The 140140-nt window shown below is 39.8% G+C and overlaps 7 protein-coding genes and 2 long non-coding RNA genes across 9 annotated transcripts; 3 read left to right on the top strand and 6 right to left on the bottom strand.

The window, feature by feature from the left end:
• Positions 1-47726: 47726 nt before the first annotated feature.
• On the bottom strand, positions 47727-49661 carry LOC130735128 (uncharacterized). Its single transcript, XM_057587229.1, has one exon. The coding sequence runs from the start codon at positions 49659-49661 to the stop codon at positions 47727-47729; it is 1935 nt and encodes a 644-aa protein (XP_057443212.1).
• A 20402-nt stretch (positions 49662-70063) lies between these two features.
• LOC130735127 (RNA exonuclease 4-like) lies at positions 70064-70551 on the bottom strand. Its single transcript, XM_057587228.1, has 2 exons — positions 70349-70551; positions 70064-70250 (listed from the first exon to the last, which is right to left on the bottom strand). Exons 1-2 carry the CDS (start codon positions 70549-70551, stop codon positions 70064-70066), a joined length of 390 nt encoding a protein of 129 aa, XP_057443211.1.
• Positions 70552-70773: 222 nt separating this feature from the next.
• LOC130735156 (uncharacterized) lies at positions 70774-71781 on the bottom strand. Its single transcript, XM_057587253.1, has 3 exons — positions 71472-71781; positions 70966-71117; positions 70774-70863 (listed from the first exon to the last, which is right to left on the bottom strand). Exons 1-3 carry the CDS (start codon positions 71510-71512, stop codon positions 70820-70822), a joined length of 237 nt encoding a protein of 78 aa, XP_057443236.1. The 5' UTR covers positions 71513-71781; the 3' UTR covers positions 70774-70819.
• Positions 71782-82846: 11065 nt separating this feature from the next.
• On the bottom strand, positions 82847-84664 carry LOC130735155 (uncharacterized). Its single transcript, XR_009018318.1, has 2 exons — positions 84590-84664; positions 82847-83162 (listed from the first exon to the last, which is right to left on the bottom strand). It is a non-coding gene; the product is annotated as an uncharacterized LOC130735155 (long non-coding RNA).
• A 3320-nt stretch (positions 84665-87984) lies between these two features.
• Positions 87985-89789, top strand: LOC130735126 (uncharacterized). Its single transcript, XM_057587227.1, has 4 exons — positions 87985-88449; positions 88605-88752; positions 88915-89371; positions 89711-89789. The coding sequence occupies exons 1-4, from the start codon at positions 87985-87987 to the stop codon at positions 89787-89789; spliced, it is 1149 nt and encodes a 382-aa protein (XP_057443210.1).
• Positions 89714-90927, top strand: LOC130735154 (uncharacterized). Its single transcript, XM_057587252.1, has 3 exons — positions 89714-89785; positions 89923-90290; positions 90371-90927. The coding sequence occupies exons 2-3, from the start codon at positions 89928-89930 to the stop codon at positions 90872-90874; spliced, it is 867 nt and encodes a 288-aa protein (XP_057443235.1). The 5' UTR covers positions 89714-89785; positions 89923-89927; the 3' UTR covers positions 90875-90927.
• A 2601-nt stretch (positions 90928-93528) lies between these two features.
• LOC130735125 (uncharacterized) lies at positions 93529-100486 on the bottom strand. Its single transcript, XM_057587226.1, has 3 exons — positions 100385-100486; positions 99596-99843; positions 93529-93992 (listed from the first exon to the last, which is right to left on the bottom strand). Exons 1-3 carry the CDS (start codon positions 100484-100486, stop codon positions 93797-93799), a joined length of 546 nt encoding a protein of 181 aa, XP_057443209.1. The 3' UTR covers positions 93529-93796.
• Positions 100487-121741: 21255 nt separating this feature from the next.
• Positions 121742-122545, bottom strand: LOC130735124 (uncharacterized). The gene has a single exon (XM_057587225.1). It carries the CDS (start codon positions 122543-122545, stop codon positions 121742-121744), a length of 804 nt encoding a protein of 267 aa, XP_057443208.1.
• A 1766-nt stretch (positions 122546-124311) lies between these two features.
• Positions 124312-126144, top strand: LOC130735153 (uncharacterized). Its single transcript, XR_009018317.1, has 2 exons — positions 124312-124489; positions 125867-126144. It is a non-coding gene; the product is annotated as an uncharacterized LOC130735153 (long non-coding RNA).
• The last annotated feature ends 13996 nt before the right edge of the window (positions 126145-140140 follow it).

The following is a 140140-nucleotide window of genomic DNA, read 5'->3' as shown; positions in this document are numbered from 1 at the left end:
TCTATGTTGCAGATATCCTTGATAGCTCCACTGAAACACCAATCATGGTATCTGGACAGTGGATGCTCGCGTCACATGACGGGAGAAAAGCGTATGTTCCGAAGAGCTGAAACTTAAGCCTGGAGGCGAAGTTGCTTCGGAGGAAATGAAAAGGGTTAAAATGTTAGGTACTGGTACTATTTGGTAGATAGTAGCCCATGCATTGATAATGTTTTATTGGTAGACGGCTTAACACATAACTTATGTCTATAAGTCAATTAGCTGACAAGGTTATGATTTTAATTCAATCAAAAGTCCTGCCGGGCTGTAAGTCAGATCGATGGCTCTGTTCTATTTAACAGCAAGAGAAGAACAACATCTATAAGATCAGATTATCTGAGTTGGAGGCTCAGAATGGAAGTGCCTTCTGTCTGTTAATGAAGAGCAGTGGGTATGGCATAGACGTTAGGGCATGCCAGTATGAGAAAGATTTCTCAGCTGAGCAAGCTAAACCTTGTCAGGGCTTACCCAATCTGAAGTTCGCTTCAGACGCTCTTTGTGAAGCATGTCAGAAAGGCAAATTCACAAAAGTCCCTTTCAAGGCAAAGAATGTTGTCTCAACCTCAAGCCGTTGGAACTTCTGCATATCGACCTTTTTGGACCAGTGAAAACTGAGTCTATAGGTGGCAAGAGATATGGGATGGTTATCGTTGATGACTATAGCCGCTGGACATGGGTAAAGTTTCTAACCCGCAAGGATGAGTCTCATGCTGTGTTCTCTACCTTCATTGCTCAAGTGCAAAACGAGAAGGCTTGTAGGATTGTGCGTGTCAGAAGTGACCATGGTGGAGAGTTTGAGAATGACAAGTTTGAGAGTCTGTTTGATTCCTATGGAATTGCACATGATTTCTCTTGTCCCAGAACTCCTCAACAAAATGGTGTTGTTGAGAGGAAGAACAGAACTCTTCAGGAGATGGCTAGAACCATGCTCCAAGAAACTGGCATGGCTAAGCATTTTGGGCAGAGGCAGTAAATACAGCATGTTACATTCAGAACAGAATCTCTGTGAGACCAATTCTGAATAAGACTCCTTATGAATTGTGGAAGAACATAAAACCCAACATTTCTTATTTTCATCCTTTTGGCTGTGTTTGTTATGTTCTCAATACTAAGGATAGATTGCATAAATTTGATGCTAAGTCTTCTAAGTGTCTATTACTTGGTTATTCTGATAGATCTAAAGGTTTTAGATTTTATAATACTGATGCTAAGACTATTGAAGAATCTATTCATGTTAGATTTGATGATAAGCTTGACTCTGACCAGTCAAAGCTAGTTGAAAAGTTTGCAGATTTAAGCATAAATGTTTCTGACAAAGGCAAAGCTCCAGAGGAAGTTGAGCCAGAGGAAGATGAACCAGAGGAAGAAGCTGGTCCCTCTAACTCACAAACTCTAAAGAAGAGCAGAATCACTGCAGCTCACCCTAAGGAATTGATTCTAGGCAACAAAGACGAACCAGTCAGAACCAGATCTGCCTTCAGACCCTCTGAAGAGACCTTGCTGAGTCTGAAAGGATTGGTGTCCTTAATTGAACCCAAGTCCATAGATGAAGCTCTTCAGGACAAGGATTGGATTCTGGCCATGGAAGAAGAATTGAATCAATTTTCCAAGAACGATGTTTGGAGCTTAGTGAAGAAGCCTGAGAGTGTCCATGTTATTGGAACGAAATGGGTATTCAGAAACAAGCTGAATGAGAAAGGAGATGTAGTCAGAAATAAGGCAAGGCTAGTTGCTCAAGGCTACAGCCAGCAGGAAGGAATAGACTACACTGAAACATTTGCTCCAGTAGCAAGACTGGAAGCAATCAGACTGTTGATCTCTTTCTCAGTAAATCACAACATAGTTCTACATCAGATGGACGTAAAGAGTGCCTTCCTAAATGGTTATATCTCAGAGGAAGTCTATGTTCATCAACCCCCAGGTTTTGAAGATGAAAAGAAACCAGACCATGTGTTCAAATTGAAGAAATCACTCTACGGTCTGAAGCAAGCTCCCAGAGCATGGTATGAGAGACTTAGCTCATTCCTTCTGGAGAATAAGTTTGTAAGGGGTAAAGTAGATACAACTCTTTTTTGCAAGACTTATAAAGATGATATCCTAATTGTGCAAATTTATGTTGATGATATTATATTTGGTTCTGCTAATCAATCTCTATGCAAAGAATTTTCTGAGATGATGCAGGCTGAATTTGAGATGAGTATGATGGGAGAATTAAAGTACTTTCTGGGAATACAAGTTGATCAAACACCAGAAGGAACATATATCCATCAGAGCAAGTACACTAAAGAACTTCTGAAGAAGTTCAATATGCTGGAATCTACAGTGGCCAAGACTCCAATGCATCCTACATGCATTCTGGAGAAAGAAGATAAAAGTGGTAAAGTATGTCAGAAGCTCTATCGTGGCATGATAGGTTCACTTCTATACTTAACTGCATCTAGGCCAGACATATTATTTAGTGTTCATTTATGTGCTCGATTCCAATCAGATCCAAGGGAAACCCACTTAACTGCTGTTAAGAGGATCCTAAGGTATCTGAAAGGCACCACTAACCTTGGCTTGATGTATAAGAAAACATCAGAGTATAAGCTTTCAGGTTATTGTGATGCTGATTATGCTGGAGATAGAACAGAGAGAAAAAGTACTTCCGGAAATTGTCAATTTCTGGGAAGCAATCTAGTCTCATGGGCAAGCAAGAGGCAATCAACCATTGCACTATCAACTGCAGAGGCAGAATATATCTCAGCAGCAATATGCAGCACTCAGATGCTCTGGATGAAACATCAGCTGGAGGATTATCAGATCCTTGAGAGCAATATCCCAATCTATTGTGATAACACTGCTGCAATCTCATTGAGTAAGAATCCTATCCTACATTCAAGGGCAAAGCACATTGAGGTAAAGTATCACTTTATTAGAGATTATGTGCAGATGGGCGTACTTCTTCTGAAGTTTGTTGATACTGACCATCAATGGGCAGATATCTTTACAAAGCCCTTAGCAGAGGATAGATTTAATTTTATTCTGAAAAATCTAAACATGGACTTTTGTCCAGAGTGAAGATGGATCAGAACCTCTGACTATGATACTTCTTGATCAGAAGATGTCTAGTCCAGAAGGTAACTCAATCAGAGTGTGTGTGCCCACTGGTACTGACTCTGAAGCTGAGACAACAACACGTGCGTCAGAATTTCTGATGCATAGTTCCTTGTGCCCGTGTGACAGTCTGTTATGATTGCGTGTAGATATGCTTATCTCCTGTGTGTGATTGTGTATTTTACTGTTACTATCTATCTTTAATTTTCAGCCGTTGATCTTAAAGTGCTTTTTGAATCAACAACGGTTATTTGATAAAACCCACTATACACACACGTTCTCTTTCACTTCCGGTTTTCTCTCTCGCTCTCTCTGCTTTTCAAAACCGCCTTTTTTTTTCCTCGATTTCTCTCTCGATCTCTCTTCATCTTTCAACCTTCATCTTCTACCTCAAACCTTCAACCTCTTCAAAATGGTGAGACAAACCAGAAGATCTACTGCAGATGCACCTCAATTCCCTCACATGGTAGTTGGTCTAGCAACGGGTCAAAGGGGCTCTGAGAATCCAACTCAAGATCAAGTTCAAGCTCAAGAACAGAGTGTTCCAATTGCAGAACGGGGCTGTGCCGTTCACTGTGTTTATCCTCCTGAGGAACTCCAAGTCCTGGCAGAATGGAGATTCAACCTCGACAACTTGGCTGCAAATGGGTTTGATCTTCGTCCTGAAGTCCAAGCTCAAGGTTGGGGAAATTACTTCAACCGACTTCGAGGACCGGTGTATGAGAAACTGGTAAAGGAATTCTGGAAGCACGCAGACTGCGATGATACTCAAGTGGTCTCTCACATTCTTGGCAGAAAGATCATCATCACGGAGAAGTCATTCGTGAATCTGCTAGGTGCAGAAACTGCTTATGGGTATCGGTTCCAACTGACGGAATCGAAGCTGAAACCCAGCACCAAGGACATAGTCAACCAGGCTCTGTACACCACCTTCAAACCGGGCAAGACGAGTTACAAGGTGATGGATCTTCACCCCAAACTCAGGATCTGGCACAAGATCCTGCTCAACTGCATAAACCAGAGACCGAAGGGCAGTTCCCCAGACTACATCAACTTCAACCAGAAGGCGATGTTGTTCTTCATCCAAAATCAGGAGAAGATCTGCCTTCCCTACTTCCTGTTCTCCTACTTGAAGGAATGCATCCGGAAGTCTCGCACCACCGCCTCCATCAAGTCTGCAATCAAATATATCCCTTTTGGGAGGCTGCTCTCAGACTTTCTCATTGAAAGCAACTTGGTGCAAGATTTGATCAATGCTGGTTGCACAGAGGATTTGAGCACCATTGTCAGTGATGTCTTCACTGCAAATTCTCTGAAGAAGATGGGTTTGGTCCAGAAGAAGATTGCTCCTGCTCATGAAGACACATCTTCTGAGATCAGAGGAAGAAGAATGCCTCTGAATGACTACCCTCTGTGGACTCAAGCAGACAATCCTGACGCCATCAGATGCTATGTTGAAGATCTAAGGGCTCAAGGATTCGAAATTGACCTTGATGATTTCGTCAGCAGACTACCACCAGCTCCAGAGTTTCCTTCTCCTCCCAAGAGGAAAGCTCAGAGGAAGATGGTTCTGGACGAATCTTCTGAGGAATCTGATGTCCCTCTGGTCAAGAAGACAAAGAGAAAGCCTGATGATGGTGATGATAGTGAGGATGGTCCTCCAAAGAAGAAGAAGAAGAAAGTCAGAATCGTGGTGAAGCCTACTCGGGTGGAACCAGCTGCTGAAATGGTCAGAAGGACTGAACCTCCTGCCAGAGTGACTCGATCATCAGCACATTCAAGTAAGCCTGCACTTGCCTCTGATGATGATTTGAATTTATTTGATGCACTCCCTATTTCTGCTATGCTCAAACACTCCTCCAATCCCCTCACTCCTATTCCTGAATCCCAGCCAGCCGCACAAACCACCACTCCACCACATTCCCCAAGATCTTCCTTCTTTCAACCTTCTCCTACTGAAGCACCTCTCTGGAATTTGCTTCAGAACCAACCTTCTAGGTCAGAAGAACCAACCTCTCTCCTCACCATTCCGTACGACCCATTATCCTCTGAACCAATCATCCATGACCAACAAGAGCCTATTCAACCAGAACCTGAACCCGAACATTCAGTGTCTAACCAATCCTCGGTTAGATCACCTCATCCTCTGGTTGAAACTTCAGACCCCCACCTTGGAACCTCTGAACCCAATGCTCCTATGATTAACATTGGTTCTCCACAAGGTGTCTCTGAAGCTCATAGCAGCAATCACCCAGCCTCTCCTGAAACCAACCTCTCCATAATTCCCTATACTCACCTTCAACCCACATCTCTCTCTGAGTGCATCAATATTTTCTATCATGAAGCCTCCTTGAGGCTCCGCAATGTGCACGGTCAGACTGACCTCAGTGAGAATGCTGAAAGTGTGGCTGATGAGTGGAACAATCTGAGCACTTGGCTAGTGGCTCAAGTTCCAATTATGATGCAGCTCCTGCATGCAGAGGGAAGTCAGAGGATTGAGGCTGCCAAGCAAAGGTTTGCTAGAAGGGTGGCTCTTCATGAACAAGAACAGAGAAATAAGCTTCTTGAAGCTATTGAAGAAGCCAAGAGAAAGAAAGAACAAGCAGAAGAAGCTGCACGTCAGGCAGCAGCTCAAGCTGAACAAGCCAGACTTGAGGCAGAGCGACTTGAAGCTGAGGCTGAAGCTCTTAGATGCCAAGCACTTGCACCAGTTGTGTTTACTCCTGCTGCTTCTGCTTCCATTCCAGATCCTCAAGCTGCTCAGAATGTTCCTTCCAGTTCTACTCAGACAAGCTCATCCAGACTCAACATCATGGAACAACGTCTTGACACTCATGAATCCATGCTGATTGAGATGAAGCACATGATGATGGAACTTCTGCGACGCACTGACAAACCTTAGTTTTAGGATCTCTTCTTTTTCTTTTTCGTTAACTTTGTTTTTCTTTTGATTAAACTCTGTTTCTTTTTATTTACTTATTCTATTTTATTCGTTTGTGATTATATATGCATATCTATATACTTGTGTCACATATGTTTGCTAAACTCGTTTTATTCATAATCTTTTTGCGTTTACATCATACATTACTTCCCTAAAAAGTCTAGAATGGAGGATCTCTCCTCATTCTTCTGCACTCCTGGCGCTGCTCTGACCTATCTTTCTCCAGATGCTCCAGTACATGCTGGATGTTGTTGAGCCTGTTCTTTAGCTCATCCCTCTCCAGAATCTCTTCTGAAGTCTTGAGCTTCTCTTCCAAACACTCTTTCTCTTCCAGCAGCTTGAGTTCAAGCCGGCTGAGTTCTTGCACCTCCTCCACGAAGGCAAGAAATTCCTTCAGGTCTCTCTCCAACTCTGGACGCAGGTCCTCTTCCAGCAGTGTCCGTGTTAGCTCCGAGATGGTCGTTGTACCCTCTGGATGCCTGATGTTCAGGAACAAGTCCTCTTCAAAGGCCTTCTTCCTCAGCTCTTCTAGTGCTACGTTGAATGATGCCATTCTTTTTTACTGAAAATTGTTCGAGGTGTGAAGCTTACCTTTCTCTCCAACGCTTTTTATAGGCTTCACTTTCTCTCTGCAAGTTAATGCTCCTACAGTTTCTCGAGGTTAAGTTCTTGGTAACTGACCCTTCTATTTACTCACTTGACCGGTGGTAAACGTTCATCCCTTGCATTAACTCTTTTATTTATTTCGCCTAACTCTGATTCTTACATCGTTTTCGTTTTCTTTAAACTTAGACCTTCTCTAAGGGGGAGTACCTTGTACTTCAAGCTAAGTTTTTCACACCCCAGGCTTTTTGCTTATGACAAAAAGGGGGAGTAAACCTAGTTTTTGATGTGTAAGATGTGTTAGTGTGATTTATTTTTCTTTTGGAGATTTTAAGAGTTCCACCTTCATGACCATAGATGTGTCACTGGGCAAATACAAGGAATACATTTCACTTCTTCTGAAGTGATTCTAAGTTGACTCTGATACCCAAGACTCTGATACCTTGTCCATGACTCTGATCACTTATGCGCTCTGATTATTCGTTTTTCATCTATGTCATAAGTTTTTCACTCTGAACTCTTATATTATTTAGCTCAGAATCTAGACTTTACTAACGTTTTCATCAAGTATTAGATTCAGGGGGAGCTAAGCTCAGAATCAAGCAGTGACTTGAATTCAGAATGAGCAAGATAAACTATTCACATCAGGATAAGTCTTATTCTATATCTCTAAACTCTGAGTGAATTCAGTTTAATGTTTAAGAATTGTTCATCAAAAATTTTAGTTTTGTCATCATCAAAAAGGGGGAGATTGTAAGATCAAGTTTTGATCGAGTAGTACAACTCTATGTTTTGATGATTACAAGTTAATCTTTTGATATGAACAATTGTGGTACTCTAACGTGTTTTTCTGAGTGTGCTATTTACAGGCTCTGACCTCAACTCAATCTCACACAAATCAGAAGCACTGTGTATAAAGGGTAACCCAAGCAACGCTTTCGCATTCACCATGTTCAGTATGAACAGTGGAAAAGCTTCAGAAGTTCTGAAGCTATACAAACTCTGATGTGGACTCAGTCGCTAGAAGCTCTGAAGATCCAGAAGTTCTGATAACCAAGAAACACTGAAGGTTCAGATGTTCTGATGGTGTAGAAGACTCTGAAGATCCAGAAGCTGAATAGTGGAAACTCTGAAGTCCAGAAGCAAGAAACTCTGAAGGCCATGTTCTTCCCTCTGAGTTCAGAATCAGAAGATACAATGGTCAGAGGATCTGTGCTTTCCCTCTAACTCTGATCAACCGGCTTCACAAGTTCCAATACGAAGCATTCCTCTGATCAGAAGTCTCCTAGGTTAAAAGGTCAAGTCGCTATCCAAGTACAAAAGCAAGTGTACCTTCCTGACGACCTACCTAACGTTCTCAGCCACAGCAGAAGCTGGATTTTCCAGAACTGCCCTCCAACGGTAGCATTTCCCATGCAACGCTCAACCCTAATCCTTGGAGTATATATAGAGGCTGAAGATTGAAAGAAGCGGCGAGAAGAAACATTCACATACGCAAGACATATTCAAAATATTCTAAGCTTTCTTTCATCTGAAATTCATTGAGTTTACTATTAGCTTTTTAGAAGCAAATCTCTTGTAAACAATTCTTTGATAAACAGTTTGTTTAGTTCCTTTAGGAGATCAAGGTTGATCGGATCCTAGAGAAGACTAAGAGAGTGAATCTTAGTGTGAGCTAAGTCAGTGTAATTGTTAGTCACTTGTAGGTTTCAAGTGCAGTTGTAACTCTTACCTGATTAGTGGATTGCCTTCATTCTAAGAAGGAAGAAATCACCTTAACGGGTGGACTGGAGTAGCTTGAGTGATTTATCAAGTGAACCAGGATAAAATCCTTGTGTGCTTCTCTATCTCTTATCTTTAGCACTTAAGTTCTCAAAAGATTTGTCAAAATCTTTAAGGTGGAAGTTTTGTACTGAAAACGTTATTCAAACCCCCCCTTTCTACCGTTTTTCATACCTTCATAACCTAATAAGTCTAAGGACTATTTCGTAATCCTGAGAAAACACAATATATATATTTTTTTTTCCTTTTCGAAACAACTGAACATAATTGAATACTTAACATATACTTTATTCAACAACCCGTTCCCGACATATAATAATAGTGTCATACAATATCGTAAGCAGGTTTCCAAAATAAGTACGCTCACTAGAACAGTGGCGGAGATAAAGTTTAAACAACAGAGTTTTCAGATGGGGGGAAAGAAACTCAGACATAGTCCAGCAAAAGGAAGAAGCAACTGCTTCATCCACCTCTACTCGACCGCCCACGATCACGGTCTCCAACTTGAACAGCTAAGCTTCAGCGGAAGGCTCTCCATCGCCTAATAGCGTTAAGCGCCCAAACAACAAGTAGCAAATAGAAAGGGTTAACTCCATACAATTACCATGTATGAAAGAGAAAATCATGCTATTCAAATTTAACTACCTATCATGGTAAATAAACCAACAACATAACTAAACTCATATATCAACTATATAACATCAATTCAGATATCGACAACCTAACATATAACATCAATTCAAATATCGACAACCTAACATATAACATCAAATCAGATATCAATAAACTAATAACTAAAATCCAACAACATAGGGTTAGGTGTTAGTTCCCTATAATGCAACTATATGCTTCTACCAAAATGGATCGATCAGCAACGTCTCTCAAGACGGGACAATCACGCGGGACCACACCCACCTCATTGTCACTTAACGCCACTCCGGACGGGACAATCGCGTGGGACCACACCCACCTCATCGCCACTTTAGAACATCTCTAAAGATGGGACAATCCCGCGGGACCACACCCACCTCATTGCCACTTTATAACGCCTCGAAAGACAGGACAATCACGTGGGACCACACCCACCTCATCGCCACTTAAGGACCAAAGCCTATATGCCAAGTCAGTCAACAACAATCCCCAAACCAATGATTAATTCGGAGTAACCACATGTTATTCCTATTATCAACGAACATAACTCAATTCAATTGCATACCAACTCAGTTTAATGACAGAAACCAGTAAACGGTCGAAGCCTCTCAGAAAACGGAGACACACGTCTCAATAAGTTTACTCGGCCGAAGCCTTCAGAAAACATTTGGCACAAGCCTCAGAAACAGTCAATATAAGCAAGCATACAACATTGCAAGCATAATAATCATAATCCAATGCCAATCAATATAAACATCTTCATCTCAAACGCATGCAGTGCGATAAAAGCAGGCAAGACTCAAGGACACGCTAAAACCGAGTTACCCTTACCTTCGTGAGTAGAAGTTGGGCATGGAAATTGCGAACCTAGAACAAATAAAACACAATCATCAACACAAGCTTCACTAGGAGCAACACGATCTACTAATACTAATCGAAATCGTAAAGAAAGCCTCTAAAGCTTCAGAGTTCCTATTTAGGCACAAATTGACAACGGAGACTTCGTTCGCTAAAACGAGCATAACTCGAGCTACAGAACTCAGAATGACACGAAACCGGCGCCAAAATTTCGACAATTGAAAGAGCTACGCAATGGCTTAGGTCATAGAGACCCAAAAATTATTTTTGGACACGGTACCCTAAGCAATAGGTTTCGGCCACTATGTAAAATAGGGTTCCCGAACTTTTCCTTCGATCTAAATCGATTCCTAGGTATTCTTAGGCGATATCTAGGCCAGGGAAACTCTCAGAAAAATTATCGGATCGAAAACTGTCACAGGGGTATTTTGGTCAATATTTTTAGCTCGGAAACTCAAAATCAGAATTTCGAAAAACAAATTAGATGGGGTCGACACCAACGACGATTATGACGACTAATCCTACTAACGCTAAGCTCAGTCGAGAGTTTTAAGCCCAAAGGACGGAACTTTAGCCAAAAATGGGTATTTCCTACAGAAATGAATTCCGGCAGCATTTCGGCGACATTCGGCAAAATGTAATCCGCTAGAAGTACTCTTGGGTACGAAGAGAATATATTTAGACACTAAAATCAACCTATTTGGAACGTTTTACAAAAAGCTCAAAACTTGGAGCACAGAAAGACATAACAAAAAGCGACGGAATTTAAGATCAGAAGAAAGAAATAACATCAGTACCTCGAGGCCTACGCGTAGCAACGAACAGAACGACGATCAGGCAAGAACCGGAAAAAAACTCTTCCTCCTTTCTCCCTCAAGCTCACCCACAACCAACAAAGAAAATGAAAAGAAAAAGAAAAGAAAGACCAGAGAACGTGGTCTGCAGAAGAAGAAGAAAGAAAATGAAGGTGTGATTTTTTCTTAGTTTCTGAAGTCCTATATATAGGAAATTGAAAACGCGAGAAAATGATTATTTCGCGATTCCGATTTTTCCTACTGATTCCAACGTATTTTAGACACGATATTCTTCCCGCTGAATCTTCTAATTCTTCAAAGAAATATCAGTATGATTTTTGGTTTTCGAGGCTTGTTTTTAATGTTTACTGGCTTAAAATGCACTTTATGCACTTTTTGATTTTGACCTCGGATGCAGAAACTTCCTTCTGAAGAAAGATTTGGAACGTCGATTAGAGTGGGCCTACGCGTGTGGTATCTTCGTTTGAAGCTCCGAATAGAAAAAGTCTTCATTGTCGGGTGATTCTAGGGTTTTGAAATACCAGGGTTTCAGTTTCGGCAAACTTCCGATGATTGGAATCGGACGTTCGTAGATCCTAGAGTTTCGCCTCGAAACGATTGTGATATATGGTAAAAGAGAAGTTCTAACATTTCTCTGAAGATTTTTGGACTAAATTCCTACAGTGTTCCAAGGGTGGAAGATTGTTGGAAATTTTATTACTATAGTGTTCCAAGGGTGGAACATAGTCTTTTCCTAAGGTTCTTATCCTAGGTTTAAGCGAATCGATCGTGCTATACCTTTTTATCGATTTTGATACAATCCTTAGACTTTTCCTGAACTTTCTCCTTCATAAATTTATTTCATCCGATAAACTCTTGTTCAGGTTTTTCCTTCGCGATACATCAAGCCTAATCGTAAATGGAAGTCTCTTCCACTTATTCTAAGCTTAAAACTTGGGTCTTACAGCGAGGTCAAAATCATCAGGGGAAAAACTGCGGAACATTGACTCCAAATAACAACTTTGTCGGCAAGTCTGATGGTTGGATATCTAAGGAACTTGACAACCTCACACCAGATGAACTCTTTGACATGTCAAAATCAGACTACAAGTGTTGGTGTTTGGATTTGAAACCAAGATTGGCAGCCTGATCTATTGATCATTGCTTCTGTTTGTAAGATCAAGTTTTGATCTAGTAGTACAACTCTATGTTTTGATGATTACAAGTTAACCTTTTAGTATGAACAATTATGGTACTCTAACGTGTTTTCTGAGTGTGCTCTTAACAGGCTCTGACCTTGACACAATCTCACACAAATCAGAAGCACTGTGCTTAAAGAGTGACCCTAGCAACGCTTTCGCAATCTCTATGTTCAATCTGAACAGTAGAAAAGCTTCAGAAGATCTGAAGTTAATCAAGCTCTGATAAGGACTCAGCTCACTTGAAGTTCTGATGATCCAGACGTTCTGATAACCCAGAAACTCTGAAGGCTCAGAAGTTCTGATGGTGTAGAAGACTCTGAAGATCCAGAAGCTGAAGAGTGAAGACTCTGAAGTCCAGAAGCAAACTGGCTCAGAAGACCAAGTACTTATCCTCTGAGTTCAGAATCAGAAGGTACAACGGCTAGAGGATCCATGCTTCCCTCTGACTCTTATCAACAAGCTTCACAAGTTCCAACACAAAGCGCTCCTCTGATCAGAAGTCAAATGAGGTTAAACGTCAAGTCACTATCCAAAGTACAAAAGCAATTGTACTACCCTGACGACCTAACCTAACATTCTCAGCCACAGCAGAAGCTGGAAATTCCAAAACTGCCCTCCAACGGTAGCATTCCCATGCAACGTTCAAACCCTAATCCTTGGAGTATAAATAGAGGCTGAAGATTGAAAGATGCGGCTGGAAGAGTCATATACGCGCAAGCTATATTAAAATCTTCTAAGCATTCTTTCTTCATTAAATTCATTATGTTTACTACAAGCTTTTCAGAAGCAATCTCTTTGTAAACAAGAATTCTTAAACAGTTGTTTAGTTTACCTTTAGGAGATCAAGGTTGATTGGATCCTAGAGATGACTAAGAGAGTGAATCTTAGTGTGAGCTAAGTCAGTGTATTGTTAGTCACTTGTAGGTTTCAAGTGCAGTTGTAACAATTATCTGATTAGTGGATTGCCTTCATTCTAAGAAGGAAGAAATCACCTTAACGGGTGGACTGGACTAGCTTGAGTGATTCATCAAGTGAACCAGGATAAAATCCTTGTGTGCTTTTCTATCTCTTATCTTAAGCACCCTACTTGTGTCTCGAAAGTTTTGCTAAAAACTTAAGGTGGAAGTTTTATTCTGAAAACGTTATTCAAACCCCCCTTTCTACCGTTTTTCATACCTTCAATTGGTATCAGAGCGCAAGTTCTGATTACCACACCTAACAGTGTTCAGTGATCCGGGCTGGTGTGAAAAACAAATGGCTACCACCAGTGAAATGCAAAGAGATGGCTACAATGCAAAGCCTCCCATGTTCGACGGTCAAAGGTTCGAATATTGGAAAGATAGAATTGAAAGTTGAAGGTATGAAAAACGGTAGAAAGGGGGGGTTTGAATAACGTTTTCAAGATAAAACTTCCACCTTAAAGATTTTAACAAATCTTTTCGAGAACTAAGTGCTAAAGATAGGAGATAGAAAAACACACAAGGATTTTATCCTGGTTCACTTGATAAATCACTCAAGCTAATCCATTCCACCCGTTAAGGTGATTTCTTCCTTCTTAGAATGAAGGCAATCCACTAATCAGGTATGTGTTACAACTGCACTTGAAACCTACAAGTGACTAACAATACACTGACTTAGCTCACACTAAGATTCACTCTCTTAGTCTTCTCTAGGATCCGATCAACCTTGATCTCCTAAAGGCAAACTATACAACTGTATGTGAAGTTCTTGTTTACAAAGAAAGTGCTTCTGAAAAGCTTATAGTAAACACAATGAAATTCAAGATGAAAGAAAGCTTAGAAGGATTTGAATATTTCTTGCGCGTAGGTGAATGCTTCTAGCCGCTTCTTTAAACCTTCAGCCTCTATTTATACTCCAAGGATTAGGGTTGAACGTTGCATGGGAAATGCTACCGTTGGAGGGCAGTTCTGGAACTTCCAGCTTCTGCTGTTGGCTGAGGATGTTAGGTAGGTCGTCAGGATAGTACACTTTTCTTTTGTACTTTGATAATGACATAACCTTAAACCTAGTAGACTTCTGATCAGGGGAAAGCTTCATGTTGGAACTTGTGAAGCTTATTGATCAGAGTCAGAGGGAAGCACAGATCTTCTGACCGTTGTATCTTCTGATTCTGAACTCAGAGGGAAGTACACAGTCTTCAGAGTCATCTTGCTTCTGGACTTCAGAGTCTTCACTCTTCAGAGTCTGGATCATCAGAGTCTTCTACACCATCAGAGATTCTGAGCCTTCAGAGTCTTTTGGTTGTCAGATCTTCTAGATCATCAGAACTTCTAGTGAACTGAGTCCTTATCAGAGCTTGATATGCTTCATATCTTCTGAAGCTTTTCCACTGTTCAGAGTGAACATGGAGAATGCGAAAGCGTTGCTTGGGACACTCTTTAAGCACAATGCTTCTGATTTGTGTGAGATGAGATAGAGGTCAGAGCCTGTAAATAGCACACTCAGAAAAACACGTTAGAGTACCACAATTGTTCATATCAAAAGGTTAACTTGTAATCATCAAAACATAGAGTTGTACTACTCGATCAAAACTTGATCTTACAATCTCCCCCTTTTTGATGATGACAAAACTAAGATTTTTGATGAACAATTCTTGAACAATAAACTGAATTCACTCAGAGTTTAGGGATAAAGAATAAGACTTATCCTGATGTGAATAGTTTATCTTGCTCATTCTGAATTCAAGTCACTGCTTGAATCTGAGCTTAGCTCCCCCTGAATCTAATACTTGATGAAAACGTTAGTAAAGTCTTGATTCTGAGCTAAATAATATAAGAGTTCAGAGTGAAAAACTTATGACATGGATGAATAGGAATAATCAGAGCGCATAAGTATTCAGAGTCAATCGGACAAGATATCAGAGTCAAACTAAAATCACTTCAGAGGAAGTGAAATGTATTCCTTGTATTTGCCCAGTGACACATCTATGGTCATAAAGGTGGAACTCTTAAATTCTCCAAAAGAAAAATAAATCACACTAACACAGCTTACACATAAAAAACTGGGTTGTACTCCCCCTTTTTGTCATAAGCAAAAAGCATGGGGTGTGAAAAACTTAGCTTGAAGTACAAGGTACTCCCCCTTAGAGAAGGTCTAAGTTTCAAAAGAAATAAAAACGATGCATGAATCAGAGTTAGGCGAATTAAAGAGAATAGTTAATGCAAGAGATGAACGTTTACCACCGGCCAAGGAAGTAAAGAGAAGTGTCAGTTACCAAGAACTTAACCTCGAGAAACTGTAAGAGCATTAACTTTCTGAGAGAAAATGAAGCCTATATAAAGCGATGGAGAATAGGGTAAGCTTCACAACTCGATCAATACCATAATCAGAAATGGCTTCAAACATGATTGCACTAGAAGAGCTCAGAAGGAAGGCCTTTGAGGAGGACTTGTTCCTTAATATAAGGCATCCAGAGGGTACAAAAACCATTTCAGAGCTTACGAGGACACTGCTTGAGGAGGACCTTCGTCCACAGCTGAAGAACGACTTGAAGGAATTTCTGGCCTTCGTGGAAGAAGTTCAAGAGCTCAGCCAGCTAGAGTTGAGGCTACTGGAAGAGAAGGAAACCATAGAAGAGAAGCTCAAGACAACAGAAGAGATTCTGGAGAAGAAAGAGCTAAACGTCAATCTCAACAACATCCAGTATTCGCTGGATCGTCTGGAGAGGGAGAGGTTTGAGCAGCGCCAAGAGTGCAGAAGAATGAGGAAGAATCCTCCATTCTAGATTAGGGACAAATGTATGATGTAATGATATAAAGATTATGAATAAAGAAAAAATTTGCAAACACAAGGTGACAAATATATATAAATATATATGTGCAAAGAAAAACAACAATTAACAAGGCATAGTAAAACATGCAAGTTAAAACAAGATAAAGTAAAACTAAAATAAAGGAAGTTAAGAAAGAAAACGAAGAGATTCTAAAACTAGGGTTTATCAGATCGACGCAGAAGTTCCATCATCATTTGCTTCATGTCCACTAGCATAGACTCATGAGTATTAAGACGTTGTTCCATGATGTCGAGTCTGGACGAGCTTGACTGTGTAGAACTGGAAGGAACATTCTGAGCAGCTTGAGGAGCTGGAATGGAAGCAGAAGCAACAAGAGTAAAAACCACTGGTGCAAGTGCTTGACATCTAAGAGCTTCAGCTTCAGCTTCAGCTTCAAGTCTCTCTGCCTCTAATCGTGCTTGTTCAGCTTGAGCTGCTGCTTGACGTGCAGCTTCCTCTGCTTGTTCTTGCTTTCTTCTGGCCTCTTCAATAGCTTCAAGGAGCTTATGTCTCTGTTGTTGTTCATGAAGAGCCACCCTTCTTGCAAACCTCTGCTTAGCAGCCTCGATCCTCTGATCCCTTTCGGCAGTCAGAAGCTCCATCATAATAGGAACCTGAGCTACCAGCCAAGTACTCAAACTATTCCACTCTTCAGCCACAGAGTCAGGATTCTCACTCAGGTCAGTGTGGCCTTGCACGTTGCGTAGCATCAAAGAAGCTTCATGATTAAAAACATTGATGCACTCAGAGAGAGAGGTGGGTCTGAGGTAAGTGTAGGGAACTATGGAGAGGTTTTGTTCTGGAGAGGTTGGGTGATTGCTACTGTGTGCCTCAGAAACACCTTGAGGAGAACCAATATTAAGGTTTTGAACATGTTGTTCAGAGGTTTCAAGGTGAGGTTCAGAAGTTTCAACCAGAGGATGTGGTGATCTAACCGAAGAGTGATTAGACACAGAGTGTTCTGGTTCTGGTTGAATTGGCTCTTGAAGGATAGGTTCAGGTTGAGCTAATTGAGCCAAAGGGTCTGCCTCATGGAGGGGGTTAGCCAAGATAGGTTCATCTGGGTCTACTAGACGTTCAGGTCTAGGTCCAGGATATCTCCTAGGGCTTGGACATATGAGATAATACTTTGGGATGGCAGACACTTTTTCTTTTCTGACTTCCATGAATTTACGCTGTGACTCAGAGTTATTGGAAGGGGAGGAGTCAGCAACGTTGGTTGGGAATGATACAGGAGTATAGGCAGTGGAGGAGTCTGTATCAGTAGGTTTGGCAGCCAGACGGTCTGATGCTCTGGGGACAGAGTGAGCAGTCGTTCTGGGTTCAGGTTCTGGTTGGTCAGGAATTGTAAGTTCTGGTTCTAGAATGATGGGTTCAGAGGTTAAGAGGTTGTATCGAATGGTGATGGGTGAGGTTGGTGAAGGTATGAAAAACGGTAGAAAGGGGGGGGGTTTGAATAACGTTTTCAGTATAAAACTTCCACCTCAAAGATTTTGACAAATCTTTCGAGAACTTAAGTGCAAAAGATAAGAGATAGAAAAGCACACAAGGATTTTATCCTGGTTCACTTGATAAATCACTCAAGCTACTCCAGTCCACCCGTTAAGGTGATTTCTTCCTTCTTAGAATGAAGGCAATCCACTAATCAGGTAAGAGTTACAACTGCACTTGAAACCTACAAGTGACTAACAATTACACTGACTTAGCTCACACTAAGATTCACTCTCTTAGTCTTCTCTAGGATCCGATCAACCTTGATCTCCTAAAGGAACTAAACAAACTGTTTATCAAAGAATTATTTACAAGAGATTTGCTTCTAAAAAGCTAATAGTAAACTCAATGAATTTCAGATGAAAGAAAACTTAGAAGATTTTGAATATGTCTTGCGTATGTGAATGCTTCTAGCCGTTTCTTTCAGTCTTCAGCCTCTTTATATACTCCAAGGATTAGGGTTGAGCGATGCATGGGAAATGCTACCGTTGGAGGGCAGTTCTGGAAAATCCAGCTTCTGCTGTGGCTGAGAACGTTAGGTAGGTCGTCAGGAAGGTACAGTAGCTTTTGTACTTGGATAGCGACGCGACCTTTAAACCTAGGAGACTTCTGATCAGGGGAATGCTTCATATTGGAACTTGTGAAGCCGGTTGATCAGAGTCAGAGGGAAAGCACAGATCCTCTGACCATTGTATCTTCTGATTCTGAACTCAGAGGGAAGAACATGGCCTTCAGAGTTTCTTGCTTCTGGACTTCAGAGTTTCCACTATTCAGCTTCTGGATCTTCAGAGTCTTCTACACCATCAGAACATCTGAGCCTTCAGTGTTTCTTGGTTATCAAAACTTCTGGATCTTCAGAGCTTCTAGTGGCTGAGTCCACATCAGAGTTTGTATAACTTCAGAACTTCTGAAGCTTTTCCACTGTTCATACTGAACATGGTGAATGCGAAAGCGTTGCTTGGGTCACTCTTTATACACAGTGCTTCTGATTTGTGTGAGATTGAGTTGAGGTCAGAACCTGCAAATAGCACACTCAGAAAAACACGTTAGAGTACCACAATTGTTCATATCAAAAGGTTAACTTGTAATCATCAAAACATAGAGTTGTACTACTAGATCAAAACTTGATCTTACAATCTCCCCCTTTTTGATGATGACAAAACTAAGATTTTTGATGAACAATTCTTAAACATTAAACTGAATTCACTCAGAGTTTAGAGATATAGAATAAGACTTATCCTGATGTGAATAGTTTATCTTGCTCATTCTGAATTCAAGTCACTGCTTGATTCTGAGCTTAGCTCCCCCTGAATCTAATACTTGATGAAAACGTTAGTAAAGTCTAGATTCTGAGCTAAATAGTATAAGAGTTCAGAGTGAAAAACTTATGACATAGATGAAAATCGAGTAATCAGAGCGCATAAGTAATCAGAGTCATGGACAAGGTATCAGAGTCTTGGGTATCAGAGTCAACTTATAATCACTTCAGAAGAAGTGAAATGTATTCCTTGTATTTGCCCAGTGACACATCTATGGTCATGAAGGTGGAACTCTTAAAATCTCCAAAAGAAAAATAAATCACACTAACACATCTTACACATCAAAAACTGGGTTTACTCCCCCTTTTTGTCATAAGCAAAAAGCTTGGGGTGTGAAAAACTTAGCTTGAAGTACAAGGTACTCCCCCTTAGAGAAGGTCTAAGTTTAAAGGAAGTGAAAACGATGCAAGAATCAGAGTTAGGCGAAATAAATAGAAGAGTTAATGCAAGAGAAGAACGTTTACCACCGGTCAAGTGAGTAAAGAGAAGGGTCAGTTACCAAGAACTTAACCTCGAGAAACCGTAGGAGCATTAACTTTCAGAGAGAAAGTGAAGCCTATATAAAGCGTTGGAGAGAAAGGTAAGCTTCACACCTCAAACAATTTGCAGTAAGGAAAAAAAAAATGGCATCATACATCGTAGCACTAGAAGAGCTGAGGAAGAAGGCCTTTGAGGAGGACTTGTTCCTGAACATCAGGCATCCAGAGGGTACAACGACCATCGCGGAGCTGACACGGACACTGCTGGAAGAGGACCTGCGTCCAGAGTTGGAGAGAGACCTGAGGGAATTTCTTGCCTTCGTTGAGGAGGTGCAAGAACTCAGCCGGCTTGAACTCAAGCTGCTGGAAGAAAAAGAAAGTTTGGAAGAGAAGCTCAAGACTGCAGAAGAGATTCTGGAGAGGGATGAGCTAAAGGACAGGCTCAGCAACATCCAGCATGTACTGGAGCGTCTGGAGAAGGATAGGTCAGAGCAGCGCCAGGAGTGCAGAAGAATGAGGAGGGATCCTCCATTCTAGATTTTAGGGAAAGAATGTATGATGTAAACATAAAAATATGATGAATAAAAAGATTTTTGCAAACATATGTGACACAAATATATATAGATATGCAGGGATAATCACAAACGAACAAAGTAGAATAAGTAAATAAAAAGAAACAGAGTTTAAATAAAACAACGTTAAAGAAAAAGAAAGAAAAATGAAGAGATCCTAAAACTAAGGTTTGTCAGTTCGTCGCAGAAGTTCCATCATCATGTGCTTCATCTCAATGAGCATGGATTCATGAATGTCAAGACGCTGTTCCATGATGTCGAGTCTGGATGAGCTTGACTGAGCAGAACCGGAAGGAACATTCTGAGCAGCTTGAGAATCTGGAATGGAAGCAGAAGCAGCAGGAGTAAACACAACTGGTGCAAGTGCTTGGCATCTAAGAGCTTCAGCCTCAGCTTCAAGTCGCTCTGCCTCTAGTCTGGCTTGTTCAGCTTGAGCTGCTGCTTGACGTGCAGCTTCTTCTGCTTGGGCTTTCTTTCTCTTGGCTTCTTCAATAGCTTCAAGAAGCTTGTGTCTCTGTTCTTGTTCATGAAGAGCCACCCTTCGAGCAAACCTTTGCTTGGCAGCCTCAATCCTCTGACTTCCCTCTGTATGCAGGAGCTGCATCATAATTGGAACTTGAGCCACCAGCCAAGTGCCCAGATTGTTCCACTCATCAGCCACACGTTCAGCATTCTCACTGAGGTCAGTCTGACCGTGCACATTGCGGAGCCTCAAAGAGGCTTCATGATAGAAAATATTGATGCACTCAGAGAGAGATGTGGGTTGGAGGTGAGTATAAGGAATTATGGAGAGGTTGGTTTCAGGAGAGGCTGGGTGATTGCTGCTATGAGCTTCAGAGGCACCTTGTGGAGAACCAATGTTAATCATTTGAGTATTGGGTTCAGAGGTTCCAAGGTGAGGGTCTGAAGTTTCAACCAGAGGATGGGGTGATCTAACCGAGGAATGGTTAGACACTGATTGTTCGGGTTCAGGTTCTGGTTGAATAGGCTCTTGTTGGTCAGGGGCAGGGTGAGCTTGTTGAGCCAAAGGGTCTGCCTCTTGTAAAGGATTGGCCAAGATAGGTTCATCTGGGTCAACTAGACGTTCAGGTCTAGGGCCAGGATATCTCCTAGGGCTTGGACAAGTGAGGTAATATTCCTCTAAGGTAGACACCTTTTCTTTTCTGACCTCCATGAATTTTCTAATGGATTCAGAGTTATTGGAGGGAGAAGAATCAGCAACATTGGTTGGGAAGGATACAGGTGTATAGGCTGTGGAAGAGTCTGTATCCGTGGGTTTGAGAGCCAGACGTTCTGATGCTCTTGGGACAGAGTGATCAGAGGTTCTGGGTTCATGGTCTGTGTGGGTAGGCTCTGGTTGTTCGAGTGGGTCGTACGGAATGGTGAGGAGAGAGGTTGGTTCTTCTGACCTAGAAGGTTGGTTCTGAAGCAAATTCCAGAGAGGTGCTTCAGTAGGAGAAGGTTGAAAGAAGGAAGATCTTGGGGAATGTGGTGGAGTGGTGGTTTGTGCGGCTGGCTGGGATTCAGGAATAGGAGTGAGGGGATTGGAGGAGTGTTTGAGCATGGCAGATATAGGGAGTGCATCAAATAAATTCAAATCATCATCAGAAGAAAGTGCAGGCTTACTTGAATGTGCTGATGATCTAGTCACTCTGGCAGGAGGTTCAGTCCTTCTGACCACTTCAGCAGCTGGTTCCACCCGAGTAGGCTTCACCACGATTCTGACCTGCTTCTTCTTCTTCTTAGGAGGACCATCCTCATTATCACTATCATCACCATCATCAGGCTTTCTCTTCTTCTTTTTGACCAGAGGGACATCGGATTCCTCAGAAGATTCGTCCAGTATCATCTTCCTCTGAGCTTTCTTCTTGGGAGGAGAAGGAAACTCTGGAGCTGGCGGCAGTCTGCTGACGAAATCATCAAGATCAATTTCGAATCCTTGAGCCCTTAGGTCATCAACATAGCACCTAATGGCGTCAGGATTGTCTGCCTGTGTCCACAGAGGGTAGTCATTCAGAGGCATCCTTCTACTTCTGATCTCAGAAGATGTGTCTTCACGAGCAGAAGCAATCTTCTTCTGGACCAAACCCATCTTCTTCAGAGAATTTGCAGTGAAGACATCACTGACCATGGTGCTCAGATCCTCTACACATCCAGCATTGACCAGATCTTGCACCAGGTTGCTTTCAATGAGAAAGTCTGAGAGCAGTCTCCCAAAGGGGATATATTTGATTGCTGACTTGATGGAGGCAGTGGTGCGAGACTTCCGGATGCATTCCTTCAAGTAGGAGAACAGGAAGTAGGGAAGGCAGATCTTCTTCTGGTCTTGGATGAAGAACAACATCACCTTCTGGTTGAAGTTGATGTAGTCTGGAGAACTGCCCTTTGGTCTCTGGTTTATGCAGTGTAGCAAAATTTTGTGCTAGATCCTGAGCTTGGGATGAAGGTCCATCACCTTGTAACTCGTCTTGCCCGGTTTGTAAGTGGTGTACAGGGCCTGGTTGATTGTATCCTTGGTGCTGGGTTTCAGCTTCGATTCCGTGAGTTGGAAACGATACCCATAAGCAGTGTCTGCACCCAGCAAGTTCACGAAAGACTTCTCCGTGATGATGATCTTTCTTACAAGAATATGAGATACCACCTGAGTATCATCGCAGTCGGCGTGCTTCCAGAATTCCTTGACTAATCTATCATACACCGGTCCTCGAAGTCTGTTGAAGTAATTTCCCCAACCTTGAGCTTGGACTTCAGGACGAAGATCATACCCATTTGTAGCCAGGTTGTCGAGGTCGAATCTCCATTCTGCCAGGACTTGGAGTTCCTCAGAAGCATATACACAGTGAACGGCACAGCCCCGTTCTGCAATTGGAACACTCTGGTCTTGAGCTTGACCTTGATCTTGTGTCGGATTCTCAGGGCCCCTTTGACCCGTTGCTAGACCAACTACCATGTGAGGGAACTGAGGTGCATCTGCAGTAGATCTTCTGGTTTGTCTCACCATTTTTGAAGCGGTTGAAGGTTTGAGGTAGAAGATGAAGGTTGGAAGATGAAGAGAGATCGAGAGAGAAATCGAGAAAAGCGGTTTTTGAAAAGCAGAGAGAGCGAGAGTAAAAACCGGAAGTGAAAGAGATCGTGTGTGTATAGTGGGTTTTAACAAATAACCGTTGTTGATTCAAAAAGCACTTTAAGATCAACGGTTGAAAATTAAAGATAGATAGTAACAGTAAATACACAAATCACACACAGGAGAGAAGCATATCTACACGCAATCATAACAGACTGTCACACGGGCACAAGGAACTATGCATCAGAAATACTGACACACGTGTTGTTGTCTCAGCTTCAGAGTCAGTACCAGTGGGTACACACACTCTGATTGAGTTACCTTCTGGACTAGACATCTTCTGATCAAGAAGTATCATAGTCAGAGGTTCTGATCCATCTTCACTCTGGACAAAAGTCCATGTTTAGATTTTTCAGAATAAAATTAAATCTATCCTCTGCTAAGGGCTTTGTAAAGATATCTGCCCATTGATGGTCAGTATCAACAAACTTCAGAAGAAGTACGCCCTTCTGTACATAATCTCTAATAAAGTGATACTTTACCTCAATGTGCTTTGCCCTTGAATGCAAGATAGGATTCTTACTCAATGAGATTGCAGCAGTGTTATCACAATAGATTGGGATATTGCTCTCAAGGATCTGATAATCCTCCAGCTGATGTTTCATCCAGAGCATCTGAGTGCTGCATATTGCTGCTGAGATATATTCTGCCTCTGCAGTTGATAGTGCAATGGTTGATTGCCTCTTGCTTGCCCATGAGACTAGATTGCTTCCCAGAAATTGACAATTTCCAGAAGTACTTTTTCTCTCTGTTCTATCTCCAGCATAATCAGCATCACAGTAACCTGAAAGCTTATACTCTGATGTTTTCTTATACATCAAGCCAAGGTTAGTGGTGCCTTTCAGATACCTTAGGATCCTCTTAACAGCAATTAAGTGGGTTTCCCTTGGATCTGATTGGAAACGAGCACATAAGTGAACACTAAATAATATGTCTGGCCTAGATGCAGTTAAGTATAGAAGTGAACCTATCATGCTACGATAGAGCTTCTGACATACTTTACCACTTTTATCTTCTTTCTCCAGAATGCATGTTGGATGCATTGGAGTCTTGGCCACTGTAGATTCCAGCATATTGAACTTCTTCAGAAGTTCTTTAGTGTACTTGCTCTGATGGATATATGTTCCTTCTGGTGTTTGATCAACTTGTATTCCCAGAAAGTACTTTAATTCTCCCATCATACTCATCTCAAATTCAGCCTGCATCATCTCAGAAAATTCTTTGCATAGAGATTGATTAGCAGAACCAAATATAATATCATCAACATAAATTTGCACAATTAAGATATCATCTTTATAAGTCTTGCAAAAAAGAGTTGTATCTACTTTACCCCTTACAAACTCATTCTCCAGAAGGAATGAGCTAAGTCTCTCATACCATGCTCTGGGAGCTTGCTTCAGACCGTAGAGTGATTTCTTCAATTTAAACACATGGTCTGGTTTCTTCTCATGTTCAAAACCTGGGGGTTGATGAACATAGACTTCCTCTGAGATATAACCATTTAGGAAGGCACTCTTTACGTCCATCTGATGTAGAACTATGTTGTGATTTACTGAGAAGGAGATCAACAGTCTGATAGCCTCCAGTCTTGCTACTGGAGCAAATGTTTCAGTGTAGTCTATTCCTTCCTGCTGGCTGTAGCCTTGAGCAACTAGCCTTGCCTTGTTTCTGACTACATCTCCTTTCTCATTCAGCTTGTTTCTGAATACCCACTTCGTTCCAATAACATGGACACTCTCAGGCTTCTTCACTAAGCTCCAAACATCGTTCTTGGAAAATTGATTCAGTTCTTCTTCCATGGCCAGAATCCAATCCTTGTCCTGAAGAGCTTCATCTATGGACTTGGGTTCAATTAAGGACACCAATCCTTTCAGACTGAGCAAGGTCTCTTCAGAGGGTCTGAAGGCAGATCTGGTTCTGACTGGTTCGTCTTTGTTGCCCAGAATCAATTCCTTAGGGTGAGCTGCAGTGATTCTGCTCTTCTTCAGAGTTTGTGAGTTAGAGGGACCAGCTTCTTCCTCTGGTTCATCTTCCTCTGGCTCATCTTCCTCTGGAGCTTTGCCTTTGTCAGAAACATTAATGCTTAAATCTGCAAACTTTTCAACTAGCTTTGACTGGTCAGAGTCAAGCTTATTGTCAAATCTAACATGAATAGATTCTTCAATAGTCTTAGCATCAGTATTATAAAATCTAAAACCTTTAGATCTCTCAGAGTAACCGAGTAATAGACACTTAGAAGACTTAGCATCAAATTTATGCAATCTATCCTTAGTATTGAGAACATAACAAACACAGCCAAAAGGATGAAAATAAGAAATGTTGGGTTTTATGTTCTTCCACAATTCATAAGGAGTCTTATTCAGAATTGGTCTCACAGAGATTCTGTTCTGAATGTAACATGCTGTATTTACTGCCTCTGCCCAAAAGTGCTTAGCCATGCCAGTTTCTTGGAGCATGGTTCTAGCCATCTCCTGAAGAGTTCTGTTCTTCCTCTCAACAACACCATTTTGTTGAGGAGTTCTGGGACAAGAGAAATCATGTGCAATTCCATAGGAATCAAACAGACTCTCAAACTTGTCATTCTCAAACTCTCCACCATGGTCACTTCTGACACGCACAATCCTACAAGCCTTCTCGTTTTGCACTTGAGCAATGAAGGTAGAGAACACAGCATGAGACTCATCCTTGCGGGTTAGAAACTTTACCCATGTCCAGCGGCTATAATCATCAACGATAACCATCCCATATCTCTTGCCACCTATAGACTCAGTTTTCACTGGTCCAAAAAGGTCGATATGCAGAAGTTCCAACGGCCTTGAGGTTGAGACAACATTCTTTGCCTTGAAAGGAGTTATACTTAGACAATAAGGAGTTATACTTATCCATGATATCAGACAATGCATGTTTCAGTTCAGAGGTAGAGAAAGAAGCGAATACCTCATTTTCATCGTCTGAGTTAGGATCTCCTTCTGATTCTGAGTCAGAGTCAACAGCTTCCTTTGACTCTGCTCCTTTGTCTTTGACAATGGCCATGAGTCCTTGGACTTCACCATCAGAGTCAACATCCTCTGACTCTGATTCATCAAATGTCACCATCAGACTCTTCTTGGTCTTGAAGTGCTTCTTTGGCTTCTTGTCCTTCTTCAACTTTGGACAGTCACTTTTGTAGTGCCCTGATTCTTTGCACTCAAAACATGTGACTTCCTTGATTGATGACTTCTTCTGGCCTGAGGACTCATACTTTCCTTTTGCCTTTCCAGAGCCTTTGTATTTGTTCTGCCTGTGCTTCCAGATGCGATTGAGTCTCTTGGAGATCAGAGTCAGCTCATCTTCATCAGAATCTTCTGATGCTTCTTCAGATTCCTCTTCTTCAGCTTGAAGAGCTTTTGACTTCTCAACCTTAGCCTTTTCAGATTTGGATTTCAAGGCTATGGACTTTTTCCTCAGATCTTGCATCTCTGAGCGCTTTAGCTCATGGCATTTCAAAATGCTGATGAGTTCTTCTAAACTCATATTCTCAACGTCTCTCGTGAGCTCTATTGAAGTCACCAAAGGCATCCAACTTTCAGGAAGACACCTGATGACCCTTATGACATGATCTTTTGTCGTGTAGCTCTTGTTGAGAGGTCGTATGCCAGCTACAAGCAACTGAAATCTGGAGAACATTTCTTCAATGGACTCATTTGGCTCCATGATGAAGGATTCATACTTTTGGATCAAAGACAATGCCTTTGATTCTTTGACTTTCTTGTTTCCTTCATGAGACATCTTCAGAGATTCGAAAATGCCTTTTGCAAACTCACGATCTGTAATCTTCTGGTACTCTTCATAGGAAATAGCACTTAGAAGAATTGCTCTTGCTTTGTGATGTTGTGAGTACTGCTTCTTTTGATCTGCAGTCATCTCTGACCTTGGGATCTTCTTGCCATCTGCATCAACTGGACGCTCGTAGCCATCCACAATAATATCCCAGAGATCTGCATCGAAACCCAGAAAGAAACTTTCCAGTCTATCTTTCCAATATTCGAACCTTTGACCGTCGAACATAGGAGGCTTTGCATTGTAACCATCTCTTTGAGTTTCACTGGTGGTGGCAGCCATTGTTTTTCACACCGGCCCGGATCACTGAACACTGTTAGGTGTGGTAATCAGAACTTGCGCTCTGATACCAATTGAAGGTATGAAAAACGGTAGAAAAGGGGGGGTTTGAATAACGTTTTCAGTATAAAACTTCCACCTCAAAGATTTTGACAAATCTTTCGAGAACTTAAGTGCAAAAGATAAGAGATAGAAAAGCACACAAGGATTTTATCCTGGTTCACTTGATAAATCACTCAAGCTACTCCAGTCCACCCGTTAAGGTGATTTCTTCCTTCTTAGAATGAAGGCAATCCACTAATCAGGTAAGAGTTACAACTGCACTTGAAACCTACAAGTGACTAACAATTACACTGACTTAGCTCACACTAAGATTCACTCTCTTAGTCTTCTCTAGGATCCGATCAACCTTGATCTCCTAAAGGAACTAAACAAACTGTTTATCAAAGAATTGTTTACAAGAGATTTGCTTCTAAAAAGCTAATAGTAAACTCAATGAATTTCAGATGAAAGAAAACTTAGAAGATTTTGAATATGTCTTGCGTATGTGAATGCTTCTAGCCGTTTCTTTCAGTCTTCAGCCTCTTTATATACTCCAAGGATTAGGGTTGAGCGATGCATGGGAAATGCTACCGTTGGAGGGCAGTTCTGGAAAATCCAGCTTCTGCTGTGGCTGAGAACGTTAGGTAGGTCGTCAGGAAGGTACAGTAGCTTTTGTACTTGGATAGCGACGCGACCTTTAAACCTAGGAGACTTCTGATCAGGGGAATGCTTCATATTGGAACTTGTGAAGCCGGTTGATCAGAGTCAGAGGGAAAGCACAGATCCTCTGACCATTGTATCTTCTGATTCTGAACTCAGAGGGAAGAACATGGCCTTCAGAGTTTCTTGCTTCTGGACTTCAGAGTTTCCACTATTCAGCTTCTGGATCTTCAGAGTCTTCTACACCATCAGAACATCTGAGCCTTCAGTGTTTCTTGGTTATCAGAACTTTTGGATCTTCAGAGCTTCTAGTGGCTGAGTCCACATCAGAGTTTGTATAACTTCAGAACTTCTGAAGCTTTTCCACTGTTCATACTGAACATGGTGAATGTGAAAGCGTTGCTTGGGTCACTCTTTATACACAGTGCTTCTGATTTGTGTGAGATTGAGTTGAGGTCAGAACCTGCAAATAGCACACTCAGAAAAACACGTTAGAGTACCACAATTGTTCATATCAAAAGGTTAACTTGTAATCATCAAAACATAGAGTTGTACTACTAGATCAAAACTTGATCTTACAGTTGGATCAGAGGGTCCGGTAGGTTGGTTTTGAAGCATATTCCAAAGAGGTGCTTCGTTTGGAGAAGGTTGGAAAAATGAAGATCTTGGAGAATTTGGTGGTGAAGTGGTTTATGTGGCTGGTTGGGACTCTGGGATAGGAGTGAGTGGGTTTGAGGATTGTTTCAGCAAGGCAGAAATAGGGAGTGCATCAAATGTATCTAAATCAGCATCAGAAGCAATAGCAGACTTACTTGATGAACGCACTGAAGACCGAGTCACTCTGACAGGAGTCTCAATCCTTCTGATCACTTGAGCAGCCGGTTCCACATGTGTGGGCTTCACCACAAGTCTGACTTGTTTCTTCTTCTTCTTGGGAGGAGAGGGACCATCGTTATTGTCACCATCATCACCATCATCTGGCTTGGTGGTTTCATCATGTTTCCTCTTAGGCTGGTCAGCCTTCTTCTTCTTCTTCTGAGAGCCATCAGAGTCCTCAGAGGATTCTTTTAAGACCATCTTCCTGTGAACTTTCCTCTTGGGAGGAGAGTCAAACTCTGGAGCAGGAGGCAGTCTTCTGAAAAATTCATCTAGATCAATTTCAAGGCCTTGTGCCCTTAGGTCTTCAACATAGCACCGAATAGCCTCTAGGTTGTCTGCCTGTGTCCACAGAGGATAGTTATTCAGAGGCACCCTTCTCTGTCTGATTTCAGCAGATGTATCTTCATGAGCTGGGGCAATTTTCTTCTTGACCAGACCCATCTTCTTCAAGGAATTGGCAGTGAAGACATCACTAACGATGGTGGTCAAATCCTTTGTGCATCCTGCCTTGATCAGATCTTGCACAAGGTTGCTCTCAATGAAGAGATCTGATAGCAATCTCCCAAAGGGAATATACTTGATGGAAGCAGTAGTTCTAGACTTCCTGATGCATTCCTTCAGGTAAGAAAACAAGAAGAAGGGAAGGCAGATCTTCTGCTTATCCTGAATGAAGAATAACATCGCCTTCTGGCAGAAGTTGATGTAGTATGGGGAACTGCCCTTTGGTCTCTGATTGATGCAGTGCAGCAGAATCTTGTGCCAGATTCTGAGCTTGGGATGAAGATCCAACACCTTGTAATCGGTCTTGCCCGGTTTGTAGTTGGTGTAAAGGGCCTTAATGGTTTCTTCCTTGGTTCTGGGTTTCAGCTTAGATTCAGTCAATTGAAATCTAAACCCAGTTCCAGTGTGTGCACCCAGCAGACTCACAAAAGATTTCTCCGTGATGATTATCCTTCTTCCGGCAATGTGGGAAACCACCTGAGTGTCGTCGCAATCAGCATGCTTCCAGAATTCCTTGACCAATTTGTCATAAATTGGTCCTCTGAGCCTGTTGAAATACTCTTCCCAACCCTGAGCTTGAACTTCAGGACGCAAGTCATACCCATTTGCAGCAAGATTTTCGAGGTCGAATCTCCACTCAGCAAGAACTTGGAGTTCTTCACGAGTGTACACGCAGTGAACGACACAGTCCCGTTCTGCGATAGGAATCATGTTCTCCGACGCTTGACCTTGATTTGGATTCTCCGGACCCAATTGGCCCGTAGCCTGACCTACTACCATGTGAGGGAACCTTGTTGCACCTGCAGCTTCGTTTCTGGTTTGTCTCACCATTTTGAGCGGTTGGAGGTTTTGGGTAGAAGGGAAGATGAAGATAAAAACTTGAGAGAGAGAGAGATCGTGGGTGAGAGGTTTTGAAAAACTGAGAGAGAGTAAAACCTGAAGTGTAGGAGATCGTGTGTGTATAGTGGGTTTTTAAAAGTAACCGTTGTTGATCAAGAAGCAGGTTGAAATCAACGGTTAAAAATTAAAGACATCGTAGTAACAATAAATACACATATCACACGCAGGAGAGAAGCACATCAACACTCATTATGACAGACTGTCACACGGGCACGAGGAACTATGCATCAGAGATACTAACACACGTTTACTGTCTCAGCTTCAGAGTCAGCACCAATGGGTACATACACTCTGATTGAGTTACCTTCTGAACTAGACATCTGCTGATCAAGAAGTATCATAGTCAGAGGTTCTGATCCATCTTCACTCTGGACAAAAGTCCATGTTCAGATTTTTCAGAATAAAATTAAATCTATCCTCTGCTAAGGGCTTTGTAAAGATATCTGCCCATTGATGGTCAGTATCAACAAACTTCAGAAGAAGTACGCCCTTCTGTACATAATCTCTAATAAAGTGATACTTTACCTCAATATGTTTTGCCCTTGAATGCAAGATAGGATTCTTATTCAATGAGATTGCAGCAGTGTTATCACAATAGATTGGGATATTGCTCTCAAGGATCTGATAATCCTCCAGCTGATGTTTCATCCAGAGCATCTGAGTGCTGCATATTGCTGCTGAGATATATTCTGCCTCTGCAGTGGATAGTGCAATGGTTGATTGCCTCTTGCTTTCCCATGAGACTAGATTACTTCCCAGAAATTGACAATTTCCAGAAGTACTTTTTCTCTCTGTTCTTTCTCCAGCATAATCAGCATCACAATAACCTGAAAGCTTATACTCTGATGTTTTCTTATACATCAAGCCAAGGTTAGTGGTGCCTTTCAGATACCTTAGAATCCTCTTAACAACAGTTAAGTGGGTTTCCCTTGGATCTGATTGGAAACGAGCACATAAATGAACACTAAACAATATATCTGGCCTAGATGCAGTTAAGTATAGAAGTGATCCTATCATACCACGATAGAGCTTCTGACATACTTTACCACTTTCATCTTCTTTCTCCATAATGCATGTAGGATGCATTGGAGTCTTGGCCACTGTAGATTCCAGCATGTTGAACTTCTTCAGAAGTTCTTTAGTGTACTTGCTCTGATGGATATATGTTCCTTCTGGTGTTTGATCTACTTGTATTCCCAGAAAGTACTTTAATTCTCTCATCATACTCATCTCAAATTCAGCCTGCATCATCTTAGAAAATTCTTGGCATAGAGATTGATTAGCAGAGCCAAATATTATATCATCAACATAGATTTGCACAATTAAGATATCATCTTTGTAAGTTTTGCAAAAGAGAGTTGTATCTACTTTACCCCTTACAAACTCATTCTCCAGAAGGAATGAGCTGAGTCTCTCATACCATGCTCTGGGAGCTTGCTTCAGACCATAGAGAGATTTCTTCAGTTTGAACACATGGTCTGGGTTCTTCTCATCTTCAAAACCTGGGGGTTGATGAACGTAGACTTCCTCTGATATATAACCGTTTAGGAAGGCACTTTTCACATCCATCTGATGAAGAACTATGTTGTGATTTACTGAGAAAGAGATCAACAGTCTGATTGCTTCTAGTCTGGCTACTGGAGAAAATGTTTCAGTGTAGTCAATTCCTTCCTGCTGACTGTAGCCTTGAGCAACTAGCCTTGCCTTGTTTCTCACTACATCTCCTTTCTCATTCAGCTTGTTTCTGAAAACCCATTTGGTTCCAATCACATGAACACTTTGAGGCTTCTTTACTAAGCTCCAAACATCATTCTTGGAAAATTGATTCAATTCTTCTTCCATGGCCAGAATCCAATCCTTGTCCTGAAGAGCTTCATCTATGGACTTGGGTTCAATTAAGGACACCAATCCTTTCAGACTAAGCAGAGTCTCTTCAGAGGGTCTGAAGGCTGATCTAGTTCGGACTGGTTCATCTTTGTTGCCCAGAATCAATTCCTTAGGATGTGATGCAATGATTCTGCTTTTCTTCTGAGGTTGTGAATCAGAGGGACCAGCTTCTTCTTCTGGATCATCTTCCTCTAGCTCAGCTTCCTCTGGAGCTTTGCCTTTGTCAGAAACATTAATGCTTAAATCTGCAAATTTCTCAACTAGCTTTGACTGGTCAGAGTCAAGCTTATCGTCAAATCTAACATGAATAAACTCTTCAATAGTCCTAGCATCAGTGTTATAGAATCTAAAACCTTTAGATCTCTCAGAGTAACCAAGCAATAGACATTTAGAAGACTTAGCATCAAATTTATGCAATCTATCCTTAGTATTAAGTACATAACAAACACAACCAAAAGGATGAAAGTAAGAAATGTTGGGTTTGATATTCTTCCACAATTCATAAGGAGTCTTATTCAGAATTGGTCTCACAGAGATTCTGTTCTGAATGTAACACGCTGTGTTTACTGCCTCTGCCCAAAAGTGCTTAGCCATGCCAGTTTCTTGGAGCATGGTTCTAGCCATCTCCTGAAGAGTTCTGTTCTTCCTCTCAACAACACCATTTTTTTGAGGAGTTCTGGGACAAGAGAAATCATGTGCAATTCCATAGGAATCAAACAGACTCTCAATCTTGTCATTCTTAAACTCTCCACCATGGTCACTTCTGACACGCACAATCCTACAAGCCTTCTCGTTTTGCACTTGGGCTATGAAGGTAGAGAACACAGCATGAGACTCATCCTTGTGGGTTAGAAATTTTACCCATGTCCAGCGGCTATAGTCGTCAACGATGACCATCCCATATCTTTTGCCACCTATAGACTCAGTTTTCACTGGTCCAAACAGGTTGATATGCAGAAGTTCTAACGGCCTTGAGGTTGAGACAACATTCTTTGCCTTGAAAGGGACTTTAGTGAATTTGCCTTTCTGACATGCTTCACAAAGAGCGTCTGAAGAAAACTTCAGAGTGGGTAAGCCCCTGACAAGGTTTAGCTTACTCAGTTGAGAAATCTTTCTCATATTGGCATGCCCTAACCGTCTATGCCATACCCACTGCTCTTCATTAACAGAGAGAAGGCACTTCACATTCTGAGCCTCCAACTCAGATAATCTGATCTTATAAATGTTGTTCTTCCTCTTGCTGTTAAACAGAACAGAGCCATCGATCTGACTTACAGCCCTGCAAGACTTTTGATTGAAAATAACATCATAACCCTTGTCAGCTAATTGACTTATAGACAATAAGTTATGAGTTAAGCCGTCTACCAATAACACATTATCAATGCATGGACTACTATCTACACAAATAGTACCAGTACCAACAATTTTACCCTTTTCGTTTCCACCAAAGCCAACTTCGCCTCCAGGCTTAAGTTTTAGCTCTTGGAACATACGCCTTTCTCCCGTCATGTGACGCGAGCATCCACTGTCCATATACCATGATTGGTGTTTCAGTGGAGCTATCAAGGATATCTGCAACATAGATAATTTTGTCCTTAGGTACCCACTTTCTGGGTCCTTTCTTGTTAGTTACCCCAGAGGTTCTGATCACCTTGGGTGTCTCAACATGATATTTTAAAGGAATTTTTGCATGATATTTAGACATGGAGAAAGATCCATTTTTAAGAAGGGGTTTAGCAACTTCAGCAGGTAAAGGATCAGGCAATATGGTACCAGAGGGAACAAAGCATTCATATAAGGATTTAGCTTTAGACACAATAGGCTCATTTCTAATTGGTTTAGAATAGCCAATGTCATGCATTCCATTTCTGCTTACGCCATAGATCATTGAAGCCATTAGATTTCTATCTACGCTCTTAGCTAGAAATCTTTGAAAAGACTTTTCATACTTAGATTCATTTCTACAATCAGAGGCATCACAAGCAATTATTTCTTCTAACTTAGCAATCTGGTTCTTAAGCACAGAGTTAGAATTCACCAAAGCATTATTATCATTTTTCAAATCATAAATAATTTTCTCATGTTCAGAAGGAGTCTTAGAAGCAGCAGATAAGTTCTTTTTCAAATTTTTATGCTTAGACAATAAGGAGTTATACTTATCCATGATATCAGACAAAGCATGCTTCAGTTCAGAGGTAGAGAAGGAAGCAAATACCTCATTTTCATCGTCTGATTTGGGATCTCCTTCTGATTCTGAGTCAGAGTCAACAGCATCCTTTGACTCTGCTCCTTTGTCTTTGACAATAGCCATGAGTCCTTGGACTTCACCATCAGAGTCAACATCCTCTGACTCTGATTCATCAAATGTCACCATCAGACTTTTCTTTGTCTTGAAGTTCTTCTTTGGCCTCTTGTCTTTCTTCAACTTTGGACAATCACTTTTGTAGTGCCCAAATTCCTTGCACTCGAAACATGTGACCTCCTTGATTCATGACTTCTTCTGGCCTGAAGACTCATACTTTCCTTTGGCCTTTCCAGAGCCTCTGTACTTGCTCTACTTGTGCTTCCAGATGCGGTTGAGTCTCTTGGAGATCAGAGTCAGCTCATCTTCATCAGAATCTTCTGATGCTTCTTCAGATTCTTCTGCTTCAGCTTGGAGAGCCTTTGACTTTTCAGCCTTAGTCTTCTCAGATTTGGATTTTAAGGCTATAGACTTTTTCCTCAGATCTTGCATCTCAGAGCGCTTCAGCTCATGACATTTCAAAATGCTGATGAGTTCTTCTAAACTCATATTCTCGACATCTCTCGTGAGCTCTATTGATGTCATTAAAGGCATCCAGCTTTCAGGAAGACTCCTGAGAACCCTTATGACATGATCTTTTGTTGTGTAGCTCTTGTTGAGAGGTCGTATGCCAGCTACAAGCAACTGAAATCTGGAAAACATTTCTTCAATGGACTCATTTGGCTCCATGATGAAGGATTCATACTTTTGGATCAAAGACAATGCCTTTGATTCTTTGACTTTCTTGTTTCCTTCATGAGACATCTTCAGAGATTCAATAATGCCTTTTGCAAACTCACGATCTGTAATCTTCTGGTACTCTTCATAGGAAATAACACTTAGAAGAATTGCTCTTGCTTTGTGATGTTGTGAGTACAGCTTCTTTTGATCTGCAGTCATCTCTGATCTTGGGATCTTCTTGCCATCTGCATCAACTGGACGCTCATAGCCATCCACGATAATATCCCAGAGATCTGCATCAAAACCCAGAAAGAAACTTTCAAGTCTATCTTTCCAGTATTCGAACCTTTGACCGTCGAACATGGGAGGCTTTGCATTGTATCCATCTTTCTGTGTTTCACTGGTGGTAGCCATTGTTTTTCACACCGGCCCGGATCACTGAACACTGTTAGGTGTGGTAATCAGAACTTGCGCTCTGATACCAATTGAAGGTATGAAAAACGGTAGAAGGGGGGGGGGGGTTTGAATAACGTTTTCAAGATAAAACTTCCACCTTAAAGATTTTAACAAATCTTTTCGAGAACTAAGTGTTAAAGATAGGAGATAGAAAAGCACACAAGGATTTTATCTTGGTTCACTTGATAAATCACTCAAGCTAATCCAGTCCACCCGTTAAGGTGATTTCTTCCTTCTTAGAATGAAGGCAATCCACTAACCAGGTATGTGTTACAACTGCACTTGAAACCTACAAGTTACTAACAATACACTGACTTAGCTCACACTAAGATTCACTCTCTTAGTCTTCTCTAGGATCCGATCAACCTTGATCTCCTAAAGGCAAACTATACAACTGTATATGAAGTTCTTGTTTACAAAGAAAGTGCTTCTGAAAAGCTTATAGTAAACACAATGAAATTCAAGATGAAAGAAAGCTTAGAAGGATTTGAATATTTCTTGCGCGTAGGTGAATGCTTCTAGCCGCTTCTTTCAACCTTCAGCCTCTATTTATACTCCAAGGATTAGGGTTGAACGTTGCATGGGAAATGCTACCGTTGGAGGGCAGTTCTGGAACTTCCAGCTTCTGCTGTTGGCTGAGGATGTTAGGTAGGTCGTCAGGATAGTACACTTTGCTTTTGTACTTTGATAATGACATAACCTTAAACCTAGTAGACTTCTGATCAGGGGAAAGCTTCATGTTGGAACTTGTGAAGCTTATTGATCAGAGTCAGAGGGAAGCACAGATCTTCTGACCGTTGTATCTTCTGATTCTGAACTCAGAGGGAAGTACACAGTCTTCAGAGTCATCTTGCTTCTGGACTTCAGAGTCTTCACTCTTCAGAGTCTGGATCATCAGAGTCTTCTACACCATCAGAGATTCTGAGCCTTCAGAGTCTTTTGGTTGTCAGATCTTCTAGATCATCAGAACTTCTAGTGAACTGAGTCCTTATCAGAGCTTGATATGCTTCATATCTTCTGAAGCTTTTCCACTGTTCAGAGTGAACATGGAGAATGCGAAAGCGTTGCTTGGGACACTCTTTAAGCACAATGCTTCTGATTTGTGTGAGATGAGATAGAGGTCAGAGCCTGTAAATAGCACACTCAGAAAAACACGTTAGAGTACCACAATTGTTCATATCAAAAGGTTAACTTGTAATCATCAAAACATAGAGTTGTACTACTCGATCAAAACTTGATCTTACAAAAGTTTCTTTCTGGGCTTCGATGCAGATCTCTGGGATATCATTGTGGATGGCTATGAGCGTCCAGTTGATGCAGATGGCAAGAAGATTTCCAGATCAGAGATGACTGCAGAGCAAAAGAAGCTTTACTCACAGCACCACAAAGCTAGAGCTATTCTTCTTAGTGCTATTTCCTATGAAGAGTACCAGAAGATTACAGATCGTGAGTTTGCCAAGGGCATCTTTGAATCCTTGAAGATGTCTCATGAAGGAAACAAGAAAGTGAAGGAATCAAAGGCGCTGTCCTTGATTCAAAAGTATGAATCCTTCATCATGGAACCTAACGAGTCCATTGAGGATATGTTCTCCAGATTTCAGTTGCTTGTAGCTGAAATAAGACCTCTCAACAAAAGCTACACTACAAAAGATCATGTCATAAGGGTCATCAGAAGTCTTCCTGAAAGCTGGATGCCTTTAGTGACTTCAATAGAGCTTACAAGAAATGTTGAGCATATGAGTTTAGAAGAACTCATCAGCATACTGAAATGTCATGAGCTGAAGCGCTCAGAGATGCAGGATCTGAGGAAGAAATCTATAGCCTTGAAATCCAAATCTGAGAAGGCTAAATCTGAGAAGTCAAAAGCTCTTCAAGCTGAAGCAGAAGAATCTGAAGAAGCATCAGAAGATTCTGATGAAGATGAGCTGACTCTGATCTCTAAAAGACTCAACCGCATCTGGAATCACAGGCAGAGCAAGTACATAGGCTCTGGAAAGGCCAAAGGAAAGTCTGAATCCTCAGGCCAGAAGAAGTCATCAATCAAGGAAGTCACATGTTTCAAGTGCAAAGAATCAGGGCACTACAAAAGTGACTGACCAAAGTTGAAAAAGGACAAGAAGCCAAAGAAGCACTTCAAGACCAAGAAAAGTCTGATGGTGACTTTTGACGAATCAGAGTCAGAGGATGTTGACTCTGATGGTGAAGTTCAAGGACTCGTGACTATTGTCAAAGACAAAGAAACAGAGTCAAAAGATGCAACTGACTCTGACTCAGCATCAGAAGAAGATCATAACTCAGACGATGAAAATGAGGTATTCGCTTCTTTCTCAACCTCTGAATTAAAACATGCTTTGTCTGATATAATGGATAAGTATAACTCCTTATTAACTAAGCATAAAAAGCTGAAAAAGGAACTCTCTGCTGCTTCTAAGACTCCTTCTGAACATGAGAAAATTATTTCTGAATTGAAAAATGATAATCATTCTTTAGTGAATTCTAACTCTGTGCTTAAGAACAAGATTGCTAAGTTAGAAGAAATAGTTGCTTGTGATGCCTCTGATTGTAAAAATGAATCTAAGTATGAAAAGTCCTTTCAAAGATTTCTGGCTAAGAGCGTAGATAGAAGCTTAATGGCTTTGATGATCTATGGCGTAAGCAGAAATGGAATGCATGGCATTGGCTATTCTAGACCTGATAGAAATGAGCCTCCTATGTCTAAGGCTAAATCTTTGTATGAATGTTTTGTACCCTCTGGAACTATATTGCCTGAATCATTACCTGTTAAAACTGCCAAACCCCCTCTCAAAAAGGGAACCTTCTCCATGTCTAAATATCATGCTAAAATTCCTTTACACTATCATGTTGAGAAACCCAAGGTGATCAGAACCTCTGGGGTAACTAACAAGAAAGGACCCAGAAAGTGGGTACCTAAGGACAAGATTATCTATGTTGCAGATATCCTTAATAGCTCCACTGAAACACCAATCATAGTATCTGGACAGTGGATGCTCGCGTCACATGACGGGAGAAAGGCGTATGTTCCAAGAGCTAAAACTTAAGCCTGGAGGCGAAGTTGGCTTTGGTTGCAACGAAAAGGGTAAAATTGTTGGTACTGGTACTATTCGTGTAGATTGTAGTCCATGCATTGATAATGTTTTATTGGTAGACGACTTAACTCATAACTTATTGTCTATAAGTCAATTAGCTGACAAGGGTTATGATGTTATTTTCAATCAAAAGTCTTGCAGGGCTGTAAGTAAGATCGATGGCTCTGTTCTGTTTAAAAGCAAGAGGAAGAACAACATTTATAAGATCAAATTATCTGGGTTGGAATCTCAGAATGTGAAGTGCCTTCTTTCTGTTAATGAGGAGCAGTGGGTATGGCATAGACGGTTTAGGGTTGAGAAAGATTTCTCAGCTGAGTAAGCTCAACCTTGTCAGGGGCTTACCCACTCTGAAGTTCTCTTCAGACGCTCTCTGTGAAGCATGTCAGAAAGGCAAATTCACAAAAGTCCCTTTCAAGGCAAAGAATTTTGTCTCAACCTCAAGGCCGTTGGAACTTCTGCATATCGACCTGTTTGGACCATTGAAAACTGAGTCTATAGGTGACAAGAGATATGGGATGGTCATCATTGACGACTATAGCCGCTGGACATGGGTAAAATTTCTATCCCACAAGGATGAATCTCATTCTGTGTTCTCTACCTTCATAGCCCAAGTGCAAAACGAGAAGGCTTGTAGGATTGTGCGTGTCAGAAGTGACCATGGTGGAGAGTTTGAAAATGACAAGTTTGAGAGTCTGTTTGATTCCTATGGAATTGCACATGATTTCTCTTGTCCCATAACTCCTCAACAAAATGGTGTTGTTGAGAGGAAGAACAAAACTCTTCAGGAGATGGCTAGAACCATGCTCCAAGAAACTAGCATGGCAAAGCACTTTTGGGCAGAGGCAGTAAACACAGCATGTTACATTCAGAACAGAATCTCTGTGAGACCAATTCTGAATAAGACTCCTTATGAATTGTGGAAGAATATAAAACCCAACATTTCTTATTTTCATCCTTTTGGTTGTGTTTGTTATGTTCTCAACACTAAGGATAGATTGCATAAGTTTGATGCTAAGTCTTCTAAATGTCTATTACTTGGTTACTCTGATAGATCTAAAGGTTTCAGATTTTATAATACTGATGCTAAAACAATTGAAGAATCTATTCATGTTAGATTTGATGATAAGCTTGACTCTGATCAGTCAAAGCTAGTTGAGAAGTTTGCAGATTTAAGCATAAATGTTTCTGACAAAGGCAAAGCTCCAGAGGAAGCTGAGCCAGAAGAAGATGAACCAGAAGAAGAAACTGGTCCCTCTGATTCACAATTTCAGAAGAAGAATAGAATCACCGCGGCTCATCCTAAGGAATTGATTCTGGGCAACAAAGATGAACCAGTCAGAACCAGATCAGCCTTCAGACCCTCTAAAGAGACCTTGCTTAGTCTGAAAGGATTAGTGTCCTTAATTGAACCTAAGTCAATTGATGAAGCTCTTTAGGACAAGGACTGGATTCTAGCTAGGGAGGAAGAACTGAATCAATTTTCCAAGAACGATGTTTGGAGCCTAGTGAAGAAACCTCAAAACGTTCATGTGATTGGAACCAAATGGGTTTTCAGAAACAAGCTGAATGAGAAAGGAGATGTAGTGAGAAACAAGGCAAGGCTAGTTGCTCAAGGCTACAATCAGCAGGAAGGAATAGACTATACTAAAACATTTACTCCAGTAGCAAGACTAGAAGCAATCAGACTGCTGATCTCTTTCTCAGTGAATCACAACATAATTCTTCATCAGATGGATGTTAAGAGTGCCTTCCTAAATGGTTACATCTCAGAGGAAGTCTACGTTCATCAACCCCCAGGTTTTGAAGATGAGAAGAACCCTGACCATGTTTTCAAATTGAAGAAATCTCTCTATGGTCTGAAGCAAGCTCCCAGAGCATGGTATGAGAGACTCAGCTCATTCCTTCTAAAGAATGAGTTTGTAAAGGTGTAAAGTAGATACAACTCTCTTTTGAAAAACTTACAAAGATGATATCTTAATTGTGCAAATTTATGTTGATGATATTATATTTGGTTCTGCTAATCAATCTCTATGCAAAGAATTTTCTGAGATGATGCAGGCTGAGTTCGAAATGAGTATGATGGGGGAACTCAAGTACTTTCTGGGTATACAAGTTGATCAAACACCAGAAGGAACGTACATCCATCAGAGCAAGTACACTAAAGAACTTCTGAAGAAGTTCAATATGACAAAATCTACAATTGCTAAGACTCCAATGCATCCTACATGCATTCTGGAGAAAGAAGATGCAAGTGGTAAAGTTTGTCAGAAGCTCTATCGTGGTATGATAGGATCACTTATATACTTAACTGCATCTAGGCCAGATATTCTGTTTAGTGTTCATTTATGTGCTCATTTCCAATCAGATCCGAGGGAAACCCACTTAACTGCTGTTAAGAGGATCCTGAGATATCTGAAAGGCACCACTAACCTTGGCTTGATGTATAAGAAAACATCAGAGTATAAGCTTTCAGGTTATTGTGATGCTGATTATGCTGGAGATAGAACAGAGAGAAAAAGCACTTCTGGGAATTGTCAATTTCTGGGAAGCAACTTAGTCTCATGGGCAAGCAAGAGGCAGTCAACCATAACTCTATCCACGGCAGAGGCAGAATACATCTCAGCAGCAATATGCAGCACTCAGATGCTCTGGATGAAACATCAGCTGGAGGATTATCAAATCCTTGAGAGCAACATCCCAATCTATTGTGATAACACTGCTGCAATCTCATTAAGTAAGAATCCTATCTTACACTCAAGGGCAAAACACATTGAGGTAAAGTATCATTTTATTAGAGATTATGTTCAGAAGGGCGTACTTCTTCTGAAGTTTGTTCATACTGACCATCAATGGGCATATATCTTTACAAAGCCCTTAGTAGAAGATAGATTTAATTTCATTCTGAAAAATCTGAATATGGACTTTTGTCCAGCATGAAGATGGATCAGAACCTCTGACTATGATGCTTCTCTATCAGAAGATGTCTAGTCCAGAAGGTAACTCCATCAGAGTTTAAGTACCCATTGGTGCTCACTCTGAAGCGGAGACAGTAAACGTGTGTCAGTAGCCCTGATACATAGTTCCTTGTGCCCGTGTTGACAGTCTGTCGTAATGAGTGTTGATGTGCTTCTCTCCATTGTGTGATATGTGTATTAACTGTTGCTATGATGTCTTTAATTTTTAACCGTTGATTTTACTTTTTTTTTCAATCAACAACGGTTATTTTCAAAAACCCACTATACACACACTTTCTCCATCACTTACGGATTCACCTTCTCTCTCTTCAGTTTGCAAAATCCTTATTCCCCACGATCTCTCTCTCTCTATTCATCCTCTTCTTTTCTACCCAAACCTTCAACCGCTTCAAGATGGTGAAATCTAACAGAGGAGAAACTGCCGATGGAACCAAATTTCCTGTCATGGTAGTAGGTCAAGCTACTGGTCAATCGGGTCCTGAAACTCAGAGAAATCAAACACAAGCTCAAGCTACAGAGCAGATGATTCCTCTCGCACAAAGGGGTTGTGCCGTTACTTGTGTCTATGCTCCCGAAGAACTCCAGGTTCTTGCTGAATGGAGATTCGACTTGGACAACATTGCTGCAAATGGGTATGATCTTCGCCCTGAAGTTCAAGCTCAAGGCTGGGAAGAATACTTCAATAGGCTTCGTGGTCCAGTCTATGTCAACCTAGTAAAGGAATTTTGGAAACATGCCGACTATGATGACACTCAAGTGGTTTCCTACATTGCTGGTAGAAGAATCATCATCACTAAGAAGTCGATTGTTGATCTTCTGGGTGAGCACACTGGCACATGCTACAGATTCCAACTGACGGAATCAAAGGTGATACCCAGAACTAAAGAAGAAACCAACAAGGCTCTCTACACAAACTATAAGCCTGGCAAGAGTGATTACGAAGTAGTGGAGCTTCATCCAAAGCTGAGAATCTGGCACAAGATTCTGCTTCACTGCATCAATCAAAGACCAAAGGGAAGCTCTCTAGACTACATCAACTTTTTTCAGAAAGTGATGCTCTTCTTCATCCAAGATCGCAAGAAGATCTGCCTACCTTTCTTCCTGTTCTCTTATCTCAAAGAGTGCATCAGGAAATCGAGAACAACTGTTTCTCTAAAGTCTGCCATCAGGTATATTCCTTTTGGAAGACTGCTCTCAGACCTCTTCATTGAGAGCAAGTTAATAGAAGATCTGACTAAGGCAAGCTGCACAGAAGATCTGACAACGGTTGTTGGTGATGTCTTCACCTCCACTTCCATGAAGAAGATGGGCTTGATTAAGACAAAGGTTGCACCTGCTCATGAAGACACCTCTGATGAAGTCAGACAGAGAAGAGTCCCTCTGATTGATTACCCTCTGTGGTCTCAAGCTGATGATCCAGAAGCCATCTTGCACTACATAGATGACTTGAGGCAACAAGGTTATGAGATAGATGTGGACGAGTTCTTCAGAACCCTGCCACCAGCTCCAGAATTTGACTCTCCTCCTAAGAAGAAGAAGAAGAGAAGAATGCTAGTAGAGGAATCCTCTAAAGAGTCTGATCCTTCTGATGGTATTGATCAGAGGAAGAAGAAGGCTAACAAGCCCAAGAGAAAGCATAAGGAACCCACCAAGCCAGATGCTCCATCTGATGGTGATGATGATGCTCCTCCTCCACCAAAGAAGAAAAAGAAGCAAGTGAGAATAGTGGTGAAGCCTACTCGTGTGGAATCAGCTGTTGAAGACACCAGAGTTGAGGCTCCTGCCAGAGTTACTAGGTCTGCAGTGCGATCATCAAGTAAGTCTGCTGTTACAGATACTGATGATGATTTAAATTCACTTGATGCACTCCCTATTTCTGCACTTCTTAATCGAACTGCCACCCCACTCACTCCTATTCCAGAGTCTCAACTAGCTGAACAAACCACTTCTCCACCCACTTCACCTAGATCTTCATTTTTCCAACTTTCTCATGAAGAAGCTCCTCTTTGGAACATGCTTCAGACGCCAAGACCCTCTGAACCTACCTCACCCATAACCATTCAATACAACCCACAAGCATCTGAACCCATTATCTTAGAACAATCTGGACCTGAACCCAGAACCTCTGATCACTCTGTCCCCAGAGCATCAGATCGTCAGGTTCGCAAAACAACTGATACATAAACCACAACTCCCTGTCCCTCTGTATCATTTCCCACAAATGTTGCTGACTCTTCACCCTCAAATAATTCTGAATCCCTTCGTAAATTTGACCAAATTAGGAAAGAAAAGGAGTCTGCCATTCCTGAGTACTACCATACTGTGCCTAGCCCAAGGAGATACTCTGGACCTAGACCAGAACGTCTAGTTGACCCAGATCATCCTATACAAGTTGTTCCTCTGAATGCAGCTGACCCTTCATCTCAACCCATCAAACCAAAACCTGTTCAACCAGAACCAGAAAAATCAGTATCTAACCATTCCTCCGTTAGATCTCCAAATCCTGAGGTTGAAATCTCTCAGCCTAACCTTGAGATCAACACTTCAAATGTCCAAACTTTAGATGTTGGCTCTCCTCAAGGTGCTTCTGAAGCCAATAGAAGCAACCACCCTACCTCTCCTGAAACCAATCTCTCTGTTGTTCCCTATACATATTGATAAGCCAATTTGCAAGTATACAAATTTGCCCGAAGTAATATAAAAGATATCGTACCCAAGGGATTGTGTTCAATTGTTGATTCAAACTAATTCTATGATTTAGAGAATAAAAGTAAATACGATTGGGGTGGTTTGATTCAGTTGTTCAATTTCGCAGAAATAAACTAAAGCAATTAAAAAGATTTTTTAATTTATATGAGAAAGATAGCACCTGAGTATAGTTTCACCAATTTAATTTATGTCTTAAACAAAACAGTGTTTGTATGAAATTGAGAGTCCTCTCTATGGTGATTTAGCCTATATTCTTACTTTCTAAATTAATAGCTAAGCAAGACTTTCAATTCAATTACTACGTCTGTATTACGAGCACCTAGACCCTTGAATTGAAGATTAAAATTTCATATACTAGCCACCACTATTAGATTCTACTCTTATTCCTAAGCAGTAGGGAAGGTCTAATAAATTCGCTCCCGTGGTTCCTTAATTCTTAATATAACTTTCGTTCCTATAAGAATTAGTAAAAAGCTCGCATCGATTCAAGCACAAATTAACTGAAACGAATACATAGATTGAAAACTCAATAGTCATACAAAGTACTGAAATATTAAGACATAAAAATAAAAAGGATTCACACCTCAAGTGCTAAAAAGAGGGAGTTAGCCTAACATGGCCATAAAAATTACAAGGAAGGAGAAGAAGAACCTTTGACCGTCGTGTCTCCCTCCTTCTCTATTCACGCCGTTTCTGCTTTTTCTCCCGTCCCCTATATCTGTTGCTGTAGCCTGTACCCTAATATATATATCCTTCCTAACGCTACAGCAACCTCTGTTATATATCCTTTTGCTCTTTTTGTTTTCAAATCACGTGACTTGTGCATCAGACTAGCTAAAACAAACTATATTTTACTTATGCCATGTGTCAGCAAGCAATTGGTCCTAGCTTTAAGGTTGAAATCTATTGTGTCACGAACTACGGCCTTATGGTGGACCTTCAGCATGATTGAGCCATGTGTCAACGAGCGGAACAGCAGCCGTCCATCTCCGCTTGTGCACTGTAATTTCCATGGACCATCAGTAACATATTAGCTCCCCTTTATTAATCCGAAAATCCTAATAAAAATATAATAAAAATCATAAAAATTATAGAAAAATACTAAAAACACATAAATAATAATAAAATACATGAAATAATCCTAAGGTGGCCTAAAATGATCTAAATAATATATTAAAAAGCATGCAAATAAACTAGAAAAATAGTCTTAAATCCCGGGTCATCACACCACTATACCCAACGACAGCTTGTCCTCAAGCGAAAACTTAAGGTTGCTTGTCCTCAAGCTCAAGAAAACAGTTCAAAGTAAGATGCTAGTATACATATTTTCACAAAAGATACATGAGATGAGTTCCTCAAAATAGTTCATGCAGAGAATCAAGCTTTAAAAACTGAGTAACCTTTAGTAAGTGCAAACAAGAATTATAGAAAATACCAAGATGTGGGGTTTCACATTTTATTCCTAATTCCCCAACCCCATATTGAGAATCCACTAATGATGGCCAACAGTCTTATTTTAGTATGAGCACACACATGTTCTTTCCTTTTCAACTTAGCTTTGTCTCAACCCTTCACAGTTATTACCAACTCAGGGCGAAATTATTTTCTTTTATTTAACAATGTCAGAATATGATTGGGGGTATGCTCAGTGGTGCAAATACTTCCCATTCCCTTACTCACATTCTTTCACTATTTTTTAATTTTTAACACTTTAGCTTTACTCTCACATGTGTGCCCCTTTTTTAACCTCACAGCCAAAAAGAGTGTAGACTCAATATAAAGATTAAAAGGAAAACTACATATTTTATGCATTATTCCCACTAACTTGGAATCTTAATAATCTTACTGCACTTCCCCAAAACTCACTCAAGTCTCTATCACCTAACTCTCCACATGTTCCACAAGTTTCACTCACACTCATGCATCAAACAGTTTTTAATATAACAACTAGCATCAAACTCGGAATAAATATTCAAAACACCAACAAGAATTAATCAAGCACAAAAGTGTGAATACCAAGAATCTAAGACATGTGCAAAACCAGTGTGTGCAACTAAATAACTAAATTCTAAATGCATGTTCATAAAATTAAATGAGAGATGAGTGGTTTAGTAAAACTCCCTGTACTCATGTTGGGTGCAAAACATGATAACACCAAGACTTTGTCAGCTGGGCTCTCCAGCTCAAGTAATTCCTGTAAAATCTCTAGTCCTTGCAAAAATGAGCACACAAATCAAAATACCACAACATAACCCAATTAATTCAATGAGACACTATGACTCAACATAAAACAAATACTCAAACTAAAAGGGAAATCTTTTTGGTTTTTTATACTTGGGTTGTCTCCCAAAAAGCACAATTTTATAGTCTTTGTTAGACTCTCCTCCCTATTCAGTTGGGAGGGTCAGGCTGCAGAATTTTCTTCCCTTTGAATATCTCTCCCCCATGGTAGAGTTTCAACCTCTTTCCATTGACAGTGAAATTATACTTTGAGGTTGGGTTCTTAATCTCAACAACACCATGGGGAGAGATCTTAGTAACCACATACGGTCCTGACCAGCGGGGCTTGAACTTACCAGGGAGCCATCTTAACCTGGAGCTATACAATAACACTTGTTCCCCAGGCTCAAACTCTCGCTCGGTCCAACATAAGGCAAATTTAAACTTTCTCAAAATTCCTAATGATTTCTCTTTCTGTAGAGGAGAAAGAGAACTACTTAAGATCACTGGTTGTACCTCTCTGATCGAGGCCGTACCCGATACAAATAATTAAATTAGAAAACTGTAGTAAACTAGGAAGTGACTCCTAGGTCGTTTCCCAAGGATTATCGTTTCAACAAAGACTCAATATTAATACTAACAAACGCACACACACTGGGGGGGGTTTTGTGATTCAGTTTAAAAATACTAACAGAAAGTAAAAGCAGATTAATATGATAAGTAAAGACGGACGAATCCCTTTGTTCAGTATATCGCTGCTCAATCACGGGTATCTAAGGATCAATTCTTGTTATTAGTTTCCTAGTTCGTGAGAATTAATTAACTAAGCGATAACTAATTCACAGATTCCTAAACTAAGCGATTAAGAATCCTTTACGCCCTAATGTGAACTAAGCGAACATACATCATCTTCTAATTCGTGAACCTAAGGAATTAAGCAAACCTAAGCCAGAATTAGGGATGAAGAAAACTAATCAGTTGAATTCTATTAAGTACTATACCTCAAGAGCACGATATACTTTGCAAAGGAATTCGTTCGAAGAAAATTAGCCTTCCATGGATGGGGCGAATTCAACAATTATTTTGGAGAAGAGAATAGGGATTAAAAGCATAAACCCTAGCAGAACTCTAATAATTACTGAAATTCGAAATTGCATAAAATAATAATGTAGAAGGTCAAGGTTTTTGTTTCTCTCAGCACAAACCCTTAAATAGGAGCTGAGATCACAAATCCTAATCAAAATCAAATCCTAAAAGATATCAAAATCAAATCCTAATCCTAACAAATCCTAAAGATAGAGTTTTAAAATAACAGCCTAAATAAGTTTGAATCTGAAAGATATCAAACTTAATTTATTCCGAAATTAAATCCTAATATTTCCTAAAATACAATCTTCACTCCAGCACAATCAAATCTTCATTCCGCAATTCCCCAAAATGCCCTTGACGTCAAATAAAACCTGAAAATAAGAATAAACGTAATTAGACCAAATAATAGAAATCTCTGTCAAGCAAGGTCAATTAATTACGAATAATCATTAATAATGACAAATTAAGGCTATATAAAATGGGTAAAATATTGCTCATCACTCTCCCTCCTCAAGATAAGCATATTTGAGGGTAGGAGGAAGAGGTTTCAGTTCCAATTTTTCAGATTTAATCGGAGTTTCCTCATCTCTTTTTAATTCTCCTCTGCAAACATTCTTAAGCGAGAGAGATGAGACTAACTCCAGTTGATTCACAGTTTCAATTATCGTTCCAGTATCACATTTAGGGAGGACAACAGGCTCAAGTCCTTCCATGATCACAGCTTCCAAAGAGTCTTTCATAGAAATTCTCTTAAATTCCTCACAACCAAACTCATCCACTACCTCAACACTAAAGACACTCTCATCATTCTTATGTTTCAATGACTCAAAGACATTAAACCTCACTTTCTCTTCTCCTACTTTCAAAGAGAGAATTCCCTTCCTTACATTGATTTTTGCATTACCTGTTGCTAGAAAGGGTCTTCCTAGGATGAGAGGTATTCTAGCATCTTCTTCCATATCTAATATGACAAAATCCACAAGAAAAATAAATTTATCTACCTTAACTAGAACATCCTCTACAATCCCGTAAGGAGTTTTGAGTGACCTGTCAGCTAGTTGTAGGTTGATCATGGTGGGAGTGACCTCTCCTAAACCCAACCTCTTAAACATTGTGAGAGGCATCAAATTAATGCTTGCTCCTAAATCACATAGAGCCTTAGCAGTAGGAAGACCTTCAATTTCCACAGGAAGTGTGAAGCTTCCAGGATCTTTCATTTTTTGTGAAAGTTTCCTCTGCAAGATAGCACTACACTCCTCACTCATCATTATGGTCTCATTTACCTCACTCAGCTTTATTTTCCTAGAGAGTATTTCTTTCATGAATTTAGAATATGCAGGCATCTGTTCCAAAGCTTCAGAAAATGGAATATTTATTTGTAACTTTTTGAAAACCTCAAGAAATTTAGAAAATTGCTTTTCTAAATTCTTTTTCACTAAAGCTTTTGGAAAAGGTACCTTGCAACAACTCTTGTCATTGGGGAAAGTGGTTCTCTCTTTATCTTTCTTTTCTTTGAATTTATCATTATTTGTTTTCTTCGCACTCACTTCCCTACTCTCTTCCTTAGATTTTTCTACTTCCTCACCCCTCTTTTCTACTATCTTTCTTTCAGCATCTTTCAAAATTTTACCACTCCTAGTAGTTATAGCAGAAATATTAGCTTGATTCTCAATAGTGTCAGAGGGTAACTTACCTGGACTCCTTTCTGAAAGCTGTTTTGCAATCTGACCCATTTGATTCTCCAAATTCCTGAGGGAAGCCTCATGATTTTTGTTGGTATTTCTGGTTTCAGTCATGAAAGATTCAGTGGTTTGAGATAGTTGCCCCACAATGTCTTCCAAGCTCCTCCTCCCAGAGTTCTGATCCTGTTGAGGTTGTTGCCTCTCATCCTGATATTGGCTCCTTTGTTGATTGGAGTACTGCTTAGAATTTCCTTGTTGTTCATATCCATCTTGATTTCTGTAAGACAAACTAGGATGATTCGCCCAACTGGGGTTGTATGTACCAGTAGGAGGATCATGCCTAGAGCTTCTCAGATACTTGATCTCTTCATCCATTGCCTCCTTCTCAGTGTTCATCTTGCGATCATCCATCCTCTTGAACATGGCATCCATTTTATCTGAAAGTGCCTTGCTAGACGCCATTACATTATCATATGCCTGAATTTCATTGACACTGCCCCTGTTGCGTCTATCATTATTAGAGTGAGCTTCCCTTTCAGCCAGATTGTTGATGATTTCTAGAGAATCCTTAGTTGACAGATGATCAAAAGCTCCATTCTTGCCTGCAAGGTCCAACATGACTCTTGTATTACTTTTGAGAGCTGCATAGAACCTATCTACCTGTGTTGATTCTTTCAAATTGTGGCCTGGACACTTTCTAAGAAGTCCCTTAAACCTTTCCCATACATCATAAAGATTCTCAGATTCCATTTGATAGAAAGTATTGATGTCATGCTTCAGTTGCCTCATGCGAGAGCTAGGGAAAAACTTTTCTGAGAACTTCTTGGCTATATCATCCTAAGAAGTTATGCTCTGTCGAGGTTGAGCCCTCAACCACTCTTCAGCAGCATCCCTCAAAGAGTAGGGGAAGAGTGTTAGTCTGACATCATCCAGACTTACTTGATCAGATACCACAGGGGACACCTGCATAGTGAAACGATCCATGTGAGCATATGGATCCTCCAGTACGCTTCCTCCGAATTGATTCTGTGCTATTGAATGCATTATGTGCGGTGGAATTTTGAAACCTCTTGGTAGGCCTGTTGGTTTGACAATGCTTCCCTCAAATCTGAAACTGATTTGAGGTGCATTAAGGTCTTTCAGTGATCTCCCGGCCTCCAATGCAGCTTCATTCTCCTGATTCTGAGTCAAACGAGCCTGTAGTTCAGCTTCCATACGCTCATTAAATTCTGCATTTAATTGAGCACGAAGTCGTGCCTCCATCTCAGCTGGTGACTCTGTAGCCATGGTACTTGCAACCTTTTCTCTTGCTTTTTCTCTTCTTCGTTGGGATCTGTTCTTGCGAGCAGTCTTCTCGATCTCAGGATCAAAAAGTAGAGAATTTGGATCTACCGTACCTCGCATACACTTGAGCAAACAAATTAAGAGCACCAATTTAAAAGCAAACAAATATTTTTTTATTTTTTTTGAATAAAATAAATTAAAAGCAAAGCTCTAAAAAATAAAAACTAGCTTAAATCAATAAAATAAAGACAATCCCCGGCAACGGCGCCAAAAACTTGATAAGCCAATTTGCAAGTATACAAATTTGCCCGAAGTAATATAAAAGATATCGTACCCAAGGGAATGTGTTCAATTGTTGATTCAAACTAATTCTATGATTTAGAGAATAAAAGTAAATACGATTGGGGTGGTTTGATTCAGTTGTTCAATTTCGCAGAAATAAACTAAAGCAATTAAAAAGATTTTTTAATTTATATGAGAAAGATAGCACCTGAGTATAGTTTCACCAATTTAATTTATGTCTTAAACAAAACAGTGTTTGTATGAAATTGAGAGTCCTCTCTATGGTGATTTAGCCTATATTCTTACTTTCTAAATTAATAGCTAAGCAAGACTTTCAATTCAATTACTACGTCTGTATTACGAGCACCTAGACCCTTGAATTGAAGATTAAAATTTCATATACTAGCCACCACTATTAGATTCTACTCTTATTCCTAAGCAGTAGGGAAGGTCTAATAAATTCGCTCCCGTGGTTCCTTAATTCTTAATATAACTTTCGTTCCTATAAGAATTAGTAAAAAGCTCGCATCGATTCAAGCACAAATTAACTGAAACGAATACATAGATTGAAAACTCAATAGTCATACAAAGTACTGAAATATTAAGACATAAAAATAAAAAGGATTCACACCTCAAGTGCTAAAAAGAGGGAGTTAGCCTAACATGGCCATAAAAATTACAAGGAAGGAGAAGAAGAACCTTTGACCGTCGTGTCTCCCTCCTTCTCTATTCACGCCGTTTCTGCTTTTTCTCCCGTCCCCTATATCTGTTGCTGTAGCCTGTACCCTAATATATATATCCTTCCTAACGCTACAGCAACCTCTGTTATATATCCTTTTGCTCTTTTTGTTTTCAAATCACGTGACTTGTGCATCAGACTAGCTAAAACAAACTATATTTTACTTATGCCATGTGTCAGCAAGCAATTGGTCCTAGCTTTAAGGTTGAAATCTATTGTGTCACGAACTACGGCCTTATGGTGGACCTTCAGCATGATTGAGCCATGTGTCAACGAGCGGAACAGCAGCCGTCCATCTCCGCTTGTGCACTGTAATTTCCATGGACCATCAGTAACATATTAGCTCCCCTTTATTAATCCGAAAATCCTAATAAAAATATAATAAAAATCATAAAAATTATAGAAAAATACTAAAAACACATAAATAATAATAAAATACATGAAATAATCCTAAGGTGGCCTAAAATGACTAAAATGATCTAAATAATATATTAAAAAGCATGCAAATAAACTAGGAAAATAGTCTTAAATCCCGGGTCATCACATATCTCAAGCCAAACTCCCTTCTTGAGTGCATTAGTGTGTTTAATCATGAAGCATCATTGATGGTTCGCAATGTGCAAGGTCACTCTGACCTCTCTGAGAACCCTGACTCTGTTGCTGAAGAATGGGAATCATTGATGGTTCGCAATGTGCAAGGATCATCTGTGTGATTGGCTAATTGCTCAAGTTCCGACTATGATGAGTCATCTCACAGCTGAAAGGGATCAGAGGATTGAAGCTGCTAGGTAGCGTTTCAACAGAAGATTAGCTCTATGTGAACAACAGCTAAGGGTTGAGTTATTTGAAGCTATTGAAGAAGCAAGAAAGAAGAAAGAACAAGTAGAAGAAGCTGCTCGTCTTGAAGCTGAACGAATTGAAAACGCTAAGTTAGAAGCTCTGAAAGAAGCTGAAAGGCTACAGGCTGAAGCTGATGCTCTCAGAAGTCAAGCTCTTGCACCAGTGCTTTTCACAAATGCTGCTTCACAGTCTGCTCAAGTTCCTCACTTTGATCAAGCTACAACGTCTGCTCCACCTCAGTCAGACTCAAGGATTGACATCATTGAAAAAAGGCTTGATTCTCATGAAGTTCTCCTTCAGAGTTTGAAAGAAATGTGCACGGAACTTCTACGGCGGACACCTAAACCCTAGCTTTAGGAACTCTCTTTTCTTCTATATTTCTTTATCTATATTATTTGTTTTCTCTTGAACCATTTTGTTTCTATTTTCCTTTCTTCAGTTATCGTTTTCATTATGTGTTGCATAATATTTGTTCATCATCAAATTTATTTTCACTCATACACATTAACTAACAAACAAACCTTTTTATTCATTAATAAGAAACTTCATACAATGCATTGCTACAATTAAAAGGGAGGATTTTTCCTCAACTCTCTACATTGCCTACGCATCGCTGCCTTCTCAAGCTCCAGACGATGCTGCCTATGCTCTAAGAGGACTAAGCTCTGGCGCAGCTCCTGCCTCTCAGGACCCTCCGCCACCGTCTCCAGTGCCGCCTCTGTTGCTCTGATTTCCTCATACAACTCCTGCTCCTTCTGGAAGCAAATTTGCATTTCTTCCATGACTCTAAGGAAGCTTATGTGGATGTTGTCCATTTCTGGACTCAGACTCATGCCTATTAGCCGGTTTGTCAAGCTATAGACGCTCGGTTCTTCTGGATGGCGAACATTGATGAAGAGATCTTCATCGAAGGCTTTCTTCCTCAACTGCTCGATGCATGCTATGAACGATGCCATTGCTCTTTTAAGTTCAAGAAAATGAGATGTGAAGACTGATATGGTTTAACTGCTACTTATAAGCTAAGTTCAGTCTACAGAAGTTAATGTTGAAGCTGTTTCTCGAGGATAAGTTATTGGTAACTGAAGCTTCTCTTTACTCCCGTGGCCGGTGGTAAATGTTCTGCATATGCATTAACTCATTTCATTAATTCACTAATTTCTTTTTAATCATTATTTTTATTCTTTCTCCATCTTTTTAAAACTTAGACCTTCTCTAAGGGGGAGTACCTTGTACTTCAAACTAAGTTTTTCACACCCCAAGTTTTTTGCTTATGACAAAAAGGGGGAGTATAACCCAGTTTTTGATGTGTAAGCTGTGTTAGTGTGATTTCTTTTTCTTTTGGAGAATTTAAGAGTTCCACCTTTATGACCATAGATGTGTCACTGGGCAAATACAAGGAATACATTTCACTTCCTCTGAAGTGATATCAGTTTGACTCTGATACCCTATTCGTGACTCTGAATACTTATGCGCTCTGATTATTCCAATTCATCTATGTCATACGTTTTCACTCTGAACTCTTATATTTTTTAGCTCAGAATCTAGATATTACTAACGTTTTCATTAAGTCTTAGATTCAAGGGGAGCTAAACTCAGAATCAAGCAGTGACTTGAATTCAGAATTAGCAAAATAAACCATTCACATCAGGATAAGTCTAATTCTATTTCTCTAAACTCTGAGTGAATTCAGTTTATTGTTTAAGAATTGTTCATCAAAATACTTAGTTTTGTCATCATCAAAAAGGGGGAGATTGTAAGATCAAGTTTTGATCTAGTAGTACAACTCTATGTTTTGATGATTACAAGTTAACCTTTTAGTATGAACAATTATGGTACTCCAACATGTTTTCTGAGTGTGCTCTTAACAGGCTCTGACCTTGACACAATCTCACACAAATCAGAAGCACTGTGCTTAAAGAGTGACCCTAGCAACGCTTTCGCAATCTCTATGTTCAATCTGAACAGTAGAAAAGCTTCAGAAGATCTGAAGTTAATCAAGCTCTGATAAGGACTCAGCTCACTTGAAGTTCTGATGATCCAGACGTTCTGACAACCCAGAAACTCTGAAGGCTCAGAAGTTCTGATGGTGTAGAAGACTCTGAAGATCCAGAAGCTGTAGAGTGAAGACTCTGAAGTCCAGAAACAAACTGGCTCGGAAGACCAAGTACTTATCCTCTGAGTTCAGAATCAGAAGGTACAACGGTCAGAGGATCCATGCTTCCCTCTGACTCTGATCAACAAGCTTCACAAGTTCCAACACGAAGCGCTCCTCTGATCAGAAGTCAAACGAGGTTAAAGGTCAAGTCACTATCTAAAGTACAAAAGCAATTGTACTATCCTGACGACCTAACCTAACATTCTCAGCCACAGTAGAAGCTGGAAATTCCAGAACTGCCCTCCAACGGTAGCATTCCCATGCAACGTTAAAACCCTAATCCTTGGAGTATAAATAGAGGCTGAAGATTGAAAGATGCGGCTGGAAGAGTCACACACGCGCAAGCTATATTAAAATCTTCTAAGCATTCTTTCTTCATTAAATTCATTATGTTTACTACAAGCTTTTCAGAAGCAATCTCTTTGTAAACAAGAATTCTTAAACAGTTGTTTAGTTTACCTTTAGGAGATCAAGGTTGATTGGATCCTAGAGAAGACTAAGAGAGTGAATCTTAGTGTGAGCTAAGTCAGTGTATTGTTAGTCACTTGTAGGTTTCAAGTGCAGTTGTAACAATTATCTGATTAGTGGATTGCCTTCATTCTAAGAAGGAAGAAATCACCTTAACGGGTGGACTGGACTAGCTTGAGTGATTCATCAAGTGAACCAGGATAAAATCCTTGTGTGCTTTTCTATCTCTTATCTTAAGCACCCTACTTGTGTCTCGAAAGATTTGCTAAAAACTTAAGGTGGAAGTTTTATTCTGAAAACGTTATTCAAACCCCCCTTTCTACCGTTTTTCATACCTTCACTGTTCATAGCATCATGTTGTAGTTCATATTTCTTTAGAAACTATGGAAATTGGAAGGGGGAAATTGTTTCGCAATGATCCTTTCTGTGTTTTTATCTTTCTATGCGTTAGTGTTATCCTGTAGGACAGAGAAAAGAAATTGTGTGTTCAATTGGAACATGAAAGGAGTTTGGAACAAGAACATATGAGGTTTGATTCACTCAACCCCAGTTTTTCTTCAATCACATCTCCAATCACATTTTCGTCTTGTTTTTCGGTTTTAGCACAATTGTAGGTAAAATATCATGTTGTTAGTAACTTGAAACTCTTGGTTCAAAGTTGTGGTGTTATTAGTGTTACGTTTAATTTGGCTTTGGAATCCCATCAAAGCAAATGCAATCACCTTTTAAACAGAATAAACCATACTTACTATTTTGGTTTAAATAACCACCAACATTGTGTTTGCGTAAGGTGTTTATGTATACAACTAGACACGCCCTAAACACTAGTGTTCATATGCTTATATTATGATATCATTTGAATTTGAATGCAGTTTAGGTAACTAAATTGCACAACAAGTAAACTATATTTCCAGCAAGCTTTTCTTAAATTCATCACTAGTCAAAAGGAGACATAAATGCAATGTTGGTGGGCATTGAGCAAATGAAGTATTGATTGTCTGCTTTTACATGGTTAATTACATACAAAGTATTGGTTACCGGTTGCCCTATATGGTGACCACCACGCCTGATATAATTAACAAACAAAGAAAAAGTCAACAATACCAAGTTCCAAGAATCAAATCAAGAGTCCATAGAGCGCTATGCCTATTATTTTGATTAGTCAACACAAGATACATTTGATTCACCTCACGCGTATTCGGCGCCAACGAGTGAAAAGCAGTAAAAACATTCACATATGTTTGTCTCAATCTCCCTCCTCAAGTAATGATTAGTTTCCTTTTCAAATCTGCAATAGCTCAGTATATATAGACTTAAGAGGAAGCGGCACAGCAGTTAGGAACAGTGTAACAGTCGTTATTGGAAGATAAACAGTTTAAACATTCGAAAATAGACGTTATATAAATACTTTTGGAAAAATATAATCAATATAATTTATGGCATAGCGGTTTGGTACCCTGCTAATACCGTCGGTTTGAAGGTTCGAACCCGCCTCATGTCATTTTCATTCACAATGTACTTTATTTTTCACAAACAACCATTATTTTTGTCGTGGTTACCAAATAGTACAAATACATAACCCAAATACAACATAAGAATCACTAAATAATAGAAAACAACTAAAATAGTTGACTAATCAACATAATAGGCATAGCGCTCTATGGACTCTTGATTTAATTCTTGGAACTTGGTATTGTTGACTTTTTGGTCACCATATAGGGCAACCGGTAACCAACACTTTGTATGTAATTAACCATGTGAAAGCAGACAATCAATACTTCATTTGCTCAATGCCCACCAACATTGCATTTATGTCTCCTTTTGACTAGTGATGAATTTAAGAAAAGCTTGCTGGAAATATAGTTTACTTGTTGTGCAATTTAGTTACCTAAACTGCATTCAAATTCAAATGATATCATAATATAAGCATATGAACACTAGTGTTTAGGGCGTGTCTAGTTGTATACATAAACACCTTACGTAAACACTGAAGGTATGAAAAACGGTAGAAAGGGGGGGTTTGAATAACGTTTTCAGTATAAGACTTCCACCTTAAAGATTTTGACAAATCTTTCGAGAACTTAAGTGCTAAAGATAAGAGATAGAAAAGCACACAAGGATTTTATCCTGGTTCACTTGATAAATCACTCAAGCTACTCCAGTCCACCCGTTAAGGTGATTTCTTCCTTCTTAGAATGAAGGCAATCCACTAATCAGGTAAGAGTTACAACTGCACTTCAAACCTACAAGTGACTAACAATTACACTGACTTAGCTCACACTAAGATTCACTCTCTTAGTCTTCTCTAGGATCCGATCAACCTTGATCTCCTAAAGGAACTAAACAAACTGTTTATCAAAGAATTGTTTACAAGAGAATTGCTTCTAAAAAGCTAATAGTAAACTCAATGAATTTCAGATGAAAGAAAGCTTAGAAGAATTTAAGTTTGTCTTGCGCGTATGTGAATGCTTCTAGCCGTTTCTTTCAGTCTTCAGCCTCTTTATATACTCCAAGGATTAGGGTTGAGCGTTGCATGGGAAATGCTACCGTTGGAGGGCAGTTCTGGAAAATCCAGCTTCTGCTGTGTCTGAGACTGTTAGGTAGGTCGTCAGGAAGGTACAGTTGCTTTTGTACTTGGATAGCGACTTGACCTTTAAACCTAGGAGACTTCTGATCAGGGGAATGCTTCATATTGGAACTTGTGAAGCCGGTTGATCAGAGTCAGAGGGAAAGCCCAGATCCTCTGACCATTGTTTCTTCTGATTCTGAACTTAGAGGGAAGAACATGGTCTTCAGAGTATCTTGCTTCTGGACATCAGAGTTTCCACTATTCAGCTTCTGGATCTTCAGAGTCTTCTACACCATCAGAATATCTGAGCCTTCAGTGTTTCTTGGTTATCAGACTTTCTGGATCTTCAGAGCTTCTAGTGACTGAGTCCACATCAGAGTTTGTATAACTTCAGAACTTCTGAAGCTTTTCCACTGTTCATACTGAACATGGTGAATGCGAAAGCGTTGCTTGGGTTGCTCTTTATACACAGTGCTTCTGATTTGTGTGAGATTGAGTTGAGGTCAGAGCCTGTAAATAGCACACTCAGAAAAACACGTTAGAGTACCACAATTGTTCATATCAAAAGGTTAACTTGTAATCATCAAAACATAGAGTTGTACTACTAGATCAAAACTTGATCTTACAATCTCCCCCTTTTTGATGATGACAAAACTAAGATTTTGATGAACAACTCTTAAACATTAAACTGAATTCACTCAGAGTTTAGAGATATAGAATAGGACTTATCCTGATGTGAATAGTTTATCTTGCTCATTCTGAATTCAAGTCACTGCTTGATTCTGAGCTTAGCTCCCCCTGAATCTAATACTTGATGAAAACGTTAGTAAAGTCTAGATTCTGAGCTGAATGATATAAGAGTTCAGAGTGAAAAACTTATGACATAGATGAAAATCGAGTAATCAGAGCGCATAAGTAATCAGAGTCACGGACAAGGTATCAGAGTCTTGGGTATCAGAGTCAACTTAGAATCACTTCAGAAGAAGTGAAATGTATTCCTTGTATTTGCCCAGTGACACATCTATGGTCATGAAGGTGGAACTCTTAAATTCTCCAAAAGAAAAATAAATCACACTAACACATCTTACACATCAAAAACTGGGTTTACTCCCCCTTTTTGGCATAAGCAAAAAGCTTGGGGTGTGAAAAACTTAGCTTGAAGTACAAGGTACTCCCCCTTAGAGAAGGTCTAAGTTTAAAGGAAATGAAAACGATGCAAGAATCAGAGTTAGGCGAAATAAATAGAAGAGTTAATGCAAGAGAAGAACGTTTACCACCGGTCAAGGGAGTAAAGAGAAGGGTCAGTTACCAAGAACTTAACCTCGAGAAACTGTAGGAGCATTAACTTTCAGAGAGAAAGTGAAGCCTATATAAAGCGTTGGAGAGAAGGTAAGCTTCACACCTCGAACAATTTTCAGTAAGGAAAAAAATGGCATCATACATCGTAGCACTAGAAGAGCTGAGGAAGAAGGCCTTCGAGGAGGACTTGTTCCTTAACATCAGACATCCAGAGGGTACAACGACCATCTCGGAGCTAACACGGACACTGCTGGAGGAGGACCTGCGTCCAGAGTTGAAGAGAGACCTGAGGGAATTTCTTGCCTTCGTTGAGGAGGTGCAAGAACTCAGCCGGCTTGAACTCAAGCTGCTGGAAGAAAAAGAGAGTTTGGAAGAGAAGCTCAAGACTGCAGAAGAGATTCTGGAGAGGGATGAGCTAAACGACAGGCTCAACAACATCCAGCATGCACTGGAGCGTCTGGAGAAGGATAGGTCAGAGCAGCGCCAGGAGTGCAGAAGAATGAGGAGGGATCCTCCATTCTAGACTTTAGGGAAAGAATGTATGATGTAAACATAAAGAGATTATGAATAAAAAGAATTTTGCAAACACATGTGACAAAAAAAATATATAGATATGCATAGATAATCACACACGAACAAAGTAGAATAATTAAATAAAAAGAAACAGAGTTTAACAAAAATAAAACAACGTTAAAGAAAAAGAAAAACGAAGAGATCCTAAAACTATGGTTTATCAGTTCGACGCAGAAGTTCCATCATCATGTGCTTCATTTCAATTAGCATGGATTCATGAGTGTCAAGACGCTGTTCCATGATGTCGAGTCTGGATGAGCTTGACTGAGTAGAACCGGAAGGAACATTCTGAGCAGCTTGAGGATCTGGAATGGAAGCAGAAGCAGCAGGAGTAAACACTACTGGTGCAAGTGCTTGGCATCTAAGAGCTTCAGCCTCAGCTTCAAGTCGTTCTGCCTCTAATCTGGCTTGTTCAGCTTGAGCTGCTGCTTGACGTGCAGCTTCTTCTGCTTGAGCTTTCTTTCTCTTGGCTTCTTCAATAGCTTCAAGAAGCTTATGTCTCTGTTCTTGTTCATGAAGAGCCACCCTTCTAGCAAACCTTTGCTTTGCAGCCTCAATCCTCTGACTTCCCTCTGCATGCAGGAGCTGCATCATAATTGGAACTTGAGCCACCAGCCAAGTGCCCAGAGTGTTCCACTCATCAGCCACACGTTCAGCATTCTCACTGAGGTCAGTCTGACCGTGCACATTGCGTAGCCTCAAAGAGGCTTCATGATAGAAAATATTGATGCACTCAGAGAGAGATGTGGGTCGGAGGTGAGTATAAGGAATTATGGAGAGGTTGGTTTCAGGAGAGGCTGGGTGATTGCTGCTGTGGGCTTCAGAGGCACCTTGTGGAGAGCCAATGTTAAACATTTGAGCATTGGGTTCAGAGGTTCCAAGGTGAGGTTCTGAAGTTTCAACCAGAGGATGAGGTGATCTAACCGAGGATTGGTTAGACACAGATTGTTTTGGTTCAGGTTCTGGTTGAATAGGCTCTTGTTGGTCAGGGGCAGGGTGAGCTTGTTGAGACAAAGGGTCTGCCTCATGTAAAGGATTGGCCAAGATAGGTTCATCTGGGTCAACTAGACGTTCAGGTCTAGGGCCAGGATATCTCCTAGGGCTTGGACAAGTGAGATAATACTCTTCTAAGGTAGACACCTTTTCTTTTCTGACCTCCATGAATTTTCTAATGGATTCAGAGTTATTGGAGGGAGAAGAGTCAGCAACATTGGTTGGGAAGGATACAGGTGTATAGGCTGTGGAAGAGTCTGTATCAGTAGTTCTGGGAGCCAGACGTTCTGATGCTCTTGGGACAGAGTGATCAGAGGTTCTGGGTCCAGGTTCTGTTTGGGTAGGCTCTGGTTGTGCATGAATGATGGGTTCAGAAGTTAATGGGTTGTACGGGATGGTAATGGGAGAGGTTGGTTCTTCTGACCTAGAGGGTTGGTTCTGGAGCAAATTCCAGAGAGGTGCTTCAGTAGGGGAAGGTTGAAAGAACGAAGACCTTGGGGAATGTGGTGGAGAGGTGGTTTGTGCAGCTGGTTGGGATTCAGGAATAGGAGTAAGGGGATTTGAAGAGTGTTTGAGCATGGCAGATATGGGGAGTGCATCAAATAAATTCAAATCATCATCAGAAGCAATTGCAGACTTACTTGTAAGTGCTGATGATCTTGTCACTCTGGCAGGAGGTTCAGTCCTTCTGACCACTTCAGCAGCTGGTTCCACCCGAGTAGGCTTCACCACGATTCTGACCTGCTTCTTCTTCTTCTTAGGAGGACCATCCTCATTATCACCATCATCACCATCATCAGGCTTGCTGGTTTCATCTTGCTTTCTCTTGAGTTGACCAGCCTTCTTCTTTTTGATCAGAGGGACATCTGATTCCTCAGAAGATTCTTCTAGGATCATCTTCCTCTGAACTTTCTTCTTGGGAGGAGAAGGAAACTCTGGACCTGGCGGCAGTCTGCTGAAGAAGTCATCGAGATCAATTTCGAATCCTTGAGCCCTTAGGTCTTCAACATAGCACCTAATGGCGTCAGGATTGTCTGCCTGAGTCCACAGAGGGTAGTCATTCAGAGGCATCCTTCTACTTCTGATCTCAGAAGATGTGTCTTCATGGGCAGGAGCAATCTTCTTCTTGATTAGGCCCATCTTCTTTAGAGAGTTTGCCGTGAAGACATCACTGACAATGGTGGTCAGATCCTCTGTGCATCCAGCATTTATCAGATCTTGAACGAGGCCACTCTCAATGAAGAGATCAGACAAAAGTCTCCCGAAGGGAATATACTTGATCGCAGACTTGATGGAGGCAGTGGTACGAGACTTCCGGATACATTCCTTCAAGTAGGAGAACAGGAAGTAGGGAAGGCAGATCTTCTTCTGGTCTTGGATGAAGAACAACATCACCTTCTGGTTGAAGTTGATGTAGTCTGGGGAACTGCCCTTTGGTCTCTGGTTTATGCAGTGGAGCAGGATCTTGTGCCAGATTCTGAGCTTAGGATGAAGGTCCATCACCTTGTAATTCGTCTTGCCCGGTTTGTAATTGGTGTACAGGGCCTGGTTGATTGTATCCTTGGTGCTGGGTTTCAGCTTCGATTCCGTGAGTTGGAAACGATACCCAAAAGCAGTGTCTGCACCCAGCAAGTTCACGAAAGACTTCTCTGTGATGATGATCTTTCTTCCAAGAATGTGAGATACCACCTGAGTATCATCGCAGTCGGCGTGCTTCCAGAATTCCTTGATCAGTTTATCATACACCGGTCCTCGAAGTCTGTTGAAGTAATTTCCCCAACCTTGAACTTGGACTTCAGGACGAAGATCATACCCATTTGTAGCCAGGTTGTCGAGGTCGAATCTCCATTCTGCCAGGACTTGAAGTTCCTCAGGAACATATACGCAGTGAACGGCACAGCCCCGTTCTGCAATTGGAATAATCTGCTCTTGAGCTTGACCTTGATCTGGTGTCGGATTCTCAGGGCCCCTTTGACCCGTTGCTAGACCAACTACCATGTGAGGGAACTGGGTTGCATCTGCAGTAGTTCTTCTGGTTTGACTCACCATTTTTGAAGCGGTTGAAGGTTTGAGGTAGAAGATGAAGGTTGAAGGATGAAGAGAGATCGAGAGAGAAATCGAGGATAAGCGGTTTCAAAAAGCAGAGAGAGAGAGTAAAAACCGGAAGTGAAAGAGATCGTGTGTGTATAGTGGGTTTTGACAAATAACCGTTGTTGATTCAAAAAGCACTTTAAGATCAACGGTTGAAAATTAAAGATAGATAGTAACAGTAAATACACAAATCACACACAGGAGAGAAGCACATCTACACGCAATCATAACAGACTGTCACACGGGCACAAGGAACTATGCATCAGAAATGTTGACACACGTGTTGCTGTCTCAGCTTCAGAGTCAGTACCAGTGGGTACACACACTCTGATTGAGTTACCTTCTGGACTAGACATCTTCTGATCAAGAAGTATCATAGTCAGAGGTTCTGATCCATCTTCACTCTGGACAAAAGTCCATGTTTAGATTTTTCAGAATAAAATTAAATCTATCCTCTGCTAAGGGCTTTGTAAAGATATCTGCCCATTGATGGTCAGTATCAACAAACTTCAGAAGAAGTACGCCCTTCTGTACATAATCTCTAATAAAGTGATACTTTACCTCAATGTGCTTTGCCCTTGAATGCAAGATAGGATTCTTACTCAATGAGATTGCAGCAGTGTTATCACAATAGATTGGGATATTGCTCTCAAGGATCTGATAATCCTCCAGCTGATGTTTCATCCAGAGCATCTGAGTGCTGCATATTGCTGCTGAGATATATTCTGCCTCTGCAGTTGATAGTGCAATGGTTGATTGCCTCTTGCTTGCCCATGAGACTAGATTGCTTCCCAGAAATTGACAATTTCCAGAAGTACTTTTTCTCTCTGTTCTATCTCCAGCATAATCAGCATCACAGTAACCTGAAAGCTTATACTCTGATGTTTTCTTATACATCAAGCCAAGGTTAGTGGTGCCTTTCAGATACCTTAGGATCCTCTTAACAGCAGTTAAGTGGGTTTCCCTTGGATCTGATTGGAAACGAGCACATAAATGAACACTAAATAGTATGTCTGGCCTAGATGCAGTTAAGTATAGAAGTGAACCTATCATGCCACGATAGAGCTTCTGACATACTTTACCACTTTTATCTTCTTTCTCCAGAATGCATGTAGGATGCATTGGAGTCTTGGCCACTGTAGATTCCAGCATATTGAACTTCTTCAGAAGTTCTTTAGTGTACTTGCTCTGATGGATATATGTTCCTTCTGGTGTTTGATCAACTTGTATTCCCAGAAAGTACTTTAATTCTCCCATCATACTCATCTCAAATTCAGCCTGCATCATCTCAGAAAATTCTTTGCATAGAGATTGATTAGCAGAACCAAATATAATATCATCAACATAAATTTGCACAATTAAGATATCATCTTTATAAGTCTTGCAAAAAAGAGTTGTATCTACTTTACCCCTTACAAACTCATTCTCCAGAAGGAATGAGCTAAGTCTCTCATACCATGCTCTGGGAGCTTGCTTCAGACCGTAGAGTGATTTCTTCAATTTGAACACATGGTCTGGTTTCTTCTCATCTTCAAAACCTGGGGGTTGATGAACATAGACTTCCTCTGAGATATAACCATTTAGGAAGGCACTCTTCACGTCCATCTGATGTAGAACTATGTTGTGATTTACTGAGAAAGAGATCAACAGTCTGATTGCCTCCAGTCTTGCTACTGGAGCAAATGTTTCAGTGTAGTCTATTCCTTCCTGCTGGCTGTAGCCTTGAGCAACTAGCCTTGCCTTGTTTCTGACTACATCTCCTTTCTCATTCAGCTTGTTTCTGAATACCCATTTCGTTCCAATAACATGGACATTCTCAGGCTTCTTCACTAAGCTCCAAACATCGTTCTTGGAGAATTGATTCAATTCTTCTTCCATGGCCAGAATCCAATCCTTGTCCTGAAGAGCTTCATCTATGGACTTGGGTTCAATTAAGGACACCAATCCTTTCAGACTGAGCAAGGTCTCTTCAGAGGGTCTGAAGGCAGATCTGGTTCTGACTGGTTCGTCTTTGTTGCCCAAAATCAATTCCTTAGGGTGAGCTGCAGTGATTCTGCTCTTCTTCAGAGTTTGTGAGTTAGAGGGACCAGCTTCTTCCTCTGGTTCATCTTCCTCTGGCTCAACTTCCTCTGGAGCTTTGCCTTTGTCAGAAACATTAATGCTTAAATCTGCAAACTTTTCAACTAGCTTTGACTGGTCAGAGTCAAGCTTATCGTCAAATCTAACATGAATAGATTCTTCAATAGTCTTAGCATCAGTATTATAAAATCTAAAACCTTTAGATCTCTCAGAGTAACCGAGTAATAGACACTTAGAAGACTTAGCATCAAATTTATGCAATCTATCCTTAGTATTGAGAACATAACAAACACCGCCAAAAGGATGAAAATAAGAAATGTTGGGTTTTATGTTCTTCCACAATTCATAAGGAGTCTTATTCAGAATTGGTCTCACAGAGATTCTGTTCTGAATGTAACATGCTGTATTTACTGCCTCTGCCCAAAAGTGCTTAGCCATGCCAGTTTCTTGGAGCATGGTTCTAGCCATCTCCTGAAGAGTTCTGTTCTTCCTCTCAACAACACCATTTTGTTGAGGAGTTCTGGGACAAGAGAAATCATGTGCAATTCCATAGGAATCAAACAGACTCTCAAACTTGTCATTCTCAAACTCTCCACCATGGTCACTTCTGACACGCACAATCCTACAAGCCTTCTCGTTTTGCACTTGAGCAATGAAGGTAGAGAACACAGCATGAGACTCATCCTTGCGGGTTAGAAACTTTACCCATGTCCAGCGGCTATAGTCATCAACGATAACCATCCCATATCTCTTGCCACCTATAGACTCAGTTTTCACTGGTCCAAAAAGGTCGATATGCAGAAGTTCTAACGGCCTTGAGGTTGAGACAACATTCTTTGCCTTGAAAGGGACTTTTGTGAATTTGCCTTTCTGACATGCTTCACGAAGAGCGTCTGAAGCGAACTTCAGATTGGGTAAGCCCCTGACAAGGTTTAGCTTGCTCAGCTGAGAAATCTTTCTCATACTGGCATGCCCTAACCGTCTATGCCATACCCACTGCTCTTCATTAATAGACAGAAGGCACTTTACATTCTGAGCCTCCAACTCAGATAATCTGATCTTATAAATGTTGTTCTTCCTCTTGCTGTTAAACAGAACAGAGCCATCGATTTGACTTACAGCCCGGCAGGACTTTTGATTGAATATAACATCATAACCCTTGTCAGCTAATTGACTTATAGACAATAAGTTATGTGTTAAGCCGTCTACCAATAACACATTATCAATGCATGGACTACTATCTACACAAATAGTACCAGTACCAACAATTTTACCCTTTTCATTTCCTCCAAAGCCAACTTCGCCTCCAGGCTTAAGTTTCAGCTCTCGGAACATACGCCTTTCTCCCGTCATGTGACGCGAGCATCCACTGTCCAGATACCATGATTGGTGTTTCAGTGGAGTTATCAAGGATATCTGCAACATAGATAATCTTGTCCTTAGGTACCCACTTTCTGGGTCCTCTCTTGTTAGTTACCTCAGAGGTTCTGATCACCTTGGGTGTCTCAACATGATATTTTAAAGGAATATTTGCATGATATTTAGTCATAGAGAAAGATCCCTTTTTAAGAGGGTTTTTAGCAACTTTAGCAGGTACAGAATCAGGCAATATGGTACCAGAGGGAACAAAGCATTCATACAAGGATTTAGCTTTAGACACAGAGGGCTCATTTCTAATTGGTTTAGAATAGCCAATGCCATGCATTCCATTTCTGCTTACGCCATAGATCATTGAAGCCATTAAGCTTCTATCCACGCTTTTAGCTAGGAATCTTTGAAAAGACTTTTCATACTTAGATTCATTTCTACAATTAGAGGCATCACAGGCAACAATTTCTTCTAACTTAGCAATCTGGTTCTTAAGCACAGAGTTAGAATTGATCAAGGCATGATTATCATTTTTCAAATCAGAAATAATTTTCTCATGTTCAGAAGGAGTCTTGGAGACAGCAGATAAGTTCTTTTTCAGCTTCTTATGCTTAGACAATAAGGAGTTATACTTATCCATAATATCAGACAATGCATGTTTCAGTTCAGAGGTAGAGAAAGAAGCGAATACCTCATTTTCATCGTCTGAGTTAGGATTTCCTTCTGATTCTGAGTCAGAGTCAACAACTTCCTTTGACTCTGCTTCCTTGCCTTTGACAATAGCCATGAGTCCTTGGACTTCACCATCAGAGTCAACATCCTCTGACTCTGATTCATCAAATGTCACCATCAGACTCTTCTTTGTCTTGAAGTGCTTCTTTGGCTTCTTGTCCTTCTTCAATTTTGGACAGTCACTTTTGTAGTGCCCTGATTCTTTGCACTCAAAGCATGTGACTTCCTTAAGTGAGGACTTCTTCTGACCTGACGATTCAGACTTTCCTTTTGCCTTTCCAGAGCCTTTGTATTTGCTCTGCCTGTGCTTCCAGATGCGATTGAGTCTCTTGGAGATCAGAGTCAGCTCATCTTCATCAGAATCTTCTGATGCTTCTTCAGATTCCTCTTCTTCAGTTTGAAGAGCTTTTGACTTCTCAACCTTAGCCTTTTCAGATTTAGATTTCAAGGCTATGGACTTTTTCCTCAGATCTTGCATCTCTGAGCGCTTCAGCTCATGGCATTTCAAAATGCTGATGAGTTCTTCTAAACTCATATTCTCAACGTCTCTCGTGAGCTCTATTGAAGTCACTAAAGGCATCCAACTTTCAGGAAGACACCTGATGACCCTTATGACATGATCTTTTGTTGTGTAGCTCTTGTTGAGAGGTCGTATGCCAGCTACAAGCAACTGAAATCTGGAGAACATTTCTTCAATGGACTCATTTGGCTCCATGATGAAGGATTCATACTTTTGGATCAAGGACAATGCCTTTGACTCTTTGACTTTCTTGTTTCCTTCATGAGACATCTTCAGAGATTCGAAAATGCCTTTCGCAAACTCACGATCTGTAATCTTCAGGTACTCTTCATAGGAAATAGCACTTAGAAGAATTGCTCTTGCTTTGTGATGTTGTGAGTACAGCTTCTTTTGATCTGCAGTCATCTCTGACCTTGGGATCTTCTTGCCATCTGCATCAACTGGACGCTCGTAGCCATCCACAATAATATCCCAGAGATCTGCATCGAAACCCAGAAAGAAACTTTCCAGTCTATCTTTCCAATATTCGAACCTTTGACCGTCGAACATAGGAGGCTTTGCATTGTAACCATCTCTTTGAGTTTCACTGGTGGTGGCAGCCATTGTTTTTCACACCGGCCCGGATCACTGAACACTGTTAGGTGTGGTAATCAGAACTTGCGCTCTGATACCAATTGAAGGTATGAAAAACGGTAGAAAGGGGGGGTTTGAATAACGTTTTCAGTATAAAACTTCCACCTTAAAGATTTTGACAAATCTTTCGAGAACTTAAGTGCTAAAGATAAGAGATAGAAAAGCACACAAGGATTTTATCCTGGTTCACTTGATAAATCACTCAAGCTACTCCAGTCCACCCGTTAAGGTGATTTCTTCCTTCTTAGAATGAAGGCAATCCACTAATCAGGTAAGAGTTACAACTGCACTTGAAACCTACAAGTGACTAACAATTACACTGACTTAGCTCACACTAAGATTCACTCTCTTAGTCTTCTCTAGGATCCGATCAACCTTGATCTCCTAAAGGAACTAAACAAACTGTTTATCAAAGAATTGTTTACAAGAGAATTGCTTCTAAAAAGCTAATAGTAAACTCAATGAATTTCAGATGAAAGAAAGCTTAGAAGAATTTAAGTTTGTCTTGCGCGTATGTGAATGCTTCTAGCCGTTTCTTTCAGTCTTCAGCCTCTTTATATACTCCAAGGATTAGGGTTGAGTGTTGCATGGGAAATGCTACCGTTGGAGGGTAGTTCTGGAAAATCCAGCTTCTGCTGTGTCTGAGACTGTTAGGTAGGTCGTCAGGAAGGTACAGTTGCTTTTGTACTTGGATAGCGACTTGACCTTTAAACCTAGGAGACTTCTGATCAGGGGAATGCTTCATATTGGAACTTGTGAAGCCGGTTGATCAGAGTCAGAGGGAAAGCCCAGATCCTCTGACCATTGTTTCTTCTGATTCTGAACTCAGAGGGAAGAACATGGTCTTCAGAGTATCTTGCTTCTGGACATCAGAGTTTCCACTATTCAGCTTCTGGATCTTCAGAGTCTTCTACACCATCAGAATATCTGAGCCTTCAGTGTTTCTTGGTTATCAGACTTTCTGGATCTTCAGAGCTTCTAGTGACTGAGTCCACATCAGAGTTTGTATAACTTCAGAACTTCTGAAGCTTTTCCACTGTTCATACTGAACATGGTGAATGCGAAAGCGTTGCTTGGGTTGCTCTTTATACACAGTGCTTCTGATTTGTGTGAGATTGAGTTGAGGTCAGAGCCTGTAAATAGCACACTCAGAAAAACACGTTAGAGTACCACAATTGTTCATATCAAAAGGTTAACTTGTAATCATCAAAACATAGAGTTGTACTACTAGATCAAAACTTGATCTTACAAACACAATGTTGTTAGTTATTTAAACCAAAATAGTAAGTATGGTTTATTCTGTTTAAAAGGTGATTGCATTTTCTTTGATTGGATTCCAAAGCCAAATTAAACGTAACACTAATAACACCACAACTTTGAACCAAGAGTTTCAAGTTACTAACAACATGCTATTTTACCTACAATTGTGCTAAAACCGAAAAACAAGACGAAAATGTGATTGGAGATGTGATTGAAGAAAAACTGGGGTTGAGTGAATCAAACCTCATATGTTCATGTTCCAAACTCCTTTCATGTTCCAATTGAACACACAATTTCTTTTCTCTGTCCTAGAGGATAACACTAACGCATAGAAAGATAAAAACACAGAAAGGATCATTGCGAAACAATTTCCCCCTTCCAATTTCCATAGTTTCTAAAGAAATATGAACTACTACATGATGCTATGAACAGAAGCAATGATCAATAGATCAGGCTGCCAATCTTGGTTTCAAATCCAAACACCAACACTTGTAGTCTGATTTTGACATGTCAAAGAGTTCATCTGGTGTGAGGTTGTCAAGTTCCTTAGATATCCAACCATCAAACTTGCCGACAAAGTTGTTATTTGGAGTCAATGTTCCGCAGTTTTTCCCCTGATGATTTTGACCTCACATTTTTCTTATACAACCTCATTGCAGAAATACTATCTTCATATGGGTCATAAGTGCCGCATTGGATATCATAACTGTAAAGCCAAAGTTGTCAGTTAAAAACAATATAGGATCAGATTACTATAGCAGCTCATTATGTCAATTTATGAACTTCAATCAAACAGAAGGTCAATATACATATAAGTGGAAAAGATAGATAAAGTGAAATATAAAGGAAAACTCAAAATTCGAAGAACCAACACAAGACTGAAAGCGTCATGAGAAAATTGACTTGCCCTAGATATGTTCTGGTAAGATACTTGAGTGAATGGCTAGCAAAGTTTGTTTTCATCAATGGACGGTACATTGAAGTGTCTCTGCAACACAAAATATAAGCAAAGATGTTAATTCCAATAAATACATATATCCGCTATTTCAAGCCCTTAGAGCAGAAAATGGTGGCAAATAGCGGTTAGTGGTGAGTCCTTAGAGCGCTATGCCTATGCTATAGCACCGCTATATCCGCTATTTAACAACACTGGGGAAAATAAATAAAATAAGTGAATGACATGGTTATCAAGAACAATTTTGGAATGATTGAGCATAACTGAGTAAGTTAGTGAAGAAACACCCACCTCAGCATGTGATATGGATAGTTAATTTTTCAAGCAATCTAAATCATGTGCTAATGCATGCCCAACAAGAAACCTGGCCTTCCCTCCGTCCAATCTAACTTTGCTCATGAATTCTCCATTGTATAAAATTTGCAATATCTTCTCTTGAACTTCTTTAAGGGGCCTCGCATCTCTAAGATCATCTTCTGTTATCCCAGTTATATCATGTCTGAAAAATGTCAAGTAAAGTCAACCCCAGCATATTTATATCCTTATCCACCTTTCTATTTCACAGTAAAGGAAAACAATCACACAAGGTTGAAGTACCTATAGTTTGTAACAGGGATTGGAGGTTGTACATATGCATGGTAAAGTAAATTCTCATCTTCATCAACCAAGCATACTCTTACACAAAGTTCTAGCAATCCATCACTTCCACCACCAACTCTTTCACAGTCTATTGCAACAGCTCCAGGGTGATTTTCATCAGACGAATCACGAAGATCAATTTGGGAGCCTATATAGGGCATTGTGTATACTCCCTGTAACAGGACGGCACACAACGTAAACTTCCTTACATTAACACAAAACAGAATACAAGAAACATTAATTGTAAGCAAATTTCTTTGCCTGGTCCAAGCGAATGGCACAAAAGGAAATTTGTTTCATTTAAATGCCTTATGTTGTCCATAACTGACTTACTAGGGGTACAGGACCAGGAGATGATAGGCGACATGTCACTCTATGCTCACCGAGAGACCTGGGGCTGTCAAATAGTGTCAAGCAAAGCAGACAACCCTATTTAGAGAAAATCTTGGAACAAACACCTTTTGGCAAAGGACCTATAACACAGGAAACCAAAAGGGCACAAAAAAGTTATATAGTGAATCGAAAGTCGTAACATGCAGGCAATAATGTTGATTGAATAAGCACTTATAACTAACCGAAAAGATGTTCCCTTAGGGATTTGAAAGATTTGCAATACTTTTGACAGACACCACATCTGGGCTGATGGACAGAGTGATATGAGGCCTTCATGTGCTCGATCAGAGATTCTTTCTTCTTATACTGCTTATAGCATGCTGAGCATTTGTGCCTGTAGGAATGAAGAAATCAGCAATTCTCTCAACAAGCTTATACAAATAAACAATTATACACAACAGATGAGTTTAATGCATTTGAAGATTCCACAACAGATTCTACCATTCATTTTAATTGAATTTTTTTAGATGAAATTCACAACATGCAGAGATGAGACCAAACACTAAAGCATGTTTTGACAATTATAGTAGAGGATACTCATCACCCCCACACAAATGCTCATGAATATAAATTGGGTACAAACCCCATTGTTTAGTTAAGAGCTAGATTTCACTCAATTGATCATGCATGGTGATCAAAATGAACAAAAAAATGTAATTAAAAACATAATGGAGAGTAAGAATTTGACCTTTTAGCTGGGTTTTGAGGAGGGTCTTCATCACAATCCATTGAGAGGGTAAATCAAGTGCAGATGAAGCGAGGAACAAAACTGTATCAGACAGAAATGATCAGTGATTTTCGAATTTAGGAATTAGCAGAATGAATCAAATGGAAATGCCATGTTTCACTGGTCAAAGCTATGAAAGTGAACCCACTGGAACTCTGCAAAACCCTAATGCGACGGAGGAGGAAGACGCAGAGTTCAAGTCAAAGTGAAGTCCCACCCATTCGCTGTTTCCCTACCAAAACCCTAGCAGACGTTCAAGAAGGAAAAATTAAGAAAGAAAGACAAATTTGAGCAATGCCCAGTTTTCTGATAAGTTCCATTAATTGTTTTCCTTTTTTTTTGGTCAAAAATTGTTTTCCTATGAGTCTATGGACTCTTCATTCTAAGGCCCAATGGCCCAAAGCTACAAATAGGGAATACAAATAACCAGCATATTAATATTTCTTTAGGTAGATAACTCAGTAAAATAAAGCTGAATACTAGGCCCTAATGAAATCCTTTTGGGCCTTGGCCCAGATGCCCTTGCATCATTTCCATGGCCCAGAATCCCAGATGTCCACAAGGCTGGTAGTTAATGCTTGTTCAGGTAATTGACCAAAAAAAAAAATGCTTGTTCAGGTACATGCATTTCCCTTTAACTCACTACTTCTGTTTGGGTAACCACATCATGAATGGAATTAACCTCACGGGCACATAGAATTGCCACATAAAAATAAGCCCTAATAAATAATTGTATTAATTATCCTTTACTAGAAAAATTTGGATAAAACAATTCATCAAGTTTGTAATTAAGATTGTTACGTTTTCTTCACTTTTTGATTTAATGCACAGTTAATCATTTCACAGAGAATACATTTGATTCGCCATCCACGTATACGACATAAAGGAATGAAAAGAAGTAAGAATAAATTATTATTATTATTGTCAATCTCCACAGAGTGTTTATTAGTAGCCTATTAAAAGGAATAATAGTGCAATAAAAAAAAGAATTAAGCTTGCTTTTACATGCATTTCCCTTTAATTCGCTACTAATCTCATTACTTCTGTTTGGGTAACCAAATCATACACTGAATTAACCTCACGGTAGGATAGAATTGCCAAATAAAAATCAGCCCTAATAAATAATTGTTTTAATTATCCTTTACTAGTAAAATTTGGATAAAACACTTCATCAATTCAACAATTCATCACTATACACCGCAACTTCAAGGGTGGAGGAAGTTAATCAGATGTCTGGAAGAGTTAAAAGGGAATCTGGCCAAAGCTCAGAACCAGATGAAAGTCCAAGCAGATTCACCCTAGTTTCCATTATTCTTCCCCTTTTCCCAATTTCCCTGTAATTCCCCAATTCCCTGGTTCAATTCTCAAATTGATTTCCAGGTTGTAACCTCAGTTTCAGTTCAATAATATTCATCAGATTAACCAGTGTTATCATCTACTTATCAAGAACCTTATTCAATTAAGCATCAAGATAAATATGACCAGATAACCGATATCCAATTTCCAATCAGAAATCATGGGAGTTTGACCCATAACCCACCTTGTTTGTTCTGAAAACAAAAAATTGCAGCAACATCGACAATTATAATCAGAATTCAACATCATAGAATAGGATTAAAAAGAAGTATACTACCAAACCAAGTCAAAGCCATACACCTGATATTCCATCAATTTCTACGCATGCAAATAGGATCTGTTTGAAAGAGAGCTTATATCATAAGACAAACTCTTTCACATAGCACATCATGTATTAAGTTAAAAAAAAAAGAAACCTTATAGGATCGGTTTGAAAGAGAACTTATATCATAAGTTACACACCTGAGCAAGTGTTCGGTTAATCTTATTAAAACAGCTTCTCAATATAATTTCTAAATCCTTTCTAAATAAGATATGGCCACCTATGAACTCTTCTGAATTTGATTTTTCAATAAGTTCATCAAACAAGCTTAAAGCATATATGAACTAGGCTTGCTTTTTTTAGCTATCATATCAATTACCCTATGTAAATCTCCAAATGATATTACAGAAGTTAAACCATTATACCACTTAAATAGAATTCAAATCAATTCAAACTAACTAAACTCCTAAAAACCTGCAACTCATGACTAACACCTCAACAAAAACATATTTTGGTTGCTACAAACCAGGACCATTACTAACAGACACCAACAAATCAGTAAAATTGAGAAAGAGGTAAGTTGTAATGTAGAAGAACAAAAGCATGAGATTGTAATGGGAACAAAAGGTTTTATTGGGTGAGATTCCCCTGCCAACTCGACCATGACAGGTGCATTCATGCTGCTCAAACAGAAATGCAACAACTGGAGTTATAGCATCACAAATAATCAACAAACAGAATCTTAGACTCTAAAAAAGTTGAGAAGAAAATCTGATTTGAAGAGCACTAGTACCCAAAATCCTCGTTCTTGTTCTCCAAATCCTGCTCAATCCAGTGATCCACCGATAACCCCCACCGATTCATTCAATGCTAAGTTTAATATACATAAATTTACAAGAGAAAGAATTCAATACCTTAATCTCAAGCTCTACTTGATCATTTTCCCCCTGAGAAACCATTCACCGCCCTTGCGAGTTAAGAGCGGGTGTGAACGAGGGAGGTGAAAGGGGGAGCATCCGCCAGAGAGGAAGCGAGCGAGTTAAGCGAGAGAAGAAGCAGAACCCACGGCGGAGTGGTCGGCGCCGGCGAGAGAGGGAGAGATGCAGTGGAAGGGTATAATGGTAATGATGCGAAAAAATAAAATATACTGAAGGATATAATGGTAAAATGGGAGGAGGGATAAAATAGTAACTTACCCTAATTTATTTACAACCACTCATTTTTTAATGCCCATGAATATATATTTAGATTTTTTTTTGCTAATTTTTTGTGGTCCTAAATAGCTCGTGCGCCAACACCACCTAGGTCACTAACCCACCATAACATTCACCGAAGTTACAATGGACCAAAGCCAAAAATATGGTTTGACTATTAAATTGAAGAGTGTTCAACAGTACAATAATTAAAGTAAAGACTAACACAATTGTTGTGTTTGGTTGGGAAAGAAAATGAGGGGAAAGAAAAGTGGAAGGAAAGAAAGAGTGAGGAAAGAAAGAGAATGGAAAGTGAGATGATTTTTTAGATTGTTTGGTATGAGAGAATGTGAAAGAAAAAGTGAAAGGAAAGAAAAGTAGTGTGATGAATAATTACTTTTTTACCCTCAACATATAAAGTTTATAAATAATTTATATATCACATTTAAAATATATTAATATTCAAAGGTGTATTAAAAATAATTTTTAAAATTAATATAAAGTTCAAAAAAAATTATAATTATCATTTATTGTATCTGTCAAAAAATTATTAATACAATACATTTTATATTAAAATTTACTATAATTATCGTATTCTACACCAAAATACTAAATTATAAAATAACACTTAAAAATTTATTATTATATTATATATGTATGTATTACTGGGAACGTAAGGCGCAAAAAAAAAATAGTGAGAATGGAGAATTTATTTTTGACGTCGACAACAAATTGATTGATAAAAGGTTTTAAAATCTTTTGACAAAAAGAGAATACAAACATGGGCATTTTGGTCATATTGAAAAAATGGATCCTTTTTGCCAGTTTTCCGTCCGATTTGGGAAGAAAACTTTTTCAGATTGGTCCCACCAATTTCTTTCTTGTTATCACTTCTCATGGATCAGATTTTTTTTTTGTCAAAGGATTATAATCCATTCAAAACCCAAGGGGTTGCCTAACGGCACTTACAACATGCGAGAATAAATCTCAATGAGCGATATCACAATGCAATACATAAGCAATTTAAGGACCAAACATGCACACTCAGACAACAAAGTTGAACATCAGCTAAAAACATGAAGTAAAACCCCAAGGGTCAAATACAAAAGCTCCTAAATCTCCAAAATAGCAAAGAGAGACCGGTTGACTTCTGAGCGGATAAGCTTATGTCTTCAATTTTAAATAGCGCTCCTATTTTAACAACTCTTCGACTCTGCCGGAGTTGCAATTGTGCGGCTATCAAGGAAGCACAAACATGGCTTCAGCAGCAGCATCAACAGGGACAAACCAGCACCTCTGAAAGTAAGGAGAAGTAGGAAGCTTTTGCAGGAGCAGGAACCAGGCGGAAAAAGGTTGAAGCAGCCTAAGACAGTGATAAATCAACTGGACCAAAGGAGGAGGAAGTGGACATGAGCGCAGACATGGAGGGACTGGCGCCGGCTGCCGTGAACAGTGGTGCAAAGGGGCAAAGGACGACAGGGAGCACTCGCAGAACTCCACAATCACCCCAAACCCCACTTCAAAAACTAGTTAGAATAGGCAAAAGCTCTCACCTTTAACAGAGGCCTGGCAGCGGTGGTTTTCGCGGATTTGTGGCGGTGGGGCGGTGGTCTTTCGAATCAACATCTGCAGCAGAGCTTCCAGTGGTAGTGGAGGTGGCCATGATGGAGGAAGAGGCGGCTAGGGCGGAGGAACATGGTGGCCATATGAAGGGGATGAAACCCACACACAAAAAAACCCACTTATTTGGGTAATAAATCCACCTACTGTGGAAGAAAATCCACCTATTGTGGAAGAAAACCCACCTATTGTGGGAGAGACCTACCAAGCAGGAAATAAAAACTCCCTAGAGGAGGAGAAGAGGCTCCCCAAGGGGGAGGAGCCCCCAAGGGGAGAGGATGGCACTGTATGTGAGAAACCCTAGCAGAGGGGATGAAAACGGCGTGGCTGTTAAATTCAACCAGTTATCTTTAAGTTCTTTTTTTGGATCAGATTAAATAGAGTGTTGTTATTACTTCTCATGGATCAGATTAAATAGGAAACAACACTTTCAAAAAAAAAATTAAATAAGAAACAGGGCAAAGCCCAACCCTTACTAGGGAAGTTACAATGGACCAAAGCCAAAAATCTGGTTTGACTATTAAATTGAAGACTGTTCAACAGTACAATAATTTTATTTTTTTTGATAAACCAAAAATTGCATTCAAACTTGGCACAAGGGGTGCCAAACCCAAATACGAGGAGAGAAAATAAAAATAAAAGGAAAAGGAAAAGAACCCAATGCAAAACAACAAGCTAATGAAGCCCCCACAAAAGCAAACCAACAACAACACAGCAGCTCACTATCCAATCCCAAATACCCAAAACCACAACCAAAAAATACAAAAGATCCAACCACACCATGACCAAACCCTGCCCACAGAAACATGAAACCATATGCTGACAAAACAAACCCATACGGCAACAGCTAGAAGCCAAGCTTATAATGGAGCTAAGCAATTCATAGGACTCAATTTCCATTCAAACAGAGAATTACAAAATACCTTCCTCTTAGCTTTGATCCAATGCCAAGATCGGACTTGAATCAACTCCAAAAGCAAACTTGAATCAAAATTCCCATCTTTAAAAATGATGTTGTTGTGCATTAACCACAAAGACCAGCAAGTCGCCATCCAAACAGTCAGTAAAGCCTCCCTCTGCGATCTCCGACAACTATAGAACGGAAATTGAACAAATAAGGATTTTATCAGATCAGGTAAAGCGGTAGATACCCCAAACCAGCGACACACTGCCTGCCAAACCTCCATGGAGCATACATAGGAGCAAAATAAATTATATGTACCCTCCTCCACCAGGTGGAAAAACGGACAGAGCAGATTTTGAGCATTCCGCATAACTTGACGCCGCCAAAGATTAACCTTTGTTTGAACTCGATTCAACAACAAACGCCAAACAAAAGCCTTAACATTTGAAGGGACAAGGCCTGTCCAAACTAGATTAAAATCAATATCTGGATCCACCACAGCTGCAACCTGCAAAAAAGAGTAAGCTGAGTTAACTGTATAAATCCCTTCCCCACTTGGCTCCCACAACCACCTATCTGGCCTACCTTCCCGCAAGCAACCACTATTAACCCCTTGGAGCAAATCGTGCAACCACAATTCCTCCATCCCTCTCAAACCACTTCAACAACCAGCGCCACACTCCATCCCGCCACTCCCCAACCTCCTTTATGACAACATACTTATTCTGAGATAAGTTATACAGTCTATGAAACTGACCTTCCAAATGCCCCAAGCCCGTCCAATCTTCTCACCAGAAACTAGTTTTATCTCCTTCCCCCAGTGACTTCCCAAGACCTTCATCAAACCAGTGCCTAGACTCATCTGAACACAATGAGATCACATCTCTCCACCATGGGGACCTAGACTCGCCAATGTCAGTCTGAGCTTTAATCACCCTACACCAAAATGTATCAGGCTCATTTAAAAAACGCCACCTCCACTTACCCATAAGAGCCTTATTGAACATTGAGAAGTCTTTTAACCCCAGCCCACCCTGATTCTTTGGCTTACAATAATTAATGGCGAATTATAAGATGCCACCCTAAAAGAGGAGGCAGTGATGCCACTGCTACGTGGCCCAATAGAAATCCGTTTAAGTGTGTGCCATGAGTCAGGCCAACAAGTTTTCTAAAATCCCAATTTCAGTCCCTATACTTTCATGTAATTGTCATTAGGTAATTAAGTATTTACTGTAAAACAATTAAATTATAACTGAAAATCAAATCAAAATTACATTTTGAAAACTTTTCCATGTAAACCCTAATCTCTCCCTGTTGTGTTCATTTCAATCATCACCTCCACCTCGCCGTTGTTCATTCACGACCGCCGCCGCTGTGCATCCTTCCACTTTGATTCTTTCCAACGCCCCAATTCTACAACCTAACTGCTTTCACCCTCCCAATCTCGCCCTCTTAGATTCCCGAATCCAACGCGTCTACCGCTCCAATCACGACGCCCTCGCCCTATTCGCCGGCACCGGGAATATGCCGTTCGGCTACGACAAACTCTGTGATGTCGTTGATGGCTCCAATTGTGTTTGCGAGCATGACCCTAAGAGGTTCATGAGACCCATGTCGCAGGCGAGTTTCTGCTTGCAGCCTACGGGGGACACTTCCACTCGCTGGGTGTTTGTTGGTGTTCTTCGAGGGCCTTTCTACGAAGTCTCAATAATCGTGGCATTTGCCGGAGAACGAGTTTGAGGGTTTCTCTGTTTCTCACCCCTTCCATTCAGCCAGCTTTGTCTGGGACAAAGCAGAGTATGTAAGTCCAGGTTTATACTATAATTTGTCTTGAGTTTCTTTTTCATGTTATGTTTTTGTATTGTTTTAGTTGTAGGTGCTCACTGCTTGCCACCGTAACATGCTTGATGATGGGGTTGACATTGTATGCACCTTGCATTGTATTGTTTGCTTTAGATGATAGAATTAACTGGGTGATGATAGGGTTGTTGATGCATGCACCTTGCACTGTTTGCTTCAGTTTATGTGTTTGCTTGATGATGGTATGGTTGATTAGCTTGAGGATTGGTTTATCTTGAGAACCTTTGAGTTAAACCATGCTCACCTTTTGCGGTGAAATATAAAGGGGAAAAATGGGTTTTGTATCCTATGTTACATTGTTTGAAGTTTACTCCCTCATAAAGATTGAAGCATCTTTGCCTTTATGTTTTCACTTTCACTATATCTGGTTTTTAGTTGTTTTGCTATCATGCAGTTTATGAAGTTTATTATAAATTTGCAGTTCTCTATATTTCCTTTTTATTTTGATTTTCATTTTCTATTAAATCCAATACAGAACCTTGGGCAAGATGGGGAAGTCCGCAAGTAGAGCTTGGATAAAAAAAACAGTTGGAAAAATTCAGTTGGTAATTACTCGTGTTATTTGAAATTTTGGGAACTCCTTGATTTTGCTTTTACCGATGGTTGCTAGTTGTTTGAACGTAAATGACCCCCTTTAAGTATGCCTAGAAAGTGAACCTCTATGGTTTTTGTAAAAAAGCTTCAATTAAGAGAATAGTAGGAATATCCTTTATATGTCTATTTCTGCTAAATTCAAACTGTACTGGATATTTTGTTTCACTTACATGGAATATCAGTGGTAGAATTTTGGTGGAAGAGTTCTCTTAAAGCTCGTGTATTGTGACTTCTATTAGCTTGTTTTGGAAAGACAATTTGTGTACGAGTCAAAGAGCTAAGTGAGATATGATTTTGTAGCACGCAACAGTGTTGTTAAATAGCGGTTATAGCGCCGCTATGCCGCTATAACGTAGCGGAAATTCGCCGTGCCGCGATCGCGACGCCGCGACGTAGCGGCAAACGCGATAAACGCAATAGCGCCGCAAAACTGAATAGCGCCGCGACGGGCAAAGCGAAAATAGCGGTGGAAGAGAAGATCACGTGTGATTTTAGGACTTTTTTTCAAAAAGGCACCGCTTGGGAGGTGGGAATCAGCCACCGACTGAATTAATGGAAGAAAAGTTTTATAACTTCAAATCTTCACTCTATAAAAGCCTCAAAACCTTTCGAGTTTTCCCTTCTCTCTTCCTCCTTCTACATCAAGCTTCTGACCCTCATCTCCGGCAACCCCAATAGCTTTTCTGATGACTTTTCCGGCGAGTTTCTGGCTCCCATCTCTTCACTCTGCCATGCTCTGTTTTTTTGTTTTTTATTTATTTCTTTCTTTTTCTTTTACGTACTCTTCCGTTTTTTGTTTTTAGCCTCTGTTTACTTTTTTCATACCCTGTTTTCTTTACTTTTCTTTTTCCCTTCCTTCTTTCTGCACATTTTCAGACTCTCTTTTTCTTTTTTTTTCACACTCTGTTTTCTGTTTTTTTCCGTCCTGTTTTGTTTCTAATATCTGTTCTTCCTTTTTCTCCTCTCCCATCATGATCTGTTCTGTTTTTCTTCTTCCATTGTGAATGTGAACCTATGTTTCTAATATTTGTTCTTTCTTCACATCATCTTTTGTTTATTTTTGCCATTACATACAATGTTTTTTTATTTTCTGTTTTTTTTCCCCTGTTTTGTTTCTAAAATTTGTTCTATCATGATCATTTTATGCATTTCATTAGATGTCTTAATTTTATTTATTTTTTGCAACTGTTTTTTACTAGCACAAACAGCACAACAAGCTGTTTTTCTATAATTTTTTTTTACTTATTTTAACCGCTATGCGGATACCGCTATTTGCCCGCGACGCTATCCGCTAAATGAAATAGCGGATTTTGGCCTCGCCGCGATATTCCGCGATCGCGATTTGACAACACTGGCACGCAACTAATTTACGAAAGTCTCTCCTGTGTAGAGTAATTAACAACTTTCTCAGTTGGTGCATCTTTGATAGTTTATTTTGGTTCTTGGTTCAGTACGTTTTTGGTTCTTATAAAAACTCTTTTTCTTAGCAGTTTAATTATTTTGATATGTTATTAATCTGCAGTCTTCACACGAAAGAGAGGTGGGAGAGGGAATCCAGCACACAAAGATTGGTCGGAGAGGAAATCTAACATGTAAATACGACAGTGGAACAGCAGTGGGGAATTAACGGAAGTTTGTCAACAAGATTTTCTTTTAAATGTGTTACTACTAAAGCCTTAAAGAATTATAGGATATCAAAACCGAATTAATGGAAGTTTGTCCATAAGATTTTCTTTGATGAGAGCATGAAGCAGCTGGATAGATGTTTCAGGTGAGAAAATGAATCTCTACAATGTTACATACTACAATTTAATTGTTAGAGGCAACCAAGATAGAGTTTGCTTTGATTATCTAAGAAGGCTTTTCAATTTAATGCCTTTGTGGATGTTATAAGAAATGAGCTGAAGGAATTTAATTCTAAGAGCTAACTTGAATCAGAAATGAGCTGAAGCATTTTTCTTTTGATACAGCTTCTTGAATCAGAAGGGAGCTGAAGCAATTTCTTTCTTTGGTTTTGTTTGATAATATATCTTTAAAGGTAAAAGCTGATTTCTGCTTCAATTTAGTACATAATGGTGAAGTATTTTTTTGTTGATTTTACAGAGTGGTAGGATTGACTATGACTGTTTAACTTAACAAATTAACATAATTTTGGGAATTCTGTGTGTGCTTGAATAAAAGAGGGTTTTTTTCCATCACTCACTTAACTGTAAGTCTCTTCACCCATACTCTTTTATCCTCCTTTATGCAAATCTTTTTCATGTTTTTTATGAGTTGGTCATGAAAGAAGGTAGGGTCATCAATGGTGACATATCCTGCTATGGTGCTGGCTATGGCTGTTCTGAATGCAGAAGCGAGGCATGGTTTCGCCACTTGGCATGTTGAAGCGAAGTGGATGATTTGCAGATAATGGTTTTGAAGACTTTAGAATGTTGTTGAGAGCTGAAGTTATGTTATATTAATTTTAGTTATTAGATGTTCTGAAACAGCCTATGAAGTCTGCAACTCAGTCATATGTTGTGTTATTGATTCCATTAATCTATTAGAAGCTGAAAATTATTGTCTTAATGATATTGAAGTTTTAAAAATTAGAAGAAAGGAAATAGACTTTAAAGATGTTAATTTGTCGCGTATATGCTGTCAAAATTTAGATTTAGTCTTAGCATTTTATTTTAAGTAGTTTTATTGATTTGAGTTATTTCTGAGATGTGTCTTCTTTTTGTCTTGGTTTGTAAAATTAAAGTTTGTATCTATTCACAATAGTTATGGGACCTACTCTCGACTCCTCAAATATATTGTTCACTGTGTCTAGTGGTCTACAACCACTGGATTCTTTTTTATTAGAAAGGCAGAAACTTGTGGCGGTTTAACCTCCAAAAGTTGTTTATCACCGGCAATAAACGCTTCAGGAACAAGCAATTTACAAACAATCAATTTAATTACTCTATACAAAAGAAGAATTTTAGAATTGAAGAAGAATTTTAGAATTGAAGAGAATGCTTATTAATAGGCATATAGTTTACATACAGTCCTATGAGCACCATTTCATCGCGTACCAATCAACATGTCTCAATTGGTTTGATTTTTTTTCCTACAGGACAAGAAATTAGTTTTGATAATTTGTCACTTGAAGAGAAGAAACGATTTCATAGAGCTTTTACTTTCAAAGCAGGGATTGCAAGATGAAATTGGAAATGATTAATCCAGTGAGAATCCTCTTGGGTCTGAAAACAACTTCAAGTTGCAAGGTATTATAAGCAGGACAGTTTCAAGTTACAATAGTTTCTAAAGCAGCTAAGGCAAGCTAGAGTCAACTTTCAAGATATCTAGAATAGCACTAATTTACAAAGATAATGATGAATTTTTAAATTTCAACAATTATACTTTGATGTAACAAGAAAATTCATTGCATTAAAATAATATTCGAAGTCCAATTCCTTGTGAATATTTCTTAAAAAAAAAACAAAATTAGAAGTAAATATTTCCACAAAATGTGTAAAGGGGACAAATCTCTATCACACTATAGAGCCACCAACCACGGTTGAAGTTAACTTTTTTATTTTCAAAAAAAAAAAAGTTATCATAATACAATTTTAGACCCTTTGTATCTTGGTCCTTGATCTGTCAGTCACAGACTCACAGGTGAAGTCTCCTCTTCCATGGCCTTCCTCCTGTTATTATTGGCTTGTAGTGTTGTTTCTGTTGATCTATAATAGGATGTACACAGGCTTCAAGAAAAAATTCCTCTACTCCTTCCTCCAAGCATTTGTTAATCCTTGAAAGCACATTCTCAAATGACATAATCACCACTGGTATGTATCTCAAGGATGAAGATTCCTTGATTTCCTTAAGCAAATCATAGCCTATCATACCAAGCATACAACAATCTGTTATAACAAAGATTCACCTGCACTTCACGTAAAGGCATAAAAATACCATGAAATTTCATAACCCCAGAAAAAGAAATTGATCTATTTCTGATAAACATACTTTAAGAAGGAAGATAAATTGGGTACAATCCCTCACCATCCTAAACAAAAAATATAAAAGACACAAAATAAAATAAAAATAACAAGGAAGCAACAAAACTTCTCAAACTGCCAAGTTTCATATTATAATCATATTAGACCAATTCCCAAAAGGTGCATGACAAAAAATGCTTCCAGAACCACAAGAACTATATATGAATTAAACTTTATCAAACTAATGAATGGATCATTGTGAAATGAGACCATAATATGAGAATCATTCCTGCTACTTTATAAGGGTATTAAAACTCAACTTTCACCATCAGGTTTTACTGCATAAAAAGATGTTACAAATCTACACTCAAAAGAAACATAAACATTTACAATATAAGATGCTTGCATCTAGATGCATAAGACTCCGTAAACTCTACTAGGTGGGGTCTTGGTCAGAAATCTTAGATACCGGTCTCTCAGACCATGGATATATGAAGTGTGTCGCTTCAGATAAGCCTGCATATTAGCCAGGGTATCAAATTCATTTTCAGCAACACAACAGATTTTAAACTATCCAAACATTTAGTAGTCATTGATGCTCCTTTTTAGTTGGCTGCTTCATGTTCTCTTAACAAACTTCACAAGGTCCAAAGCCCATATTTAATATGCATTTTGAAGCCAACATCATATCGTGAAAATATAAGTTTGGAATGTGTATTGAAAACTCTATTCCACTCCCTCTACTCCATAATGCGTATAAAGAGAACATGCAATGAGCTCCTTCTCATATTAAATCACAGCTGCAAGAAGATCAAGCTAAAATAAAATATACTACATTCAACTATTGGGAAAATAAAATCTCAAAATCAGTCCTGCTAACTGATAAAGGTATTGCACGCTCAACTTTCTCCATCAGGTTCACTGCATACAAGAAGCAGAAATAGACATATAACCCAACTTTCTTCTTTGAAGCTTTTTTACAAACAGTTCACTAACAAGTCAACAAGGCAACCTAAAGGGGTTCGTTTCGATTCACACATCTCCGATCATACAACTCACAACCATCCATTAAAAAATTAGGGAGTACGCAAATTTTCAATTAGCATAAATTAATTCTCCACTGTGAATTTTTCATACTAGTTTTTTACCCAAGCTTGACACCCAGATTTCACTATCTTCGCAAGTACACAGGAGCAAATAAACAAAATGGAGAAGCTAAGATCAGCCATATTATGTTATGTATCATTTACAATATTTCTAAAATGAGAAGAGAAGAGACAGAGTTAAGAGGATGCAAGGATGGGTCAAAGGTTATCCAGTTAGCTGACCTCATATCCAGATAGGTTGCAATTGACATAATCGTTACAGAGCACTCAAATGATAATTGACATACTTAAACATCTGGAAAAAAATTCACCCTATAAGGAAATTCAATTGAATAGTTAAATAATAATGTAGTTTCAAACACAGTTTTTTTCTGAAAGAACTTAAAGAAATGTCTGTATACAAAATTAAAATCCATATGCAGCGTAATACCTCATAATGACATCTGATATAACATATGTAGGCTATTAGCTAATTTATTGTAATACCTCTTTATATACATTTTAGTGAAGAGTGAAGAAGATGAATGCGAAGAAGGCTTTTTTAAAACACCTAAGGTTGTGTTTGGATGGGGTGATTTTTGGGGGGAATGTAATTCTAGAGGGTATTTTAAATCCCTTAAATTGAAATACCTTGTTTGGATATTTATTTGTGGAATTCTGAAAATACTGGTAATTAAAAGAGGTAATTTAATTAAGGGATTATGGGGTAATCAGAATACCCTCAAAATAGGAAGTAATTGGAAAATCCACCCGATCTCGCTCTCGCTCTCGCTCTTGCTCTCGCTCTCGCTCCCGATCTCACTCTCGCTCTCTTGCTCTCGCTCGCGATCTCGTTCTCTGCAATCTCGTTCTCTGCAAATCCCGATCTCACCCTCTCTGCAATCTCGCTCTCCCGATCTCACTCTCTCTGCCATCTCGCTCTCTCGTTCTTGCTCTCCCGATTCATGGAGTTTCTTCCCCCTTGATTCAGGTACAATCTCTTGATTCTTTCACCAATTTTGCATTATTGTTGTTGTTTTTTCGAATTTGATTTTGTTTTTGGAGTTGAAATATCTGTTTTGTTCTTGTCTTGAGTTTTGTTTGTTGATGCTAGTACTGGGTTTGTCATGTTTTTTGCTCCATTTTGTGCCTGGTTCAGAAGCAGATGAACATAGGTGTGAACATAGGTGTACTGGGTTTGTCATGTTTTTTGCTCCATTTTGTTCCTGGTTCAGAAGCAGATGAACATAGGTGTACTGGGTTTGTCATGTTTTTTCTCCATTGTGTGTCTGGTTCAGAAGCAGATGAACATAGGTGAGGAAGACAATAGTTTCTATTTTTTTACCAAAACAATAATTAGAGTTACATAAGAATTGCTCAAACTGGATCTGCTTCCATGGTGATGGTCTGCTTTTGTAGGTGTATTTCTAGATTAGGATGGTTTTGGGGATAAACAAAGGGACAAAAACCCAATACGCAGAGAAGGAGTTTGATGAAAGAGTAATTTTATAGCAAGTAGCAATAGCATGATAGATATATATAGTAAGGTGCATTGCATTCCTCAAGCATTATTCAAGTTGTCATGACTGTGATTTGATTTATGTCTCGGTTTGTTTTTTATGTGACTTTGTATCGTGTGTTTATTGTTTGTTTGAATTTTTTTGAATGAATTTTTTATGTGACTTCACTCTAGGTGCGCTTGGGAAGACAACCCCATATTAAACCAGGAGATTTACTCATTGTCTAATAAATCCAAAGAATAGAACAAGACAAAAGTAGGAGGAGTGCTCTAAAAATGTTTAAGAAATATGCTTAAATTTTCCCCTCCTCTTGTTTGCATATTGATATACTATATAGCACTTTCAGCTTCTCTTAGGTGTAGTTTCTGGTTTGGTTTGAAATTATGAACACAACTAAGCAATCAAACTCACAGAGTGTAGTCTTTCTCTTCTTTCCTTCAGCTAAGGTTGTGGTTGAACTTGCGAAATCCAGACTAATCCAAGCTGCTGTGCAATTACACCCATCATTTGTCTCTCTGGATGACATCAATGGTATGAATTCTCAATATTTAGCATTTCTTCTGTCTGCATATTTTAGTTATTGAAAACTTCACTGTATCTTCTAAGGATGACTACCAAAATTATGTTGCAGCTTCTTGTCATACCATTGAAATAGGCAATTAGGCATGTTCGGAATATAACTACAGTCCTCAGTCACTTCCTAAATAATCATATTTGTCTTCACGCTGACTTGCAGTGTTTTTTACAGTTTCTACATACTGCTGGTTTGTCTAATATATTTTCATAACAGATAAATAATATTCTCAGTTACTGCAACTAATATGAACTATAAGGGACTTGTTGCTTTCTCTTTCTCTTTTAAAAATATTGTTGGCATCTTCTGGTAGGTCTGTATCATAATCATTACATTTTTTAAATTTGATTTAATGAAAGAGAAATAGATTTGGTAAACATCTTATGCTGAGCCTAAATATTGAGCACTTCACTTTATAAATGATGTTGAAGGTTTCTGAGTCCTAGAAGCATGTTTGTTTGAAAGATGAGCAAACCATAATGAGTGTTTTTTATGGACTGTGCTTGCAATCTATTTTTCTGAAGGTCAATAATTTGCTACACAGGGGTATCTATATTTTATTTTTGTGCTGAAAAAATCTCTTTGCCTATTGTCTTTTATTACAACAGTATACTTACTCGTCAATGGGTGAAGTGAGTGGTATCCATATTAATCATTTTCGCCATGTGCCAATATATTGATAAATCCTTGCTTTCCTCAATTTTCAGGCACAAAACATCACTTTTGGTGAGCATGTCAAGAGATTCTAAGGTTCTTGTTTTCCTGTCTTTTATGTTGTCATGTCCATTTACTTGTCTATCTACTTAATTTTGAATTTTCATTTACACTGTCAATTCTTCCTTTCCTGTCCTAACATGCTTTGATTGTTTCAATAGGACTATAGGTACTAATCAATAAGTTGTTTGTGTGTGTTGTAAAATCTAAAAGAGGAATAAAGTTATCTGTGAAGTTCAGTTTATAAAAAATAGTTTTCCTAGCGGAAGCTAACAGAGATCTAGAGTGTTTTTTCCTTACTAAATGAATATTTATGTCTTTCTAGTATTCAATCATTATTTTTATACTATTTGATTAATCTGACGTATAATTTGTAGCTTCAAATTGATTGCCATGGCAAGTTCATACTTTTTAGATATTTCTTCCACTTCAATGCTCTAGTACTTTTTACTTTTTTAGATATTTCTTCCAGTTAAGCCCTATGCTTGAAACCTTATTATATTCTGCCATGACCATTTGAGAAAAAAATAGAAATTTGAGTTTAAATTCTGTCCACATTCAGTGTGAATTTTTTACAGTTTGTTTGAAAGATGAGCAAACCATAATGAGTGTTTTTTACGCTATTATTTAGAGAATGTTTTAACTTAACTCTTCACATTTTCTTAGTGAGCTTGTACACATCCCTTGTCCTTTTTAATCACATCTTATCCATTTTATGTTTAAACTAGCTGATTCTGAATCTGATTGAGTTAGCTTCTCTTACTTCCTATTTTCTTTATAGTGTCATGCAATATTGATGTTTTATTATATGTTTTTTTTATAGTTAACAAATGGATCTTAGAGTAGTTGACACTTCAGTTCTTTTACGAAAACGTAAAAGAAATGAAGAAGAAGAGACAAAATTGCAGGAGCAAATAACATTCATTGTTGCTAGTGTCGTTGCTATGCTTTTAGGTGTAGTAGCTTGGTATCATGAGATGCATTTTGTTAAGGAACCGTCCCGAAATTGGGAATTGGAAAGACGCAATTTCCTTAATCGTCTATATAGAGGAACTGAAAGTGATTGCATTGAACAATTAAGAGTCAGTAAAAGGGCATTTTTTAAACTTTGTGGAATTTTACAAGATAAAGGACAGTTGGTAAGAACAAGAAATGTCCCAACGATTGAAGCAGTGGCAATGTTTTTGCACATCCTTGCTCACAACCTAAAGTACAGAGTAGTGCACTTTACCTATTATAGATCCAAAGAAACAATAAGTAGGCAATTCAACAATGTCCTACGAGCTGTGATGAAAGTGAGTGGGGAATATTTGAAGTTTCAAGACCATAATAATCTAGAGGGCTCTGAGGCATACAAATGGAGATGGTTTTAGGTAAACTTATCACAAGCTTGAGTAATTATGAGATTTCTAGTAATTACAACTTATTTATGATTTTTAAACTTTTTTAGAATTCAATTGGAGCACTTGATGGGACACATATTCCAGTAACAGTGGCAGCAGAAGATAAACCTAGATACCGTAATAGAAAGGGTGACATCTCTACGAATGTGTTAGGGGTTTGTGGTCCAGATTTAAAGTTTATTTACGTGTTACCTGGTTGGGAAGGCTCGGCAGGAGATTCACGAGTATTGCGAGATGCTTTACGTCGTCAAAATCACCTTCAAATTCCGAATGAAAATATTCTCAACCTTGATACTTTTTTTACTATATTAAATACAATTATATGATTTTTGTTTTCTTGGAAAAAAACCATCGCAGGTAAATACTTTCTGGTCGACGCAGGATATACAAATGGCCCAGGATTTTTAGCACCTTATCGAGGGACTAGATATCATCTCAATGAGTGGATTGGAAACACCCCTCAAAACTACAAGGAGTTGTTCAATCTCCGTCATGCAAGTGCAAGGAATGTAATTGAAAGATCATTTGGGATATTGAAAAAACGATGGAGTATATTAAGAACTCCATCTTTTTTTGATATAAAAACACAAATAAGAATGATTAACGCTTGTTTCGTACTGCACAATTTTATAAGAGATGAGCAACAATATGACCCAATTTTAGAGGTCCAAGACTTGGAGCTTTTATCGGTTGTTGATGAAGAGTTAACCAGTCAACATGGGGAAACAATTACAAGTAATGTTGCAAATGAGGTCACAACTATTCAAGTATCTGAGGCATGGACAACGTTTCGGGACACTTTAGCAATGGATATGTTTGTTGAATATCAACATAGGAGAAACTTAGTTTAGGGACAACATGTTATCAGTTGTCTTTGCTTTCTACCTTGTTTGTTGTGTCTGTTATCTGTTTTTCCATTTCTTATGTGTTTCTTGGTTATTTCTGTAGTTGCTTTGTTCTGTTGTGTGTGTTGGCTCACTTAGAAGAGCCTTGTTTCCAAGCTTTTTATCCTATTAATATTAATTGAATGATTGATCAGAACTAACTGTGGCTTGATTCATCCAATTATTAGTTAAATGCTTAGTATGTTGTCTTGTATATGTATATTCTGTTTATTTTCAGAAACTCTTCATGTTTATTTATTTTCAAACAGGGTTACAACTGGACCAGAGACTTGGACAGTGAGGAGCTATTGGAACAGTTTCTATATTGACTTGTTGGTTGCCGGGTAATATTTTATAACTTGAGGATATTCATCATCTTTTTGTTATTTGATCTGTTTGCTGTGGACACTTCAATTAGGTTCAAGTGCTCTATTTTTCTTCTGGTTATTAGTAATTGTCTAATGTTTGTTTATGTTTGAAGGAGAGATGAGGGGAAAAAGGAAAATGACGGAAGCTAGTAATGAGGATAAGAAAGATGATAGCAGAGCTTACTTTACTTGGAACTTGGAGATGGACCGTGCACTTGCTGATATACTTAGAGATCAAAGAAGCATGGGAAACAAGAGTGATGGTGCATGGAAAGGAGTGGCATATAACACTGCGGCTCAAATGTTGTCTTCACGCTTCAATTTGCAACTTATTGGAGAGAATGTTAAAAACCGCATCAAGCTGTGGAGATCATGGTATGGCATTGTTAGTGACATCCTTAGTCAAAGTGGTTTTGATTGGGATGGAACCAAATATATGATTTCTGTTTCAAATGAAGATGCATGGAATGAGTATGTCAAGGTAATGATTTTTAATGTTATTACTATTTAATTAAATTATTGTTTGTGTTAGTATTAATATGCTGTCTATTTTCTTTGTAGTCACATAATGACGCTAAGAGGTTCCGATTTAAGGTGATTGCTAATTGGGATGACATTGTAGACTTGTGTGCTAAAGATAGAGCAACGGGAATTGGAGCAGAGACATCCTTGGATGCAGATGACATCATGAGCAAAGAAGCAAATGAGGATGGAGCTTATATTGTGGATATTGATGCTGATGAACAAAGCTCTACAACAAGGAAAAGCAAACAACCAATGGAATTCAAAAAGGGAAAAAGTGGAGAAAAGAATGGGATAATTACTTCAATGAATAAAGTGGCTGAGTCATTGAGTGAATTTGTACAAGCAACTAGAAAAGGGGTGAAAAATGTCCAAGAAGTGGTTCATGATGTGATGGATGAGCTAAAGAACATTCCGGACCTTAATGGCACTCAATGGCTAAAAGCAGTGGATTGGCTTTCAGAAAATCCAAATAAGTTGGAGATTTTGAAAGCTCTTCCCATTGAGAGAAAGAAAGATTACATCTTAGCTTTTATGCACTGATTCGTGATTTTCTATAGTTTATGGACCCATTTGTAGTGTTTCCAACTTTCCACTATGCCACTGTTGAGACTTTTTTTTTATTTAATTTTCATTTGGATTGATGTTAGCACTTGTTACTGTTGAGACTTTCTTTTATTTAATTTTCATTTGGATTGATGTTAGCACTTGTTAAAAACACAGTTTTAAATTTAAAGTAATAGGAAATGTGATATCTCCGTGAATGTATTAGAAATTTGTGATCCAACTAATTTCAGATTTTTGAGTCAATTCAGGGGGTTTGGGCCGATTATAAAATTCTGGGTTAATTTTAAGTTAAGTTTTTTTATTATAATTATCCAAATAATATTAATTAGATTAAAAAAATAAGATAAAGGAAATTCAATTGATTCAATTGAATTCCCTAGCATTACCCAAACAAAGAATTTTAAAATTGATGGAATTTAATCACCTTATCCAAACAAGGGAATTTGAAAATCAAGGGAATTCAATTGAATCAATTAAATTCCCTAGAATTTAAAATCCCTTGGATTTCTACAATCACCCCATCCAAACACAACCTAAAAGAAGTATGGATTATTTTCCAGAAATAATTAAAAATAGATAATCTCAATATACTTGAGTAAAAAAGACTATAATTAAATAGTCAGTAGATCATAGAGATATCTATTTTTGAATTGCAATTAGATTCCAAAACCATATTTTCAAGAAAAAATAAGAGTAAAGAGAATAGTTCGAAATGTCAATTTAAGATGCAAGACTGCAAGTCACCGGAACACATAATCTTTTTGGTTTCTTCAAAAGCTCAAATTTCATGTAAAAAGTTACGAACAAGATGCATGTGGCAATCAGTATAGCACTCATAAGATGCCAGAAAGTGATTTAAGCTAAGGTCCCATCTATTTACTAGTATGTACACAATTATATCACCTTCTTGGTTTTCCAGCATGCATAAGGTAACTTTCAATTTCAACCAGCTTCCTCTGGGTGTGACACTCTAATATCCAATTCTAACACCCAAAAGGAAGAGAAAGCATCAGATTACATTTTAGACTATTACTCACAATCGACTAGTTATAAATGGTGGTTGTTGAGAACATTTTAGAAAGCATCATGGATTGACATTAACAGTTATAAATGATAAAAGCATGACTTCATCAAATATTAAAATTGATGTGAATACTGCACTCAACAAGTTCTCACCTGTGCCTAAGCGCCCTGCGAGGTACGAAGCCAGCTAAGATCTTTAATATAACATCAACATCATCGTATATGTATCCCTCCTAACATCGAGACAGAGCATAGACCTGGAATAGTGGAGGGAGACAACTCACCGGCGGTAGAAATCGGCGATGGCAACAGAGACGAAATGAAATGTTGATTGCTTGAAAACATACAAACACAATAACCTAAAAACGGCAAGAGATCGACATTCAGAGATTTGAGGTGAACAAAACTGAAACAGTGGCCGAGAATGAGAGAGGAGAAATTGAGAATCAATGGTCCTCAAGTATAAGGATGACTAAAATCTTCTAAAGCTTATACCTACAATGTACTTCATCCAAAGAGAGAGGCCTCTGGAAAAAAAAATTAAGCAAAGCTTTCTTAACAGTTCTTAAGGTACAAGAACTTGCGCTGCGAGTGCTCGCTGCCATGCTTTAGATACGACGATTCCACGGCGGAGCGATTCTGCATGAAGGCGTGCAGGTTCAGATGAGAGGGAAGAACACTATCCTCCGATGAGTTTGTGGCGGTTGCCGCTGTTCTTCTAAGCACCACCGAGGTATCATCGCCACCGCCGTTCACTGTCGTTGCCGCAAGGGTGTCGATATGCAATGGAATGGGTGGATGTTGTGATAGTTTGATCAACGATTAGTAGAGAATTAGGAGAAAATTTTGAGTATTGATTTGGGGCTGGTCCATTGAATGAGATTTGATTAGGTTAAGGGTGAGTGGCGTTGAAGAAATAAATTGGGAGAGAGAATGAAGATGCTGATAAAAAATATAAAAAATTGAAACAACTTAGAAAATTTGGGAACATTCAAATTGAGAAAAGGGAAATTTTGAAATTCAGGTGTGCTAGCAGAATTTGCATTATGAATTTACGGAGGAATAACGCGATTGAGAGAATGAGGAGGACTGTGATGTTTTCATTTTTAAATTTATTGGATTATATTGAAAATATTTTTTAAAATTATTAATTAACAATTTAAATAATATCTAATTATTAATGAAGAATATTTTTCGTCACTGAAATTGGGTGGGGTGTAGATTTTAGATAAGAATGAGGTAGAGTGTAATTCTAACAAACCTTGAGGGGGTGAGTGTACTTTACTCTAAAAATTAACGTTCATATACATATAACGTTGCAATTATAAAATGAAACATGGTGTAGTTCGAATGGCTTGCATTCGCAACACTTACTCTTTACTTCATGGAGATGGTGAACAAAACAATTTTAAGATGATAACAACATTTATTAGCCAAGAGTAAAAGAAACCATTTAATAAATCAATTGCTTATATTTTTATAAATTTCTCTCAAAAACTAATAATTAAGAGTAAAATAATCCATTTTTTTAAGTGAAAGACTTGTGAGAGTTTTTTTTTAAAATGAAATGAATATATAATATAAGCTAGAGTCAAAAAAGACTCAAGTCAAGAACCAAATACAAAAGAGCAGTCGAAATCAACATATACACCCAGAGCTTTGCTAAGACCCCACCACCAACCCGCAGAATGACCAAAACAAAATCCCAAGAAAGAGCCTCATTAAAACCTTACTTGGAAAAACTCAGTGGGATAAAAACCAAGCAAGGAAAAAGAGTACCACAATCTTGGGAAAGCCATTCTGCTACTAAACAAAAACCAATAAATCAAATATGTACAAGCTCAGGTACCATGTAGCAAATTACGGGCAACACAACTACAACAAAACAAGAAAAACAGCAAAGTCATGCACTAGCAGCAACAGGTAAATTTCTGTAACAACAAACAGCAACAGCGCAATGGGCAAAACAGCAACCAAAAACAGCAACAGCAGCCTCCATTTTCGAGTAGCAACAGCAACAATAATTAACAGCACCAGCAAAACAGCAGCCACATTCATACAGCAACAACAACTACAGCGAGAAACAGCACATATCAGCAACAGCTCATATCAGCAACAACACATATCAGCAACAACAACAACAGCGAGAAGCAGCACATATCAGCAACAACACATATCAGCAACAGCACATATCAGCAACAACAATGACAGCACCAGCGCATATCATCAACAACACTGACAGCACCATCAACAGCAACGACAGCATCAGCACCAGCAACAGCAAACCAGCATACATCACCTATCAGCAACAGCAATGACAGCACCAGCAACAACAACAAAACAGCGATTCCAACCAGCAGTAAAAACAACAGCAGCAATGCCAGCACTAACAGGTAAACAATTCCATGTCTCCCTTCAACCTGCAACCAAAAATATAAATCCAAAGAAAGACACCTTTACACCAACACAATTAGTGTCCTAAATAGATCCAAACCGGATCCTCCCTAGAGCAACCTTGCTTAGCCAACTCATCCGCCTCCGCATTTCCTTCCCTCAAAATATGATTTACCCCAATACATGACACTAACGACATAAAAAAATCAATCATGTTCAACTCATTTGTAAGCTTCCAAGGTCTCATTTTTTCTCCTATTACCCAACCAACAGCTAAGGTAGAATCACTTTCAACCTCCACTGAAGATACCAAAAATTGTTGACAAAATAAGAGAGCATAAAGAATAGCAAGCACCTCCGCCTCATCAGCACGCTGGACCTCAACTTTTCTGGAAAACTTTCCAATCACTACCCCCGCCCCATTCCTCAAAATACCTCCGATACCAGCACCCCCAGATTGAAAAGACCCATCAACATTAAACTTGAGAGTCATACCTTGGGGAGGTTTCCAAGGCACAATAGGACGTACACCTGCTTTGCTCTGAATATCTATCTTTGTAAAGCCTCTTGCAAATTGATCCGCCCATAAGGACATTCCTTCCACCAAGCCTTTATCCATGTAAATAGCATAAACAAATGGGACTCCCATACCTCATCAACAGCATAAGGTAGATTAGTAAAAACTACATTGTTTCTAGCCAGCCACACAACCCAACAGAGAGCATACGGTATCAAGTCCCATAAAATAATTGTTGTGGTTCTACGAAGAGACCTCCATTCTGCCAAACACCCCGGGATAGAGTCAGGCACCACCCACCAAACACCTTCTCTGTGTAATACATTTACCCACAACTGCCAAACCTTAGGACAATGCAAGAAAAGATGGGCAACCGTTTCAGGTGCAGCCAAGCACAATGCACAAGTCGCTCCATCTTCCAGGGCCACACCACGGCGCCTCAGATTTTCTTTAGTAGCGATCCTGTTCTTCTGAACCTGCCATAAAAATAGAGCAATTTTTTACGGTAAAATTGGCCTTAAAAAATTCGGTACTGACCATCCGTCCTCCGTGAGCCACCTCGCCTCAACAACTGCACATAGGGATTTCACACTAAACATTCCCATATTATCATGCTTCCACATCATAGAATCAACCTCTGCATGCACGCCCTGTTTGGGAACCATTTGTTGGAGAACATGAAGTAAATCATCATATTGTTGTCGTTCCCAACCCAAAAAGTGTCGCACAAAGGAGAGGTCCCATACCCACTTGTGGCCATCCACCACTCCACATTCCATAACTGTTGCTTTCTTATGTGATGCTAGAGCAAAAACACGTGGAAACACAAGCCGGAATGGACCTGAACCAGCCCAATGATCTAACCAGAACAGGACGCCACTCCCCCTTCCTACTTGAACTGCTATGCCATCCCTGAATACACTACCTACCAACCCATTATCACGCCACACTGCATATACATCAGCTAGTGGAATAGACAATTTTTTATGATCAAGTGAATCCAAACTAAGAGATATCAACTCCCGCTGCAACCCATATTTCCCACAAATCACCTCCCTCCATAACACATTTCTCTCCCGCCCAAAACGCCAAATCCATTTTAGCAACATAGCTTTATTTTTCCATTCAAGATAACCCACCCCCAAACCACCATACCTAGATTCTTTGCAAACCTCCTCCCACGCCACCCACATAATTTTTTGATCTCCTTGTGCTCCCCCCCCCCCCACAAGAAACGCCTCATAATCTTCTCCATACGCGCAATAATCCCCTTCGGAGCTCTGTAAAGTGCCATGTAGTATAGTGGAATAGCATTCAAAACAGATTTAATAAGAACTAACCTTCCACTAAAGGACAAAAAACGTGAGCTCCATGTGCCTAGTTTTTCTGTCAGCCGCTCCAAAACAGGGTTCCAAAACGATAACCGCCTAGGATTGCCACCAAGCGGTGAACCAAGATAGATGAACGGTAAAGAGCCAACCTTGAAGTTCCACCAACTTGCTGCTGCCTGAACCATTAACATAGGCGCATTTACCCCAAATACCTCAGATTTGGTGAAATTAATTTTTAAGCCTGACGCGAACAAAAAGGTTTCAACCACCAAAGCCAAAGTCTCATACTGGTTTTGAGCACAATCTGTAAAAAGCAAAGAATCATCAGCAAACTGTAGATGATTTAAATAAAGTCCCGGAGCCACTTCCACACCACATGGAATATCTTGGGCTGGCAGCTGATTCAACATACACGACATCCCATTAGCCACTATATTAAAGAGAAGAGGAGATAATGGATCACCCTGTCGCAGTCCCTTTTCAATAGAAAATAAATCGGACGGCGACCCATTAACCAAAACCGCCAAAGACGTTGATGAAATACAGCCCTGCATCCACCTGACCCATTTTTCTCCAAAGCCCATTTCCTGCAAAAGCTCCAAAAGAAAACCCCATTCAACGCTATCATAAGCTTTTGCAAAATCAATTTTAAAAGGCAAACCTCCCTGTGGCCTTGATGACATAGAATGGACAATCTCATTTGCAATCAAGGAGTAATCAGCAATTTGTCGCCCAGCTGTAAAAGCAAACTGATTCTGAGTTAACAGACGCGGGAGTACCATACTGAGACGAACTGATAAAACCTTAGACAACAATTTGTATACACTTCCAATCAAGCTAATGGGCCTGTAATCAGATATCTCTTCCTGGTGACCTCCTTTGGGAATAAGAGCTATGAATGTTGAGTTTAAGCCCTTCACCAGTCGACCAGAGTGATGAAAATCATCAAAAAACTGAAGCAGATCATCCTTCACTAAGTTCCAAATTTTTTTTAAAAAATCCATGCTAAAACCATCTGGGCCCGGCGCTCTATTACCATCAAAATTTTTAACAGCTTCCCAAATCTCCTCCTGCGTAAAAGCTGCTTCTAACAAATGACTTTCAGATTCTGTCACCTTTCGCAAATTTACATTTTGAAACCGAGGCCTAGTTACAGATGTCTTCCGGAAAAAGTTCTGGAAGTGATTCTGCAAAGCTGCTTTTATCTCTGCTGGAGCCGTCAACTCTCTTCCCTGATATCTGAGCTGAGTAATGTTCTTTTTTACCGTTCTCGCCTTGCATATCCGGTGGAAATATTTTGTATTCCTATCACCCTCCTTCAGCCAACGCACCCTCGACTTTTGTCTCCATATTCGTTCCTCCTCACGGTATGCTCTCCATAAATCCTTCAGAATGTCCCTTCGCTCCTTTGAAAGGCTATGCGATCCCCCCTGCTCTTCCAAATTTCCCATCACATCCTGCAATCTACCCTCCAAGTGCATAATTTTTTCTGTCCCCCATGCTCCATTCCCCTTACGCCACTCTCTAATTTTCCCCCTCAACCCCTTCAATTTTTGTTGCAGGACATAACCCGACCAACCTTGGTATACTGCAGAATGTAACGCTCCAATTTCTCGGGTGTCACACAGTAACCAAAACGTCGTGAATTTCCGTCGTTTAATTAATTAATCTTCAATTAGTGACAAAAGTTCAATTTTACAAAATTCTTGAAACTTAACCATTTCAAACTTGCGGAAATAATCATCAACGTAAACCTCAAACTTTATTAATCATTGAAAAGAGTATGAAATAAATATCCAAAAGAAAACTTCAAAGTAAATTACATCAAGTTAAACTATCCCAACTAAAATAAAGTAAGGGTTCAATGCTTCCAAAACTCGGTACTCTCAACCCAAAAGGAAAAATGGTTGTCTCTCAGCCCAACCATATCCTTGGCCCCTTCCTCTTTATCTTCTTCCTCTTCATCAGAAGTGTTGTCGTCATCCGGTAGTGGCTTGTCACGGAGTATCAACTCCCAAGAATGGGTCATCGTCGTTATCTTCACGACCATCTACCCCCCCACAGATAACACATAAACAAGTAGCGCAAGGGTCAGGTCGCAAACAAGATAATCATAAACATATCATAAAGCACAATAATCATTCGCTTATGAAATTACGTTTTATGACAATTAGTCAGTTAGACTAGTGCATCCTCACATCACACAACCCACCAAACCTTCCTTGGCCAATCTCGATCATCCGCAGATGAACAATTCTCGGAGGGGACCGCAGTACAACCCTCAATCACCTGGAGACCTAACCAGCTCATCCACAAATCACTCAGGGAGACCCACACAGTCACTCCCTATCCCATGACTAAATCATGGTTATCACGTGGAGACCTAACCGGCTCATCCACAAAAACACCCTCGCGCGCAAGCCCATCGTTCTCATGGACCATAGTCTACACCGACCTATGTTCCATTAATCACATTTTCACTTTTTACTTGCAAGCGAGTTATTTCTCTTTCTCTTATATTGAGGCTCTAAGTCAAGTCTTCCTAGAGTCTTTTATTCTCTTCACAACACTAAAGATAGCAACACAACATTCACAGTGCACAAAAGGGAATTACGACTAGGTGAGCGACCCTTTTGTACAAATAGCCAATTAAACAGTGTGAAATCATTTAAGAATAGCCATATACATAAAAACATGCATATTATGTCACAACAGCACCACAAGGCAAGTACCAAGGCTCATGAAATCAAGCTTAACAGCATATAACTCACAGCATCTCCTAAACACATGTTCCTAAACAAAACTTCAAAACATTTTCGCAACTCAACATATTGACAGCAGAAACAACTTTCACAAAAACAGAGCCACAGAATGTATCTTTCAACCAAAAATCACGTATGATACCTTTCTGGAAAGCTATTTTAAATATCTACAACTCTCTAGTTAAACACTAGTTCATTTGAGTCCCATAATTAGGTGATATTTGGCCTTAAAGCTTACTGTCCGGAACAGGAAAGACAGCAGGTGTAACAGTTACTAAAAACGACCCCCAGATCACATTACTAAACCAAAAAATATGATTTTTATATGTCTGGAAAGATATTTCGAAAATCTACAACTTTCACTTTAATCACATTTTCATTTGACGACCATAAACAGGTAAAAAGGGTCTCTGAAGTCCGCTGTCCAGTACAGGAAACTGGCAGCGAAACTCCCACCTCTAGTTTAAGCTATAAACCATTTCAGCCCAAGGCTTTAAGCTATGTTCCAGCAATAAAAATCAAATCACATAGGTCTCATATCATAATAGTACAGAGCAACCAAATCTTCAACCTAAACCCTCATGCAAACCCTCAACAATCCAGATTCTTCACAACCAAACATAGCAACAAGTCCCTAACAAACTACCCAAGTCCTAGGACCAGCCCTTACCTTGATTCTTGATCTGAAAATAGAAGAGAATGAAGTTTGGAAGAACAATCTCTTGCTGTCCAAGTCCCCTTCACCTTCTTTCTCCCTCGCGATTTCTCTCTCCCTCTCGCAAAGCTCTCTCTCGCGTGTACGACGGCGTCCCGGCGGTGGTGGCGGCTTGAGCGGCGACCTCCCCCCTTGCTTTCTTGAGTTCTCTCACTGTTCTCTCTCTGGTTTTTCACGTGAAGAGATGGGGTGCAGTTTCTGTTCTGAATGAGGGAAAGAAAATAGGGTTTTCCCCTTAATCCCATGCAAACCACAAGTGGGCTAGGGTTTGGTTTTCCCTTTTCAAGCCCAAATCTCATCACCTTTGACCCAATTATTTAAAAAACCCTAACCAGGTCTTATTTAATTAAAAACCTACTCTTTTTAATTAAATAACCTAACCAAATTCGGAATTAAAATAAAAATGCACAAATTAATTCACTGGCACTTTACTGCCAGAACCACACTCGGTAAAATTCGAATTTCTCGAGCTACAGGGGTTGGAATGAGCTGATTTCACTTCGGGAATTTTCTACACTTAAAGGGCTACAACTCTCATGAAGGAAGATTTCACAAATGAGGTCGCTAAGACCCTCTAAAAATTCACACAAGTTGACAGGCATAATCTGTCAAAACTCAAACTTAGCCAAAAGTCTCATTTAATTCAATCTATCACTTAAGCATTACATAGGTAAGTCTAGGGTCTTACAATACCACCCTCCTTAAAAATAGTTTCGTCCTCGAAACTACTATAGGAAGACATACCACGCTTCCATTGCGCACTCTGATATTCCCTACAAATTTCCCAGTCGTCTCGACGCATAGGTTATTGTCCTTAGTCTCATCTTTCTGGTCTTCACGTGACATCTCTAATGGTCTAGTTCCACATCATTCTCACAAAGGGAATCCGTCTCTCCTTAACGTTCCTTTCATAGTCCAACACCAACTATCATTCCGATCACCATTTTCCAATATCAAGTTGATCAGGCTCAATATCCAAAAGATGGCAATCAGGAAAAATATTTGGTAAGGATGTTCAAGTCACTCTCATTTCACTGTCTATAACCTAGACACCCGTCGTAGAACCTCACGGAACTCTTCCGTTAGAACACGACCCAAACTGCCTCACTGCAGTCACACAAAACAACAAAAGTTTAAGTCAAACAGGTGTTATGCTCATGCTGGTACACGTTGGTCGGCGTCCCGCCCAGGTGATCCGGATGCAACATCAACAGCTCAGACACGGGAAAACAAACTTTTCGGACACCGAGCTCAAAGGTTCCATCCACCAATTCACTCGTTCAGTAGTTCCATCCACCACCTAGTCCATTCGACAGTTCCATCCACCATCTGGTTTGTCCGATCTATGGTTCCATCCACCATATACGATCGTTGGTTCCATCCACCAATCTCGTCTTTCTTGATGGTTCCATCCACCAATCTCGTCTTTCTTGATGGTTCCATCCACCATCTCGGTCTGTCCAATGGTTCCATCCACCATTCCTGATTCACCGATGGTTCCTTCCCCCATCTCATCGACCGTGATGGTTCCATCCACCATCTTGATCGACGCACTCCGTTCACTGGCTCCATCCGCCATCTCATCGATCTTAATGGTTCCATCCACCATCTTGATCGACACACTCCGTTCACTGGCTCCATCCGCCATCCTTTCTTAGCCGATGGTTCCATCCACCATCTTTGCTAAGTAAGGAAAAAAAAATAGAGTGTAACACAGTCACACAAAACACCACAAAAACGTTAGGAAGACATTGACTCGGTCAGTGTTCTTCCTCGCCCCTATGACTCAATAATGAGCATTCAACACACCAAATCATATCACACACATAAATCACAACCATTCACAAAATGAGATAATACCAATTCTGACACAAAGTCTCGATGTGGTCAGGCGTGTCCCACTTGGAGCGTCTATTCCAACCTCAATCTTTGGTAAGCGACAACCGTTAGATATCTAGCAATCATCTGCAGATAGACCTAGATATCACGCTCGTACTAGGGCACTAGGCGCCAAATCCAAATCCAATTGATCAATCGTTTATAAGCTAATCGTCATCTTAATACCTAACAATCCATATGTCATCTCTTGTTTCGGAACTATCCTCATTCAGACCTTAAATCAATCTTTCACTTATCCACAAGTCAAATTATATCTTATTTTTAAGTCTAAAATCTCTACATAACTCATAACTCATTCCCTTCATGGTCTAACCAGATACTGTGCCTCAAGGGACTTAGCCCAACTTCCGCTCCCTAGATTTTAATCTTCAAAGGTTCAACTGCTATCATCACAACTAAAACCATTAAATCTCTTATTCATACTTGTCTCTCAACTCTCCAGGATAATCTTAACCCCTAAGGTTTTAATCCAGCTTAGTAAATCTCACTTAGTAGTCCAAGCACATTTCTCTGAAATCCATATCAAAACTCTCATGTATTCAACTTATGCTAAAACTTTCTTTCTCTAACTCGATCACTATCACACCAATCAACTTCTTAATCTCTCAATCCAATTCGAACAAACTTTAAGTCCTACATGTAAGACCTGGATTTTCAGAGCAAGTTAATTTCCGACTCACGCGTAGAATCAGTGTAAGCGTGACAGGAGTTTGTTGTTTGAGAAAGATTAATGAAGGAGAAAGTTCAGGAATTGCTTGAGGAATGTTGCGTAGTCGCTGTAGGAATTAGTGCGAGTCGTCTGCACACCTGCCTTATGGCGAGCGTGTCCAGATTAGGCTAATTTCGCCTTTAGAGTAACGTTTTAAGTGAGATTTCGAATTCTTGGAAAATTTAAAGGTTCTCTTTATTTTTCCTTCGACCAGCGTTTCATTTCGGAACCCTGGACTGTACGCACGATAGTATTCACTTTTCGGAAGTCCGACGACGCTAATTTCTTTGCTTCGAAACCCTAGATTCGAGCGATGGATGAAGACTTTTTCTATTCGGGACTTCTAACGAAGTTTCCCTCCGCGTCGCCAGATTTGTTTCGACGTTTTCAATCTTTCTCCAGAACAAAGTTTTGTCATCTGACCATCACAGCAAAAAGTAGTTTTTCGGGACAGATTAACTTACACCGCTTTTGGGATTTTAGATCTCGTTTTTCCCAAATGTCTGAGATTTGTTTTGAGTTCTTCGGTGAACGTGCTGACGCCAGAATCTCTCTTAGAATTCTTCGGTGAACGTGCTGCAAAAATCGGAATTGCGAAATTTAAATTTTCCCGCGATTTCGCCTGCCTATAAATAGCTCGAAAAATTAAAATATCTCCATTCCACACCATTCAAGGCCGCGAGTTTGAGGGAGCTTGGGGGAGAAAATATTTTCGCGAAAACTCGACCGATCTTCGCGCAGTTCGTCCCTACTTCAAGGTATCGAGGTAACTAGCTTGATTCTTACCTCTGATCATCGTTTCTACGGCTTTTCTGTAGTCGTTTCTGTGCTCTAAGTTTTGAGCTTTTTGTAAAACTGTCAGTTTTTCCTGATTTCTTGCTTGGGTTATCTTCCCTACGTGCCCAAGAGCCTAAAACCTTCAGTAATCGCCGTTATGGATCCAGTTGTCCAGGATCTGAAAAACTGATTCAAAACCATTTTTGCGCACATTTCGAAACTTTATTGTCGAAAAGTCGTAATCTGACTTCGTACCTTTAGGATTTGTTGTCACGGATGTCGTTAGGATCATTGCTGTCAAATTTTTTTTCCGAACTGATAACTTTGAGGTTTTGAGCTTTTATTTTGGACCAAAACGCCCCTGAACGGCCGTATTTTGATCCGATTGTCCGAAAATTGTTCCGACAGTTTCTTTGCCTTAGTTTTACCCTAAAACTACCTTGTAAACAGATTTGATCGAAGAAAAAGAGCCGGAGCCCTTTTTCCTTTATGGCCGAGAGCCATTCCTAAGGGGGGGGGGAGTTTTTCGTTTTCGAAAACTTGTCTTTTCGCATCCGATTGTTGTATTCTGAAGCTTTAATGCTTTGTCTATCGCTTATGAGTTTTATTTTGATCGAACTAATCGATTTTGTTTGGATTCTGCTTTGTTTTTCTCCGAGGTTCAGTTGACGGAACTTTGGGATCTTCAGAGCATTTGAGTGAAGGAACCTTTGATCACGAGACAGGAACAGCTCGAGGTTAGGGCAACTTACATATTAGCTATGATTGCATGATAGGCGTTGATAAAGTCGACTTATGTTTTATCTGATGTTGATTATGATGATGAGTTGATGTTATGATGCTTTTCCATAACTTGTGATGTTGTGATATTGTTGGATTGTGCGTTTTGACGCGATTTCGGAGTGGGGAACCTCTGAACTGGTTAAAGTTGGTGTTTCGGGTTGGATGAACAACCCTAGGCAAGTCCAAATGTGGGGTTTGAGACTTAGCCCTTTGCTGGTATTCGTTGGAAATCTTAGACTTTCCCCGGGAAATGTATTTTGGGTGGTTGATCTTTGAAAACTTAGAATGAATAGAGTTTTGAAAAATAAAGACTTGGAAACTTAGACTTTGAGAAATAAACTCATAATTTGACTAATTCGAATCGAAACAATTTTTATTAACGTTTAAGCATAGGAAAACTAAAGGGGAAAATATTTACGAAAGACGGGGAAAAGTCTACCTTTGTTGTGGGTTTTGGTATTGGGGAAAGCCACTATGGTGAGCTACGGTGATGATTGAAAGTCACCGAGTACTTTACGTACTCTTGTTGTTGGGGTTGTGTTGTATTGACCGACACTAGACCCTTGTGTACCCTTGTTGTTTGGGCTGTGTTGTATTGACCGACACTAGACCCTTGTGTACCCTTGTTGTTGGGGTTGTGTTGTATTGACCGACACTAAACCCTTGGGTTCTATTGTGGTGGGAGTTGTGTTGTATTGACCGACACTTACTCCGAGTTGTGTTGTATTGACCGACACTAACTCTTGGGTTGTTTTGAGATTGGGTTTGAGCTAAACGCTTGTGTGGTGAGGACGTTTCGATGTTTGGCTAACCATATTGCATCAATCGGGTGAATAACGGGAATGGTTCACCTGTGCATCTTTTGGTGAATAACGGGAATGGTTCACCAGTGTATTAATGATGAATAACGGGAATGGTTCATCATACGGTGAATAACGGGAATGGTTCACCAAGGATGAATAACGGGAATGGTTCATCCAGGATGAATAACGGGAATGGTTCATCCATAGTGAAGAACGGGAATGCTTCACTTGTGGCGAACGGGAACGCGTCACAAATTGGGATCATGATTGCATTTCATGCATACATTCATTCTGACTGGGATTGTGTGCTGTTTGATTTATTGAAGCATTGTTAGAGCCATAAAATGCTAGGATTATCTATATGTTTATGTAACAACATATATATCTATACCCCATATCACATGTTGAGTGTATATCTATTTTATTCCGTGAGTTGACCCTAGCGCCTTGGCTTTGGTTTCATGTTTGTGTTTGGGCGGTCGGCCTGCTGCCAGACGGCGACGGGGGATTGGGTTTCGACGGTCTCTCCCTTGGGGGGGATCAGGTTTGAGCTGGTTGACTGACATACCCCACCGCTTGGGTGATCTATCTTGTGGGTCATCGGGCGACATACCGGGGAAGGGTCATGTGAAGGTATGAAAAACGGTAGAAAGGGGGGGTTTGAATAACGTTTTCAATATAAAACTTCCACCTTAAAGATTTTAACAAATCTTTTCGAGAACTAAGTGCTAAAGATAGGAGATAGAAAATCACACAAGGATTTTATCCTGGTTCACTTGATAAATCACTCAAGCTAATCCAGTCCACTCGTTAAGGTGATTTCTTCCTTCTTAGAATGAAGGTAATCCACTAATCAGGTATGTGTTACAACTGCACTTGAAACCTACAAGAGACTAACAATACACTGACTTAGCTCACACTAAGATTCACTCTCTTAGTCTTCTCTAGGATCCGATCAACCTTGATCTCCTAAAGGCAAACTATACAACTGTATAAGAAGTTCTTGTTTACAAAGAAAGTGCTTCTAAAAAGCTTGTAGTAAACACAATGAAATTCAAGATGAAAGAAAGCTTAGAAGGATTTGAATATCTCTTGCGCGTAGGTGAATGCTTCTAGCCTCTTCTTTCAACCTTCAGCCTCTATTTATACTCCAAGGATTAGGGTTGAACGTTGCATGGGAAATGCTACCGTTGGAGGGCTGTTCTGGAAATTCCAGCTTCTGTTGTTGGCTGAGGATGTTAGGTAGGTCGTCAGGATAGTACACTTTGCTTTTGTACTTTGATAATGACATGACCTTAAACCTAGTAGACTTCTGATCAAGGGAAAGCTTCATGTTGGAACTTGTGAAGCTGATTGATCAGAGTCAGAGGGAAGCACAGATCCTCTGACCGTTGTATCTTCTGATTCTGAACTCAGAGGGAAGTACACAGTCTTCAGAGTCATCTTGCTTCTGGACTTCAGAGTCTTCACTCTTCAGAGTCTGGATCATCAGAGTCTTCTACACCATCAGACCTTCTGAGCCTTCAGAGTCTTTTGGTTTTCAGATCTTCTGGGTCATCAGAACTTCTAGTGAACTGAGTCCTTATCAGAGCTTGATATGCTTCAGATCTTCTGAAGCTTTTCCACTGTTCAGAGTGAACATGGAGAATGCGAAAGCGTTGCTTGGGACACTCTTTAAGCACAGTGCTTCTGATTTGTGTGAGATGAGATAGAGTTCAGAGCCTGTAAATAGCACACTCAGAAAAACACGTTAGAGTACCACAATTGTTCATATCAAAAGGTTAACTTGTAATCATCAAAACATAGAGTTGTACTACTAGATCAAAACTTGATCTTACAATCTCCCCCTTTTTGATGATGACAAAACTAATATTTTTGATGAACAATTCTTAAACAATAAACTGAATTCACTCAGAGTTTAGGGATAAAGAATAAGACTTATTCTGATGCGAATAGTTTATTGCTCATTCTGAATTCAAGTCACTGCTTGATTCTGAGCTTAGCTCCCCCTGAATCTAATACTTGATGAAAACGTTAGTAAAGTCTAGATTCTGAGCTAAATAATATAAGAGTTCAGAGTGAAAAACTTATGACATAGATAAATAGAGTAATCAGAGCGCATAAGTATTCAGAGTCAACGGACAAGGTATCAGAGTCTTGGGTATCAGAGTCAAACTAAAATCACTTCAGAAGAAGTGAAATGTATTCCTTGTATTTGCCCAGTGACACATCTATGGTCATAAAGGTGGAACTCTTAAATTCTCCAAAAGAAAAATAAATCACACTAACACAGCTTACACATCAAAAACTAGGTTGTACTCCCCCTTTTTGTCATAAGCAAAAAGCCTGGGGTGTGAAAAACTTAGTTTGAAGTACAAGGTACTCCCCCTTAGAGAAGGTCTAAGTTTCAAAAGAAATTAAAACGATGCATGAATCAGAGTTAGGCGAATTAAAGAGAGTAGTTAATGCAGGAGAGGAACGTTTACCACCGGCCAAGGAAGTAAAGAGAAGTGTCAGTTACCAAGAACTTAACCTCGAGAAACTGTAAGAGCATTAACTTTCAGAGAGAAAGTGAAGCCTATATATAAAGCAAAGGAGAATAGGGTAAGCTTCACAACTCGAACAATACCATAGAAAGAAATATGGCATCATACATGAGTGCACTAGAAGAGCTGAGAAGGAAGGCCTTTGAGGAGGACTTGTTCCTTAATATAAGGCATCCAGAGGGTACAAAAACCATTCTAGAGCTTACGAGGACACTACTTGAGGAGGACCTCCGTCCAGAGCTGAGGAACGACTTGAAGGAATTTCTTGCCTTCGTGGAAGAGGTTCAAGAGCTCAGCCAGCTAGAGCTGAGGCTGCTGGAAGAAAAGGAAACCATAGAAGAGAAGCTCAAGATAACAGAAGAGATTCTGGAGAAGAATGAGCTAGGCATCAGTCTCAACAACATCCAGTATTCACTGGATCGGCTGGAGAGGGAAAGGTTCGAGCAGCGCCAAGAGTGCAGAAGAATGAGGAAAGATCCTCCATTCTAGATTTTATGAAAGAAAAAAAATGTATAATGTAAAAGCTTAACAATTATTAATAAGAGAAAAACATTTTGCAAGCACAATGTCAATTATATATATATATATATATATATATATATATATATATATATGCAATGATAGATAATCACACACGAACAAAGCAAAATAACTGAAGTAACTTAAAGAAAATAAACAGAAGTTAACAAAATAAAATAAAGTTAGAAGAGAAAAACGAAGAGGTCCTAAAACTAGAGTTTATCAGTTCGACGCAGAAGTTCCATCATCATTTTCTTCATGTCCACTAGCATAGACTCATGAGTATTAAGACGTTGTTCCATGATGTCGAGTCTGAACGAGCTTGACTGTGTAGAGCTGGAAGGAACATTCTGAGCAGCTTGAGGAGCTGGAATGGAAGCAGAAGCATCAGGAGTAAAAACCACTGGTGCAAGTGCTTGGCATCTAAGTGCTTCAGCTTCAAGTCTCTCTGCCTCTAAGCGTGCTTGTTCAGCTTGAGCTGCTGCTTGACGTGCAGCTTCCTCTGCCTGTTCTTGCTTTCTTCTGGCCTCTTCAATGGCTTCAAGAAGCTTATGTCTTTGTTGTTGTTCATGAAGAGCTACCCTTCTCGCAAACCTCTGCTTAGCAGCTACTATCCTCTGATCCCTTTCAGCAATAAGATGACCCATCATAGCAGGAACCTGAGCTACTAACCAAGTACTCAGATTATCCCATTCCTCAGCAACAGAGTCAGGATCCTCACTCAGGTCAGTGTGACCTTGCACGTTGCGGAGCATCAAAGAAGCTTCTCGATTAAACACATTGATGCACTCAGAGAGAGAGGTGGGTCTGAGATAGGTGTAGGGAACTATGGAGAGGTTTGGTTCTGGAGAGGTTGGTGATTGCTACTATGTGCCTCAAAAACACCTTGAGGAGAGCCAATGTTAAAGTTTTGAACTTGTTGTTCAGAGGCTTCAGGGTGAGGTTCAGAGGTTTCAACCAGAGGATGTGGTGATCTAACCGAGGAGTGGTTAGACACAGATTATTCTAGTTCTGGTTGAATTGGTTCAGGTTGGATAGGGTCAGGTTGAGCTTGTTGAGCTAAAGGATCTGCCTCATGTAGGGGGTTAGCCAAGATAGGTTCATCTGGGTCTACTAGACGTTCAGGTCTAGGTCCAGGATATCTCCTAGGGCATGGACATGTCAGATAATACTCTGGGATGGCAGAAACTTTTTCTTTTCTGACCTCCATGAATTTACGTTGTGACTCAGAGTTATTGGAGGGGGAGGAGTCAGCAACATTGGTCGGGAATGATACAGGAGTATAGGCAGTGGAGGAGTCTGTATCAGTGGTTTTGGCTGCCAGACGTTCTGATGCTCTAGGGGCAGAGTGATCAGAAGTTCTGGGTTCAGGAATGATGGGTTCAGAAGTTAATGGGTTATATTGGATGGTAATGGGTGAGATTGGATCAGAGGGTCCAGTAGGTTGGTTTTGAAGCATATCCCAAAGAGGTGCTTCATTTGGAGAAGGTTGGAAGAATGAGGACCTTGGGGAATTGGGTGGTGAAGTGGTTTGTGTGGCTGGTTGGGACTCTGGATAGGAGTGAGTGGATTGGAAGAGTGTTTCAGCAGAGCAGAGATTGGGAGTGCATCAAATGAATCTAAATCAGTATCAGAAGCAGACTTACTTGATGAACGCATTGAAGACCGAGTCACTCTGACAGGAGTCTCAATCCTTCTGACCACTTGAGCAGCCGGTTCCACACTTGTGGGCTTCACCACAATTCTAACTTGTTTCTTCTTCTTCTTGGGAGGAGCAGGACCAGCAGTACCAGCATCATCAGTCAAAGTGGTTTCAGCATGCTTCCTCTTATCAGCCTTTCTCTTTGTCAGAGGAACTTCAGATTCCTCAGAAGATTCTTCTAAGACCATCTTCCTCTGAACTTTCCTCTTGGGAGGAGAGTCAAACTCTGGAGCAGGAGGCAGTCTTCTGAAAAATTTATCCAGATCGATTTCCAGCCCTTGTGCCCTTAGGTCTTCAACATAGCACCTAATAGCCTCTGGGTTGTCAGCCTGTGTCCACAGAGGATAGTTGGTCAGAGGCACCCTTCTCTGTCTGATTTCAGCAGATGTATCTTCATGAGCTGGGACAATTTTCTTCTGGACCAAACCCATCTTCTTCAGAGAATTTGCAGTGAAGACATCACTGACAATGGTGGTCAGATCCTCTATGCATCCAGCATTGACCATATCTTGCACCAGGTTGCTCTCAATGAAGAGATCTGATAGCAATCTCCCAAAAGGGATATATTTGATTGCTGACTTGATGGAGGCAGTAGTTCTGGACTTCTTGATACACTCCTTCAAGTAAGAGAACAGGAAGTAGGGAAGGCAGATCTTCTGCTTGTCTTGGATGAAAAACAACATCGCCTTCTGGCTGAAGTTGATGTAATCTGGGGAACTGCCCTTTGGCCTCTGGTTGATACAGTGCAGCAAGATCTTGTGCCAGATTATGAGCTTGGGATGAAGATCCAGCACCTTGTAATCAGTCTTGCCCGGTTTGTATGTGGTGTACAGGGCCTTGTTGGTCTCATCCTTCGTTTTGGGTTTCAGCTTCGATTCAGTGAGTTGGAATCGATACCCATGTGCAGTCTCTGCACCCAGCAAGTTCACGAATGACTTCTCAGTAATTATGATCCTCCTACCAGCAATGTGGGAGACCACTTGAGTGTCATCGCAGTCAGCGTGTTTCTAGAATTCTTTGACCAACTTGTCGTACACCGGTCCTCGAAGCCTGTTGAAGTAATTTTCCCACCCCTGAGCTTGAACTTCAGGACACAAGTCATACCCATTTGCAGCAAGATTGTCGAGGTCGAATCTCCATTCTGCAAGAACTTGGAGTTCTTCAGGAGCGTACACACAATGAACGGCACAGCCCCGTTCTGCAATCGGAATTGTCTGCTCTTGACCTTGACCTTGAGCAGGAGCTTCAGGACCCAATTGGCCTGTAGCTTGACCCACTACCATGTGAGGGAACCTGGTTGCTTCGTTTCTGGTTTGTCTCACCATTGTTGGAGCGGTTGAAGGTTTTGGGGTAGAAGATGAAGTTGAAAGATGAAGAGAGAGCGAGAAAGATCGTGGGTGAGAGGTTTTGAAAAACTGAGAGAGAGAGAGAGTAAAACCGAGAGTGTAGGAGATCGTGTGTGTATAGTGGGTTTTGTCAAATAACCGTTGTTGATTCAAGAAGCAAGTTAAAGATCAATGGTTAAAAATTAAGACATCATAGTAACAGTTAATACACGTATCACACACAGGAGAGAAGCACATCAACACTCATTATGACAGACTGTCACACGGGCACGAGGAACTATGCATCAGAGATACTGACACACGTTTACTTTCTCAGCTTCAGAGTCAGCACCAATGGGTACATTCACTCTGATTGAGTTACCTTCTGGACTAGACATCTTCTGATCAAGAAGTATCATAGTCAGAGGTTCTGATCCATTTCACTCTGGACAAAAGTCCATGTTCAGATTTTTCAGTATAAAATTAAATCTATCCTCTGCTAAGGGCTTTGTAAGGATATCTGCCCATTGATGGACAGTATCAACAAACTTCAGAAGAAGTACGCCCTTCTGTACATAATCTCTAATAAAGTGATACTTTACCTCAATGTGCTTTGCCCTTGAATGCAAGATAGGATTCTTACTCAATGAGATTGCAGCAGTGTTATCACAATAGATTGGGATATTGCTCTCAAGGATCTGATAATCCTCCAGCTAATGTTTCATCCAGAGCATCTGAGTGCTGCATATTGCTGTTGAGATATATTCTGCCTCTGCAATTGATAGTGCAATGGTTGATTGCCTCTTACTTGCCCATGAGACTAGATTACTTCCCAGAAATTGACAATTTCCAGAAGTACTTTTTCTCTCTGTTCTATCTCCAGCATAATCAGCATCACAATAACCTGAAAGCTTATACTCTGATGTTTTCTTATACATCAAGTCAAGGTTAGTGGTGCCTTTCAGATACCTTAGGATCCTCTTAACAGCAGTTAAGTGGGTTTCCCTTGGATCTGATTGGAAACGAGCACATAAATGAACACTAAACAATATATCTGGCCTAGATGCAGTTAAGTATAGAAGTGATCCTATCATACCACGATAGAGCTTCTGACATACTTTACCACTTGCATCTTCTTTCTCCAGAATGCATGTAGGATGCATTGGAGTCTTGGCCACTGTAGATTCCAGCATGTTGAACTTCTTCAGAAGTTCTTTAGTGTACTTGCTCTGATGGATATATGTTCCTTCTGGTGTTTGATCTACTTGTATACCCAGAAAGTATTTGAGTTCACCCATCATACTCATCTCAAATTCAGCCTGCATCATCTTAGAAAATTCTTTGCATAGAGCTTGATTAGCAGAGCCAAATATTATATCATCAACATAGATTTGCACAATTAAGATATCATCTTTGTAAGTTTTGCAAAAGAGAGTTGTATCTACTTTACCCCTTACAAACTCATTCTCCAGAAGGAATGAGTTGAGTCTCTCATACCATGCTCTGGGAGCTTGTTTCAGACCATAGAGTGATTTCTTCAATTTGAACACATGGTCTGGATTCTTCTCATCTTCAAAACCTGGGGGTTGATGAACGTAGACTTCCTCTGATATATAACCGTTTAGGAAGGCACTCTTTACATCCATCTGATGAAGAACTATGTTGTGATTCACTGAGAAGGAGATCAACAGTCTGATTGCTTCTAGTCTGGCTACTGGAGCAAATGTTTCAGTGTAGTCAATTCCTTCCTGCTGACTGTAGCCTTGAGCAACTAGCCTTGCCTTGTTTCTCACGACATCTCCTTTCTCATTCAGCTTGTTTCTGAAAACCCATTTGGTTCCAATCACATGAACACTTTGAGGCTTCTTCACTAAGCTCCAAACATCATTCTTAGAGAATTGATTCAATTCTTCTTCCATAGCCAGAATCCAATCCTTGTCCTGAAGAGCTTCATCTATGGACTTGGGTTCAATTAAGGACACCAATCCTTTCAGACTAAGCAGGGTCTCTTCAGAGGGTCTGAAGGCTGATCTGGTTCTGACTGGTTCATCTTTGTTGCCCAGAATCAATTCCTTAGGATGTGATGCAATGATTCTGCTTTTCTTTTGAGGTTGTGAATCAGAGGGACCAGCTTCTTCTTCTGGATCATCTTCCTCTGGCTCAGCTTCCTCTGGAGCTTGGCCTTTGTCAGAAACATTAATGCTTAAATTTGCAAACTTTTCAACTAGCTTTGACTGATCAGAGTCAAGCTTATCGTCAAATCTAACATGTATAGACTCTTCAATAGTCTTAGCATCAGTATTATAAAATCTAAAACCTTTAGATCGTTCAGAGTAGCCAAGTAATAGACATTTAGAAGACTTAGCATCAAATTTATGCAATCTATCCTTAGTATTAAGAACATAACAAACACAACCAAAAGGATGGAAGTAAGAAATGTTGGGTTTGATATTCTTCCACAATTCATAAGGAGTCTTATTCAGAATTGGTCTCACAGAGATTCTGTTCTGAATGTAACACGCTGTGTTTACTGCCTCTGCCCAAAAGTGCTTAGCCATGCCAGTTTCTTGGAGCATGGTTCTAGCCATCTCTTGAAGAGTTCTGTTCTTCCTCTCAACAACACCATTTTGTTGAGGAGTTCTGGGACAAGAGAAATCATGTGCAATTCCATAGGAATCAAACAGACTCTCAATGTTGTCATTCTCAAACTCTCCACCATGGTCACTTCTGACACGCACAATCCTACAAGCCTTCTCGTTTTGCACTTGGGCTATGAAGGTAGAGAACACAGCATGAGACTCATCCTTGCGGGTTAGAAATTTTACCCATGTCCAGCGGCTATAGTCGTCAACGATGACTATCCCATATCTCTTGCCACCTATAGACTCAGTTTTCACTGGTCCAAACAGGTCGATATGCAGAAGTTCTAACGGCCTTGAGGCTGAGACAACATTCTTTGCCTTGAAAGGGACTTTAGTGAATTTGCCTTTCTGACATGCTTCACAAAGAGCGTCTGAAGAGAACTTCAGAGTGGGTAAGCCCCTGACAAGGTTTAGCTTACTCAACTGAGAAATCTTTCTCATACTGGCATGCCCTAACCGTCTATGCCATACCCACTGCTCTTCATTAACAGAAAGAAGGCACTTCACATTCTGAGCCTCCAACTCAGATAATCTGATCTTATAAATGTTGTTCTTCCTCTTGCTGTTAAACAGAACAGAGCCATCGATCTGACTTACAGCCCTGCAAGACTTTTGATTGAAAATAACATCATAACCCTTGTCAGCTAATTGACTTATAGACAATAAGTTATGAGTTAAGCCGTCTACTAATAACACATTATCAATGCATGGACTACTATCTACACAAATAGTACCAGTACCAACAATTTTACCCTTTTCATTTCCACCAAAGCCAACTTCGCCTCCAGGCTTAAGTTTTAGCTCTTGGAACATACGCCTTTCTCCCGTCATGTGACGCGAGCATCCACTGTCCAGATACCATGATTGGTGTTTCAGTGGAGCTATCAAGGATATTTGCAACATAGATAATCTTGTCCTTAGGTACCCACTTTCTGGGTCCTTTCTTGTTAGTTACCCCTGAGGTTCTGATCACCTTGGGTGTCTCAACATGATATTTTAAAGGAATTTTTGCATGATATTTAGACATGGAGAAAGATCCCTTTTTAAGAGGGGGTTTAGCAACTTCAGTAGGTAAAGGATCAGGCAATATGGTACCAGAGGGAACAAAGCATTCATATAAGGATTTAGCTTTAGACACAGTAGGCTCATTTCTAATTGGTTTAGAATAGCCAATGTCATGCATTCCATTTCTGCTTACGCCATAGATCATTGAAGCCATTAAGCTTCTATCTACGCTCTTAGCTAGGAATCTTTGAAAAGACTTTTCATACTTAGATTCATTTCTACAATTAGAGGCATCACAAGCAACTATTTCTTCTAACTTAGCAATCTGGTTCTTAAGCACAGAGTTAGAGTTCACCAAAGCATAATTGTCATTTTTCAAATCAGAAATAATTTTCTCATGTTCAGAAGGAATCTTAGAAGCAGCAGATAAGTTCTTTTTCAACTTTTTATGCTTAGACAATAAGGAGTTATACTTATCCATGATATCAGACAAAGCATGCTTCAGTTCAGAGGTAGAGAAGGAAGCAAATACCTCATTTTCATCGTCTGATTTGGAATCTCCTTCTGATTCTGAGTCAGAGTCAACAACATCCTTTGACTCTGCTCCTTTGTCTTTGACAATAGCCATGAGTCCTTGGACTTCACCATCAGAGTCAACATCCTCTGACTCTGATTCATCAAAAGTCACCATCAGACTCTTCTTTGTCTTGAAGTTCTTCTTTGGCTTCTTGTCCTTCTTCAACTTTGGACAGTCACTCTTGTAGTGCCCAGATTCTTTGCACTCGAAACATGTGACTTCCTTGATTGATGACTTCTTTTGGCCTGAAGACTCATACTTTCCTTTGGTCTTACCAGAGCCTCTGTACTTGCTCTGCTTGTGCTTCCAGATGCGGTTGAGTCTCTTGGAGATCAGAGTCAGCTCATCTTCATCAGAATCTTCTGATGCTTCTTCAGATTCTTCTGCTTCAGCTTGGAGAGCCTTTGACTTTTCAGCCTTCTCAGATTTGGATTTTAAGGCTATAGACTTTTTTCTCAGATTTTGCATCTCAGAGCGCTTCAGCTCATGGCATTTCAAAATGCTGATGAGTTCTTCTAAACTCATACTCTCGACATCTCTCGTGAGCTCTATTGATGTCATTAAAGGCATCCAGCTTTCAGGAAGACTCCTGAGGACCCTTATGACATGATCTTTTGTTGTGTAGCTCTTGTTGAGAGGTCGTATGCCAGCTACAAGCAACTGAAATCTGGAGAACATTTCTTCAATGGACTCATTTGGCTCCATGATGAAGGATTCATACTTTTGGATCAAAGACAATGCCTTTGATTCTTTGACTTTCTTGTTTCCTTCATGAGACATCTTCAGAGATTCAAAAATGCCTTTTGCAAACTCACGATCTGTAATCTTCTGGTACTCTTCATAAGAAATAGCACTTAGAAGAATTGCTCTTGCTTTGTGATGTTGTGAGTACAACTTCTTTTGATCTGCAGTCATCTCTGACCTTGGGATCTTCTTGCCATCTGCATCAACTGGACGCTCATAGCCATCCACGATAATATCCCAGAGATCTGCATCAAAACCCAGAAAGAAACTTTCAAGTCTATCTTTCCAGTATTCGAACCTTTGACCGTCGAACATGGGAGGCTTTGCATTGTATACATCTTTCTGTGTTTCACTGGTGGTAGCCATTGCTTTTCACACCGGCCCGGATCACTGAACACTGTTAGGTGTGGTAATCAGAACTTGCGCTCTGATACCAATTGAAGGTATGAAAAACGGTAGAAAGGGGGGGTTTAAATAACGTTTTCAATATAAAACTTCCACCTTAAAGATTTTAACAAATCTTTTCGAGAACTAAGTGCTAATGATAGGAGATAGAAAAGCACACAAGGATTTTATCCTAGTTCACTTGATAAATCACTCAAGCTAATCCAGTCCACCCGTTAAGGTGATTTCTTCCTTCTTAGAATGAAGGTAATCCACTAATCAGGTATGTGTTACAACTGCACTTGAAACCTACAAGTGACTAACAATACACTGACTTACCTCACACTAAGATTCACTCTCTTAGTCTTCTCTAGGATCCGATCAACCTTGATCTCCTAAAGGCAAACTATACAACTGTATAAGAAGTTCTTGTTTACAAAGAAAGTGCTTCTAAAAAGCTTGTAGTAAACACAATGAAATTCAAGATGAAAGAAAGCTTAGAAGGATTTGAATATCTCTTGCGCGTAGGTGAATGCTTCTAGCCGCTTCTTTCAACCTTCAGCCTCTATTTATACTCCAAGGATTAGGGTTGAACGTTGCATGGGAAATGCTACCGTTGGAGGGTAGTTCTGGAAATTCCAGCTTCTGCTGTTGGCTGAGGATGTTAGGTAGGTCGTCAGGATAGTACACTCTGCTTTTGTACTTTGATAATGACATGACCTTAAACCTAGTAGACTTCTGATCAAGGGAAAGCTTCATGTTGGAACTTGTGAAGCTGATTGATCAGAGTCAGAGGGAAGCACAGATCCTCTGACCGTTGTATCTTCTGATTCTGAACTCAGAGGGAAGTACACAGTCTTCAGAGTCATCTTGCTTCTGGACTTCAGAGTCTTCACTCTTCAGAGTCTGGATCATCAGAGTCTTCTACACCATCAGACCTTCTGAGCCTTCAGAGTCTTTTGGTTTTCAGATCTTCTGGGTCATCAGAACTTCTAGTGAACTGAGTCCTTATCAGAGCTTGATATGCTTCAGATCTTCTGAAGCTTTTCCACTGTTCAGAGTGAACATGGAGAATGCGAAAGCGTTGCTTGGGACACTCTTTAAGCACAGTGCTTCTGATTTGTGTGAGATGAGATAGAGTTCAGAGCCTGTAAATAGCACACTCAGAAAAACACGTTAGAGTACCACAATTGTTCATATCAAAAGGTTAACTTGTAATCATCAAAACATAGAGTTGTACTACTAGATCAAAACTTGATCTTACATCATGGAGGACCGGACTGACGAGTGTGGACGTCTGACGAAAGGAGCTTTACGACGCATGGAGCTGAGCTTCAACTTGCCAACCTCAGTTCGCCGTGGACTCGGTACCGGGAGGGTAGGTTTAGGCAGGCGTCATGTCTTGTGTAGAGCTCTGATTCGTCTTACTTTTGGGACAGGGTAGGTTCCCGATGCATGGCTTTTCGTGTGGTTCTCTTACTGAGGGATCACAGTGAGTCAGTCGGAACATAGGGGTCTTTGCTTAGGCCATTTTGAGGTCGACTTTTTTCCTAGTGGGTTGTAATTATAAACTTTCTTACTCACACTTCTGGGTCTGTATATATTTGCCTGCGGGCACACTACTTTGGAGTCACTGCGAGTGCGCGTGACGGGAGAGTGCAGCTGAGGCTGTACATGTGTATATATTTGTATATTGGTTAGTTAGTGCTGGGTTATGTCTTTATTTTCTATCGCTTCTTTTAAAAGGAATCAATCGAAAAAAAAATTCCCTGTTTTCCGCGTAAAGTTTATTTTTTTGTTACTAAAGTGACACCCGGAAATCGGGGTGTTACACTACACAATTAGGACAAGAATTTATGGTCTTAAAATCTAAACCTTCACCGAGTTCGCACCAATAATGTCATCTAACTATTCAACACTTTTTAGATGAATATTCATTTCTTAGCACTACGACTTCTTCACAAAGGGATCAAATACCTAACAAAACTCATGTCTCAGATTTGACCAACATCTATCAATTCCTATCAACCTTTCTATCATGGTCCATCACCAGCTATAATTCTGAATATCACCCCCCTTCAATATTAAGTCGATTAGGCTTAATATGTCGACGATAGAAATTTAGAAAAAAAACCACTGGAAAGGTCAATGAGTCCCTATCATCCAGTAGTCACATAAATTGAGGTCCTATCCAATCGATTCAATTTCTAATACTTCAACCTCAAAAATTATGTACCCTTGACATCTCATCTCTGGAATTCATATGTCATTCCACTAAGATTCATCCTTAACTTCTACCTTCGCCTTTTGACACGTCAAACACGTTGATACATACTCGACTACTTGTTTCTTCATCCCAGGCCACCAGGAATGAAGTTTTAAGTCCTGATACATCTTTGTCATTTCCGGATGAATACTCAATCTACTCTTATGACCCTCATCCAAGATCGACTTCCTCAAAATATCTTGACATAGAGTCAAACACTTAATCTCAAGTATCACGGAAATGATACTAATCACAGACATTCTCACAAGCCAAACAAACATCTTAGCAAACAAGTATCTACCCAAATCTCACCGTGGAAACTTTGAAAACACCTTTATCAAAAACAAAACACCAACGAGTTTGGAAACTCGTAAGCCCAAAACCCTTAGTGCTCTGGTTTCTCAACCGGAGCTCTGATACCATTTGTAACATCCTAACCTGACGACTGGCCTCACGGTAACAACACGAGTCTTTTCAGCGCATTTTGTCCTCACTCGCACGCTTCCCGAGAAAACTTCCTAGGAGGTCACCCATCATAATATTGCTCCAAGGCTAGCACACTTAACCATGGAGTTCTTATGAGTTGGGCTCCCGAAAAGAAGTTGCAACTTGTTGTTATGAGTAGTACCAATCAAATCTCTTATGCCCTCCTCAACTGTATAGTCCATCCCTATACAGTCTCGGAATACCTCTTGTTCGGGTGTGAGATCGGTTCATTCATGTGCCCCTCCGCCTAGAAGCCTGCCAGAAGCCGCTCCTTGTCCGTGCCTCACTGCACCGGCGATCACTCCCCGCCGTCGTCGGCCCCGAGCGTCACAGGCCCACCAACTTCCGCTTGGTTCGTCCCCGAACCACACCGTACTGGGAGAGGTCGGCTCTGATACCACAATGTAACGCCCCAATTTCTTGGGTGTCACACAGTAACCAAAACGTCGTGAATTTCCGTCGTTTAATTAATTAATCTTCAATTAGTGACAAAAGTTCAATTTTACAAAATTCTTGAAACTTAACCATTTCAAACTTGCGGAAATAATCATCAACGTAAACCTCAAACTTTATTAATCATTGAAAAGAGTATGAAATAAATATCCAAAAGAAAACTTCAAAGTAAATTACATCAAGTTAAACTATCCCAACTAAAATAAAGTAAGGGTTCAATGCTTCCAAAACTCGGTACTCTCAACCCAAAAGGAAAAATGGATGTCTCTCAACCCAACCATATCCTTGGCCCCTTCCTCTTTATCTTCTTCCTCTTAATCAGAAGTGTAGTCGTCATCCGGTAGTGGCTCGTCACGGAGTATCAACTCCCAAGAATGGGTTGTCATCGTTATCTTCAAGACCATCTACCCCCCCACAGATAACACATAAACAAGTAGCGCAAGGGTCAGGTCGCAAACAAGATAATCATAAACATATCATAAAGCACAATAATCATTCGCTTATGAAATTAAGTTTTATGACAATTAGTCAATTAGACTAGCGCATCCTCACATCACACAACCCACCAAACCTTCCTTGGCTAATCTCGATCATCCGCAGATGAACAATTCTCGGAGGGGACCGCAGTACAACCCTCAATCACGTGGAGACCTAACCGGCTCATCCACAAATCACTCAGGGAGACCCACACAGTCAATCCCTATCCCATGACTAAATCATGGTTATCACGTGGAGACCTAACCGGCTCATCCACAAAAACACCATCGCGTGCAAGCCCATCATTCTCATGGACCATAGTCTACACCGACCTATGTTCCATTAATCACATTTTCACTTTTTACTTGCAAGCGAGTTATTTCTCTTTCTCTTATATTTAGGCTCTAAGTCAAGTCTTCCTAGAGTATTTTATTCTCTTCACAACACTAAAGATAGCAACACAACATTCACAGTGCACAAAAGGGAATTACGACTAGGTGAGCGACCCTTTTGTACAAATAGCCAATTAAACAGTGTGAAATCATTTAAGAATAGCCATATACATAAAAACATGCATATTATGTCACAACAGCACCACAAGGCAAGTACCAAGGCTCATGAAATCAAGCTTAACAGCATATAACTCACAGCATCTCCTAAACACATGTTCCTAAACAAAACTTCAAAACATTTTCGCAACTCAACATATTGACAGCAGAAACAACTTTCACAAAAACAGAGCCACAGAATGTATCTTTCAACCAAAAATCACGTATGATACCTTTCTGGAAAGCTATTTTAAATATCTACAACTCTCTAGTTAAACACTAGTTCATTTGAGTCCCATAATTAGGTGATATTTGGCCTTAAATCTTACTGTCCGGAACAGGAAAGACAGCAGGTGTAACAGTTACTAAAAACGACCCCAGATCACATTACTAAATAAAAAATTATGATTTTTATATGTCTGGAACGATATTTCGAAAATCTACAACTTTCACTTTAATCACTTTTTCATTTGACGACCATAAACAGGTAAAAAGGGGCTCTGAAGTCCGCTGTCCAGTACAGGAAACTGGCTGCGAAACTCCCACCTCTAGTTTAAGCTACAAACCATTTCAGCCCAAGGCTTTAAGCTATGTTCCAGCAATAAAAATCAAATCACATAGGTCTCATATCATAATAGTACAGAGCAACCAAACCTTCAACCCAAACCCTCATGCAAACCCTCAACAATCCAGATTCTTCACAACCAAACATAGCAACAAGTCCCTAACAAACTACCCAAGTCCAAGGACCAGCCCTTACCTTGATTCTTGATCTGAAAATAGAAGAGAATGAAGTTTGGAAGAAAAATCTCTTGTTGTCCAAGTCCCCTTTACCTTCTTTCTCCCTCGCGATTTCTCTCTCCCTCTCGCAAAGCTCTCACTCGCGTGTACGACGGCGTCCCGGCGGTGGCGGCGGCTTGAGCGGCGACCTCCCCCCTTGCTTTCTCGAGTTCTCTCACTGTTCTCTCTCTGGTTTTTCACGTGAAGAGATGGGGTGCAGTTTCTGTTCTGAATGAGGGAAAGAAAATAGGGTTTTCCCCTTAATCCCATGCAAACCACAAGTGGGCTAGGGTTTGGTTTTCCCTTTTCAAGCCCAAATGTCATCACCTTTGACCCAATTATTTAAAAAACCCTAACCAGGTCTTCTTTAATTAAAAACCTACTCTTTTTAATTAAATAACCTAACCAAATTCGGAATTAAAATAAAAATGCACAAATTAATTCGCTGGCACTTTACTGCCAGAACCACACTCGGTATGAGCTGATTTCACTTCGGTAATTTTCTACACTTAAAGGGCTACCACTCTCATGAAGGAAGGTTTCCCAAATGAGGTCGCTAAGACCCTCTAAAAATTCACACAAGTTGACAGGCATAATCTGTCAAAGCTCAAACTTAGCCAAATGTCTCATTTAATTCAATTTATCACTTAAGCATTACATAGGTAAGTCTAGGGTCTTACACAGAACGCCACCAAGACTCCACCAACTCATTAAAACCATTCTCCTCCACCCAATGGTTGAAATAATAAAACGGTTTTGGACCAGCATCCGGAGTACCAAACAGCAAAGACACAGCCCTGTGGTCAGACACATTCCACTCTAAAACTGATTGAGAAATATTAGAAAAAGATAAAATCACCTCATCAGACACCAGCCATCTATCGAGTCGACTCCATAAACCGTCGTTTCGACTTGAGAACCAGGTATAATCCCAATTCATAAGTGGTAAGTCTGACAAATTACTATCCTGCACAAACTGCTGAAAAATAATATCACCTGCATCCAGAACACCTCCTGAAGATCGTTCTGCACCCAATAAAACAGCATTAAAATCACCACCCAAGAGAACCATGCCAACATGCCCCAAGATATGATTGTACAGTGCCTCAAAAAATACTCTGCGCTCTGCCACAGTGTGTGGACCATAAACATTCCCCACCATTACTGGCTGTTCATAATTTGGTATTTTCAGTGTCAGCAGAATAAAATTAGTATCAGTCACCACTGTCAGAACTTGAATGTTGTTTTCCTTCCACATGCACAAAAGCCCTCCTGCGGATCCATCTGAATAAACCTCCACATGACGGAACTTCATACCTTGTGCCCACTTCTGTATTGATCGTTGTCGTTGCTCATTTAATTTTGTTTCTTGAATAAAAAGTAATTCTGGCTTCAGTTGTTGAATTGCTTTCTTCACAATCTCCCTTTTTGTAGTTCCTCCTAGCCCACGGACATTCCATGTGAGCCAAGGTTCCGGCATCTCAATTTAGATGTGGATGATTTTCACGGATTTGGGCTTCCAAACCTTTCAGCATTAATGCTTCAGAACCGCGTGGTTTTAATCCGAGCTCCTTTCCGATCAACCAAGCTCGCTGCGAACGTGTTGTGACGCCATCCTCACCTGTGACGGGTTCTAAAAAATCAATCGGCAGCGCTATAGGTTTGTTTTTGCTGCCCTTAGGCCGTCCCCTCTGCGAGCTTTTCTTAGAAGAATTTGAGAGGTGTTGGTGTTGTCAGGTCAACTAGCGATGGTTCTACGTCTTTGGACGGAGACTGAAATTCCTGGATAAGAGAGGAGCGTTGTGGCTGTGCGTCACATCTTTGAGGGAGAGGAGCATTGCCAGTGGAATTCTGCCGGATTATTTGATGAGGCGAGGTTCGAACGTATTGTTCTTGACTTGCAGCTTCTGTCACGTTAGACGCAAAAGCAACCGGTGTAGGCAAATAAGTTGCAGACCTCAATAAATCAATTTTGTTGTGAATTCCTTGAGGCAAATAGGGCCTTTGCAATTGTTGAACTTGAAGTGGGTTCCAGAAAGTTGAGTAAAGAGGCCAGCTATATTTTTGAGAAATATCCTGTGAGTTGAATGAGAAACCTGTAACAGAATGGAAATTATTTGAAATAAAATCAGGAGATTTAAAAACAAAAGGGAAGATTTGTTTTTTAAATAACATATTTGCTTCTGCTCTTGTATTTCTCCTCCATTCCTCAATTTCCTCCACCGTATAGTCAGTTTCTTTCAGAACCTGAAACTGCTCCAAAACTTCCTCCCCTACGTTGAAAGCTCCATTGAATGCCATAAAATTTGAATTTTTTGTTGCACCCCCTTCTGGTGCACGGACGGGAGGACACAGGCTACCGCCGCCGCCGCTGTGTGCGTGACCTGTAGGTGTGCTTCACGATCACCAGATTTCAAGACTGAATTCGTTCCTGGGAAAATTCTCTCCACATTCGCCATGCTTTGGAATCCTTGCATTGTATCATTCCTGAAAGCCTCATCCTCTTCTCCTGATTCAACATCATCTATAACATCAAAGTCTTTATCCAAACGAACTGGATCATGTACCTTCTGAACAATGTCGTTATCAGTTTCTGAATAATCGCCGAAATCAGTAGCATCCTCCGAGTTGTATAGCTTTACCGGAGTTGACGACATGGTTTCCATCTTTCCATAATCATAAGCATAGTCATCTTTCTCTACTAGAATCACACTTGTCATTCCCTCCATATCTACTGACATTGAAAAACAGTGAAGGAGCGGATGGTGCATACGAACAAGAATGCGAGCAAAGTCTGCCCGATGGCGATGTTTGGTTGTGACATCCAATTCCACAAATCTACCAAGTCTATTTCCAATAGCGGTAAAGAATGGTTCCGACCATAAACCTAACGGAACTTGCCACAGGCGAATCCACACCAGATGAGCGACACCAAAGGTTAGCGAAGTACAGGGGTGTAAATTTGTTAATTTTTGTTCCAGGAAAAAGCTACACTCTGCTAGAGTTTCTGTCATTTCCTCCTTGCTCTCAAATTCTAACAAAACCTGTAACACCCCGTTTTTAATTAAAATAATGTTGGTATTTTATTTTAATTAAGATTATATTGTATGGTGGTTTAATAGGTGATATAATAATACTTTAATGAAATAAAATATTTTTTTTGTGATGCTGGGTGTGTTTTATGAAATGGAAGAGAGTTAGGGGGTGAAAGTTAGGATTAAAATAGAGACAAGGACTAGGAGAGATTTTAGGATTTTTAGTTTAGCCCTTGAGGAATTAGGTTTAGATGGTTTAATAAGGATGGGGAAGCAGCTAAAGAAAAGAAAGAAGAGGACGCGTGAAAGAAGAAGAAAAAGAAAGAAGAGGACGCGTGAAAGAAGAAGGAAGAGGAAAGGAAGAGAACTAGGGTTCATCATCAATCACGGTAAGGGTGTGAGCTTTATCCTATAATTGTAGTATGATGATAGGTTGAGGTAGAGCCATGCCTAGGAACCCTGAATTCGGAATTTTCGAAATTTGATTTTGAGGTAGAAGTGTTTCTGTCAGTTTTCTGTGCTGGACAGGGAACTTCTTGGTCCGATATCACCCAGTTCTAGCGTTCAAATAAAAATTTGGTAAACTAAGAAATTGTAGGGTTTTTAATCGGCTTTCCAGGCGTATAAAGAACGTAATTTTTGGTTTAGTAATGAGTTCTAGATATCGTTTTTAGTGACCGATGTACCTGCTGTTTCTGTCAGTTTCTGTGCTGGACAGCGAACTTCGTGGTCTGATATCACCTAGTTCTAGCGTTCAAATGAAAATTTGGTAAACAAAGAAATTGTAGGGTTTTTAATCAGCTTTCTATGCGTGTAAAGAACGTAATTTTTAGTTTAGTAATGAGTCTTGGAGATCGTTTTTAGTGACCGATGTGCCTGCTGTTTTTCAGAAAACGGATTACTGTACTTGTTTTTCAGAAAATTATTACTGTATCTGTTATTTAATTTGGGTACTCTTTTGAATTTTGGATATATGGATTATGGTGATTTATTTGAATTGGTGAAAATGAATATTTTGAATTCAATAAGATGAATTATTGGAATTGGTTGTTGATGAAGTGAGAATTGTTGTATTGCTGTTTTGCAAATGTGATTATTTGATAACAGGTTGAAGTGTTGTTTGAGCAAATATGATGAGATTTTCATTATGGAAAGTGATGAAGAAATATGCTATATAATGCATGTATAGAGTTGAGATGTTTGCACAAATACACTTCATACAGTCAATAGACATGTCTGCTAGTTACTGCGGTGCTAGAGAGTGTTCCAGAACCCGGTGACAGAGGTATGTCTGCTAGTTACTGCGGAGCTAGAGAATGTCCCTAAAACGGGGTAGTTCTGGAAGTCTGATAGACTTTATTTGGTGGTTAACTGTTCTGTGTGAACGCGGTGATACCGCTAAGGTTAACAATTGGTACCACATGCATGTGCATTAGAGTCACACATTGAGTCTCACGTTTTTGAGTGGTCCTATGTGATGGAAGAAATATAAGAACTGTGATAGTTGTTGTTGGTGAATATCTGTGAATGGTGTTGTTAGTAAAAGTTTGGATGACGTTTACTTTGTTAAAGATATTTTATTGTGGAACAAAGTTGCTAAGTAGAACTGTCTTTGGAAATAATGAGTAAGGAAAGTATTATTGTGAAGAGAAAGTTTTTATAATGTAAACTTCTGTATTGTTCTTTCATTACCTGTTATTATGCTTAATTATATGATGAGGTTCTCACCCTTCTGTTGGAATGATGTTCTATGCGACATCGTACAGGTACAGGTGCTAGTGGAGCATCTCATGAGAAGTAGACAGAGAGCTATATATTGTTATTTAGATAGTTATCTAGTAGTATGAGGGTCAATTGCTCTGTATGTAACATTGGGGGACGTGGTTTAATAAATTATTTTGATGAGAGTAATTGACAACTCTTTTTGGTTCTTTCTTTTGTAAACTTGAGTTACATGGAGTTGACGTTTTTGGATGGCCATAATGCCTATACTTCTTTTACTGAATTTTTTTTATTGAAGTATGTCTGGAAGATGATTTTTTGATGATTCTATTTATTTCCGTTGTGCAATGCATAAAAGATGAAGTATGATTATTTTATGAAATATTTTGATCTAAAGTTTGAGAACGTGACATATGTTATTGAGGAGATATGTAGTCTTGGAATATTTTTGTAATGCTCTCTTTGAATATGCGTATAATCACTCTGATGTAAGTTTAAAATAAATAAGGGGATTAGAGGGTGTTACAAAACCTCCTCTGCACCTAATGGTATTAAGCGAAAGTTGTACATACCGATTCGAGCAAGTTCATCCTGGATTACATCTACTGGTTTTGCCTCAAGAGTGCGGGCTCGAGCACAGCATTGGTACCAGGTATTATCCATATCAGAAGTCGCAAACCTCAATTGCCCAACCTCTGGTTGATGTGGAGCCTCACGAGTACTGGTTTCTTCCTTCGGTGTCTCCTCTTGTATGATCGGAATTGCTTGGTTCTGCTCTTTCGTAGGCCGCCATACTTTTCTGATCACCGAGTTTGTAGCGACTTGTTTAAGATTTGCCCTCTTAACCACAAGATAATTTCCATCCATTCGAAGACCATTCAGAGTTCGAATTTCCCGCCAAGCCTCTTCATCGTTCTGAAACCGAACAAATCCATACCTGAAACGCCGCTGAAATTTTCTCTTGATTGGATGAATACGTCTTTCACTCTCCCTGCCTTTCCGAAAAGTGTTCTCAATTTTATCAAGGTAATCCTATCACTCAAACCATGTACATAGACTGAAAAAGACTGGCCCTGTGTCTTCATGTATTGGCCAACACGAGGTACCTGCTGGCAGTGGCTGTTTCTGTTTACTGAAATCGCTGGTACACTCCTCTGATAGTGCTGATGCTGTCGATCGCTCCCAGTCCATGGCCGCCACTCACGATGTGTTGTTTGTTGCTCCTGCTTCTGTCGTGATGCCCAGGTTAGCCGTGTCGTGACTCTTGAATTCTGGTACCTCACACGTTCGTTAGGTTTGTAGCCATTGGAATGAAACTCCGCTCGCTGCCACCGATCCACCCTCTGGACATGGCCTGGCCACCGCCGTGATTCATGCCACCACCGTGAAGGCATCTTAATATATATATATATATATATATATATATATATATATATATATAAAAGACTTGTGAGAGTAGTTATAAAAAAATGCTATTTAAAGGTAAAAGATATTTTAAAATACAGAAACCTTAAAACATGAAACGTAAATTTTCAAGATAAAAAAATAAGAGTCACAAACCATTTGAGCTACGTAACTTTCATATAACAATTGCAACCTTATATGTATATTAACGTTTATTTAAAAAGTATTTTTCGTGCAATTATAGAAAATTTTCTAAAATTTTGAAACTGGGACATTAATTAATTTATTATTCCGAGAATGGTAATTAATTATACTGCAAAGTTTACTTTCTCTACAGCAATTCAAAGACTTTGACAACCGCTCCTAGTGTTTTGTGCCTTGATACTAACTAATGCAGTATGTCATAAAAGTTATTAATTAGTGTTTAATCTTTCACTTTTATCAATGTTCCAAATTTATCATTTTTATCCACTTAACACCTAACCGCGAGTAATGATATATTCACAGATCATCTTTTATACATTTCATTTTCACCTATTTTTATTTCTATCTCTTTTCTCTTATCATCTATTACATCTTATATTTTATCTCTCTTACTTTTTTTTTCTTCCTATCACTCTCCTCCTTCACCTCTCTCCACCTCATCTTAGAGGTGTGAACCTATAATTATTTCCTAACCGCGTCATTGTAAAGTACTCCTATATACTCCATTTGTTTTTATATAACTGACACTTTAAGGTTGTTGTACAAGTATGAATAAATAACAATTAATATTTTTGTTTTATTAAAATTATTATGTAACTTTTTATTATAACATTTATCTCTCTTGTTAATTCTAACTTTTCAAGTTTACTACCACCAATAAATAAATGATACAATTGGTAAAGTATAATTTATACTCTCTTGAATAGCGTTGTGATGGAAGCACAATCACAACTACGAGACTGGGAAAGGGAGAGAATTGTACAATGATTGAGTCAAGGGAGGGAGATGGGTAAATCATAAATGAGCTAGGGAAGATTTTATCCCAAAATACTGAAAATAGAGAGAAAAAGGGGAAATTGGGGGCGGAGAGGAAAGAAATAATAATAATTTCTTCATTTTTTAGGCGTGGAAAGGTGGAGGAAGAGAGAGATAGAAAGAAAGAAGAGATAAAGTAAATATGTGATAGGTGATTTGATTGATAGAGAAAAGAGAAATAAATGAGAAAGAAAGTGGAAAAGGGCTAGAGAGGTGTGTATGTATCATAACTCGCGAAGAAGTAAAATGATCACAAGCGGGAATGAAACAAAAATGAGGGAAAGGGAAAATTTTCATCACTAAAATATTTTTAATGTCCCGAATGATAGCTCAAGTGGTAAGAACTATGGAATAAAGGTTGGGTGGGTTGAAGGGTGAAGGTTCCCAGGTTCGAATCCGGCGGATAGGCTAATTTACTAAAATTTCTAACAACTAACATTTGCTTATAAAAAAAATATAATTTTTTTAATATGTTAAATTGTATTTTATTAAAAAATAAGTTTTTAAAATTATATCTCCACACCATTATATTAAATATGATCCTCTTTTTAATTTGTTAATATAGAAAAAAGAACATCTGCAGTTAATTATATTTTCATAATTTGCTTTCCACTTGTAACAAAAAAAAATTATATTTGCATAATTCATTAAATTTTGATCTCTGAGCCTTCACCACAACAAAGATCATCGATCTTTGCCGTTGCCCGCACTCGGACACTCCTTTTCCACCGGTGCGAAACCGTCACGAAGCCATACATCACCGCGAGTGCACGTGCCACCACCACCTCGGAACTCCTCCTTCATTGTCACCAGCTTCGATCTCTCACACGAAAATTGTTGATCTTGTTCTGACTAGTGAACATGGGTTTCGTGTGAACCACCTTATGTTAATTAGGGTTGACATGAAGCACTTACACTATGTTTGGTAGAGTAGAGAGAGATAGAGAAGAGAGAGTAGAGAAGAGAGAGATTGAGTAGAGAGAAATAGGTGAGAAATAGAGTGGATTTAAGAGGTTGTTTGGTATGATAGAGATAAATGAGAGAGAGATAAGAAATAATGAGGTGGAAGAGAGAGAAAAGATTAACTTTTAATTAAAATAATATTTTTTTGAAAAAAAGTAACATAGTGGCGGTTTAAACCGCCACTAATTGAGCAAAAAGTAGAAAAAAAAAGCCAAAAAAAAATAAAAAAATACAGCCCACGATCACTGTTCCTTCTCTCCTCAAATTGGAGAGACCCAAAAAATGGGTGAGCCCCACCTCTGCAGCCCCCTCCTCTCTCATACCAAACAGGGTAACTTCCCCCATCTCTCTCCTATCTCTCTCTCTTGCATCTCTCTCTCTTCTATCTCTCTTCTAACAAACAAAGTGTTAGAGTGTCGGTGGGATGAGTTGAGCTCTTAGTTAAGGTTGACGTGTAATACTTAAAGTGTTAGTGGGAGAGGAGTTGATATCTTAGTTAGGGTTGACTTAGAATACTTAGCGTGTCAATGGGAAATGAGTTGAGCTCTTAGATGGGGTTGACATTGAGTACATAAAGCGTTGACAGTGAATAAGTGGAGTATTAGATAGGGTTCACCTCGAACACTTACAGTGTCAGCATGGAATGAGTGGCGCTCTTAGGCAGGGTCGATATGGAGTGCATAGAGAGTTAACAAAGAATAATTAGAGCTCTTAGATAGGGTTGACTTATAATACTCAGGGTGTCTACGAGCAATGAGTGGAGCTATTAGATAGAGTTGAGTTGGAGTACTTAAAGTGTAGGTGGGGAATGAGTAAAGATTTTAGTTAGGGTTGCCATATGCACAATTATTATATAATGAAAAGGTTTTGAATGTAAAGTATAAGTATTTGTGTCTATGAAATTTTTTAATAAGTGTTATGTTTGTAAGATCAAGGTTTGATCAGTGGTTGCACCTCTATGTTTTGATGATTACAATTAAGGTTTGTGATGATGAACAATTGTGGTACCCTAATGTTTGTCTTTTTAAGTTGTGACAAACAGGTTCTGAATCTGACCCAAGCCTATCCGTTCAGAAGAAGAAGAACCAAGGGTTACTAAAAAGAGAGCTCTTTAACCTACCATGTTCGTTCTGAACAGTGGCAAATACTTCAGAAGCTCTGAAGATGGAAGCTCTCAAGAAGCTCTGAAGAACTCAAGTCAGAAGTTCTGAAGACCAAATGTTCCAGTGGAACGGTCCAGAAGCAGAAGACTCAAGTTCTGAAGACTTGCAAGAAGTTGGTTCTGAAGACCCAAGCTATTCTAGCTCTGACGATCAGAAGTTCTGAGGAACTTATTCAGAAGCAGAAGTTGCAAGGTCAGAAGAATCCAAGCTTCAATCTGACGATGATCAGAAGCTTCATCAACGTTCATCTGAAGCTCCTTGATCACAAGTCAACCGGTGAAAGGACAGGTCGCTATCACTGTACAACGTCGTACAAGTCTCAGTCTGTCCGCCACCTACCTTGTACAGCCTAGCAGTCTGATATTACAGAATTGCCACTCCAACGGATAAAACCCTAGCAACGGCTACATCACAAGTCTTGGAGTATATAAAGGCTGAAGAAAGAAGAAAGAAGTTAAGAAACTTTGCTGAAAAACATTCAACACATACGAACCAATCTCTTAGCATTATTTCTTCACTGTTCTTAAACATCTGAGTTTACTATTCGCTTGTTAGAAGCACTTATTGTAAACCCGAAACCTTTTACATCACATTGTAAAGTTCATCAAGAGACCAAGGTTGGTCGGATCTTGAGAGGACTGAATCAAGGCTGATTCAGTATTCAGCTAGTCTTAAGAGGATCGGTAGATCAGCTTCTTAAGAGGATACTAGTGAGAAAATCAGTGTATTGTTAGTCACTTAGCAGGTTGCAAAGTGCAGTTGTAACACTCATTGATTTTAGTGGATTGCCTTCATCAGAAGAAGGAAGAAATCACCTTCACAGGTGGACTGGACTAGCTTGAGCTTTTATCTCGAGTGAACCAGGATAAAATACTTGCGTGCTTTACTTCCTATCATTCAGCACTTAGTTTTTATCTTTGAGTTTTGAAAAAGCTTAAAAGTATAACCGTGATTCAAAAACTCTATTCAAACCCCCCCTTTCTAGTGTTTTTCGCACCTTCAATTGGCATCAGAGCTCCGGTTCTGATTTTAACACCTAACAGTGTTCAGTGATCCAGAACCTTGTGTGAAAAACAAACAATGGCCCAAGCCAATACTTCCGCTGACAACAACAACAACAACAATCAACTCAGAGCACCAATCTTTGATGGTGAAAAGTTTGAGTACTGGAAAGATAGAATAGAGTGCTATTTCCTTGGCACTGACCCAGATCTCTGGGATATGGTCATTGAAGGCTATACTGATCCAGTAGATGCTTCAGGAGTGAAGATCCCCCGTTCTGAAATGACTGACGCTCAGAAGAAGCGTTTCAAGGATCATCACAAGGCGAAGTCTATGCTATTCAGCTCAATATCATATATTGAGTACGAGAAGATTTCTGACAAAGAAACAGCTAAATCCATCTTTGACTCCTTGGTCATGACGCATGAAGGAAATGAAGAGGTCAAGGAAACCAAGGCTCTTGCTCTCATACAACAATATGAGTAGTTTAAGATGGAATCTGGTGAAACCATTGAGGAGATGTACTCAAGGTTTCAAACTCTGATTGCTGGAATCAGAGTGCTAAACAAGGGTTACTCTACTGGTGATCATGTCAAGAAGATCATCAGAAGTTTGCCTAAGGAGTGGAGAGCTTTTGTCACTGCCCTGAAACTATCCAGGAATTTGAACTCGTTGAAGTTAGAAGAACTCGTGAGTCATCTCAGAAGCCATGAGATTGAACTCAAAGGGGACAAGCCTCAAAAGAAAGACAAGTCTATTGCTCTTAAGTCAAAATCTGACAAAGCGAAAGCTTATCAGGCAGAAGAGGAAAATTCATCTGAAGATCTATCAGACGCGTCTGATGATGAAGAGCTGTCTCTTTTCACAAAGAGGTTAAGCAAACTCTGGAAGAACAGACATAGCAAGGGCAAAGGACCAAAGAAAAGTTCAGGAAGATATGAATCTTCATCTGGTCAGAAGAAGTCATTTGGAAAGGAAGTCACTTGCTTCGAGTGCAAGGAATCTGGGCACTACAAGAGTGACTGTCCCAAGCTTAAGAAGGACAAGAGACCAAGAAAAGTCTTCAAGAAGAAAGCTCTCATAACCTTTGATGCAACTGATTCTGATGAAGCTGAGTCAGAAGAAGATGAAGCTGTGGAGGCTCTAATGGCTACCACTAGCAGAGGTGCTGAAGCTTCAGAAGATGATTCAGACTCTGAGAATGATGATGAGGTATTCTCTGACTTTTCTCTATCTGAGCTAAGAACTGCTTTATCTAAAATAATGAAGAAACATGATATTCTGCTAAATAAGCATAAAGAGCTTAAAAAGAAATATGCTGTTAAAACCAGTTCTTCAGAAGTTCATGAGAAGTCAGTCTCTGAACTCATGGAAGAAAACTATACTCTTGTTAATGACAATGTTGTTCTTCGTGCTAAAAATGATGTGCTAGAAGACCAACTTGCATCATCTGATGTTAAGTATGAGACAAAATATGAGAAAGCGTTTCAAAAGTTCCTTGCAAAGGGCATAGACAGAAGTCTTATGGCTTCAATGATCTATGGCATGAGCAGAAATGGGAACAGTGGCCTTGGCTACTTTCAATCCATGAAAGATGAGTCATCTGAGCCCAAACGTGAACCTTTGCATAAGCATTTCGTTCCTGCTGGTACTATCATCCCAGAAAAGGTTACACCAAAGGTGGTAAAACCAAAAGGAAAATTCAAACTTGACATGTCTAGATATTATAATCAAGTTCCTTTGCATTATCCTTCTATTGCACCCAAAGTTCCAAGAACTTCTGGGAAAACTAACAAGAAAGGACCCAAGATATGGGTACCTAAAGCAAAAATTATTCCTGTTGCAGACATTTTATGCAGCTCAGTTAAAACACCTGTCATGGTACCTGGACAGTGGATGCTCACGACACATGACGGGCACAAGGTCTATATTCCAAGAACTGACACCGCTTAAGTCAGGAGGAGACGTTGGCTTTGGAGGAAACCAGAAGGGAAAAATCATTGGAAAAGGTTCCATAGGAGATGAAAAAACTCCAGTCATCAACGATGTACTTCTGGTGGATGGATTAATACATAACTTGCTCTCCATAAGCCAAATTGCTGACAAAGGTTATGATGTAATCTTTAATCAAACGTGCAGCAAAGCTGTCAGTCAAACAGATGGATCTGTTCTGTTTTCTGGGAAGAGAAGAAATGATATTTACAAAATAAAATCCTCTGAACTGCTATCTCAGAAGGTCAAGTGTCTCATGTCAGTTAATGATGAGCAATGGATCTGGCACAGACGCCTAGGACATGCCAGCCTCAGGAAAATCTCTCAACTTAGCAAGCTAAATCTCGTCAGAGGATTGCCTCGTCTGAAGTACTCATCAGAGGCTCTATGTGAAGCTTGTCAGAAGGGAAAATTCACCAAGAAGCCTTTTAAAGCAAAGAATGTGGTATCTACAACAAGGCCCCTTGAGCTACTTCACATTGATCTCTTTGGACCAGTGAAAACTGAATCCATTGGAGGAAAGAAGTATGGGTTAGTCATTGTAAATGATTATAGCAGGTGGACATGGGTAAAGTTCCTAAGGCACAAAGATGAAACACATACTGTGTTTACCAACTTCATTACCCAAGTTCAGAAGGAGTTTCAATCTTCTATGATTACTGTCAGAAGTGACCATGGTGGAGAATTTGAGAACAAAGCTTTTGAAGAATTATTCAACTCTCAAGGAATCTCTCATAACTTCTCCTGTCCTCGCACTCCTCAACAAAATGGAGTAGTTGAAAGAAAGAATAGAACTCTTCAGGAGATGGCTCGCACCATGATGCAAGAATCAAGTATGGCCAAGCACTTATGGGCAGAAGCAATCAACACTGCATGCTACATCCAGAACAGAATCTCCATTAGACCAATTCTGGAGAAAACTCCTTATGAGCTATGCAAAGGAAGACAACCTGACATCTCTTACTTCCATCCTTTTGGAAGCTGTTGCTACATGCTCAACACCAAGGAGCAATTGGGTAAATTCGATTCTAAAGCTTTAAAATGTTATTTTCTTGGTTATTCTGAAAGATCTAAAGGTTTTAGAATTTATAATATTATTCATCAAACTGTTGAGGAATCTATCCAGATTAGATTGATGATAAGCTTGGCTCAGAAAAGTCAAAGCTGTTTGAAAGATTTGCAGATTTAAGCATTGATTGTTCATAAGCAAATCAACCAACGAAAAGCCCAGAGGATGTTGCTCCAGAGGCAGAAGCATCTGAAGATGTTCCAACAACCTCTGATCAACTTCAGAAGAGGAAAAGAATAGTTGCTTCTCATCCAGAAGAACTGATCATTGACAACAAAGATGCTCCCGTCAGAACCAGGTCTATGCTCAAACCTTCAGAAGAGACTCTTCTGAGTCTGAAGGGACTTGTGTCTCTCATTGAACCAAAATCAGTTGATGAAGCTCTTGAAGACAAAGGCTGGATTCAAGCAATGCAAGAAGAGCTAGATCAGTTCACCAAGAATGATGTATGGACCTTAATGCCTAAACCCAAGGGTTTCCATGTCATAGGAACCAAGTGGGTATTCAGAAACAAACTGAACGAAAAAGGAGAAGTAACAAGAAACAAGGCAAGACTGGTAGCTCAAGGCTACAGTCAACAAGAGGGAATTGATTACACTGAGACCTTTGCTCCTGTAGCAAGGCTTGAAGCTATAAGGCTACTGATTTCCTTCTCAGTAAATCACAACATCATTCTCCATCAGATGGACGTCAAAAGTGCCTTCCTCAATGGCTACATCTCAGAGGAAGTGTATGTCAAGCAACCTCCTGACTTTGAAGATGACAAACATCCAAAACATGTATACAAGCTCAAGAAGTCACTCTATGGATTGAAACAAGCTCCCAGAGCGTGGTACGAAAGGCTCAGCTCCTTTCTTCTACAAAATGAGTTTGTAAGGGGTAAAGGTGACAATACTCTTTTCTGCAGAACCTATAAGAATGACATTCTTATAGTTCAGATTTATGTTGATGATATCATTTTTGGTTCTGCTAATCCCTCCTTGTGCAAGGAATTTTCTAAGTTAATGCAGGCTGAATTTGAAATGAGCATGATGGGAGAACTTAAATACTTCTTGGGAATTCAGATAGATCAACGACCAGGAGTCACCTATATCCATCAGAAGAAGTACACCCTGGAACTTCTGAAGAAGTTCAACATGAGTGACTGCAACATCTCAAAGACTTCAATGCATCCAACATGCATTCTTGAGAAAGAGGAAGTTTCCTCTAAGGTTTGTCAGAAGCTCTATCGTGGAATGATAGGCTCTCTTCTTTACTTAACTGCATCTAGACCTGATATATTGTTTAGTGTGCATCTCTGTGCTAGATTCCAATCAGATCCTAGAGAGACTCACTTAACTGCTGTTAAGAGGATCCTCAAATATCTGAAAGGAACCACTAACCTTGGCTTGATGTATAGAAAAACATCAGAGTATACACTTTCAGGTTTTTGTGATGCTGACTTTGCTGGAGATAGAGTGGAAAGGAAAAGCACCTCTGGAAGCTGCCATTTCCTTGGAGCAAATCTTGTCACATGGTCAAGCAAGAGACAAAATACAATTGCTCTATCAACTGCAGAAGCAGAATATGTCTCAGCTGCCACTTGCTGTACACAAACCATATGGATGAAGAATCATCTGGAGGACTATGGTTTGTCTATGAAGAAGGTTCCTATCTACTGTGACAACACAGCTGCTATCTCACTCAGCAAGAATCCCATCCTACACTCAAGAGCAAAGCATATAGAGGTAAAGTATCATTATATTCGTGATCATGTTCAGAAGGGCACTCTATCATTAGAGTATGTTGATACTGACCATCAGTGGGCAGATATTTTTACTAAGCCCTTAGCAGAAGATAGGTTTTTATTTATTCTTGAAAACCTGAACATGGATTTTTGTCCAGAGTAAGGTTTTCTTCAGAACTTCTGACCATGGAACCTCTGAAGTCATCAGATGTTACCTCCTTCAGAAGTTACTCGATCAGAAGCACTTAACCCACCGGTTAAACTTCTGTGGTAGGCAACAATACACGTGTCACTTCATTTGTGACATAGTTCCTTGAGTCGCGTGGTATATCTGCTATAATGATGATGCCTACTCTCCTCTACTATGCTATTTTCAGACTATCTATTTTATAACCGTTGATTTTGCCTTTAATTTCTTAAAACTGTCAACGGTTACCATTAAACCCACTATATGCACTGTCACACACGATCTCTCACTCACTTACACTTACGGTTTTGAAACCATTCGTGTGCATTGCATTCATTCATACTCCTCCCTCCAACATTTCCCCTTTCTCTCTGAACCCTAAACCTCATTCTCGGAGAATCATGGGCAAATCGAGGAAACCCAAGGTGAACGCTTCTGCTTCTTCCAAACAAACTGCTGAAGAACAAGAAAATCAAAGATTTGAAGAAGCCCAGAAGATTCTGAATGCACCAAATGTAGTCACTTGTGCCAAGAAAGTAGAAGAACTGAATGTGTGCTGTGAAGCAAGAGTTGATTTTGACAATCTGGCTCAACATGGATTTGACATAAGGGACCAAGTCAACTTGCAAGGGTGGTCCGGCTACTTCAACAGGCTCTGTGGTCCGATCTATCACAAATTGGTTGTCGAGTTCTGGAAAAACGCAGTTTGCAATGACTACTATGTCGTCTCTCATGTGCTGGACAAGAAAATTGTGATCTCTGAAGAATCCATTGCAAAGCTGCTGGGTATGGAGTTCCAGCAAGGTAAAAGGATTAAAAATGTTGATGCAAATGTTGCTGAGATGAGGACCGTAGTCAACAAGGAGCTTTATGATAACTGGTCTTACGAGAAAACCAAGTATAACATAAAGGACTTGAAGTCTCAGATGAAGATTTGGCAGAAGATCTTCATTCACTGCATTCACCCCAGAACTGGAGGAACTGATTACCTGAATGCAACTCAGAAGGTAATCATGTACTACATCTCTATAGGTGAACCTATCTGTCTTCCATTTCTGCTCTTCAATTATCTGAAGGAATGTGTTGAGAAATCTTAGACCACAACTGGTTCTAAGAACAAGAGGTTCATTTTTTACATCCCGTATGGAAGGCTGCTGTCAGATATCTTCGTCCAGAATAAGCTTGTCAAGACTCCGTCAGACCTTGGACTTCACGAAGATCTGGCCATGTCTATTGGCGATGCTCTCAATGGCACAAAGTTGAAGAAAATGAAGATCATTGAGAAAGTTCAAGTTGCTCCCAGAGAAGACACTTTTGATGAAGTTCGTCAGAGGAACTACCCCATTGATGATTTTCCTATTTGGTCCAAAAAGGACAACCCAGCATGCATTCTGGAGTATGTGAGGATGCTCAGAAGACAAGGAGATCCTATCACTCTTGCGGAGTTTGTCAATACACTTCCTGAAAGTCCTCCTAAGTTGGCAACAAGAAAATCAAGGAGAGCAACAAGCAGCAAGCCCTCAGATCCTAAGGGCAAAGGGATTCTGACAAAGGAACCTGCAAAGAAGAAAGCTGCATCCAAGACTGTGATCATCAGGGAACCCTCTCCTAACAGACCTCCGAAGAAAACCTCAGCTCAACCACGACAAGTGTCTGATTCTAAAAGCTCTGAAGACTCATGGGAAGACTCCTCAAGTGAGGAGACTGAAGATGATGATATTCCTCTGGCTAAGAGACGAAAAGTCATTCTTGAGGAAGAGGAAGATGAGCAGGATGACCATGAGATCATCCAGAATGTGCTTTAGGTTATAAGGGAAGCTTCAGACGCTGAAGAATCCACTGATTCTGATGTTGTACCCTTAGTGAAGAGAAGGAAGCTTCCTCTGAGGGGTCCCCTTCAGCAGAAAGAGGCAGTAGCAGAGCAAGCATCTGAACCTGCTTCAGAAGCACAACGGGAAAGAAGATCTAAAAGCACTTCTGATCCAGCAAGGGCTGCAAAACTTACCACAACCACATCCATCAGAAGTCCAAGCAAGGTAATTACTGAAAGCATTAACTCTGATTCTGCTTTAGTAGTTATTCCTGAACAACCCTTGCCTATATCTACCTCCATGCCTACCTCAAACCAAACAGCATCCACTCAACCTGAAACACAAGCTGAACCTCAGGCTCCTAAATCAACCATCCAAACAGCTACCACAGCCATCCCTTCCACTCCAATTTACACCTCTTCCACATCCATCCCAACTGAACCAGTACCTCCTTTCAATTCCTTCATTCAAGGTATTGTTCAAAGTGAGGCTACTCTGAAAACCTTGGTTCAGCAATTCACTCCCAAGCCTGCATCCACTTCACACACCTTCCTCATAACTCAAACTGGTGAGATCCCTGCTGAGACAGAAAAAGAGGATGATGATGTTCAGATCCTTGTGTTGTCTTTCAATGTGAAGCCCCTTCAACAAATAGCTTCCAACTTTGAAGATCAGCTTCCAGATGCTGCTGAGACCTCCTATGTGTCTTTGTCCAACTACTCAGCAGTCAACTCACAGGATCTGAGTTTCACCTCACCTGAGAAGATTGTTACCTCAAGGCAAAGGCAAGATACAATCTCTGAAGCTTAGCACATGGATGAATCAGATCACTCAGGCATAGAGAAGGACCATGAGATTGATTCCACTCCTTCAGAGCACATGGATGAATCAAATGCTTCAAGCTCCAATGCTGCCAGAACTCCTCAGCCTGTTCTGACCCTGGCCACCTCCTTCCATCCTCAGAATCTTACTCAACTCATTCAGGAGTTTTCTGAAGAGGCCACCAGAAGACTGAAATGGCTGTATCAGGTAACTGATAATCAGTTTGATGCCTCTCTTGTTGATGGTCTATGGTCTGCCTTTGAGAGATGGTCAGAAGGCAAAGTTCATGAACTTCAGAAGCAACTTAGCAGAGAGAAACGACTCAGAGTTCATGATGCATCTGAGAGGGCATATGAGCAAAGGCAGAGAGTGATGCACAGGGTTTGTGAACCCTTGAGAAGAGCAATGGCTGAAAGACCATGTGTTGTCTCTGAATGTACTTCAGAAGATGCTGAGATGATTACAGCAGAGGTTGCAGAAGACAGCTCTGACGGTATAGTCATTCTGGAAGATGCAGATGCTAATGAAGTTGAGAAGCAAGGGCCAATTCAAGTTGATACTGCAATGCCTTCAGAGGCTGAAGTTGCTACTCATACACAAGCTCCAGAAGTTCCTACCTCAGCACCAGCTCCAGAAGTTGCCATTCTTGCTGCCCGGATTGACAGGATTCAGGATGATCAGCAGAGGTTATTTCAGATGGTTGAGCAACAAGGGCGTGTTCAGAATGAGCAAAGCAAGCAAATTCAAGAGTCCTCAAGAAAAATGGAAGCAATCATGAAGTATCTAATGGAAAACCTTCCCTCCTCTTCCAAGCCTTGAATCTCTCACTTCTATCATGCATGCATTTATTTGTTATGACTGAATTTAATTCATGTTGACTGTGTTAATTTCTTATTCTCTGATTCAATGCACCGTCCATTTAGTAACTCACATGCTTTTATGATTGTTAAGTTTTATGCATGTTTTTCTGTTACTTTTCTTCTTTATATTCACTGCGTTCATCTTCTCCCTCACCATTCAATTCCATACTCCTCCATTCATATCCATTCTCTTCTCTTCTAATTCAAAATGACTACTGTCAATTTGATTTCTGAACTCAAGACTATGGTATTTGACCAAGTCTTTCCATAGAGCGTTAATCTATCTTCTTCTCAGATCT

Source organism: Lotus japonicus, chromosome 2 (assembly GCF_012489685.1).
Source record: "Lotus japonicus ecotype B-129 chromosome 2, LjGifu_v1.2".
In the NCBI taxonomy this organism is placed as follows: Eukaryota; Viridiplantae; Streptophyta; class Magnoliopsida; order Fabales; family Fabaceae; genus Lotus; species Lotus japonicus.
Note: the sequence above shows the minus strand (reverse complement) of the source record. Positions and strands in the feature narration are given on the sequence as shown.

Excerpts from the sequence above, each read along its gene's own strand:
- LOC130735124 (XM_057587225.1), bottom strand. The coding sequence starts at position 122,545 with ATGCCGGAACCTTGGCTCACATGGAATGTCCGTGGGCTAGGAGGAACT.
- LOC130735127 (XM_057587228.1), bottom strand. The coding sequence starts at position 70,551 with ATGCCCTATATAGGCTCCCAAATTGATCTTCGTGATTCGTCTGATGAA. Across the intron at positions 70,251-70,348 it reads ATCCCTGTTACAAACTATAG|ACATGATATAACTGGGATAA; the intron begins GTACTTCAACCT and ends GACATTTTTCAG.
- LOC130735125 (XM_057587226.1), bottom strand. The coding sequence starts at position 100,486 with ATGTCACGTGAAGACCAGAAAGATGAGACTAAGGACAATAACCTATGC. Across the intron at positions 99,844-100,384 it reads GAGTGCGCAATGGAAGCGTG|AACAGAAACTGCACCCCATC; the intron begins GTATGTCTTCCT and ends TCCCTCATTCAG. Across the intron at positions 93,993-99,595 it reads TTTTCAGATCAAGAATCAAG|TTGTTGTTGCTGTATGAATG; the intron begins GTAAGGGCTGGT and ends TTCTCGCTGTAG.
- LOC130735128 (XM_057587229.1), bottom strand. The coding sequence starts at position 49,661 with ATGGAATCTGAGAATCTTTATGATGTATGGGAAAGGTTTAAGGGACTT.
- LOC130735154 (XM_057587252.1), top strand. The coding sequence starts at position 89,928 with ATGAGGGGAAAAAGGAAAATGACGGAAGCTAGTAATGAGGATAAGAAA. Across the intron at positions 90,291-90,370 it reads CATGGAATGAGTATGTCAAG|TCACATAATGACGCTAAGAG; the intron begins GTAATGATTTTT and ends TTTTCTTTGTAG.
- LOC130735126 (XM_057587227.1), top strand. The coding sequence starts at position 87,985 with ATGGATCTTAGAGTAGTTGACACTTCAGTTCTTTTACGAAAACGTAAA. Across the intron at positions 88,450-88,604 it reads TCCTACGAGCTGTGATGAAA|AATTCAATTGGAGCACTTGA; the intron begins GTGAGTGGGGAA and ends AAACTTTTTTAG. Across the intron at positions 89,372-89,710 it reads GACACTTTAGCAATGGATAT|GGTTACAACTGGACCAGAGA; the intron begins GTTTGTTGAATA and ends ATTTTCAAACAG.
- LOC130735156 (XM_057587253.1), bottom strand. The coding sequence starts at position 71,512 with ATGGATTGTGATGAAGACCCTCCTCAAAACCCAGCTAAAAG. Across the intron at positions 71,118-71,471 it reads CCTCAAAACCCAGCTAAAAG|GCACAAATGCTCAGCATGCT; the intron begins GTCAAATTCTTA and ends TCATTCCTACAG. Across the intron at positions 70,864-70,965 it reads CCTAAGGGAACATCTTTTCG|GTCCTTTGCCAAAAGGTGTT; the intron begins GTTAGTTATAAG and ends CCTGTGTTATAG.